Raw genomic sequence first — 137852 nt, forward strand, 5'->3', positions numbered from 1 at the left:
TGCCTATTCTATCCACACTGAGATGACACCACCAAGTGCTGTGGGCTAAAGACAGCCCCCCGCCCCAACCAGCTCAGACTTGAGTGGAGCTACTGGTCACCAATGCAACTCGAGCTGGAAGGAGACAAGAGCTCATGGGACCAGGGCCCAGTGGGGGAAAAGGAATAAGACCCTAAAAAAGCTTCAACCCTGCTCAGGAGGGGAACTGCTGGCCCATTTCACAGATGAGGAAAAGATCAGGGAGGTTGCATTCTCGTTGCACAGTTAGTACATCCAAGCTTCTCTCTCTACCCCGAGACTTTTTTGCTTCCTCAGCAGAGACCAGGCAGGCTTGGCACCTACAGCTGTACCTGGGTGGGAGGGCTGGTGCACCCTGCCGCCTCCATTTGTGTGCCCAGACTGATTGTACCTGGATCCGTCCCCCAAATAAGTGCTCCTCACTGGTCATGGGGGAGGGTGAGAAGGGGGCACCCCTTCCTCAATGCTCCGAAGACCCCAATTCAGAAGCCCAGGGAGGTGCTCCAGTTCCTATGGCCCTGGTGCAGTAACTTCCTCTCAGATCTGACACCCCCATCCGAGAAGGGACGCATGCACAGACACCACGTGCAGGTGTGTGATTCAACCAGCAGGTGGCGCCAGAGAAAGCCTCCCAAGTGCTGGAGGTGGGGAAGCCAGGATGGATACACCCACAGCCAGAGGGTTAAGACTCCAGACCTCCCAGGCCAAGCTGGGGTCTGGGACGAAAGGGCAGTGAGAAGAGATGGCACAGGAACCATCCCAAGGGGTACAGGCCCATCCTGTCACCTGTGGCATCATCTCCCCCAGCTGGCGTCTAGGAAAGCTGACTGCCGAAAGGATGGTTGAGCCAGATTTGGGGCCCACACTCCCGTCAGCCTGACTGGGTTAGTCTTCTTCCTGCCTCAGTTTCCGCTCCACTTTACAGATGAGGGTAGCCTCTAGTAATTATCAAGATTTCAGGGGTATCTCTTCCCCACCACCATTAAACTCCCTTGTGATGCGGACTTATGGCAACAGAAGAGGGTTTAAATGCCCAGAAGTGTCCGTTTTATTTGGCAGTGCAGTAGGGAGCTAAGGCATGACCTGGTTGCTTCCAAGAGTTAGAGGGCCAGCAGTGGAGGGGAGAAGCAAGCCCTCTTGGGCACTGGGCGCCGAAGCTGCCTTCTTGGTTGTGGGCTGGGCCTCAGACCCGAGCCCCAGCAGACCCAAAGCTGTGTTGAAGAGGTTGATGGGGGCAGAGCCATCAGTGATGAGGGCTGATTTTAGGCCCAGGCTCTGGAGCAGTTTTACCTGGAAGGAGCAAGAGGCAGGCGAAAAGATAGTCAGACCCTGGTCCCTTATCATCCCCTCGGCCGCCTCTCCAGGGTGGGCTGCCCCCCTCTCTGGTCTGACATTGTAGCCCAAGCCATCCTCATAGGACTAGTCAGTGACAAGCAAGGAACATAAGGGGAGCCTGAGGGTTGCATCCCCTCCGAGGCCTCGCGGGCCTGAAAGCTCTGGGAGCTTTCAGCCAGGTTGCAGCCGTCCAGTCCTTCCTGTTCCTTAAATGCACCAGGTTTCATTCTTTGCACTTGGACCCTCTCCTGGGAAGCTCTTGTCGACTCTACAGAGCACTTAAGTATCCCCTCTTCAGAGGGGCCCTCCTTCCCCAGCTAACTTGACATGTCACCTCCCCCTTCACCATATCACCCTGTTGACTTCTTTCGAAGGGCTTGTCATAGACTGATGTCCCATTAGTTTACTGCTCTCGCAGGAGCTCCCACTCACTGCTGAGTCTAGTGCTGTACCTGATAGGACACCATGCTCGAATGACATGGGATACAGAGACAGTCCAAGTTACCACCTCCCCTCGCCCCTCTGTCCCCGACATTTTTCTAGGTGTTGTGTTTGCCTCCCCGGCTCTGCCTTCTTGGTTCCAAATATGGTCCCAAGACATACACACAAAGACATATACACACACACCCATGCCTGCACTCTCCCCCCACCTCACCTGCATCTCCGGTCCTGCCACAGCAAGGTCCCTGATGGTGCTGGGACCCAAGGCCTCTGTCATCTGCTTGAACTTCTTCACCTCTACCTCAGCCAGCTGCTGGGCCTTGCTCACCTCCAGCTCCAGCTGGGCCCGGGCATAGATCAGTTCGAGCTCTCGCACTTTCTTTACCCGCTGGAGCTCAGCCTCCTGGAAGGGGAAAACCCAGCATTCTTTTCATCGTGTGGCCTCTGGACATGTCCAGCAAGTGCCCCAGCCAGCAAGCCTGAGGGAATTCAGATGGAGGGGATGGAATGGTAAACTTACCATCAGTTAGGGGTGAACCCCAGCTATGCCACCTTTTAGCTAGTGACCCTGGGAGCCCCTTAATTCAAGCCTCAGTTCCCTCCTCTGTAAGATGGAGAGAACTCGTACCCTTAATGGGATTTCAAGCATTAAATAAGATCTTGCATGTAAAACACAGGCAATACCTAGCATAAAGTGGGCCAGTGTTGGAGCACATGTCTGTAAGATGGGCGTAATCATCATCCTTACCTTCAAAGCAGGTATTAAGTGAATTGAAATAGGGCAAAAGACATTGTAAACCACAAAATATTTGGACAGGGCTGTTAGGGTACTTGGTTTCCCACATGGCTTCAGGGACTGCAGCGATCGGGCTTCTTCCAGACCCCAAGGCCACACCCTTCCACGGGCATCTCCCCCACTCACCGTCTCAATGGCCAAGGCCTCTGCCTTGAGCTTGGCCTGGAGCACGGCGCCTTCTCCCTCAATGCGCGCCGCCTCTGCTCGGGACTCAGCCTCTGCCTTGGCGGTCCCAGTGCTCTCCACTGCGGTGCTGGAGACGGCGCAGAGTCAGAGAGACCCAGGAGAAAGCCCAGCCCTGCCCTCCTCTGCCCTTGACTTATGCTACAGCAGCACGAGGACACCTGCGCATGGACGCACACACACACGTGCATGCACGCACACACACACACCTCTCCCATCAGCTGCTCTTCCAAGACCCCCTGCCATCTTTTCTTCTAGTTCTGCACCCACCTCAGAGCCTCCAGCTCCAAGAGCTCCCTGCGAGCTTTTTCAGCTTCTGATTGGTCTAAGATCTTCTGTCTCTCAAGCCGGCCACGGGCTGCTTGTTCTAGTCTCTGAGCCTCGTGCCTGGGTGGGAGAGGGGATAGGTAAGACACTGGCATGGGGCCAGAGCTGGAACAGGCGCTCCAAGGGCAGGGACCACTGGCCCATGGGAGGCCCTTGACGTGCAAATGAAAGCACAGCGTGTGCACTGTGCAAGCCAAGTGTGATTCTAGGTGCAGGGGCACGTGGCTGTGACCGCGACTCCTGCTTTCACACGAGTTACTTTCCAGTGGGGAAAAAAGGACAAGTAAACAGGGATGATTTCAGACAGTGACAATCTCCTTGAAAAATGGGTGCTACAATAACATGACTGGGCAAAGAGGGTGCTGCTTCAGTTGGGGTAAGAAAGAAAAGGGCTCTCCGACGAGGTGACCTTTGGAGGCCAGAAGGAGGAGAGAACATTCTGGGAGAACATTCAGGGAGAACATTCTGGCCAGAGGGAACAGCCAGTGCTGAGTTCCCACCCTGAAGAGCAGAAAGGAGCTGGTGGGCCTGGAGCATGTGAGCCTGGGGAGAAGCCTGGAAGGTGAGGAGGGGGAGGCTAGGCCTGGACGGCCACAGATACGAATCTGGGTTCCAGCACAAGCAAGGTGAGAAGCCACAGAAGCAGGGGTGGCATCTATTCCCACCTTAAGTAGCCCAGGCTATCTGCTGGGTAAGGAGGACAGCAGGCTGACCACCAGGGTGCCGTGTTACCCAGGTCCTGGCAGCAGGCTAGAGACAGGGACCCTGGAGAGGTCGGGCCCCCAGTGGGCATCGTGGAGAGCCAGGCCCCCAGTGGGCATCGTGGAGAGCCGGGCCCCCAGTGGGCATCGTGGAGAGCCGGGCCCACAGTGGGCATCGTGGAGAGCCGGGCCCACAGTGGGCATCGTGGAGAGCCGGGCCTACAGTGGGCATCATGGAGAGCCGGGCCCCCGGGCCTCACTCACCTGGCAGCTGCCTCCTGGGAGTTGGTGGTGATCTCAATGGCCAGCTGGACGCTGCGCTGCAGGGCGTCCCGGGTCCTCTGGTCCACGGGCTCCACCGACTGCACATCCACACTGCTGACCACCAGCCCATTCTGGGGGAAGACAGCCCGGTCCCGGGGCTGGGGCAGGGCCATGCTGTCAGACCCCTTGGTTTCTGGTGTCTCAAAGCCAAAGACAGCAGTGCGAATGATGCGGGCCGAGTTCTTATGGAAGTCATCAAAGGTGACAGAGGCCACGGCCCCTCGCACCCGGGACGCGATGGCCTTGCAGGCATCACCCACGAAGTCGGGCACTGAGAAGAGCTTGGCCGTCTCTTGGGGGTCCTTCCGGTCACTCAGCTCAAAGTGCCTGTGAGCAAAGACAACTCTCTCACCTTCAAAAAGGACACTGAGGGCTTCCCTGGTGGCGCAGTGGTTGAGAGTCCGCCTGCCGGACAGGGGACATGGGTCCGTGCCCTGGTCTGGGAAGATCCCACGTGCCGCGGAGCGGCTGGGCCCGTGAGCCATGGCCGCTGAGCCTGCGCGTCCAGAGCCTGTGCTCCGCAACAGGAGAGGCCACAACAGTGAGAGGCCTGCGTACCACAAAAAAAAAAAAAAAAAAAAAGGACACTGACATCCACCTTCTGTGGTTGGGAAGGGTCTCACGATAGAGAACGCTAATTAGCATCTGCTATGTGTCAGGTGAAGTCCTAAGAAACTTACATATTCCCATTTTATTTGGTCAGCCGCCCTATGAGGTGGGAATGAGCATTACCCCCATCATAGACAAGGAAATAGAGGTCCAGAGAGGTTAAGCGACAGACCCTAAGTCACACAACAGGTGCCAAGCCAGAAAGTTGAACCCAGGCAGTGTGGCTCCAGGGTCTGTGCCCCCAAAGATATCAGCGCCCATCTGCCTTTGCCACAGTCCTGGCCACTCAGGCAAGAGGTGAGAAACGCGTGCTTGGGAGTTGTTGAGTACCGCCTCTGCACCTGACTTATCTCCCCCAATTCTCATCACTGCCCTTTGAGCTCTAACTATGGACCGGGCACAGTTCTAATTCTCACAGCATCCTTTCCACAGCCCCATTAGGTTGATGGTTATGTCCTTAGCGTCATTTTACAGACTGGGAAACTGAGGAAAGCACCCAATACTTGCCCAGGCCCACAGCTAGCAAACGGCAGGGCTGGGATGCACACCCATCAGCCTCAGAGTGCTTGCTCTTGACCACCCGGCCACTCCCACCGGTTGGGTTTGATTCATCTTTTTAAACCTTGTAGTTACACGTTTGGCTGAAGTCACGCTAGGAGTTTAGCTGAGGAGTGTCCTCCTGCCGTTTCCCCCCACATTCTACCCCCAGGTGAGCCCTCATCTTCCCTGTCGCTCCCCCTGGGCGTCAGACTGGATTTGCATGAACCCCTGGGTTTCCTCCTTGACCGTGGCTTGGAGTCAGGCGTTCTGCCCTGATTGTGAGCTCAGCACTCGAGGCGGCATCTCTTCTCTTCAGGGTGCCCCCGGGGCTGCACCAGCAGGGGCCCTGGCCCTCCCCTCTGCCCCTTACCAGTTGTAGGCAAGCTGCAGCTGGAGCCTGGCGTGGTCTGCGGTTTCGATGGTGATGATGTCCGTGAAGAAGTCAGGCCCCAGCAGCAGGCAGAGCACGCGGCGGGCGTGGGGACACTTGGGTCGCCCAGCCGAGAGGGACAACACCGTGAACTGCTCCTCGGGACCCAGCGACACCAGCTCTGGCCCAAAGACCACGCTGCAGAGGGAGCCGGGAGTCAGAGGCCCGGAGAGGCCCTCCCGCCACAGCCCCACATGGCGCAGCCCCCAGGCCGCCGCTCACCGGGCTCTCTTCTCCCGGTAGTCGTACACCTGCACCGCGGCATTGTGGGGTACACGGTAGCTGACCACGTGGGTCTTGTTCCGGGGAGCGGAGGGCCTAGGAGTCTTGCATGTCTCTTTCTCACCCCTGTCCGCCAGAGGGTCCTGCCCCTTGTTCAGCAGCCCCTCCACCCCCGGAGGCAGCTCCTTCTCCCACAGGACTTCATCCTGGGTCAGCATGTAGGTGCTCCCGATCACAGCACGCACCTCGAGAGAGCAAGACGAGGAGGAATGTCACCGGCAAAGGGAGCAGGGGAAGAGTCCTACCCAGCATCCCTAAGGCGGAACTGGTCCGGGAGGTAGGACAGCATCGTGGTTAAATGTGGTCTCTGGAAGGAGGCTGCGTTCAAGTTCACTCTCTGCAAGTTCTTTCGCCTTAGGCAGCTCTCTCACCCGTGTGCAAAATGGACCTGATAGTGGCAACCTCACAGGGTGGAGGAATGAATGACATCTCACATGTCTAGTGTCAAGAATTTGGCGTATAGTAAGTTCCCGATATTATTTCTTCTGGAATCTTCCTTCATGGGGCAGCCTGGAGGGCATCCCAGGGACAGATGCAATCCTAGGAACTAGGTAGTACACACTAACATTTCCTAGGATTCTGAGCTCTGCTTGTAGGTTGGATTCTTAAAGAGGTTGGAGATGTGGTCCTAGGTCTGACCAAGATCAAGGTTTAGGTGAGAGGCAGAGAGGAGGGATTCCACCAGGAAAAGGGTATGGGAGGGAGGTCAGGTCTTACTGTTCCTAGGCCACATCCCAGTCAGACCTTTATGCCGGAAGCCAGATCTGCACTGGGGACTAAGTTTCCATCCTGAAATCTGGTTCATCTTCTTGCTTGAGAGCTCTAACATTTGAAATTAGATATTTAAGACAAAGGGAAGGCAAAAACTCCAGAGAATGCCCTCATATTTAGCAGCCGGCTGGCTTGGATGCTACTAGCGACACTGTTGAATCCCTTCTGTCACCTCCACCATGCATCTCCCCGCCAGCATCACCCACTTGCCCAGACCAAGCCACCACCAGGGCCACATGGCAGCGATGGCGCCCACCCCTCAGTGCTTACCCTTCCGGTTTTGACGTCCTGCACGTAGATGCCCTCGTTCTCATCCAGCGGGATGGCCTGACGCTCTTCTACCACCTCCACCTTGGCAGGTGGCACGTACTCCAGGGGTCCACGGATGAGCCAGCGGTCCCCCGCCTGGTGGGAGACCTTCTCCTCGCCCTCCCCCTCCTCCAGGGGCCGCAGGGCCCTCAGTAGCAGCCCCTGCTGTTCCGACAGCACGTATACGTTCTGGATGCCTCGTTCCAGCTTCTCCCCGGGCTGGAGGAAGAAAGACTTCTCTCCCTAGTGGGGAGAAGCGGGTCAGGAGCAGTCGCCACCCAGGGCTGTGGGTGCCTCTGATGGTACCTCCTTCAGCTCCATGTGACCATGGGCTTATGCTGAGGACAGGAGCCCCCAAAAGCACCCTCCCCACCCTTACGTCATACAATGAATCATTATCTAGACTGTGAGGCACTCTACAAATGCCTGTAGATCTGGTCACACCTGCCCTGGGACTTCCCTGGTGGCGCAGTGGTTAAGAATCCGCCTGCCAATGCAGGGGACACAGGTTCAAGCCCTGGCCCAGGAAGATTGCACATGCCGCGGAGCAACTAAGCCTGTGAGCCACAACTACTGAGCCCGCATGCCACAACTACTGAAGCCCGTGCGCCTAGAGCCCGTGCTCCACAACCAAGAGAAGACATCGCAATGAGAAGCCCGCGTGCAGCAACAAAGACGCAATGCAGCCATAAATAAATACCTTGATAAATTAAAAAACAAAGAAAAAACCTGCCCTGAAAAGTTCTGTAAACTGTCAAGGTCTGGGTTCTCACAAGCTCAATAGTTAAGAATTAACCTATTATTGCTTTATTTCTCCCATGCTTTGTTGCCTTGGGATGGTGTAGTCCAGAGTTGGTAATCTCTGATCTTTGGGCCAAATCTGGCCTGCTGCCTAGTTTTAATATATAATATAAATACATATATGTGTATATATATATATTTGATATAACCCACATATTATAAAATACACCTATTTAAAGTATACAATTCAGTTGTTTTGGAATATCCAGAGCTGCCCATCATCACTACTCCCTAACCCCAGAACATTATCGTCCTGAAAAGAAACCCTATATACACAGTAGCAGTTACTGCCCAGCCCCACCCCACCCACTACCTATTCTGGACATTTCACGTAAACGGAATCATACAATATGTGGTCTTTCACGTCTGGCTTCTATTGCCTAGCATGATGCTTTCAAGTTTGTCCATGTTGTAGCACATATTAGAACTTCATTTTTGATTTTTACATTTTTGAATTATTTCAAGAACATGAGTGCCCTCAACCCCAGAAATATTACCCATCATTCTTTTGACTGATATTCCATTGTATGGATACACCATATCTTTCATCCATTCATCAACTGATAGACTGATGGGTTGTTCCTATTTATTCTACCTCCTGTTTTTGCAAATAAAATGTTACAGGAACACAGCGGCAGTGGTTGGTTTACAAGCCGTCTACGCTGCTTTCACGGCACAACAGCAGAGTTGAGTAGTTGCAACAGAGACCATATGGCTCACAGAGCCTAAGATATCTACGATCTTCACAGGAAAGGTGTGCCCAGCCCTGCTAGTCCCACATATAGTTCAGAGAGGGGATGAGGTAGAGGATGTGGAGAAGGGTAAACCAAGAGATTTGTTTGACGCAGGATGACAAAGTTTCCAGAACAGAGGGATGTGAAATATTAGAGGGAGTTTCCAGGTTTGCAGACACAGTGCAGGGCCAGGGAGGCACTCACAAGAGAGGCCATGTGTGACCTCACGTCAGGGATGCCAGAAAGATCAATGGGACAGTGTCTCAAGGGATAGAGACAAGTGTGCACAGAGGCAGCAAAAACAAGCTTGGTGTTTCTAGAACATGTACCGAGGGTGGGAGGAGGGCAGGGACTGGGGTCCAAGGGCCTTAGGCCACTCCAAAGGCATTCACCTCTGGGTGACGTGGAGACACTCACCTTGACCACACGCTTTTGCCCCAGCTGGTTTTTGCCATCTGGCCCCACCGGGTCGAGAATCACACAGTAGTTGTGGGGACCCAAGGTGGTGATGGACACGACCCCCATCACCTCCTCATAGACATCTGGTACGTGGGCGTCTGTGTCCTGCGTGGTCACCAGCCACTCCTCCCCAGAGCGGCGGGTCACTCCCCTGAAGTCTCGGAAGTTCTGCCGCGCCCGGAGGTGCAGGGCTGTCTGTAGAGCGAGATGTCGGGGGGTTTGAATAAACCCACCTCTAACTTCCTTGGGGGATCTGGGAACCCTACTGGCCACTAAATGATCCAGGTCTAAGTGACAGTGTCTACCAATCCAAGAGGACTTCTTAAACCCTTTCAGGTGACCCAGGACACTCCTCAGGTGATCTTATTTTCACATTCTCTGACACCGTTCTCTGCCACTCTGAGAGTCTCCCACCCAGGGTCCTCCAGAGCACAAACCTTTTCCGTAAGGATCACAGCATCCACCACATCGAGAACCTCCTCAAACACTGCGGGAAGGTATGCACCCACGGAACGGACCAGCCATTCTTCTCCTGGGCCAGGGGCAGAGAGGCAAGGGTCAAAGGTCACCCAGCCTGTTCCCCAGCTGCCCCTCCTGCAGCCTAGACAACAGGGGACCCGCAGAACTTTGTGGGCCACTTTGAGATGCCACTACCCCTATGCTCAAGGCCTGACAGGAGTCATTGTTTTCCTTTTTTGAGGCCAGCGGAAGACCAATCCCTACCTCAGAAAGATTTAAAAAAAAGCCCTTCCAAGTGCCCAAGTTGCTACATTCCAATACTCTGCTAGGCCTTCTCTAAGCTCCAAAGACAGACTTTTTTCCTTCCCCTAAAATGGGCAGAACTGCCTCTATTATAGCTGCAGAGGTCATTGAGCCTACTGGAGAAGCAAGAGTGCCGGGGGGAAAGTTCCAGTCTGGCCCTTCCTGGCCATAAACCCAGGCCTCAGTGATGTCATATGGAAAATGGGAGTCGTGGTGCCTCAAGGTTGTTGGGGGACTAAAGAAGTTGCCGTTTGTAAAGCATTTGAACCGCACCTGGCTCAGTAAGCACGGCCTTTGTGAAGACCTCAGTTAATACATCACATTTGTCAAACACAGTTGCTAGTTGTATATGAACACCTGCTTTGCTGACCTAGAAACAGACATGGCCGCTGCCCCCAGCCCATGGTAAAGGGTTGGGGGGAAGGAAAAGCCATGTCAGCATGATCGTAATCACAGGATCCGGGTACAGCCTCCTGAAGGGGGTGGGGGGAAGCAGCAGGGGGCAGCCCTGAAAAGCTGGCAAGAGATACCAGGGAAATATTTCCTCCAGGCTACAAGTGGCTACCCCCAAACTTCCCCACTTCCCCTGTGGTCAAGGCACGGCCTGCCCCCCCCCGCCCCCCGTCAGCATCCCTTCAAGACCCCACCTGTCACTCTCTCTTTCCCCTCCCGGTCCCAGCATTCCTTGCGGGCCCTCAGCCGCAGGGCCTGGTTCTGCTTGATGACTGTTGCCTGAATTATCTCCACAACCTCCACCTCCTTCCGGGGGATATACGTGCCTGGGAAGGGAATATGAGATGGGTGTTGAAGGTCAGAATATATCAGTGCTAGAATGGGAGGGCAGGAAACCTCTGACCCTGAGCCGGCTGGAGAGGAAGTACTTACCAGGTCCTTCAAATAGCCACTCATCTCCTGCCACCACCTTGTCTCCGTTCTTATCCTCAAAATCCAGCAGCGCCTTAAGATGGAGGGCGGTGTTGGGCAGAACCACCTGCAGTGGGGTGATGTCCTAATAGGGGAAGAAGGGGGGTCGCGAGGTATTCAGAGCTGGGACCCCTGGAGTCAAACCTGACACCGTGAAGGTCAGAGTCCACAGCATCAATCTCTCCATGTCCCAAAATAAGACTCCGAGTGGAATGTACAAGGTAGGTGTGGCCCCCAAGCCATCTGGTCTGAAGAGCTAAGATGGAGTTGAGAGCAAGAGGCTGTCACTGCTGATGGGCCAAGAACACACCTTCCTCTGCAGAAGTGCTCAGATCTTGTTATGAACTAGAAATCCAGGTGGGAAACTGGGTAGAGGGCTTGATGGGAGATGTGGGAGAAACATCTGAGAAGCTGAGTAAGTGAGCATCTCATGGCCCAGTGTGCACTGGGGCTCTCAGGAAGTATAGGTGGTGGGAAGGTATAAACTTCTATAACAGGCACATTTGAAGCATGAGGCTTTGTTTTCAAGGTTGCCTCATGGTCACAAGACAGCCATTGTACTCCAGCCATCACATCTCCTTCCGTCAGGAAGGGGGACGCAGCCACAAGCTGCCAAACCTTTTGTAGAGGTTTGTACAAATATTTTCTACAAATAGGATTTCACTTGATCTTTGATCCGAGGGAAGCAGGAAGGCAAGGAAAGAGGCTCATAGAGGCTAAGGGACATGATCAAGGTCACACAACTAGTAAGAAACAGAATCAGGATTTGAACCTCAGCCTTATTAAAGGTTACCTGCCACTCCTTACTCCAACTAGAGTAGCCCCCTGGGAGGAGAAGCTCAGATAACTACTTCATCCACCGACCACACTCTGGGTTGGAGAGGCAGAGCTGGACGTTTACTGCCCGGGCAAGCCTTTGCCTGGACATCTTCTATGCGCACAGCGCTCGGCTGGTTGTGGTGGAGTCAAGACATACCCCCATCTTCGTGGAGTTGAGGTTCCAGTGGGTGATAAGACAAACACAGACCAATGCCTCCAAGCAGACTGTGGACCGGGTCAAGGGGAAGAGGTTGCAGAAGTCCAGGTGAAGAAGTTGGGAAAGGCCCTCAGAGAGTAGCATTTGAACTGGGGCTCAGAGGAAGAGCTGGTTTTTGATATAAAGGTGTAAAAGGAGGAGGAGGAAGGTGTGAGCATTCTGGGAAGAGCATGTAGTCCAGTACGGTTTTCATTTCTCACATCTACTCCATCGTCACTTCCTGTCTGTCCACTGCAAATCCAGGTCTGCCTTTATCTATCCCTGCCACACCCTCACCTAAGCCGCCAACACCTCTCGCCTGGATGATGGAAATATCTTCCTAACTGGTCTCCTGGCTGCCTCCTTTGTCTCCTTCCAGTTTGCCCCGCACACTGTTACAGGCTTTCAGCTTGAGTGACTAGGTCCAGTAGTATCACCAAGTGAGACTGGGAATATGGGACAAGAACAGATTTGGGGGTAAGGGGAAGTGTTAGGCTTGGATAGCCAGTATGAGGCGACTGTGGGACATCTAGGAGAGGGCTTCCTATAGGCAGCTAGGGGACTCACAGCCTGTAGTTCCCAGCTAAGGTATAGAGTTGGGTGTCTTCAACACAGATGAAGTGATCAGGCCATGAAAAAAAAAAAAAAAAAGAAGGCACAGGATATTCAGGACAGAACCTGAAGGCAGAGGGGACGGGGAGAAGATGGAAAATAAAGACATCCACAGAGTAAAACACAGACAAGTTTTAGTAAGAGGGCAGATCAACAATGGACATGGCCGAGAGGGTCTGTGAGACACAGAATGACAGTCCACTGGGCCTGCACTTAGGATGTCTTGGGGTTTTGCCAAAGTGGGGTCAGCGGAGGTAGGGGGCCAGATGCAGGGGCTTGTGAGGCAACAGGGCAGAGAACATCAAGTACAAGTTGTCAAAGTAAATAGGAAAGATTGTAAAGCAACTATATCCCAATTAAAAAAAAAAACTAAATAGGAAAGAGAAAGTAGATAGCTAAAAATTAGATTGACAAGGCCATTCATAAAAGCCCATACAAATTTAGTGTGCATATCCTGGGACCCAGAAATTCTTATTAGTTTCTACTCTTAAAACAAAAAAGAAACTAGGGCTTCCCTGGTGGCACAGTGGTTAAGAATCCGCCTGCCAATGCAGGGGACACGGGTTCGAGCCCTGGCCCAGGAAGATCCCACGTGCCGTGGAGCAACTAAGCCCGTGCGCCACAACTACTGAGCCTGCGCTCTAGAGCCTGCAAGCCACAACTACTGAAGCCCACGTGCCACAACTACTGAAGCCTGCGTGCCTAGAGCCCGTTCTCTGCAACAGAAGCCACCTCAATGAGAAGCCCGAGCACCGCAATGAAGAGTAGTCCCCGCTCGCCGCAACTAGAGAAAGCCTGAGCGCAGCAATGAAGACCCAACACAGCCAAAAATAAAAAACAAATAAATTTATAAAAAAAGAAAAAAAAAGAAACTAGCATGCACAAGGGCACACACACACAAGGATATTCACCACAGCACTGTTTTTCCTTATAAATTGGACACATCCTAAATGGTAACTCAGGAGAAGGGCTGAACCTCTATCATATGGAATTACAAACAATTAAACAAGAAATGACTTATGCACCAAGATGAGAAGTTCATTCAAAATACACTGGCAAGTGACAATGTGCTAGCTCTTATGCAAATAAGTTATAACCAATACTTTTTTGGATACACACTTACATGGATGCACAGACGTATCTGGAAGTGTATACCCTGAATGGATGACAGTAGATACCTCTGGGGATGGAGAGCAGATACTGGTGGTGGAAGTCAGAGAGGACTTTACAGTCTCATGAATGCATTCTTTAGATGAAAAGTGTGAACAAGTAAGCCTTCAAGGCCAGAAAAGGATGGAAGAGGCAGAGCACGTTTATTGGCCAAGAGAAAGGCACCAGTAAGAGAAAAGTTAAAGGCAGGAGAGAGAAGCTCTAGGTGGGGATAAGATCAAGAAATAGAAGGATGCGTCTTCCTGGGTCCACGGATGGAGGGGAACCTCCTAGAGGCTCCAACAGGTAGAAAGGAGACACAGGGAAGGAAAGGGGACACAGACCCAGATCCTTCCAGATGGCCTCAATTTCTAAGTAGGTGACCAAGTTGTCTGAGAGTGAGAGAGCAGAAAACAGGAAGAGAGCCGAGAATGATCAATATTTAGAGGCAGGCAGGGGGGAAAGGAAAGGAGAGAAAGCTGATTGGGAAGGAAACATTAATGAGCAGGGCTTGGGCTGGAATGAACCACTTATCCCACTAGCTACTTATAATACTGTTGGGGTGGATCTACCCGAGTGAGAGAACAGAAAGATCAGGCGGGGGTAATACCGCTCGAGGACAGGGTGTGGGCGCAGGTCTAGCGCACGAAGAGTGTGTGTTAAAACAACAGGGCTCCGCTGGGGTAGGGAGAGACCAGGAAGAGAATCTGAGGGACAGGAGAGAAGTGGGATTCAAAAGCCTGGAGGCAACATGACAGCACAGGAGGACTAGGAAGGGGAGACTGATGGTTAAGGAGGAGCTGGGTTTAATTTCAGAGGCGGGGCAACAAGGACCTACTGCATAGCACAGGGAACTATACTCAACATTTTGTAATAACCTACAAGGGAGAAGAATCTGTAAAAGAGTAGATATATACGTATGTACAACTGAATCACTGTGCTGTACACCTGAAACTAACACGACACTGTAGATCAACTTTACTTCAATAAAAAATAGAAATATTTTAGCTAAAGAAAAAACTTCAGAGGTGGGGCAGGTGCGGGAATAAACCACCCAGTCCAGAGGGGACATGGCACTGGGCAGGACTGAAGCAGAAGATGTGAGGGTCAGACTTGAGGTCAAGAAGGCCAAGATGTTGACAGGGTTATCGCATGGACATTAGTGAGGCTCCCAGGAGGGCCGGGGAAGGGAGGCCCGAGCCAGGTGGCGCCTCAGTGAAGGGAAAGAAAGTGGTGTGGGTAGGGGCCAGTGCCTCCAAGGAGGGCGAGTGCCGACTCTCTGGTAGAAAAGGAACATATTGGTGGCACTGGGCTCAGAGGAAGGGAAGGCCCTGCCCTCCTGGCCTGGAGCACGTGGGGTCTGAGAATAAGCTGCTGTGAGCCGGGGCTGCCGTGGAAGCAGAGGTTAAAGAGGCAGCGATGAGGGAAGTTCTCTCCACCCTAGGGAGCTTTTAAATGCTGGTGCCCACCCCCCAAAAAGGGGGGGGTGCTTTCCCTGGCGGTCCAGTGGTTAAGACTCCATGCTTCCACTCCAGGGGGCACCGGTTCCATCCCTGGTCAGGGAAATAAGATCCCACATGCCACGTGGCCAGAAAAAAAGAAGTCTGGTTCCAGACCACCCCCCACAGTTCCCTCCAAGAGAGGGATTTAGTTTGTCTAAGGCAGAACCTGGATGTGGGTGATTTTCAATTTGTGACAGGTTGGGACTTCATAAGAGTTGCAAGAATAGTACAAAGAATTCCCTTACCCCCTTCACCCCGATTCCTTAAGGGTTAACATCCGAATCATTCTTCATCCCTTAGTATCTCCACACACATTTTCCCCAAAGTACCTGCAGCTAAGTGGACAGGAACGCCTCAGCGCTCCCAGGTCACGCTCTTACGCTCCCAGGATCAAGAAGCACTGCTTAGTAGAGGAGCCCAGAGTGAACAGTGTAAAACGGCAAGGAGGTGAAGGTAAACAAACGTTATAGAAATGAAGGCGGGGTGCCCTCGCACTCCGGCCCAGGGCCTTAGGGCAACATGGACGAGGGCCTGGCTGGCACTACAGGTCCGCGATGGCTTCCCGTGGAGCGGCCACAGGCGTCCCGAGCCTGGGCCTCACCTGGTCCACCACTGCTGTCACCGCCCACCGGCGTCTGGCACTGTTTGGGAGAATGAAACGCTTACTCTTGGCACAAGTCATTTAGTGTCAGACTGGCCAGGAGCTTCAGGAAGGCTCTGGAGCCTGGAAGATTAGGTCCGGAGATGGGCCGACAGCTCTCAAAGGTCTGACCTGGGCATGTGAAGAGGAAGGGGATGTTTGGGGAAGGTGAGTGGAGGGGCAACAAGTCAATTCTGTCCCAGTGAGAACCAGCAAATGTCACCTCCCACCCCCTCCCACGGCCCCAGTTTGTTTTCCCTCCAGAAAGCAGTGCTGAGCCCTAGGTCAAGGTAGCAGGACAGGTAGAGTGGGTACAGGGAAGGTGAGCAGGTACCTTTTCCAGCACCTCCCCTGGATACAGGGGGAAGGGGTCCTGGGCCAGCCGGATCTCTAGGTCAGCGTGGCGGAGCCGTACTTGTCCCGTGACGTCGAACAGCACGGCGTTCTGGGCGTCCCGGGCCACCGGGTTGGTTACTGTGCAGTAGTGGCGTGGGGGGATCGTCACCATGTGCTTGGGGGCAAACAGGACCCTGTTGGAGGGTGAGAAGCAGTGTGAGGACCCAGGGGACCCCCCGTTCCTATTCCCGAAGGAGGCGGCGAATGGGAAAGAAAGCTTCCTGTCACCCAAGCCAGAGAACAAGAAGGAGGAGATGGACGATCATGGCAGCCAGGCTACCAGGCCCTCCTTGGCCCCAGGTGCCCACATAGCCTGGTCCCAACACCAACCTCTCATTGTCTTGCCGGATGTAAGTCTTTGGCCCGACCTCCACGCGGGACACGTTGCTGTTCTGGTCCAGCACATGGATGTAGTGGTATGGCGGGATGCGGATGATGGACTCTTCAGTTGCCATGGTGACTCCTGAGCCCAGGGAAGCACAGAGTGTGAAAGACAGATGGGGAGAAAACAAAAGATGAGTCCAGGGGGCTTGGGATGAGGTGGGCATGAAGACTGGCTGGCGCTGGGGAAATGGGCCCTTCCTCCTCCGGCTCAGATTATGCCATCCTTCACTGTCCCCACACCCATCTGTTCCTTTCTTCCCACCCAGGGCAGCCCATCCAGACCTCATCCCTGCCAAGAGATGCTTGATGCAGTTAACCACAGAAGCCCAGGGTTCTCCGCCAACTCCTTTCCCTCATTCCCATCTACTTTACCTCCCCCAAGCTTCCTGAAGTACTGGGAGGGGCTTAAGATCAAAACTTCCCCAATCTCCAACCCCCATAGCGTAGGAGGCGGAAGCACACCAAGCTGGGAGAGGGGGTCAGCCTCTGGTGGTGCTGTGTGTCTTCCCCAGCACGGTGGGGGACAGAGGCTCTGAAGAGCTCCCTGGCTCCTCCAGGGGCAGCCTCCTTTATTTCAGGGGATCCCAAGGGCCCCAGCTGTATGCAAACATTAGCCCATAGCCCAAGAATGTTTCCATGATCTTTGCAGCCCTCCCGCCTTGCCCTTTAAGCAATCCTGGGATGAACTGTTTAGATGTGGGCCGCCTCTCAAGGAAGGGGTCCCTGATGGAAATGATGCTCCCATAGATTCAGCTGGATTAGAAACACCTCAAAGGGGACTTCCCTGGTGGTGCAGTGGTTAAGAATCTGCCTGCCAATGCAGGGGACACGGGGTCGAGCCCTGGTCCAGGAAGATTCCACATGCCGCGGAGCTACTAAGCCCATGAGCCACAACTACTGAGCCTGCGCTCTACTGCCCGCGAGCCACAACTACTGAGGCCCGCGCGCCTAGAGCCCGTGCTCTGCAACAAGAGAAGCCACCGCAATGAGAAGTCCATGCACCACAGCAAAGAGTAGCCCCCGCTCGCCACAACTAGAGAAAGCCTGCGTGCAGCAAAGAAGACCCAATGCAGCCAAAAATAAACAAATAATAAAAAAACAAGAAACACCGGAGTATTCTAGTCCTTTCCTCCCCAGTTCTCTGTGGTCTGTTGCCACCTGTGACTCCCTGCCATCATGGGTAGACGTGGGTGGGAAGGAGAAAGCGAGTGAATGAGTACTGCATTCTGTCCACCCCCACCCTAACTGCTTCTGAAACCTGGCTGGTTACCTCCAGTGCTTGGCCTGTTCAGGAATGTCACACCACCTACTTAAACCCCATCCCTGCCTCCAGCATGCCTTGGACTTTGGACATGTCCCCTGGAGTCATACAAAGGGAACCAAGTTTACTCAGTGATTCAAAGCCTTGCCCTCCGAGACTTTGGTCAAACTTTTTTTTTTTTTTTAAGTTTTTGGCCACGCCTGTATTGGAAGTGCAGAGTCTTAACCACTGGACCACCAGGGAAGTCCCAGTCCAACATTTTTGAAGCCACCACCAAAAAGGAGTGGTATCCCATCTAGTCCACCATCCATACAGCTTCCAAACTGGGTGACAAATGTGAAGTGAGAAGGAGGAAGGGGGAGTGGCTTGGCACAGGAAAAAGAGGTTGGAGCCACGAAATTACAGAATCAAGGCCCAAGAGTTTTACTTGATCCACACAATCTGTAAAATTTCTTTTGTTTAGAAATTGTGAGTTACCACAAACTTCCAATTCCTGCTTCTCTTGAAGAATGAGGAGCCAGGCCTTACATTCCCACGTGGCAAACTGACGAGAGCCACATAGCAGCCGAGCCCTTTAGACGGGCCACAAGCTTTCCTGCTTAACCACAGTCCCCACCCCTCCCAGTTGTCTTACCCCTGTCTTACCCCTGCGCTCACATCACCTGTGTGGCTCCTCTCTAAAACCTTCCAACTCAGCATCATCCAAAAGGACTTTCTACAATGATGGAAATATTCTTAATCTGTGCTGTCTTTGGACTGACCACATGCAGCTATCAAACTCCTGAAATGTGGACAGTGTCACTGAGGAACTAAAATGTTAATTAGTTAATTTTTCTTCAGTTCAAACTCATTTCCTTTTTATTAAAGTCCAAGTTATGTTACATGGTTTGGTACTTAAAGGAAAACTTGTTCAAATAAGGTAATATGTTATCATCAATATTTCCAGGTGATTGTTTACAATCGAGTAGCACTATCAGTAAATTCTCGGGAAGCCCATCCATGGGGTTTACACTTTGTCAAGAGCCAGTTCCTCTGGAGTGGAGATTTTCAGTTCTTTTAAAGTTGGTCTAAGTTCCTGGATGACATAGGGGTAGATTTCCTTATGAGGTTCTGCTTTGTCCTTAACAACCTCTAGGATGCGAACTGCACTAGCAAAATCATTTAAGCGTCTGCATGTCTGCAAAGCAACATCAGTGATTTGGGGCTCTGGAACCAGATCACAGCCAACAATCGTGTTCATCCCTTTACGCAATTCCCAAGCATCAATATCTGGCTTATTGAAGTATGTCACCCAGCGAGCAGCAAACTCCTCCATCTGTCTCATGTGACCCATGGGAGTAGCAGCGAATTGACTGGGTAACAGCGGCGGGCCCCGGGGGGCTGGTCCGGGAGACTGACTGCTGCTACCAAGCAGCACAGCGGCAGGCAGCAGTGCCTAGCGTAACAGCGATGGCGGCACGCAGGTTAAGGCTGAGAAGCCGGGTGTGAGCTCAAGACCGCTGGGGAGCTTGTGTTTAATTTTAATTTAAGTAGTCAAATGTGGCTGGTTGATCCCATATTAGACAGTGTGGATCTAATTAGTTGAGTCCCAGGTAGGGACAATGAGTCATGCAAGGCCACACAGCAAGTTGGTGGTACCATCAGGATGAGAATCCCGATGGAATGCCTGGTGCTGTTTCTCTCCAGTGGCAGTGCAGTACAATGGTGAGGGGCATGGATTCAGCCAGACTACCTGGGCTTATTTACAATTCTGATTTGCTGCTTTGCCTGGTATTGTTTCCTAATGTCTTACCTCATTTTCAAAGAGGTTACCGTTTTGATCTGTTTTCTTCGTACACTTTCTACATCAGGGGGTTATTATTCTGCTCCTCAATTCTTTTTCTTGCAACTTTGTATGGGATTTGACCTTGATACTTTTCTGTTGCCTGTTTGTCAAGTTAATTTCCCTTAACTTTTCTAATATCAGAGCTCCCTCTTCTGTTGATTTCAGGGAGTGTTTGAAAATCCAGGTGCTAGTCTTCTGCTTTCTGTTCTCCCCACTCTTACCTGGACCTTGGCTTTCCTTCCTCTCTACTGCCCATCCTGCCTGGCTGTGCTTCCATTCCCCAGGAGAGGGCCCCCCAAGAGCACCCCACCCCCACCCCGGGGCTAGGACTGCCTGGGTCTTGGTTCTAACCCTTACTGGATGGGTGATCTCAGACAAGTCCCTTGCCCTCCCTATACCCGTTTCCTGGCCTGTGAACTGGGGATGGATAGGTCATCAACCCCAACGTATGAGGACTGAGTTAATCATAAAGCACTTGGAACAGAGACTGGCTCTTAGCAGCACTATGTGTGTGGCTTACAGCTGAGGGCCAGCTTCCCTATCCAGTTGGAGGATGTGACCTGGCACCAGAGGCTCCCTACCCCATCTGGCATCTCAGCCTTAACCCTCACTTGTTTACGGATCAGGAAGGTGGCAGGTTTTTGTGTCACCCCAGCTGTGGGCCTAGAATAGCAAAGGAGCATCCGACAGCCCAGTGAAGCCTCTTCCTGGTTCTCTGCAGGGCGGAAGCCTGGCCAGGAAGCCAGATGGGGGAGAGGAAGGGCTAGGGCTGCAAGAGGAGGGTCTGTGCAGCCCCACAGGGAAGATTTAAACTCTAGAAGGCCACACGAGGCTGGGAAGCAGGCTCTGGGAACAGCCTCCAATGGCTCCTTTGGACGATCCCTCACCCCCTACAGCTGAGGCCTCTCGACCATCTGTCACCCCAGCTGGGCCCAGTCAGGGGGGCCGAGAGCTTCGCCCAGCTCACTGACTCAGCTGAGAGTCATCCCTAAAGCTAATCAGGCTGGGCTCCTGCCTTATTCCGAGGCCATGCCCTTGCCAGCTACCCTTGTTTCAGTACCAGGACCCTGTCTCACCTCCCTGATCACCCACCTACCCAGCCCTAAAGCTGCGCCTTCCATGTAAGTTCACCCAAGAACAGGTTTTGCCTTTTCAATCTTGCCGTCCCCAGAAGTGAGCCTCACTAGAGGCCCCTCAGACCAGGGAGACCACCCGACTCAGGCAGCATGATTTAGACTTCCGTGGTTTACCAGATAACGTGTACAGTTAGAGCATTTCACTTCCAACATACCAGGGCCCTCAAAAGACAACGGCTAAGGACCATGTTGACCTTTGGAAGGTCCTGCCCAGCCCCGAGTTTGGCCCCAACTCCCTAAATTCACCGACACCTCCCTTCAGTGTCTGCTTCCAAGATCTGCCCCGTAGTCTGCTCTCTGGTACCCGTCCAACCTTGCCTGATCACACTGATCCTCATGTGTCATGAGGCTCCTGCCAGAACCAGCCAAATTTTACCCAAAGTCTCAGAGACCAGTGGCTCCCCCACTGCACCCCACACACCAAGAAGGGAGGGATGAACAGAGAACAAAACAGCCTGTGAGAAGCAGCTGGCTTCATCCTCTAGTGAAGAGGCAATTCTGGCCCTGTTCTGGCTCAAGAGTAAACTTGCTAGAGCAAAATTCAATTAATGAATGAGTCATATCATGACGTATCAGAGTTTCAGTGTCAGTTGTGAGTGGCTGACAGTGAATCTTAAACAGCAGATGCCCAGGTGACCAGCCACACTGGGTATAGGTCTGCAGTGTCAGCATCACCTGGAAGCCTGTTAATAATGCAGAACCTTGGGTTCCCCCGACCCCAGAGCTGCTGAATTAGCCAGCATTTTAACTAGATCCCCAATGATTTGGGCATACCTTAAACTATGAGCAGCTCTGGTCTATAAGAGCCTCTCAACCCTGCCTAGCTGTACATCAGAATCACCTGGAGATCTTTTCAAACCACCCATCTCTGGGGATTGATTTAACTGGTCTGGAGTGGGGTCCTAGCATTGCTATATAGAAAAGTTCTTCCACTGACTCTAATATATAGCAAAGACTGAGCTCTGTCACTGCCGATATGACCTCGGGCCACGTGCTAGCCTCCAAGCCTCTCTTAGACTGGAGTGGGAATAAAAGTGACTGTTTCCTGGGGTTAAAGGGGTTAGAGACTGGAGCATGTCTAATACACAGTAGGAGGGGTTAAAGGGGTTAGAGACTGGAGCATGTCTAATACACAGTAGGAGCACAACGATGGCCTGGAGGAGGAAGACCAAAGATGAACCCAGATGGCAAACTGTTCCTCAAAAGCAGGGAATGTCATGTATTTTCCCCCAGCTCCTCACCCTCAGGTCCAAGTAGACCCCCAGCCAGCACAAGTCCCCTTGTCCCAAGGCCTGAGCAGGCCTGAAGTTGGAGGAAAGGTTGGAGACAGCCTTGCCACCATCACATCTATCAAACTTAGGTTTAGGAAAATGCACAGGAAATTCAGCAGACAGGGAACTCATCTTTGCAGTTTCCCTTCACTGATTTTAAACATTCTAGTCTTTGTTTAGAGAATGCAAGAGTCACATTTCTCAGGGACTGCAGAGAGGCTGTTTTTACCAGACAGCTTCCCAATTTAGGGAAATGATTTCCTGCTTTGGGGGACTATAGTGGAAATTCTTGAGAATTTGTTTCACATAAATCACTTCTTTAGTAACAGCAAAGTTTTAGGACCTTTTCTTCCTAGGAAAATCTTATCTGAGCTCTAGCCCAACTGGGCCACTTTTCGGGAGCAGCAGCTTTTTCTGGGGACAGAACAGCCCTGCCAGCTCCGGATGATGCTTGTCTAGTTCTATCCTACCTCCAGATGCTGCCAATTAATGCCAGTCATTGAAGGCAAAGATTGGCTAGATTGGAAGTGACCCAGGAACCAGGTTGCAGAACCCCTGTTTTCTAAAATCGCCCAATCATAGGACTCAGCTGGTCGTATTGACGCCCAGGCCTCACCCCAGACGCACTAGAATAAGGTTTCCAGGAACGACTCTGGAATTTCTATCTTTGGCAAGTGCCCCCCCATAACAGCTCCCACTTATTAAGAACTTAATCTGTGCCTGGTATTGTGTTAAATGCTTTTAATTAACTCATTTCATCCCCATAAGAACCTACAAATTAAGGAATTTGCTCAGGATCACACAATGATCAAAGGACGGAGCCAGAATTCCACCTCAGGTATTGTGACCGCAGAGCCCCCAAACCAAGAAGTAGTGTGGCCTCCGGCAAAAATGGCAATAAGATTCTAAACTAGAACAAGGACTTAAGGACCTGGGAGGGGCTGGGTACTCTCCAGGAGATAGTGCCACTGCAGTTCAAAGGTATTTTCGGTAACCTAGGAGAGCAGCACCCAACAAGGAGGCCAGAGTAACCTTAGAGCTCTCTAGCTTTCCCTGGGCCAGCCATTCAAGGTGGCTGCCCCTACGTGCCCATGGCTTTAGAGAGCTGCCCTGTCCAGAAGGCCTCACCCTCAGGGGAGGCAGAGTATACTGTGTGCCAAGGGTGGAAACAGGCAGAAGTTTCTGGCAGTCAGTTGGCTCCCGTGACAGCCAGCTTTTCTCCCCATAATATCTAGGGGCCCACCCAGACAGGGAGCAGAGAAAACAGAGCACACCTGCCTCTACTACTATCCCCCAACCCTCCATGCTGCTAAGATCCCCAGAATCTTAGAAGCACGGCGGGTCCAAGAGAGCTTCCTGTTTTCACTTCCCAGTCCCAAAAAGAAAAAAAAAGAAAAAGAGCCTTGCTCACCAAACTCCATGCCTCTGGAAATCAAGCCTACCTTAAGATTACTCTGCCAATGATTTCTCAAATGATCTGCAAGGCCCTGAGTGGCATAGCCTATTACCAGCTGGCATAGCCGAGTGGGGTCATAGGAAAGCCTCGATGTCTGCAGAGTTGAGGAATCTCAACGGCGACAAGTCACATTTTCAAAGCTCAAAGGGACAGGCCAGAGCTCAGGTCCCCAGGGGGAGTCTAGCAGGGACCAATCTCACTCCAGGAGGGACTCTAAATGGACCCCTTAAGTTTCCTCTGCCCCTACTGCTGATGGGGGAGCTTAAGGTCAGAGAGGCCTGAGATTAGGAGGAGTGAGGGTGTTGGCAAGATGACAAGTTGATCTACCTTTACTTCAGAAGCCAGAAAAAACTCCAAGGAAAGCAAAGCCTCCCAAGGCTAAGCTTCCACCCATCTTCTCCCGGTTCTGGTTCAGAGACCACCTGCCCCAGATGAAGCAAGCCCTAGAAGGCAGGACAGAGCTAGAGAGGGTCTTGAAGGACACAAGGTCCCACCAACTGGTTTGGGGCTTTGAGGCCTGTATGAAGTACTCACATCCAGAAGTGTGGCTGGCTGCAACAGAGTCCTCAGATCAGGAAACTCCTTCACCCAGCCCTAGAGATGACTTCCTGGAAGGGCAGGGCAGACTCAGGGGGTGAGGCTTAGGCATTTAAAGGGCCCTTGCAGCTGGTTCTCATTTGTTTGGTTTTGTTTTTTCTCCTCTGGGCTGCTTCTACTGCAGCTGAAGGCACTGCAGCTCACTCAGTGCAGGAATTCCCACCTCAGAGCCAGCTGGCAGCACTGGCATGAGACTGCGGAGGGTCCTCGGCCCGAGGCAGGGGGCAGGTGCTGACCAGAGTTCACTTCTACCCCATCTGGCTTTAATTTCCCAATCTGGGTGCGTACAATTTTGCCTCTCCACAGCTGTTTCGGTTCCAGCTGCAGTCCCTCCTCTAAGAGAAGATAACTTGGTATTTTTTATTTTAGATTCAGAAAATTTAGCCCAGGTCTCCAAAAAGATGTTCAATAGAAAACATAAACACATACACGTATGTCCTCTTTCTGGCAAGGTGCTGTGTTGGGAGCTTGGAGTGTCTCTCCTCTTCCCAAGTTTCCCAGCAGCCTGGGTCAGGGAAGAAGGGCCAAGGCCCCAGCAGGTAGGCTCTGCACCCTAAGGGCAGCAGCGCTCAGTATTTCCGCTGCCGGGGGAAGAGACTACTTCCTGAGGACCGGAGCGGGGGGCTGGTGGGGCTGGCATCCTCTGAGTCCAGGCTGAAGAGGTCCCTGCCAGTACGAAGGATCTGCTCCTCCAGCTTCTTGTGTCGCTTCATGTCTGAGAGGACCTTGTCCAGGCGCGCTTCCCGTTTCTGGCTCCGGGCTGAGCTTCCTGGAGAAGGGGAATGAGAGAAATGTGGAAGCGAGTGAGGCAGTGTGCACCAGACCTGCCTGGATCTTACTAATCACTTGGGGAGCTCATTGAACAGAGATTTCCAGGCCTGTCCTGGAGGTTCTGAGGTTTAGGGATGGGGCCTCAGATGGGGTGGGCAGTGAAGATCTGAATTATGAGAAGGAGCTAGAAATATGAAGACTGGGGAGAAGCATCCCAGGTAGGGGACGAGCAAGTGCAAAAGCCCCAGGGCAAGAACAGGGAGGTCTGTTCAATGAGAAATGTAGAGCTGGGGGAGACAGGAAAGATATGACCTACAGGCCACGATAAGGGGTTTGGATCTTTTAGTTTACATGGAAGCCCTGGGGGGAGGGCGGGGTTGGATTCTCAACTGACACACTCATACACCACCCCACCCCCGCCCCCCAGAAATGGAATCCTTTGGAGAATTTAAAACAGAGAAGTGACACAATTTATGTTTTGAAACATAAACCCGTCTCTGGCTGCTGAGGCTGGCGACAGGAAGACCAGTTAGGAGCTACCACAACTATCTAGGCAAGAGAGATGGTGGCTTGGATAAGGGTGCAGGCAGAGCTAACAAGATTTGCTGCTGGCTTGAATGCTGGGGTAAAAGAAAGAGAAATCAACACTGGCCCCGAGGGGGCACTTCCCTGGTGGCACAGCGGTTAAGAATCTGCCTGCCAATGCAGGGGACATGGGTTCGAGCCCTGGTCCGGGAAGATCCCACATGCCGCGGAGCAATTAAGCCCGTGTGCCACAACTACTGAGCGTATGCTCTACAGCCCACGTGCCACAATTACTGAAGCCCGTGTGCCTAGAGCCCGTGCTCTGCAACAAGAGAAGCCACCGCAATGAGAAGCCTGCACACCGCAACAGAGTAGCCCCCACTCGCCACAACTAGAGAAAGCCCGTGCGCAGCAACAAAGACACAAAGCAGCCAAAAATAAATAAATAAAGAAATTTATTAAAAAAACAAGCAAACAAAAAGAATGGCTCCGAGGGTAAATTCTAGGAAGGCACACGGGATGGGAAACTGGGTCAGATTAGGAGATGTACACAGTAGTGTAGGGATGTGGATCTAGATAATAATGATAACGACTTGGCCTTCTGGGGGGGACTGAGATCAAAGGAATGGGAAGCATGATGGAATTATCTGCGGAAGATAGGGGACCACCAAAGCTGGAAGGATGGCACAACTGGGGGCATGCTCTCTCCTGAAACAAGTTCTGTAGATATCAAGGCACCAAGCAAAGGCATCTTTTAGGGAGTCACTTTCTGAGTAAGTGGAAGCAGAGGCCCTTCACCACCACCCCAATTCTCCCCTCTTGTCTGTACCTGGGGTGCGTCTCCGGTCAATCAGGGAGTCCTTTGGTGTCATTGGCTCATCATCAAAGTCAAATTCTGTGGGCATGTGCGGTCTGGGACAGGGGGACAGAGGGTGAAAGGTGAGGGTCGTTCCCCCCAAACACCCCCACTTCTCCACAGCCTGCTGGCTCTTCCTCTCCAGCTCTCTTCCCTCCCTCCACTTCCCATGCTCCTGGGTCCCACCTCCCCTCCCTACTTCCTCCCGGCATCAGAGGAGCAGCCTCAAGGACAAGGTGTAAGGGCGTGCCCTCACTTTTCCTCTTCCTCCTCTTTGGTCTCTGGCTCCTCATCGGATCTCTCCTCTTCACTCTGGGCCTCAGGTGTGGGTGGCCGGCGGGGCAGGATCTCAGCCTGTAGCTCCAGAGTGCCGTGGGCAGCCAGCAGTTCATAGAGCCTTTGGATTTCCGAGGGGGGTGGCATCCAGGACTGCCCATCCGCGGGCAGCTCCACCTCTTCATCGCTGCAGGGCACGCACCAGTCCTCGGATTCTCCCTTGGCATGCTCTTCCCCCTCAGTGCTGGGGGCTTCTCCCTGCACCTCCTCGGCCCCGGACCCCTCATGCTCAGTCTCCTCCCGGCCTCCTTCCCCCTCTTCCTCGGCTTGATCGGCCGAAGCAGAGGGGCCTCCGGTATCCTCCACGGCCAGAGCCTGGAGGCCGGAGGTCACTTCCCCTTCTTCAGACAGAGGCGCCGCCGTGGTGGCTGCAATGTCTCCATGGCCCCGGACAAGGGACATATGTCACTAGGGAAGGGGCCCTGCGATGATAGGAGATGCAGGAGTACTGAACTGGGGATCCCCCAACCCCAAGGGTTGGGCTCCCCAGGGGTTTAGGGAATGTCTCTCTAACCAATCAGACTCCAACAGCAGTCCCTGCGAATAGACCGCCTGTTCCCAAGAGGGGTCGCTCCGTCCCCTCCAAGGACCCCGCCCCCACGGATCGAGATCCGATACTCCGGTGTTCCCAGGGACCGGCAGAAACCACTTTCCAGGCGGGAGAGGAGCGGACCCGCTCTTCTCGCCTTGATACCTCCCCTTTCTACACCTGGATCCGGCACCCTCTCCCCAAACCTCGAAGTTTCGCCACCTCAGCTGCCATACGCACCTAGGAGCTAAGACCCGCCTCCCGGGCTGCGCACGGTCACACTACGCAGGCGCACAGAGATCGCGCGGGAGGCTCAGTTTCAGTCAAAGCTACTTGGAAGAGGAAAGCAAGGGAAGGCTTGCACATGCGCAGATAGGCGCTCCGGAATGATAGGCTTCGGCCCATAGTAAAGATGGCCACCTGGGCGGCGCATGCGCAAACCACCCAATAGGTTCTGCCCGAAAGGAGGCAGTACCTCGGGCCCCAGCGGCGCACGCACGTACGGACCAACTGAGGCTGGAGGCGAGTCTCATGCAGTCTCCGTTTATTGGTGTTTCAGACTCATGCAGCATCCGGCATACAAAAAGGGAGAATCTGTTTGGCGTATCCTTTTGTTTTGTTTTGCTTTTAGACTTTTAGGTTTTTTCCCTACACTCTTCTTTTTTTAGGGGGAAAAAAGACCCCGCCAACTCGGAACCGCGTTGTGGTTCTGTCCCCGCTCCCCAAACCTCTCTCGTCCTCTTAAAAAATAATCATAGACCTCTCCGCCCCTCCCTTGCTCCCTGCAGCTGGGAGCTTTGGTCCTATTTTTTGGGTTCTTTCGTTACAAAGCACGTGAATGACCCCAGCCCCAACGAGTTCTCTGACTGGGTTAAAAAGCCCAGGTGGGGAAGGTCAACTCAGGCTGACCGGGGAGGGTCAACAGCAGCGCCCCTCCCTTCTCCCAGGTGCGTGTTCGGAACAGTACTGGCCACCCCTGCACAAGTCTCCAAACGAGGCCTGTCTTGCCAGCGCTGCGACCCCGAGGCACCATGGGGGCGTCCGGACCTGGGTGGTCCTAGCTGAGAACAGTCGGAGCCCGGGCTAGGGAGCCCTCTCCTGACACTGCTCCCCTCCCCCAGCCTGATCTAAGTGCTGGAGTTTTTGCAGAATGAACGGTGGAGGAGGGTGGAGGGGAGGATGCTGAGGGGCGATGAGGAGGCAGGAAGAGGAAGGGGGTGGAGGATGTGGAGAGGGAAAGGGAGATGAATAAGGAGAGAAGGAAGAAAGGAATGAGGGAGGATGCTGAGACAATGAAAGTTGGGAAAGGGAGACCAGGGTTGAGGTGCAGGAAATTCTCGGGAGGTTGTGGTGCAGGAAGGTGGGGAGAGATGCTGGGAGGCTGAGAGCAAAGAGAGTTTGGGAGATGTTCAGGGAGGTTTCCAGAAGTGCAAGGTTTCCAGAAGTGCAGGGATAGGGAAGCCAAGAGGCTGGAGGGGATGCAGGCAGGAGTGCAGGGAAGTTGGAAACAGTGCAGGGAGAAGGGAGGCCTACGGTTGGCAGAGGAGCCTGGCAGGATGCAGGAGCAGGAAAGAAGCTGTAAACAAGGCCGCTCAGGCTCCCTTGGTCCCTATGGGTGCGGGCCTGGGCCATGGATTGGGCTCCCCGCAGGGGAGGATGGGCCCAAGGCAGCTCCCAACAGGAAAAAAAGTCTCGGAATGCAGGGCAGAGCCCCTCACTTATACACTGTGGGAGAGGAGAGGGAGGGACAGACAGAGACAGTTGGGGGGGAGGGGAGACAAGGAGAGACAAAGAAGTAGGGAGGACAGACAGGAGAGATCAGGGGAAGGGGTTAGTAAAGCTGCCCTTGCCAACCCTTCCATTCCTCCCGGCCTGTCCCAGACCCCCACTCACCGCCTAAGTTGATGACGCAGGAGGCGATGATGATGAGGACCCCCCCTACCAGCGCCACGATGCTTAAGAGCTTGGCCACGCGACCCAGACGCTGGGCCCCATCCACGTCCCCCTGCTGCAGGCTGTTCCGGGACTGGGGTTAGGGTGAGGGGTGGGGGCACCAGCCCAGCCGGGATCAGGTGTGAGAGTCGTCCAAAGGAGACAGGCCAGTTGGTAGCAGTGGTTAAGGGAGGAAGGGGATTGGAGAGGCAGCAGGAGGAGGGCACAGGTCAGTAAGGCTGTGTGAAATGTCTCAACTTCCCTCCCACCTGAAGAGGTAGGGCTCAGAAGGTGAAATCCTAGGAAGAGGCAAGGAAAGGCCCTGTAATTGGGAAGTGAGGTCCATGCAGAAAGGGGAGGGAAGGCAAGGTTACTCCTGGGGCTCTGTCCCAGCACTGGCAGGAAGCTGGGAGCCACAGCAGGCCTGGGCCAGGGTCCCTTGGGGCTCACCATGACGGCATAAGCGAAGGCCACGATGTTGACAGGCCACATGGGGCAGAAGCAGGACAGGATGGCGAGGATGATGTAGTCCCGAGGTTTCTGGGTGCCTTCACCCCCCTCCACCCCAGACCCTGCCAGCTGGGAACTAGGGTGGCGGCTCAGGCTACCTCGGGGAGATCCTGAATGCCCACTGTGAGCCCTTCCTAGTCTATCCTCCTCAACCAGCTGCTGCAGCACACGGGGTGGAGCCCCATTGGCTGGGGGGGTTTTTGTTGAGGGTGGTGAGTGAGGCTGGAGGGCTGGACCCTCTTCCCCATCACCATCACCAGCCTGCAGGGGAACCACTGCCCCATTCTCCTGCTTTTCTCCCACGTTCTCAGTCAGGACCTCAGAGGTGGGGTCCTCCTGGGTAGGGGGCTCCGGCTGAAGGACTGGCTTGGAGGTGGGCTGGGAAGCTGGCTGGGGGTCTGGCTGAGGGTCTGGCTGGGGGTCCGGCTGGGGGTCCAGCTGGGGAGCAGGCTCTGAGGCTGGCTCAAGTGGGGCTGCGGATTCCAGGTTGGACCCCTGGTTTGCAGTGGCCTCTTTGCTCACTTCTGGTTTGGATGCTAGCTCTTGGCATGTTTCTTCGGTGCTGGAGTTGGCCTTTGATTCCCCTCCTGGGTTTGAGCTGAGGTCTCCGGCCTGAGCTGTTTCTGGGGCCACGGTTGGGATCTCTGTGGTTTCTGGAGCCAGCCCAGCCTTGGGCTCTGGGTCCACAGGGGCCCCAGTGATGTCTAGGCCTGGCTGCAGGGTCTCTGGCTCATCTGGGACCCCAGCTGGGATCTGGGGAGGACCAGTTCCGGCTTCAGAATGGCCAGGCCCTTCTCCCTGGGTCTGGGGACCCTCCTCTACCCCCTTCATCTCAGAGACCTCAGAGCTGCTGGCTGCCATCTTGAGATAGGAGAGGGGAGAGGGCCTCTGTGGGAAGGATAGAGCAGCAGAGACAGCAGCAAATCCTGGAAGAGGAGGAGACAGGCTTAGTGTGAGGAGGGAAGAGGTAGCTCTCAGCACTGCAGCCCAAGAGGGCAATGCTCCTATCTCAGGGCCAGCCTTGGGCTGCCTCTGGGGAAAGGAAGAAAAGTTGGGGTTTCCTTTGCTTTGGGGTGGGACATCTCTGGGGAGGAGTGCTCTGCTCAGTCTTCTGGTTAGCGAGCCCTGGGAAGATGAACCCTTTTGTAAACAGGATCCTCCCCATGGTCTCTTCCTGGGTCCACCCAACAAGATCCAGACTCTCAGATCCTAGTAGATACCACAGCGCCCCAAAATCAACAAGCTGTTCAGAGACGCATGCACTCCGATAGGCAGATTGGGCAGAGAACCCCGAAACTCGCATTCCACTCCCTCTGCATCCATCCTCCCTTCCTCCCTGGGCGCCCAGCGCGGTTTGCTTGATGCGCCTTTGGGGCGTAGACGCCCGCGCCCCTCCCTGGGGGACCTGGGCATCTCCTCTGAGCCCCTTCCCAGCCCCTCTCCCAGGGACTTCCTCGCCCCCGGGGGACCGGCGCCGCTTCCTCCCATTGGCGTGGTGCGCCCAGCACCACCAGCCAGTCCGCCAGGCGCCCGAATTCCCGTACAGCCCTCCCGGCGTCCGCTGTCTGTCCGTCCACTCCTACCCGCAGCCTCAATCCATTCCCGTCTCACCTCGACGCCGGCCTCCAAACTGCTCCCGCTGCTGCCGCCGCCGCCACTGCCACCGCCGCGGTTGCAGCAGCCGCAGCCCGGGAGGGAGCAAGTCAGTGAGCGAGGGAGGGAGGCGGCGGGTCTCCCCTCCCCTCTGCTCATCCCCTCCTCCCCTCCTCTCAGGTCCCCTCCCCTACGCTCCGCTGCCGCGCACCGCCCCCGCCCCTTGCACGCCTCCCGCCCCTCTCGGCCAGCCGGAGGGAGCCACGCGTGCCAGGCCCCGCGTTACCTGGGCAACCGGCCGGGGGACCACTCGCGCCGCTCCCTGGCCCTTCCCCCGCGCGCCACCTGGGGGTGCCTCCTTCCCATGCCCCAGCCCCCTCCCGCCAACGGTCACCGGGGGTCCTGGCAGAGGCAGGGGGTTGGGGGAAACGGAGAGGGGTCTGCGAGGAGACAGGACCAGTGGGACAGGCAGGACCAGGTGGAGGCACCCCTACAAGCAGAAAGAGGAGATGAGGCAAGACTTGGGGAGGCTGCAGAGGATGACCGGGGTGGGGTTTCAAGAAAAGGGAGCCTGCCGAACAGGAAGTCCCTCTACCCCCAAGGAAGCAGCAGCAGAAATGGGTACTGGAAGGCTCAAGAAAAGGTCCTTGTAAGGGTCAGAGCAAGGACTGGGAAGGGAATTGCAGGGGGCAGGGTAGAGGCTGCAAGGGCAGTCTGGAACAGCAGGAGGGGGCTGCGGCAGAGGAGCCCGAGTAAGAGCAGGTTGGACCACACCAAGAATGAAGAGAACAAGTGGGGAAAAGTGCAGTTTTTATTCTCAACCTCATTGTTCCCCGTCTTAGGGCTCAGAGTTGCCCAGTCTTTTCGCAGCTACATCATCCATCAACTCCCAGGGCCTGAAGGGTGTGCAGGTATTGGGCTGAGCAGCAGGCAATCGGCCTGGCTGGGGGAAAGCAGCATTTATGGCCCACAACTGTTTGGGTTTCTGACCCAGGCCTCTTCAAATCTCCAGGGGCTATTCTGGGCCTGTGCTGACTGGGTATTCCCCCAGAGACTCCGGAGTCCTGGAACGTGCTCTCCACAGTCACCGGAGCCTCAGCCCCACCCTGAATCTGGACTGCAGCCACTGATACTGCCTCTGGGGAGGAAGGAGCCAGAGCCCCAGAGCTGCACAGGGCAGAGCAAGACTGGGACAGACAACAGGCCTAAGAATCCCCTTAGGGGTGGGGACAGGGGGCTTGGTGAGAGCAATTCATTCACTGAGTCAGAGACAGGTTTTTATTTAAAATTTATTGTAATGGGGTCCGCGCAAAAGGAGGGGGTGAAGGGTGGGGAACATGCAGGGGACACAGGAACACGATGACATGGCCAGGGCCACAGCTTCTGTCGCGGAGGGAGGGATGAAAAGAAAAGGCCAGGGATGGAGCTGGGGTGGAAGAGGGAAGGGGGAGACACTGTGGCTGCATTCCCCCCACCCCCAGGAAGCACCTCTAGTCCCTGGATCCCCCCATTGACCCTGGCCCCCTAAGATTCCATCTCTTGTCCTGCCTCTGGCCCTAGTGGCTCCTTCTTTTGCTCCCCTTGACTTGTTTTCCCCTGACAGATTCTCAAGCAGGATGATGTTTAGGGCCTGACCCCAAACCACCCCACCTTATGAAAGTATAACCTCTGCCTTCCCTGTTTCTGCCCCTCCTCAAATCTCACCTTTCCCCCTCTCTGGGACAGAATCTTTGATTTCCCTCCTTCCTCTCCTCCCTCCCCCTGGAAAAAAAAAAAAAAAGCACCAACTCCCCAGGGAGGGGCAGCAAACAGTAGGGGGACACTGGAAGGAGGAGAGCAAGAAGGACCATCGAGGGAAAGGCTCACAAATCCCTGGAAGGGCAGGGCAGGGGGTTACAGAGAGGAGAGGGGGTGAGGGCAGTGGCCACTCCTGTCCTCTGCCACCCCTGCCCACTGTCCAGGGGGCCTCAACACAACCGAGGGGACAGGTGTGTGTGGGGTCAGGGCTGATAGGGAAAAGAGAGGAGCAGGAGAAACAAATCATTAAAACCTAGCGAATTCCCCTAAGAAAAACACTTCTTCCTCCTTTCCTTCTGGAGGCTCCTTGGTTGATGGGGGAAATAGTGAGGAATTGGTGGGAAGAGAGAGGGGAAGAGGAGATGGTACCAAGGGACTTTCCTCCATTCTCCCCTCTCCCCCCCACCAACTTGGAGCTCACCAGGGCTGGGAGGGAAGTGGCTGAGAGCTCACAGGCACCCCCTCGGCCCCCGAGAGGGAGCCCACAGCTGTGGGAGGGGCTGCCACTGCCGCTGCTGCCGCCGCTGCCGCCGCCGCCGCCGCTGCCGCCATTGGACAGACCTCACCTGTACCTGTAAGGTGAGAAACACCAAATCACAGTGCAATCTGAATGGCAAGAACCTTGCCCCTTGCCCCAGACTCTTTCCAGACAGCCTCCCGTGGGACACAGCCGTTGCTCACTTCCTGTTTGGTCCCCAGAGATTTTGGCCCGTATCCTTACCCAGTTCTCCTGAAAGGCCCTCCCTGTCCCCAGAAGTCTCCCTAACTTGGGTGATAGGTGGGCATCCCTGGCCTTCCTAAGATCCCCTATTGGGCCCTTTGAGCCCCCTCGTCCCACACGCCCCATCCCACCCCCCCCAGCCATGCCCCACGCCTTGCCTGGTGGGTGCGGGGGTCCCCCTCAGCAGGTGGGCTGTGGCTGGGGGGCGTCTCCCGGGACAGGGGGGGCGGCCCCCCCCAGATGGGTCTGCATGTGGCCGGCCAGCTGGGCAGGGGTCTTGCAGTGCACGCTGCACAGCTTGCACAGGATGCGGTCAGCCCGCGGGGCCTGGAGCCCATGGTCCTTCACCGCGTGGATGCGCAGGTATGCTGCCGTGGTGAAGCCTATGGGGGGGGGGGTGGATTGGGATGGGGGGGTGGGGGTCAGCCAGGCGGAGACCCCAGAGACGGGGTTGTTCTCCTAGGCTGGGGACACCCTCCTCAGATGGCCCTGTCCTCCTCCCACCATATCCTTGGTAGCCTGGGGCCAACTACTCTGCTGGGGCTGGTGGGGCATAGCTCCTCCCTGAGCTTGAGAACTGGTTGAGTGGTGTTGGCTTTTGGGCCTTGGTATCCACAGAACCCATCCTCTGTGGCTGGGGGATCTCTCCTGGGGTGACCGGACACTGATTCCTAGCCACTTGAAGAGTTGACCCTCAGCAGAGACGGCTGTGTCCCCTCCCTCCAGTGCCCCATGTAGTCTTAGACCGGTTACTCAGTGAAGAAGTGAATTTGTTTAAAAGCAGCTTTCTCTACTACTGAGGCAGGGCGAGTACTTGTTAAATCCCTGCCATTGTACTCCACCTGCCCCAGGAGCTGAAGACAAGAACTTGTGGCTGCACAGCTGAAACCTTGTCTTCTGACCCTTGGGAACTGGCTCTCTTGACCACTCCTTCCCCAAAGCAGTTGTGTCCCCCTCCCATCTCCCCACACACACCCAGAGGTGGACTCTTTCTGGTAGCTCATCTCCTCAAGCCATGACCTCTTCGAACTTAGTGATGATGTTTAGTCATCCCAATGTTGCTTCATTTGCTTTCTAAAGGGCTCTAGATGCCACGAGCTCTTGGCTACAGCACCTTTAACCCACATCTGTGGAAGGGCCTCTGGTTTTGTCCCCACCCTTTGTCCCCCACCCCACCCCCGGCACCTCTCAGCGTGTACCTTTGTTGCAGAGCTCACAGACATGGTGAGGGCCCTGGCTGTGCACCTTCATGTGGTCCGAAATATAAGCCGAGCTCAACATCTTGCCACACACATGACATGGCACCTTCTCCTCGTGTCGTACTGTGTGGGCCCGCAGCCGATCCTTCGTAGCAAAAGCTGCCTCACATTTCTGGGGAGGGGGGAGGGGCGTGGGGGGTGTCAGGAGAGTTAAAGCTTCGGGGAGTAGGAAGAGGGGGGCAAGAGGTTAAAGGAATCAGAGCCTTGGGGATCTTTGATCTGTAGGAAATGGGAGTGAGATGATGAGGCCTTGAAGAAGGGATGAAAAAATGGAGTGAAAAAGCAAAAAGAAGAGAGAGAAAAAGGGGGTCTGAGAGGCTGAACTCAGACAACTACAATGAGGATCAAAATCATGAAAACCAGGACAGGAGGAGGCGGGCTTCCTACCTCACATTTGAAGGGCCGTTCTGTTGAGTGCACTTGTCTGACGTGACTGTTGAGGTGATCCGGCCTGGGGATACGTTGGGGTTGGGGTTAGGGCCCTGGAGTGTGGAGGTGTCCCCGAGTCTGCCTAACACTGTACAGCAGGCCTTTCCCTGGGTCCCTACATTTTCTCCCAAGCCCGGGGTTTCAGAATCCTGGTAAGGCAGGAAATCCCTCTTCTGGTGCAGGGCTGCCTCGGCCTCCTCCCACTTGAGGCTGTCCTACAACCCAAGAACCCACCTCCTTTGCTAAGCACCACCCCCTGCTCCCTGGTAACCAGGAGGGGCTGTCCGCCCTCCTCCCTGGGAGTGGCTCCCTGTCCCCATTCTCAGAAACCTCCCTCCCTCCCTCCCCACCAGCCAAGGCCAGGCCACCTCCATCGCCGACCGTCCCTCCCTCCCCACCCGCCTAGTGGGCGGCCGAAGCCCCGTGCACACCGGGAGAAGCTCTTGCCACAGTGGGAGCAGTTGTAGGGCTTGTGCACAGCGCCGTCATGTGAGCGCACGTGGTAGCTCATGCGGTCCTTGCGCTTGAAGCGCTGCTGGCACACCGGGCACTGGTAGGGCTTCTCGTCCGAGTGCGACAGCTTGTGTCGGTTCAGGTGGTAGACGTCGCGGAAAGCCTTGCCGCACATCTCGCAGGCGTGGTTCTTCCGGATGCGCTTTCCCGAGGCGGTCGTGGTCACCACGCCACCGGCGGCCACTGCGGCCGCTCCGCCGCCGGCACCCGCTTCTCCCCCTCCCCCGCCGGCTCCGCTCAGCTGGGGCACGCTCAGGAGGCTCAGGGGCACCATGGTGGGCATCTTCATAGCACCCGAAGGGACCCGGCCGGCTTTGGCTCCCGTGTGGATGGCCTCGTGCCTTCGGAGGTTGTAGCCGTTCTTGAACTCCTTGGCGCACAGGGCACAGATGTAGGGCCCCTTGCTCTTTGTCTTCTTCTCCAAGGCAGATGCGACCGGGGCCACGGCGACCGTCGAGGTTGGGGCAACGACGGCGGTGGCCGCGGCTGCGGCGATGGTGGCGGCAGAGACAGGGGGCGCGGCCTCAGCGGCGGGCGCCGACACCGGAGGGGGCGGCGGAGGGGGCGCCGGGGGCTGCTTCAGAGCCGCTGTGTCCACAGTGGAGGCGGTGGCCGGGGCCGGGGGCGCAGCAGCAACGGCGGCGGCGGCAGCAGCGGCGGCGGCCGCGGCTGCGGCGGCGGCGGACTCCTGGGCGGCGGCAAGAACCGGGAGCAAGTCCACCTGGAGGGGCTCGGCCGCCGGGGCCTGGGGCGTGGGTGGGGGCGCCGGCGCGGCCTGCGAAAACAAGGCGCCGTGTGGGCCGCGGCCGCGGGTCGGCGCCCTCCCAGCCCGGCCCGCCACGGCCGGCCCCTACTCACCTGGAATGGACTCTGGGCGCAGCCCTGGGAGGCAAAGAAGCGGGACTGGAGCTCAGCCCCGACCTGCAGGGGGTTCTGGGCGTGACCCTGAGGTGGCGGGAAGGAGTTCATGAGGCCGCCCACCCCCCGGGAGTCCAGGCCCAGCACGGGGAAGGGGGGGGCCAGCAGCGTGCAAGGGAACACGGGGAACATGGCCTCGGCCACGGCGGGGCCCCCGGGGCTCAGCGGGGGCCGGGGGCGCGGGCCGCGCGGGGCCCGGGCTCGGGGCACCGCCCCCGGCCGGCCGGGCTGGGCCGCGCCGAACGCATGGCCCGCGGGCCGCCCCGCCGCCCGCGCACCCCGGCCGGCGGGAGGGAGGGAAGGAGGGCGCCTGGCGGGCCGCGGAGCGCGGCGGAGACGGCGGCGGCGACGCCCCCTGGGTGGGGGCGGGAGGCCCCGCGGGGCCGAGGGCCGGGGGCGGGGGCCCGGGCGGCGGCGGCGGCGGCGGCGGTTGGAGCCTGGCGGGGCGGGGTGGGGGGAGCGAGGGAGCAGCCTCGGCCCCCGCCGCGCGCGCGCCCAGCCGGCGCCTCGGGGAGGGCGGGGGAGGGCGCGAGGGAGGGAGGGGGACAGCTGCGCGCGCACCGGGCGCGCGGAGGGGGGGGTGGGACGGGAGGGAGGGCGGGCGGGAGGGGGTGTGGGAAGGGGGGGTGGGGCGGGGGAGGGGGTTGTTACCTGGAAGATGAAGCTGCTCCAGTTGCCTGGATCCATGGCGGAGGGAGGGAGGGAGGTGGCTCGCGCTCACCCTGGGGCGGGAGGAGGAGGAGGAGGCGGCAGTGGGGGAGGGGGAACCCGGGGAGGAGGCGCGCGGGGCGGGCGGGAGGGGGGGAGGAGGAGGAGGAGGAGGAGGGTGGGGGGGAGCCGAGCACACTGCGCGCGGGGAGGGAGGGAGGGCGGGGGGCGCGAGGACACACAAGAGGCTGGAGCGGGCGCGAGCGCGAGCGCGCGCGAGGCCAGCGGGAGGGGGGAGGTACGAGAGGGACTCTGGCGGGAGGAGGGACGGGGGAGCCACCCAGCAGCTGGAGTCGCCCTAAGCGCGAGACCCCTGAGACGGCCGCTGATTGGCTGACGATGGCGCAGGTGGTGGGCGCGCGGGAGACGGGGCGGCTTCTCTTTCCCCCCTCAAAGATTCCACCCCCCGCCTCCCTCCACCAGCGGCCGTTATTTCGCGCGCACGCGCACAAGCTCGCTGTCGTTGCCGAGCGGGAGAGTAGGGGAGCGCGCGCCGGGGGTACGGATGGGGCGGGGCTAAACTCTAAGCGCGCGCCCGCCTAACGGTTGTCGTCCTCGGACTCTCGCGGTAGCTTTTTGTGTCCTCTCGGCCACCGTCCCTTCCCCCTCCCACTCCAGCGGTTTATTTACAATCCTGCACTGCTTCGTGTTTTCCCAAAGATGGCGCCCAAAGAAGTTAACCCGTAAAGCTTGTGGCCCATCCTAAAAGCAATTATACCGCGGCCCCGCCCTCGCAGTCCCAAGAATCAGGCTGAAGCAACGGAGTGAAAACTGTATTTACAGGACAAGCAATTACACAAGGATTTAAAAAGAAAAAAAAAAAGGCAGAGGGAGGACAGCCGGCAGTCAGGAGGGCCCACAGCGCTGGCCCGCGGCAAGACCCAGGATGTTCGCCTGCAACACAGGAGGGAAAGGGAGACCGGCGTTAGGGCCGGGCAGGGCACAGGCTAGAGGGAGGAGGGGGCCCGAGTCTCGTGAGCGCACCTTCAGGAACGACTCCATCTGTTTCCCGGATATGCCCTCGACGCGTTCCAGGTCCTCCACCTGGCAGGACAGCAGCGATGGGGAAGGGGTCTAGGGAATGCCAGGCTCCCCCCACCCAACTCCATTCCGGGGCTGTCCTCCCTGGGCCATTACCTGGCTGAAGGGCCCGTGGAGCTCTCTCCAGCCCACGATGAGCTGAGCCTTCTTTTGCCCAATGCGCTGCAGGCTGCGCAGATCCCGGGCTGACCCTTCATTCAGCAGATCTAATATTTTTTGGCGCCCATGGGCCAGTAGCTCCGGGCTGATCTGTAGCTCCCAGCAGTCCTCACCCTTCTCCTCCGGCTCTGAGGCATCCAGGGACTCCAGCTATGAGGCAGGAGGAGGTGAGTGACAGAAACAGCAGTAACAGCAGTGGTTTACTGCCGGGTGCTGTTCACCACTCTGGACTCCTCTGCCAAGGATAGGAACCTAACAGCACCTACCTCCCGGCCCTCCCCAGCCTCTTTCTTTCTCCTTCTGTACAGTGTCTGTCCCAAAACCCTTCCCTCTGGTCACTCTCTGGGTTGATTCTCATTTTATCCAACTTGTGAAAGAGTAGAATAGTGTTGCTGTGAAGATCAAATGAGTTAATGAATGTAAAACACATAGTAAGCTCTTAAATCTGGTTCCTCACTTCTAAAAGGAAAGAATAAGCTCTTTCACCCTTAGGAAAACACATAGAAGGTACTCAACAAGTGACACACTCCCGATGTCATCTCAGTTTTTAGGTAGGTCTTTCAGTGTTGTTTCATTTCTTGACTGTTTAGGCTGTTTGCCTAAATGGGCTCTGAATTTTGTAGAGGGCAGGACCCAGGCTGCACACTGTACCTAGTAAGTAGCTACTGAGAGTAAGAGCCATCACGAAGAAAGGAAAGTAACAGGTGATGGACACCCAACCCACTAAGTACATTCATATTACTGCATTTCATCCTAAATGCCCTGTGAGACATCACTGCATTCAGAGGGTAAGCAACTTGGAAGAGTTGTAAATAGCTGATAAGTGTTCTGACAGGCCATGTAACTCTTTGGCCAGTACTCTTCCCACTAGAGCTCTCTACCCCTTACTTCTCCTGGGTTCTAGGTATAGCCTAAGCCTTCCGCTAGTCTCACCTTTCTCTTCCGGCCTTTCTTCTTCAAGATATGGATCTCGGCATTTGGGTATGCTGCCTGCTCCTGAACTGAAAGCAAGAATTGTGAGCTGGAATCACAGCAGAGGCCACTTTTCAGCCCCCCAGTAGCCACTTGGTTCTTCCATTACTGATTCCCCAGTTCCCCTCCAGCCTGAGTTAATCTTCTTTTGTTCTGTTTCCACACGGCCTTTCTTATACCTGTATTTGAAACTAATCTCAGTTGGTCTTGCATAATCAGTCATGCACTGGTCAGTCTACCCCATGGTACTAAATGCCCGGGAGCAGTGCACCCAGCTCTTACTTCACATCCTCCTCCCCCTTCCCATGGTGGGAGGACATGAGTGACATGAGGACAGCTGCTCCAAACACCTCCTTCCTTCTAAGATCTCTGTTATCTGGGCCCTCCTGGCCACCAGAGCCAAACTTACTCAGTTGTAGGGGCATCACCACAGCCTTTTTGAGGGGCTTAGCCACTGTGACTGTGCGGCGGGCAAGGGGTCGGAGCATTGTGGGAGAGTAGTTCTCTTTCTCCTTTGGGTCTGCAGCCTCCTGGGCCAGCACCTTGGCTTCCAGTTCTTTTTGCTTCATCTTAAGCCTCTGTTAGAAAGGATCAGGGAGAGATATGACCCAGAACCAACTTTAGGGCAGTAGATTAGGACAGTGAGTGTGCAGGGCTCTGAGGCCTTAAAAGGGCAGGGCGAGGACCAACAGGAGAAATTACCAGGAGACAACTGGAGCCCAATGTAATTAAGGGCTTTCTAATGATCAGGGCTGTCCAGAGGTGGAACAAGCTTCCTTATGAAATACTGAAGGGAAGTTCAAGCAGAGAGTCCTCACTTAATATGAACTGAGTTTTAGGAAATGGCAGTGTCTTGCATTTGTACTTTTACCTGGAATTTTTTTTTTCTCTCAGCTCCTCACATCTGACCTCAATTATTTTTCAAAGTTCAGCCATGTTAAGGACATTCAAGCAGAAGCTGGAGAACTGAGGGATTCCAGTGTTGGGTGAAAACTGGATGCTGGTCCAGCCTTTCAGTGTCCTTCCCTATCTGAAGATCCTCAGGCTGCTTCTCAAGGCCAGTAGGAATCCCAGCCCCAACCCCCCAACACTTACCTCAATTTCCAGATCCTTCGCCTCCACTGTCTTCATAAGCACCATCCGCTCTCGCCTCGGGGTGCTCAGCAGAGGGGTCCCCTGGCTCCCCTGGGAGCCCAGCAGACGGTCCAAGCTTAGAAGGCGCTCCACCATAGCTGGGTCCATGCTATTTAGCTTCTGTAGGGGGCTGAGCAGACAAAGAGGTTACTCCCCACTTACCTCTTCTCTCATCACCCTCTCCAGCCGCAGATTCCCCTCATCCTGCCTTAACTTGGTGTTTCTGTGGTTCCAGAACCCTGGTGTTAACTTGCTAGGCAACCCTGAACAAGTCATCGAGACTCTCTGGGTGCTGTGCCTTCTTCAGGCGAAGGGGGATTGATCTCTACCTGCCCAAGTAACTTCTCAGGGATGCCAGGAGATCAGATGAGAAGAAGCATTTAATGAACACCTGAGTGGCAGGTATTCATGGGGTCTAGGACACCACCCTGCCCTGAAGGCACTCACTGTCTAACAAAGTAAGAGACCGTGATAAGGTGATAGCAAGGGCCAGGTGTCTGTCCATTTGGAGGGGTAGTCGGTGAAAGATTCAGAGGAGGTCATCTTCAGCAGGGCTCTGAAAACTACTGAAGACCTCAAATGCCAAGCCTTTCTCCTGTGAGCAGTAGGAAAGGCCCATTCAAACAGAGTCCTGACTTAATCTGAACATGATAATGTCTAACATTTGTTCCTTCTGTCTGGAATTTTTCCCCTCACACCTGATCTCAATTATCATTCAAAGTCAGTTTGATGCCCCCTTTCCCACGATGCCAGCTTGATTGTATATCTTCTTTCCTACACTGTGAACTAGCTCCTGGAGGACAGAGACTGTCCTGTTCTTTGTGTATAAGTGCCTAGAAGAGCAGGATCAGAAAATATGGGTGAACACAGAAGTCATTTCTTCCTTCCCGGCTCTCACAGAACAAGAGGATCCTCCTTCCTTATTGTGCTCTGTACTATCGACCTTGCATGGTATACTGATGTTCTCATCTTGCTTCCTCTACTGAAACTTGAGCTCCCTGAAGGCAGGGTCTGTCTAGGTCTGATGTGCCCCATTCTCTGAGATTACCCAAGATGCCTATCTGACAGAGACCTTGCCTGTTTCACACATAATACAGATGTATGGGTGTGTGTGTTTCTCTGAGTCTGTACACATAGGCGAGGGGACTGCTGACAAATGGCTTAAGAAGGACAAGATTGAGAGATGGGGTTCCAAGTGAACACAAGCACCAGGCACCTTTTTATGTATGCCATCCTTCACTACAATAGTCCCCTGGGGCAGACTGTACACTAATCCTTGGCCGCCTCTAGTCTTAGGACTTACAGAGTTTAGAGAAGCTTTATTTGGGTTAGGGATAGAAAAAGGACAAAGTTCAAATTGCAGCTGGTTCCTTGAAGGGCTAGGTGGCCAGACACGGAAAGCAAGACCACTAAACAGGGGTGACCTGAATATTAGTGCATACTGGGCCATGAGGTGGGGCTATCAGAACCAGGGAGGGAGGCCACACACCTCCTTGGGTTAGAGAGGCTTTGTTTGGATTGAGGGTAGAAGCAGGGCAAAGTTAGGACAGCAACTGACTCCATGGAAAGTCACAGAAAGGTTGGACTCTAACATACAGACTGAGTCTCAATGAGACATCTCTCTTCATCTCTTATCTCCTTTGCTTTGCTCTTACCCTTGGGACCTGAAAGACCGGGTCCTCATTACTCCTTGAACCAGAAGCAAAAGTACTCATCCTTGAAACATCGGTGCCAAAATGTGAGATTTTGCTGACTGCCTAAAGGGGTTGGAAAACAGAAAGGCGGGGCTAGGAGCTCAAGGGGGAGCCTCCTTATGGCCCCCAGCTGCAGCGTCAAGGCTGGAGGTTGATCTTAGCACTTCAGTGAATTCAGTAGAGGATTTTGGGTGAATCCAGTGGAAGAACAAGTTTACAGCTCAAGGATCCGACAGGCTAAACCCAATGCTACTCTGCACCCAACCCAGACACAACAGGAAAGGGAATATGCCCAAGACCCCTCCCTCTCTGCTCACCTGAGTTTCTGGGAGGTAGAAGATGGAGCTGCTGGGGGTTCAGGACTCCCAGTCTCCTCTTCCTCAGGGCCTCGGGCTCTCTTTGCTTCTGATGGGCCTAGCAGTTCTTTCTTAGACAGTTTAATAGGTGCCAAGACTAGGGGAAGATGGCAGGGTAGGGGAAAAAGGGGGTGTCAACTTCCATGCTGACGCTTGGTGGACTCAGCAAACTCCCCAGTTGTCCAGACTGGGCCTTTCCACTCCTACCAACCCCAGTCCTCACCATGAAGCTGTAAGCTCTCATTGGTAAAAGGCCGATTGATCACCTCCTTGGACCTGGCTGCAAAGTTGAGTGCAGAGACTGTGTCTAGGTAGAAGCGTCTCTCAGGGGCAATGTTGGCAATCAGGATGCTGTGGGCCGAGCCACCCAGAGAGTCCTAAGGGACGGGGATGGGGCAGGGTGGGTGGGTCAGAAGCCCCACCTTCCCCTTATCTGACTGCTGTTCCCCAACACCCCAGGAGGCCTGAGAACCTCCTTCTCCAGCTCCTTTTACCCGAGATGGGAGGCCTGACCTGCAACAGGCGAGTAAGCTTGCTGTCCCGGTAGGGCACACGAGGGAGGCCCTGGTTCAGCGCATCGACCACCTTGCCCAGTACAAAGAGGGAGGTGTTGATGGCTCCACTCTCCTTCAGCCGCAGGCCCTTGTTGCCTGTGCGCCGGTTGTCCTCTGAGCCAGCCAAGTCAATCAGGTAGAGTTTTCCCTCCCGCTGGCGAAATGGGGCCAAACGTTCCCGCTGATCCACCTGGGGGTAAGAGCAAGGGCTCCAGTTTAGCTCAGGCTCCAGGGGCTTCCCTGGTCCTCAAGCCTGTCAGTGGGCCTCACCTTAACCAGGAGCACAGCGTGACTGCGGGAGGAGCGCTGGTTGAGCCTGGTGGCTCCTACTGTCCGATTTCGACTGGCTGGCAGGAAATGCCGCTCAAAATCAGCAAAGCTAGTGATGGGCTTCTGCGTGAGGCCCGGAATCAGGATGTTTCCTCGGCAGTCTTCTCGGATCACCAGGTCTCCTGATGAAGGTTCCAAGAGGTCTAATACCTGTTTGAGCAGTGGGAGATAGGGCCAATCCTCCAGTTACAGGCTGCTTACTTCCTGGCTATCGGGCTCCTTTTCTCTGCTGATTCTCAGAGTTGTGCCATCCACTACCCCAACCTCTGTCTTTCCAGGTCTTACGCCTTCTTGCTCGAGCAGAGCTTCATGTTCCAGAACTGGGTCTGATTTTGACCCTTTGTCTCTTCCCTCCCCGATAAGAAAGGGGCCTCACCTTTTCCTGGTAGATCTCTAAATAGGACATAGTGACAGAGAGGGCCCATGGTCGGCCCTCAGCGCTCTCCTCCCTTGTGAGCTGTAGGAGGTCCATGAGAGCCCGGGGAATCACCCCAGGTTGCTCTGGGCTGCCCAGCATTGTGTGCGTCTTCCCTGGAAAAGGAGTGGAAAGAGCTGTGAGAATTTCTTCCCCACTCCCGAGTCCTTTCTGACCCATAGCTGTTCTGTATCTGGCTTCCTCACCTGCTCCTGTGGGCCCATAGGCAAGCACACTGGCATTCTGCCCTTCCAACAGGTGCCTTAGGATGGGCTGCACTGATCCTGCATAGATGTCCTGCTGAGAGCTCCTCTCCCCATAGAAAGCATCAAACCTGCAGGCAGGAAGAAAGGAGGGGATTAGTGGAGGGTTCCATTCTCGCCCAGACCAAGAGGATAAAACTGGTCTCAGATTTAAGAGTCTCTATCCTTTTTCTTGCACAAAGACCTAAGAAAGCACCCACTGAACACCGTTCCATCCCAGTCTCTGTATTGGCGTAGAAACACAGAGATGAATTTGATGTCCCTGCTCTTGGGAGTTCTGCAGCCTGGTGGCATAGATAGATACCCATACTTTGCTGCAATTCAGGAAACGAAGGTGGGAACGCACAAGGAGGAGTAGCACTCTGCCTGGGGAAGGAGGATTTTGCCAGAGAAGAGAAAGATACTCTATCAAAAATAGCACACAAACAAGACATGGTATGAAAGGGCAGGGTATATCACAGGATATACAGAAAGTAGTATTTGTACACAGTAATGAAGTAAAGAGAGGATGCTGCTTATGACTAGATGAGACTCAACACACCTGTAGTCCATTCACTGCACTCCAGCGGAGAAGCTGTGGCTAAGGCCACAGCAGGGATTAGTATACGTGGAGTGTAGCATGTGTTAGGGGGAATAAGGCTGGAAAGAAACTGAAACCAAATTGTCAAGGGCCGAGAACAGGGTTGGCAAACTTCTTCCATAAAAAGCCAGATAGTAAATATTTGGGGCTCTGTGGACACATGGTTCCTTTCACAACTACTCAACTCTGCCGCTGCAGTCGGGCAGAAAACAGCCACAGATAATATGTAAATAAACGAGTGTGGTTGTGTTCCAATAAAGATTTATTTACAAAAAGATTCTCAGCAGGGCTTCCCTGGTGGCGCAGTGGTTGACAGTCCGCCTGCCGATGCGGGGGACATGGGTTCACGCCCCGGTCTGGGAGGATCCCACATGCCGTGGAGCGGCTGGGCCCGTGAGCCATGGTCGCTGAGCCTGTGCGTCCGGAGCCTGTGCTCCGCAACGGGAGAGGCCACAAGAGTGAGAGGCCCGCGTACAGCAAAAAAAAAAAAAAAAAAAAAAAAAAAAAAAAAAGATTCTCGGCAGATTTGACCTGCAGACTGTAGTTTGCCACCCTCTGGCCTAGAATAACAGGCCAAGGAGGCTGAACTTTAAATCTCCAAAGGAATTTTAAAGTAGCTGCCCTTGTGAGTTCTGTCCCCAAACGTAAGTGGTTGTCTCCAACACCACCCAGCTGTAGCCTGGGTTGGCTAGCTGGTCTGTGCTCCCCCAACCCTTCCCACACCTCCCCAAGACCCGAGGTGGGGCTCCCCTGCTTACCTTTGCTGCTCCTTCCCCACTTTGTGCCTATTTCCCCTGTAAGACCATGAACAGTAACTTGTGTCTGATTCAGCCCCCAGTCTTCCCCACAGTATCCTACAGAGAACCTATCACAGTGGGCACCTATGAACATTTTCTGAATGAACAAACGAAGGTGTGGCGAACAAAGCTGTGCTAAGGAAGGAGCAAGGATCCTGAGGAGGAAGGTCTGAGAAACTGTCTGGGCAAGTGATAGTGTGAGCAGGCCTAGGAGAGAGAGGATAGGAGGGAGAGTGGCCTGAACCCTACTGGTATTTGAGAGTCTCCTGGTGGTTCCTCCAGTTGGCAATCTCTAGAGAACAGCTGTCCAGGCCCCGTACACAGGGGGTATCACTTTCTCCAGCTGCTCCATCCACAAATGGCCGCAGTCGCACAGCTACCCTTACTCGAGCTGGAGGTGGGCGCCGGCCAGCTCCCACCTTGCTTAGCCGACAGCGACCGGCTCCTGGAAGAAGACAATTTTTAGGTGTGAAGTATGGTGGTAGCTTTGCTGAGAAGTAAGGGTAGGGGTCTTGGAGGAGGAGGTAGTTAACTGAGCTGACCCCTGAAGGATGAGTAGGGTCACTGCCAAGCATTCCAGGCAGAAAGAAAGGCACGTGCAAAAGCCTGGAGGTGTGAAAGCACGGCCCCCTTGGAGAACTGGTGAGGCAGGAGAACTATGTGTTCTCTTGGTGATGGCGAGCACAGAAGGGCAGGATGGAAGAAAAAGATGAATCAAATACATGGTCTCAGGCAGAGTGCAGTGGGGCAGGGTGGGGTGGGGTTTGAAGGAGAGAGATTATCTATAGGCTGGGACTGTAAACCAGATTGCGTACTTAGCAAACGTTAACATTTATGAAGCACGGACTACATGCTAGGCACACTTTAATCTCCATGGTGTCACTGAGAGGTAGCTTCTGTTAGTCCCATTTTACCAGTGAAGGCACTCGTAGAGGCACAGCAGCTCTTCCAAGCACCTCAGTGTTTTATGCCTGGAGCCATGCGGCTATTACTTTATCTTGTACCATAATCTACATTGTGTCTTTTTGCTCTTCAGAGGAATAAGCAGAACAAAACCCCAGCATCTTAGTAGACTAGAGACCCCCGTAACCGTGACAACAGAGGCAGGGAAGGAGGCCTGGAGGCTGGGGTCCTGCGGATACCACTGGGAGGGCTGGGGGCCACAGCTCATTTTGGGGGAAGCTCTTTCCACCCTGGCCATGCTGTGGGTGTCCCCAAGCTTGGCCTCAGTTCCTATCCTACTTAGTAAGTAGGTCCAGTGGGGTGTAGACTGTAAAGTATACACAAATAACCTGGAAGATCTAGTTAAAATATGAATTTGGCTTCAGTCCCTGGGGAGATGCCTAAGGTTCTGCATTTCTAGCAACTCCCAGGTGATGCTGCTACTGCTGGTGGGACACACTTTGATCAGTCAAGGTGTAGCAGACCAGGACCTCATGGGGTTGTTCTAGGATTAAAAGAGTTGACATATGCCCCTATCTACAATCAGTCAATGAACTGCCTGACCTTTCTGTGCCTTTGTTTCTTACCTGGTTTATTATACATATAAATACATACATACATACATATGCCCACCGCCAACCTGTTAATGATGGTTTTCTCTCAATGGGGGATTATGTGGGTTTATTTTCTATGTTACCCAGTTCTGTAATGCTGTAATGTTTGCATTAAAAAATAATAATAATAATGACACTGTGGACATCTTTGGAAAGGATGAGGTTAAGAAGCAGACCCCAGTCCCTTTCTGTCCCAGCTCAGTTTGCAAAGGTGCTAACATGCAATCATCTATGGTAAGATTTCTGTTTAGTTTGCTTCCCATAATTAAATCTAAGTCATTTGGCAGGGGGCTGGGGGGGGATTATGAATTATTTTTATCATCAGAAAACACAGTTAAGATAAAACTAAAAAAAAAAAGTCTATTTCTGTGAGGATTGAATGGGCTGAAAAAAATCTTATGAGGAGGGTATTTCTCTATTTTATATTGGAGGATACCATGCTGTAACTCACAGCTAACAGCAGAATTCAAACCTAGATCTCATCTCTAAAAATCTGCTTTTAATGAGGATGTCGTATTGCCTCCCTGTGATGTACCAACTGGGTACATGGGAAAGTTCTTGGTAGCTCTGACTCTCTCCTTTTTTGCTGGTGGTAGCAGCTGGTTGTTGGGAACCACAGGCCTCATATAAGGCAAGAGGCTGGCCACACAGAAACAGCAGGACAAAAAGATGGACTAACCCTGGGAAGAACCTTATGCATAAGTAAGTTATACACATAGCAGACAGTCCATTCCAAAAACTGGGCCTCGGACTTCCTTGGTGGTCCAGTGGTTAAGAATCCGCCTTCCAATGCAGCAGACGCAGGTTCGATCCCTGGTTGGGGAACTAAGATCCCACATGCCGCAGGGCAACTAAGCCCGCACGTCACAACTACTGAGCCCGCGTGCCGCAACTACTGAGCCTGTGTGCTGCAACTACTGAGCCCGTGCACTCTAGACCCTGCATGCCACAACAAAAGATTCTGCGTGCCGCAAGGAAGATCCCACATGCCGCAATTAAGACCCAACACAGCCAAATAAATAAATATTAAAAAAACCCAAAAACTGGGCCTCTGTTCCTTCATCTGACAAATGAAGCTAGTAACACCATTTCTCACTGTAAGGTTTACAAAGCACTTGGCATCTAGTTTTCACTTGACCCTCATGGCAATCCTAAAAGTCAGAAGTAAGTAGAAACCTGCAGATGCACCTGTGCAGATAAGAAAGCTAAGATGCAAAGAGGTTCACTGACTTGTCAAAAATGTGTGCAGGAGCCTCTCCTTTCCTATCTTTCCCAGGGTTTTTTTGGTGAGAACAGAGGAAGATGGCAGATACAGAAGCACTTAAGGAAGTTCAGTGATCAATACAAAGGGAAGGGGAAGTCTGGTGTTGAAGAAAGAGTAGAGACTCTGGCTAGACAGAGCTGAATTTAAATTCCAGCTCTAACACTTATTAGCTTGTGACCCTGGGCAAGTGATTTAACATCCATATGCCCCAGTTTCCTTGTCTATAAAATGGGGTAGGGAGGGCCTTGGAAGAGCTTAGCAAGGATTGAAAGAAGTAAAATGTCAACAGAGTAACTAGTACATAGTAAGCAGGTTGGTAATAATTCAAGGTTGGAAAAAATTCAAGGTAAGATGGCCTGGGTTCTAATCCCAGCTCTGCCACTTACAACTAACTAAATAACCTGGGGAAATGATTTTCCATTCCTGTGCCTCAATTTCCACACCTGTAAAAGTGGGAATAAATAAAAATAACTACTCGTTGGGCTGTTAAGGCAATAATAAGGTAATTCATGTAAAAGTGCTTAGCACAGCACTGGTACTTGATAAAAGCTCAGTAAGTGTTTTATTATATATTCATCCATTTTCCAAATGAGGAAACGTCAGTATAGAGAGGTTAGCTAGGTTGCCCATAGTCAACAGCTAGCTAGTGACAGTTTCAGATGAAGGTCTAACTCCAAAGTTCATTATGTGATTCCTCGGGCCTTCTCAGCCCCTTCATCTTTGTATCCCCATGGGCCTTAGAGTCGGAGACAAGTTCCATCTACCAGCTGTATGACCTTGGGAAGGCTTCTTAACCTCTTCAAGCGTTAGTGTTTTTCTTGTTTGTTTTTTGATAGTTACCTTTTTTAAAAAATTAATTATTTATTTTTGGTCGTGTTGGGTCTTCGTTGCTGTGCGCGGGCTTTCTCTAGTTGTGGCGAGCTGGAGCTACTCTTCCTTGCAGTGCGTGGGCTCCTCATTGCGGTGGCTTCTCTTGTTGCGGAGCACAGCCTCTAGGTGCGTGGGCTACAGTAGTTGTGGTACGTGGGCTCAGTAGTTGTGGCTCAGGGAGCTTAGTTGCTCTGCGGCATGTGGGATCTTCCGGGACCAGGGCTCCAACCCGTGACCCCTGCATTGGCAGGCGGATTCTTAACCACTGAACCACCAGGGAAGCTGAAGCCTTAGTTACTTGTTATAAAAATGACAGTATCTACCCTCATAAGACTGTGAGGAGTCAGAGAAATAATGTACATACAATGTTTAGCACAGTGCTGGCAGTAAGTACTCAGCAACGTAAGCTATTGTTATTGTTATTATTGCACTTTCTCTTGCTACTCACTCCCCTCAAGGCAGCAACTCACTTCTGCCCTCAGCAGGGTCACCAATGACCTCCTTACTGCTAAATACAATAGGCAAGATAGGTCCCCATCCTGTTTGACTTCGCAGCAGTATTCAACACCCTTGATCTGCTTTCCTTTGGGAAACTACTTTTCCCTTAGTTTCCCTGCCACCCACCAGCTCTCTATTCACTCCTTCTCAGTTTCTGCCAGTCTTAAATGTTTTTCCTAAACTCCTTCTATCCTCTCTCCAGATCAGGGTTGCTCAATTTCTGCACTAATGATATTGGGGGCTGGACAATTCTTTGGGGGTGGGACCCCCTGTGCACTGTAGGAAGTGTAGCACATACCCCCCTGTCCCACCAGTGTAACAACCAAAAATGTCTCCAGATATCACAAATGTCCCCATGGGGAACAAAACTGCCCCTAGTTGAGAACCACTACTGACTGACTAATCATGGGCAAGGTCACCTGCTCTCTTGGCTTCAGTTACTGCCTCAAAGTTGATGACTCCTAATTGACACCTCCACACCACAGGCTCTCCTGAACTTCGGATCTGCATTCCCAGCTGTTGCCCTGACACCTCTTCTTTCATGGTTCTCAGGTATTTCAAACTCCACCCATCTCAAACTGAATCCTTCCTCATCTCCCTGCAACCCCATCTTCCTTCTATGCTCTCTAATGTAAATAAATGGAACCAATCCCAAAGATGGGAGAGTCTTTCTTAACTCCACCTTCTCTCTCATTTCCCACACCAGTTCTTCATTAACATCTGTCAAGTCTACCTTTTTAAATGAGTCTACTTGTCTCCATCCCCACTGCACAATCTTTGCCAAGGTTGTCTTCATCTCAACAGCCTCCCAGCTGGTCTCCTTGCCTCCAGTCTCATTCTCTTCCAATCATTCTCCCTCCACTTCCTTCCTTGTATTGTAAGCTCTCAGTCATAATGAATTTCCTTCAATCCCTACAACACACCAAGTTCTCTCACACCTTTGGGCCTCTGCATATGCTATTCTCTCTCCCTGGAATATCTTCCTTACCACCTCCTGCCGCCTCCCAAGCAATTGAGGTAAATCCTTACACCTTACTTCCTCTAAAAAAAACCTTCCCTTGTAAAATTACTGCCCAATTAAGGCTCTGTTAGGTGAGCCCATGGCTCTCCATGGGCTCTCCATCCAAGCACTCATCACACTCCACTGTAACTGCATATTTGTCTGTCTTCTCCAAGTAACTGTGAACTCTGCTCACCTTTATATTCCCAATGCCAGGCACAGACTAGGCTCTCAGGGAATATTTGCTGAACAAATTAAGATCTGACTAACATAAAACATTGGCTTGTTCGTTTCCTGTTTTCTTCATAAAAGTGGCCACTGCCATTCTTGCCTCAAAGCTCACAGTCCAGCGGAGGACAGATGGAGAGTCACATGCACACATCTGCCAATGGTCTAGCCCTTTCATCATAAAAGCAACTTCAAGGTTGGGCAAAGCTAGCACTTCTAATTATTTCTCCTAATTTTCCCCTCTCCCACAATTTCCAAGCTTCATTCAACTTAACTCTTCTTTTACTGATGAGGAAATTGAGCCAAAGAGAGCATCTTTGGCCTCTCTTTACATCATAAAAAAGAAATCGATCATTTGGTGGTCTTTTCATCCCACCAAAGCCTGGCAAACTCCTATCCAACCTTTGAAACCCACTTCAAATATCACTTCCTTAATGAAGTCTTCCCAGAATATCCAAGGGTTTACTTCAGCTTCTGCACTCCCTATAGCAGGTTATATATATCTCTCGTTGCTTTTCATGTTATAGATTTATATGACTATCTACTGAAAAGATTATAAGCTCCTCTAGGGAAGGGACAATTTTCATTCAAGCATTTTTATGATATCTACTGTGTACCAGACACAGTGGGTCTTAGATGGGTGAGGGGGTGTTGTGCTCAGACAGCAGGAATATCATGTGCTTGGGCATAATGGTTAAGGGCAGAGGCTCTGGAATCAGACTGCTTGGGTGTGAATTCAGACCCCAATATTTACTAGCTATGTTAACTTGGGCAAGCTTTTTAACCCATCTATGCCTCAGTTTCTTCATCTGTAAAACAGGAACAATAACAGTAAACCACCTCATAGCATTGTGTGGAGATTAAATGATTCAACACCATAAAGTACTTACAACTGTGCCTGGCACCTAGCAAGGGCTCAGCATGTGTTTGACATCCTACTAGATAGCTGTTTCTTCACAGGGGCTGACAAACACCAAGGTCTCAAATAAATTACTATGGTGCCCATTATAATCACTGATCAGAATTCAGTCTACAGGAAGAGAGCAGAACAAGATTCTGAATGTCCTAACAGCCTTTCCAACCCTAAAATAGCGCTGACTGCCAAGGCTAGAGCGTAAGGAGACAAACAGTCCCTTATTTCCCTTTTCTGTGATCCCAGCACATCCTATGCTGTCAGCTCACCCAGCTGCAGCCCGTCTGAAACTCTTACCTCTCTCAGGGATCTCCCTGCACCCAAACAACACGTCATACATGAACCCTTCCCCAGACGCGCATCCAGCTCCCTTTTGTCCCTATGGTTAGAGTATTAGCTACTCTTCGCTCGCTTTCTCTTGTAATCTGAGATGGGTCATTGTCCCCATTTTACGAAGAAAACTGAAGCTCACAAGGGAAAAGTGTGCTGGGCTCAAAAGTGCGCCGGAACCAGGTCTCAACCCGGGTCTACTGATCTGCGTCGAGAGCAAGAAACAGTGAGGCGGAAGCAGCCTACGACTCCCATACTCCCAGCACCCCCCCGCCCCCCGCCCCCGCGCTATTCCTGGGTCTCCCGGACAACTCGCGGAGCCGGGACCGGACTCCGACCTATCGCCCCACAAGTCTCCAGACCGCGGCACCCACCCTGCCCGGGCTCGCGTACCCGAGGTCGCCGTCGCCATCTCGCGTCGCCTCCGCGCCGGGACCCCCGCATCCATCCTACTCCTTCCTTGGGCCCGCCTCTCCATTCGAATTTCCCGCTGCCCCGCCCTCTTTCCCGGGCTCCACCAATCACGGCTACTTGCCGCCGGAAGTCTCAGCTTGTGCCTCGCCCCTATTCCGCCCTCTAGGGCTCGCCTCCGGGTCTTGCAAGAAAAAGTTTCCCCCGGAGTAGAATGCATGCGCGCACGTCGGCTACGCGGCCGTTGACGTCCGACTGGCGCTCCCGCGCAAACTCCGGAGCCCGACGCGTTGGTGACAGTGGCCGTCGGGGGAGCTGGTGAGCGCCGCGCGGCACTGGGTTTCTTTTACCTTCTGGGTTTCGAGGCATAGATTTGCGTTAAGTGTAGAGTTTTCGCTTCATTTTTTTACCCCCTCAAATAATTACGAATTTTGGTACGAATCAAGCAGAGGGTGGTCGAAGGCACTTCATCGATTTATCCCAAAATTTCTCTGAACTGAATACAATTTTTGCTATTCTAGGGGCATAATTAGACACATTATAGGAATAAGGAAGATGTTCGCGGAAATGGGAATATTCCAAACGACTAGTAGTGGTCTTCAGTTTTACAATTTCTTGCTTCAAAAGTTGTTTCTCGCGCTTGTGAGGCGGGAATTGTTTTGTGGGTTTGGGGACTTGCCCTCAGGACAAGTCAACGGTGCTTTAACGTCTGGTCACTAATTTAGGTCAGGCCCAGGCTGGCTGGATTGTGGACAATCACGCTGCACTCACCTCTTGCTGAGCCCACAGCCACTCTGGGATGCAGAGGCCAGGTGACATTTGTGTCCCCTTATGTCGCAAGTCTGAGCCGAGGAGACCAGTTCGGATGTTCTTTACTTTGTAACTCAGCACTCAACACGTTGGAATGAGGGTTAAAGCATGGCTCGGTGTGTTACTTAGTCAACTTCACCCTTGGTCCCATGTCCTGTGGGTTTAGTCGTCTGTTAAGTAGTTCCCTATACCTTCTGGAAGCTAACCAGGGATGATCATCCCATCTTTGAGCTCCTGGTAGGGCCCTGATTTAGACATTATGTCCAGCCTATCAAAAACCAAATATTAGACCAGTGGTTCTCAAATTTTGGGCCCTTGGAATCCCTTTGAATTCTTAAAAACTGAGGCCCCAAAGATCTTATGTTTATATGGACTTTATTTATCCAAATTTACTGTGTTAGAAATGAATACAAGTTTAAAACATGTATTAATGCACTTAAAAATTACAGAAACAAATATGTAGAGACAGAAAGTTGATTCATGATTGCCAAGGGATGGTAAGGGTTGATGAACTGGGACTGTTGCTAATAGGTATGGAATTTCTTTTGGGGGTGATGGAAATGTTCTGGAATTAAACAGTGGTGATAGTTGCACAACATAGTGAATGTACTAAAAACCACTAAAATGAACACTTACAAATGGTAAGTTTTTTTTTGTTTTTTTTGTTTTTTTGCGGTACGCGGGCCTCTCACTGTTGTGGCCTCTCCCGCTGCGGAGCACAGGCTCCGGACGCGCAGGCTCAGTGGCCATGGCTCACAGGCCCAGCCGCTCCGCGGCATGTGGGATCTTCCCAGTCCGGGGCATGGACCAGTGTCCCCTGCATCGGCAGGCGGACTCTCAACCACTGCGCCACCAGGGAAGCCCCAAATGGTAAGTTTTATGTTATGTGAATTATATCTCCATTAAAAAAATTGCCCAAAATTACAATAACAAACCCATTACATAGAACATAGAAAACATTTTAATTTTAAAAATGACTATTTTCCAAAGCAAAAAAATAGTTACAAGAGTGACATTTTTTACATTTTTACAAATCTAATGTCTGATTCAAGACAAAACACCAGGATTCTCATGTCTGCTTCTGTAGTCAGTCTGTTGTAATATCACATATCATATAACCTCTTGAAAACTCGGCAGTATACCCAAGGAAGAATGCAAGGGAAAAAGTCAAATGGCATCTCAGTTTTATTATGAAAATAATTTTGACCTTGGAGACCTCTGAAAGTGTCTCAGGGATCTCCAGAATTTCCAAGACCACACTTCGAGAACTATTAGATGACTAGCAGTTTGGTCTTCCCTGCGCTTTACACAGGGGCTCTTCATGTTTTCACATTTGTTGCCAGTTCCCAGATATTTGGTAAGTTACCTGCCAGAAATAGTGGAAAGAGCATAGGTCAGGGAGTCAGGGCTTCTGAGGTTGAAAGAATAGCTTATGTACGGGGCTTTGTTGCCAGGCCGCCTGGGGTAGAGATATTTAGCCTCTTTGTGCCTCCATTTCTTCAGCTCTTGAAAGGGAATAATGGTTGGATCTGCTTCCTAGGGATCTGCATCTGCCTGGTGGAAATTAGGATTGTTAAACAACTGATATTCAAACAGAATAAGGTAATTCCGTTCACAGTGTTCAGTTGTAGTGTGCTAGCCACTGTCTTAGACAGATGTGGTTCTTATTTTCCTGGAGTTAATTTTTTTCGCCGGGGAGATGGGTGTGGGACTGGGTGATGGTGACAGACAATAAACAAAGAATTATAAGGGGAGGGTATCAAGATCTGCATCTGCCTGGTGGAAATTAGGGTTGTTAAACACCTGATATTCCAAGAGAAAGAAACAGTAATTTTTTAAAAAAACTTCCAAACTAGATCCTTAAGTAGCAAAGGAGAGCAGAGGCAAGTTGAATACAAGAGCTTACGCCATAAAAATTGGAAAGAGACTAGTGGATGAAGCAGATAATTCTGTCCTTCAAGCCTGGAAAGATTAAATGAGGGTCATCTGGGACAGCAGGCATAGCAACAGTGATGAGGAAGAGAACGTGGGCTGGAAAAGAGAAAACCAGACTTGGGGGGCGAGGTGGAGAAGGAGTCCTCAGATAATAGAGCACCATGGGTGTCCAAGAAACCATGCCAGTCTCCCCAACTTGGACAACCTTTCCTTCATTTCATGTACAATTAATTACATAAGAGCCACAGGGGGTGGGGTGGACACTACCCAGAGGAGCTCCCGGGGGTCCGGCCGAGCTGTACACAGGCCCTGTCCTAAAGGCACTGAGGTCACCTTTGGTGGCTGCTGTGCATAGGCAAGTTCGCTGTGCTCACTGGAATGATGAGGCTTGCTCTGCAGAGGTTGCCTTGAGAAGACAAAAAAGAATATTAACGTTTAAAACAAAACAAAATATTGTAATCTCTAGAGCAGGTAGTCTCAAAATGGGGGTCCCTGGTCTCCATCAAGTTAAAACTATTTTCATAACAATACTAAGATGTTTGCTTTTTCACTCTTATTCTCTCATGAGTGCAAAGGCTACATGATATGTAATAACAGATTGAATGCAGAACAAGCTGAACTAGTCTGTGGTGACAAAGTCAGAAAAGTGATTGCCTCTTGAGAGTTGGGGGCAGGAAGTGGCTGGGAAGGGCCCAGAGGGAATTTTCTGGGGTGATGGTAATGTCCTATATCTTGATAGTAGTTTGGGTTACACAGGCATATGCATTTGTCAAAACTCGCGTGTGGAAGCATGACATGATTTCCCAACCGTGTGATCCTCATATTGGCATTCCTTGTAAGATTTTGTTTCTAAGATATTTGAAAATCAAGGACATGTGAAAAATGCCCAGGTTTTAACATCAGAAAGACCTGAGTTTAATCCTGATTTTGCTACATACTATGTTTGTGACTTTGAACAAGTATAATAACAACATTTAGCAGAGTTCCTGGTACATCACAGGCACCTAATAAATACTTGTAATATGACCAAGTGAAGTAATGTAATTTTTCTTAGCTCTAATTTTGTACTAAGGATAACAGATCTCATTTTCATTTGCTCTACTAAGATTCATAGTGTTTCTGGGTGAATTTCATTTTGATGGCAAACTGAAGCAGAGAATTGGAAAAAAAAGTTTCTTTTTGCTTGGGTTTGCTCAGTTATTAAATACTAATGGGGAATAGGCAAGGGTGTAAGTTTGTGGGGAGGGGACACAGTGACCTCTGACATCTGTCCTTGTGACTCTCATCACCTACAAACATATCAACTGCCTTCTGTCTTGGTGACTTCATCTGAAAGATGGGAACAATGCTACTACTTTCCAATAGAATTGTAGTCAATTAAATGAGGTAGTTTTGAAGAGTACCAGACTTAAAATGGATGCTCAATAAATGTTAGTTGTCTCTTCCATTTTTCATCTCTCCCTACTGTTTTCCCTGAAATAGATAAACATGTATGACATGTTAACATGTAAACATATTAATATAGTCTTCCTACCTGAAGTCATCCTTAATGTCCTCTCATATAGCCTATGTTAATAATTGGTCTGGGCTTCCCTGGTGGCGCAGTGTTTAAGAATCCGCCTGCCAATGCAGGGGACACGGGTTCGAGCCCTGGTCCGGGATGATCCCACATGCCGCGGAGCAACTAAGCCCGTGTGCCACAACTACTGACCCTGCTCTCTAGAGCCCGCAAGCCACAACTACTGAAGGCCCCGTGCCTAGAGCCCATGCTCCGCAACAAGAGAAGCCACCGCAATGAGAAGCCTGTGCACCGCAACAAAGAGTAGCCCCCCCTCGCCACAACTAGAGAAAACCCATGCACAGCAACCAAGACCCAACACGGCCAAAAATAAATAAACAAAAATTTAGGAAAAAAAAATTGGTCTGTATTTGCTGTCTTTCCCCAGCACATACAGGTCCGCATTCATGATAACACCAAGAATTGCACACTTTCATTGGCTAGACTTGAATTTTTTGGACCAAAAACTTTCTTGAAATCCATGAGCTGTAGCCTAAAAGGGAGTCTTCTGTTACTAGAGAATTGGTTCTGTCGGGATGGTTGTTTAGGGATTTGACCTCAGCTGTCTCCTGGATGACTGCATCAGCTTGTGCAGGTTGAGGCCTCTCTATTCTTGGGGCTGCTCAAGAGTCCTGGCCCTGTGTTCCCTTGACATGGCTCTCCCTGTTGCGCTCTGCAGTGGGAGCTTGGGGACTCACTGTGTATATCAAATCATCACTTTGTACACTAAATATGTTACAATTTTTATTTGTCAATTATATTTTAATAAAGCGGTAAAACTTTTTTGAAAAATAAAATGAAGTTACTAAAAGTGTAGGTTTTGATAACCTAATAACGTATTCTGAAGGGAAGAAAAGAGAGCCAAAGTGAGGTTTCCCTGAGGAAGAAGAAAGTCCACCTGCAGACTCTGCACCATCTCCTCCTGCCTGGAAGTTTCCAGATTGCTGGCCTGCCCTACAGATTTCAGACTTGCCTAGCCAGCCTCCACAGCTGCATAAACCAATTATTTGCAGTAAATCTCTTTATGTATATATGTACGTATAACTCTTCATGGTTCTTTCTCTTGTAGAACCTGACTGACACAGCAAGTAACTTTACTTATTTGACTGAACAAGTAAAGGCTAGGTGTTAACTCCCTCAAGTTTCACTCTTTACCTACTCCACATACAAACTTACCTATACCTTCACTCTATTTTCTTCTCTCTTAAAGTTTCCTGCTCCAACACCTACATAAAGCATCCTTGCCAATCTCTTCTGAGACCTTGCTCCATCGATTATCTCCTCTTTCCTGAATCTTCAGCCTCTACTCTAACTCATGCTCACGTCTCCCCTGTCTAGGAAAAAACAAAAACAAAAAAAAACCTCCTTCCTTACATTCCCCATAAATATTACTTACATATTTTCTGCCTTTCTAGAACCAGACTTCTTGAAATATTCAATTCTTGCTGCTGTATTTCCTCACTTCCCATTCATTCCTTAACCAATTGCAGCCTGGCTCCAACTTTCAGGTTCCAGCCAAAACCTTCTTTGTCAAGATTATAAGTGACCTTCTGATTGCCAAAGCTAAAGAAACTGAAGTCTGTCCTTTTCTTGACTTCTCAGAGGCATTAACCACTCCTTGAAATTTCTGTCTTGCCTTTGAGTGCATCACTCCTCCTTCCCTTCACCTCCGAGACCACTCCATTCTCCATTTCTTTAACTGATTCTTCTTCTTCGGACCAACTGTCAAACTCTGGTGTTACCCAGTCCACTCTGACTTCAGCCTTTTATCATTTTATATGCCTACAGTTTCCCTGGGTGACTTCTTCCACACCCATCACTTGAACTTCATTATCTGTGTGCTGGTGACTCCTGAATCTAAGCCCTATATCAAACTCTTATCAAAGCTTTATTCCCAAATATCCCTCTGCCCAGTGTTGGATCCAGACATGTCCCCATTCCAGAATGTGCCACAGATACATCAAAACTCAATGGGGAGGCTTCCTTGGTGGCGCAGTGGTTGAGAGTCCGCCTGCCGATGCAGGGGACATGGGTTCGTGCCCCGGTCCGGGAAGATCCCACATGCCGCGGAGCGGCTGGGCCTGTGAGCCATGGCTACTGAGCCTGCGCGTCCGGAGCCTGTGCTCCGCAACGGGAGAGGCCACAAGAGTGAGAGGCCCGCGTACAGCAAAAAAAAAAAAAAAAACCTCAATGGGGGGGCTTCCCTGGTGGCGCGGTGGCTGAGAGTCCGCATGCCGATGCAGCGGATGCGGGTTCGTGCCCCAGTCCGGGAAGATCCCACATGCCGCGGAGCGGCTGGGCCCGTGAGCCATGGCCGCTGAGCCTGCGTGTCCAGAGCCTGTGTTCTGCAACAGGAGAGGCCACAACAGTGAGGGGCCCACGTACCGCAAAACAAACAAACAAAACCCAAAAAACGCAATGGGGGAACTTCCCTTGTGGTGCAGTGGTTAAGAATACGCCTGCCATTGCAGGGGACACAGGTTCAAGCCCTGGTCTGGGAAGATCCTACATGCTGCGGAGCAGCTAAGCCTGTGTGCCACAACTACTGAGCCTGCTCTCTAGAGCCCCTGTGCTACAACTACTGAGCCCGCGTGCCACAACTGCTGAAGCCCACACGCCTAGAGCCTGTGCTCCGCAACAAGAGAAGCCACAGCAATGAGAAGCCTGCACACTGCAATGAAGAGTAGCCCCCGCTCGCTGCAACTAGAGAAAGCCCGCTCGCAGCAACAAAGACCCAACGCATCCAAAAATAAAAATAAATGTATAAGAAAAAAACAAAACCTCAGTGGGTCCAATGAACCTATCTACAAAACAGAAACAGACTCACAGACAGAGAACAGACTTGTGGTTGCCAAGGGGGAGGGGGCGGGGAGAGAAGGACTGGGAGTATGGGGTTAGCAGATGCAAACTATTATATATAGGGTGGATAAACAACAAGGTCCTACTGTATAGCACAGGGAATTATATTCAATATCCTGTGATAAACCATATGGAAAAGAATATAAAAAAAAGAATGTGTGTAACTGAGTCACTTTGCGGTACAGAAGAGATTGGCACAGCATTGTAAATCAACTATATTTCGAAACTCAATGGGTCCAAAAGCTAATTAATTTTTCTTTTGTATTCCCCATCTCAGAGAGTAACAGTCTTCCCAGTTTCCCAAGCTACTAACATGGTAGTTCTCCTAGATTCTCCTTCACTCACCCTCGTGCATTCAGTTATCAAGTTCTTCTGAGCCTATCTTCCACCTCAAATCTCTCAAATTCTTCCCTTTTCTCTTTTCCTCATATTACTGCCTTTGTATAGACATCATTTCTGATCTAGAACTAGTCTCTTAACTATTTTCGTATCTCATCCTGCTTTACCTTTAGTTCATTTTCCCCACTTATACCAGGAAAATTATATATTCTTCTAAATCTTATCAATCCCCTGGGCAAAGTTTTCAGTGGCTCCCCGTAACTCATAAGATAAAGTTTAAATAGTTCAGTATGATATTCGCGGTTCCTGCCTTTCCATGAGGCTTCATCTTTGGCCCAATTGTGATTTGCATTTTACCTGTACTGAACCACTTGTAGTTCTCATATCTTCATATTTCTGCATAAGCTGGGCCCAGTACTGTTCCCCTACACCACACACACACACACACACACACACACACACACACACACACAGACACACACAGACACACAGACACACACACACACAGACACACACACACACACACACACACACACACACACACACACAGTCTTCCCTGACCTCCCAGAGAAAGTTAGTCTTCTTTTTTGCTCCTTTAGCATCCTATGAAAAACACCTTTGTTATGGCACCAATAAAACAGTTTGACTAGAGGGAAAGAACCAGATCCTAGCAGGGGATATTTGGTAAATGTATGATTAGCTTAATTCAGCAATTTTAAAGCTTAAGTTTTTAAGTAAGGGGATATTTTCTTCAATCATAATCTCCTGCCAAAACCTAATGTGTAGACTAGATAAGAGCCAGCAATCCCTTCCCTTAGCCCCCTTGTGCCATGCTGCCTCTGAGGTGCCAGTGCCTTAAGTGGGCATAGTGTGAAAACAGAGGCTTTCCTACAGTTGACCAGATATCTGATCTGTCAAAAGTCTGTCAGATTCAGCCATAAAAAGGATTGAAGTACTGATACATGCTATAACATGGATAAAACTTGAAAATATTATGTTAAATGGAAGAAGCTAGACATAAAAGGCCACATTGTTGTATAATTTGATCTGTATGAAATGTCCGGAATAGGAAAATCCATAGAGACAGAAAGTAGATGAGGGTTACCAGGGCCTGGGGGAGAGGAGAATGGAGAGTGACTGCTTAATGGGGGTGGGGTTTCTTTTGAGGCGGTAAAAGTATTCTGGGATTAGAGAGCGGTGATGGTTGCCCAACTTGTGAACATACTAAAAACCTCTGAATGGCACACTCTAAAAGGGTGAATTTTACATTATGTGATTTATATCTCAATAAAAATATAATTACAGTGGCACAGTATTCCATTCCATGGAATTGAGAGAAATAAAGGAATTTTTATAAAAACAGACTAGGCATAAGTTTGTGTAATGTTAATATTTCTTTATAAAATTACATGTGCATAACTGTTATCTTCGTCTAATTGTGAAGAAATGTGACTGGGATTCTCTGGGATGTGTATAAACTTATTGGGAGCAGTGAGTAAGTTCCTCCACCCCCAATCACCACCACACACACACAAAAGAAAACAAACAAAAAACTGTCAAAAATTTAGGACCGGGAGCTAGAGTCCTAAGAATTATTTCCAAAGCAACTTTGTATCCTTGCTCAATCTATCCAGTCACCCTAATGCTTCCCCTGGACTCTAACCAGCCCCTTCTCTTCATGGAAACCCATGATGGAAATCTCTACCCCCCCACCCCCCCACCCTGGGATGTCCTTGTTTTGAGGGTAATATTGGCAGAGTAGAAGCTGTTGAGGAGGTGGTGGCTTCCTGAGGAAAGAACTGCGGTCTGAGAGAGCTGAGCAAGGACACCAGGGCTTATGAGTAAAGGTGGGGAGGAACTAGGCTGGGGTAATAGGCAAAGCCCTTGGCAGGAACTTAGGCTAAATTTTGGGAGTCAGGTGGGTTCTGGGAAATAACAAAGGATGATGGCTCAGGCCACCCATGTACAGTGAGTGGGTTAAGGTCAGGAGAGTGAGGTGACAGCCTTTTGGTGGAGAAGCACTATCTCAAGGGGAAGACAAAGGGGAGAAAAGGGCTGGAGAGTGGAACATCTGGGGTTTTCGCAATAAACCACAACTAGGTCTTACCTTCAGCCTTAGAACTCCAGTTTGGGTAAACACTTGAAAAAAAGAATTGGTGCAGGCCAGAATCTTATCTCCTCTTAATAAATTATGAAGAAAAGCCCAGGATTCTTACACCTCTCTCCCTCATCCTCCCACTCTTCCCCAGATTGACGTCTGACGAATAGCCAGAAATGAGAGTCACACATCCATACCCAGAGTCAAGAGGTGGACCCCAGCTGCAGGCACCCATACACACACTTTAGCCATGCCCTTTTATTATTTCTTTTTCATTGAGACAGGTGGATGGTGGTTAGTGGTGAGGGGTTCCCATACCCCCACTGCAGTGTTGCAGGACAACTCAGCAGTTCTCATGTTTACTGGGGTAGACATCCCAGTGGAAGCCAATGGCATTGATAATGGATTGGCCAGATCGGCCACTGATGAATCGTAGCACAGTGTTGGGGTGCAAGGGGACAGCTTTGAAATTCTTGCCTCTGTTTTTCCCAAAAGTCAAGACACGGGACTTGTCAGTCACAAAGACCAGCTTTCTCAGGTAGTTCCTGTACTTTCCCGACACCTGGACCACTGATTCCCCAGGGTCCAGGGAGATCTCATGCAGCTTTCCCAACTTGCCACCCACGTAATCGCTCCACACCTTGCCGTAGCGCACCTGGAGACTAGGGGCAGGGGTGAGGAGGGAAGAAAGGGAGACACTGAGTAAGGTGATCAGAATTCAGGACCTCTTGGCCTACAGGCTGAGACCTTCAGACTAGTGACAGGGATGACAAACCCCCTGCCAGTCCCACAGAATGTGAGGGTTGGGTAAGCCCTTGGATATCATACATGGAACTTCAACTCCTCATTTTGCTGACAAACAGGCTCACAGAGGGAAAACAACTTGCCCAGAATCACCCAGACAGTGAATATCAGAGCTTGAATTTGAAGTCTACACTCCCACCAGGCCCCCACCCCCTACTTGAAACAAGAAAAGGGATTTTTCAAACATCTGAAAGGCTCCGATGAAGGAAGAGACTTGTCCATGCTGTGCTAGGATACAAATCCAGGATCAGAAGGATAAAGTTTTGGGAGAGCCATCAAGCAAAGATGGAGGATGCCAGAGGGGATTTAAACCTTGGGTGGGGGAAAAACTAGACAACTTCCAGGTCCCTCTGAGTTGATGGTATATGATTTACCCAAGATCACAAGTGTGGGTGTGTTAGGGGTTTCGACAGCACAGGTCTCAAATCCAAGTCCTCTAATAATTTTTCCATATCCTGTTATCCCTGTGACTTGATTGAAACAGATGTGACCCAAAGTGACTGAGAAATACACAATTTAGTAAGATCCTAGAAGGTCCCCAAACCACCGAAACGCAAAGAATCTTACCCTATGATGTAGTAGCTGTTAACTCGGACACGAATGGCAGTGATGGGGCCATCCAGCTGGTTTGCAGAATGGGAGAATCGCTTTCCTCCGTAGCCTCCATACTCTCCACTGAAAGAGGAGGAGCTGGCCTGAACTGCAGGGAAAGGTGGAGTTGGGGAGAGAAATCCCCTGAGAGCTCAGTTTCTCCCCACCACCCTTATTCCTCCCACAACTCAGTTCCCACCACCCCAAGTCAGCCACTGACAGCCTTGGCCACCAGCAGTACAGGAAGCTGCTTCCCCTGACTCTAGTGCTGGGCTCCTGGTTTCTCACTTACGCTTACTGGCAGAGGCTGATGCACAAAGAAGGGCAAGAAAAGCAACGGTCAACATCCTGGGGCTGGAGTGGGAAGAAAGGAGAAAGTGAACGTTTACCCTTATCCCCCCAGATACCATTTACCCAGGCACCCCTGATCTCCGGTTGAGGCTCGGGTTTCTTGGTCCTTCAACTCAGACCTCATCCACCCAGTCTTGGTCTTAGAAAGAACTGTCCACACTCTCTAGTCCTGTTTGTCACAAATACTATCTTATGTGTCCTCAATCCCTCTGCCTCTCTCCGGTCTGGCTACAGCCGATCCTTCTCTTCCCTCCCAAGCCAGAAGATCAATCCTGACCTTCTAACTGGATTAAGCTGTGTCAAGCCCTGTTCCCTCCTGGCACAAAGCAGGAAAGGAGTTTTCTAAAGAAGAAGTGGAGGACATCTCCAAATCCTAGAGATGGTTGAGTTTATCAAACCAGGAGTCAGAGCAAAACCTAACTGAAGTAGGCCTGTGGTAGATTGGCCCAGTCTGTGGGACATCTGGGGCATAGTTTAAATTCCTAGTTTCATCCTAGTCTCAAATCAGAAGGAAAGGAGCATTTTAGAGGTGTGTCTCTGGGTCACTTGGAGAGTGAAGGTGGTGACAGAAGAAACAGCCAACAGCACTGTCCAAGCAGTTCTGGTGCAGGTGGGATAGACTGAGGAGTTGGAGAAGAAATCGGAACCGGCTTAAGACAGATCCCAGGCACCTGGTCTATTTGTCATACCTCCTTCTCCACTAACACAAATCTGGCCGTAGGTGTATCCCGGGTGTCCCCAGTCCTTCAGCTGAGATCCAGATATCCTTACACCTAAGACTAGCTCACAACCAGATGCCCCGGTTAGCTGACACCAGGTCTCCCCAGCCATTCAATCCAGGAAGCCTCTTCTTCAGCTCAGCGTGAATCCCCTCTAATTCAAATCCAGGCATCCCTATTACCCCTCAGCCCACACCTCTGTCACCCCTCACCTGGCACTTTCAAGTGCAAAGTAACCCCCTGGAAACTTCCAGGTCTTTTATACCTCGTCCAAGCCCTCCCCCTGCTCTTCATTGCGTGAACCTCACCTCCTGAGCAAACATGATCAAACTCTTAGGGTCAGTTGTCAGGCAGGGTCTGGAACATCTTATCCTGCCCCAAGGGTTACAGGTGGCAGGGTGGGGTCAACTCTGGACCAAAGCCCAGATCTCAGGAGAGGCAGAATAAACTTGAGAAAAGATCACCAACCGAAGGGCCAGCTGCTTTGTGTGGGCAAACTTCCTAATCACCTCTGGGTGTGGTCCAAGGTTCTCCTTCCCCTATTTGGTTTCTGCTGGTGCCCTCACCTGCAATCTGCCATCTTTCAGGATAAACATTGTCCTCTGCAGGTATTTGAAATATAGATTCTCCTGGAAAGGGATTACACTCCCAACACCTTATACTTAGGAATGCCTACTATTTGCCAGACACTTTTTTTCTCTCCCCTTATATTTTATTTGAAAAAATCCAGAGTATAGAAAAGTTGAAAGAATTGTACAGTGAACATCCCTATGCCCACCATGTAGATTCTATCTTAATATTTTGCTGTACTTTCTATTTTTTCCATTCATCCATCCGCGATCTGTCAGACTCTTCACAAACTTTTTCTCTCTGAGAACGGTGACTTGAGGCCACAGGACACCTGGAGATCCCCCTCCCTGGAACAGGTAGAGTCAGCGCAGCGGGCAAGTGGGAAGCTGAGGAAGTAAAAGCAGGTCCTCCTCTGGGGGCAGTTCTGGGCCCTCAGGACTCCTGGGCACCATAGCTGAATCTTCCTGGGGCTGTAGCCCACACAGGGCAACGGCTCCCTCCTGTAGGTCTGAAACTTCCCCAGGGTTGGTGTCATCGATTTCTTCTCTTTGCCAGCCCTTCTCTTCTGGGGCCCCTCTAGGACTGGCCCTCTGACCCACTGTGTCAGCAGGGCAGAAAAACAAAGCCCAAGGAGGGGCTGGAACCCTTAGCCTTGGTTAGTAATGATCAGGAGTGTGGCATTTGGAGTACCCCACCCCCTTATAGGCTCACCATCTGGGACTGAGGACTCATCCCAGGAAACACAGGGAGCCCCACCCTGATGAGCCGGAAGTAGGGTGGGGCTCCTGGCAGGGAGATTCCGGGAGCTAGGAGGGCAGCCAAGGAGGCACTGTGTGATCTCCCCTCTCCAACCTTCTGCATGTCCAAAACGAGCACATCCTGGTGACAACTTTTACTTCATTCCAGCCATTTTGTTCTCGTATGGCTTTTGTCCTTTCTTGTGCTTGCCTTTCCTCCCTGATTCTCTCTCCTTCCTTTAATGTCTTGCTCTTTCCCTGACATCTCTTGCCCTGAGGTTTTCCCTTTATATTCTCTCTTTCTTGGCGCCTCTTCTCTTCTTTGTCTCTTCATCTCTCCCAAGCTCTCTCTCTAACTCCTCCCCCTCTCTCCTCTCTCATTATCATGCGTCTCTTCTTTAATAGGAGCACATCACAGAGTCTGTGACCAAACACAGGGAATCAAAGATGGCAGCTCAGGGAGGTCTGAGGTGAACACCTTGGGAAAACACCCTCACATTTCCGTGACTGACACATCTGGGACCCTCAGAATAGAGGCTGCTACACTTGTCATAGGTTCAGTTTCATGCCAAGATCCAGAGTCCCCTCCATGCCTGCAGACTGGTCCCTGGGTTCCGGGCAAAATTCCTGAGTCCCCTTTCCAGAGTGACAGAGGTACGCTTCCTCCGGTGGGAGGGGTCTCAGGGTTCATCCTCTGTCGTCCTGGAGACAAGAAAGGCCACTGTGTAGCTAATGCTGGTACATCTTAGAGTTTGCGCTGATGCTGTGCCTGAGGATCCAAAAGGAAGAAGGTGAAGGCCCTGGGACACCAGGCCCCCCTCTGCTTCTACCTCCTCAGCTCCTGTTTAAACTAGTTCACATTTAACCCATGTGCCAGCTGGGTGCCTGCCTGCCCCAGTCCCTATAAGCAGTGGAAGGTACCCCTGCTCCAGTGCTACAGGCAGGGAAAGTCCAAAGCCTTCCCGAGCTTTCTGCTATCACAGGCAACTTACACTCACTGACTCCTCTGCCCTTTAGCAAAGCGACTAACTCAGCACATGTTTATGGAGCATCTCTATGTCGGAGGCACCACCCCAGATGCTGGAGAGATAGTAAGGAGGAGGGGAGTCAAATCCCACCCTCAGGAGCTTTCACTCTAGCAGGGGGAGTCATCAAATGAATGTTACTACATGATATGTGCTATGAAGAAATCATCAAAGCAGAGAGAGAACGTGAAGAGGGATGGAGAGGCCGCTGCTCTGGCTTAAAGGGTCCTCTGCTCAGGTAATATTTGCAAAGAGACCTGATTGAAGTGACGGAGAGAAATAAGATATTTGGGTGAGGAGTGGGCTGGGCAGAGGGAACAATAAGTACCAGAGCCCTGAGCAGGAAGCACGTGGGATGAATTCAGAAACAGCAAGGAGGGCAGGGTGGCTGGTGGTAAGTGAGGGAAGCCAGTGGGAGGCAAGGTCTGGGCAGCAGCCAGCGGGCGGAGGGCGCAGGGCCTGGGAGGCCATGGTCAGGAGTTTGGATTCCTTCCGAGAGTGAGGGGAGCCATCGAAGGGTTTTACCTTTTAAAAGGGTTCCTCCAGATTTTGATAGAGTGGAGAATGGACTGCGGGTGGGTGAGGCTGGGGAAGGGAGGCCATGGCAAGAGGGGAGTGACCCTCCCCCCATTTTGCTGGGTCCCTCTCGCCTGCCCTCCTGGACTGTCCCAGAGACCCTCCCTCCCTCAGACAAAGCAGCTCTGTCTTCTCCAAGTCTTGGTGCATGTTCAGACCCCAGGGTGAGAATCTGCCCCTTCCCCCCATCAAGGAGTTTTCACAGTATAGTTCCAAACAACGGTAGATCTGTTTCCTGTTAAGAAAAAAACATCCTCCACCTCCTCATTTATACATTGGGCCTCCATGGAGGTTTCATTTGAGCAAAGGGTTTTACCATGAAAACAAACGTGAGCTTGCTTTTCTGCTCACTCTTCACTGTTCCAATGCATAAAGTCTAGAGAGCAGAAGTGACCTCACTAAGTTGAAAAAGGGGGTTCTACCCGCCTGACCCTCATGCCCCACACGCCCGCCCCTCAGTGGCCTGCAGTTTGGTTTTGCTACTCCAGCTGTTCCCAAAAACCGGCCTCTTCACCGGTGCCAAATAGAAATGCGAAGAGAAAGGAGGAGACAGAGTTTGGGGTGAGGTAGAAAAGAGTAGCTTTTATTGCTTTGCCAGACAAAGGGGGCCACAGTGGGCTAACATCCTCAAGACTGTGTGCCCCACCCCGGAGCGGGTAGTGAGGAGTCTTATAGTGTTCAAGGAGCAGGGTGTGGTCAGCTCGTGGACATTCTTCTGATTGGTTGGTGGTGAGGTAATCGGGAGTCAGCATCATCAACCTTCTGGTTCCAACTGGTCTGGGGTCTACGGGCTTGTAGACAGTGTACAGTTAACTTCTTCCACCTGGTGGGAGTTTTAGTATCTGTAAAATAGCTCAAAGGTTGTGGCTTAGAATAATATCTATAGTCCTTGAGGAGGAACTAAAGGTCCTTGACTTTGATTTATGGCTAAAGTATTATTATTTTGTCTTGCTTGACCGTTTCCCTTTCTTTCTGCATTTTCTCACTTCTCTGATTAAATTTATTCTTTGACTAAAGTTTTTCTACAGACAAAAGGCAGGCGGAGGACATGGGTGGGGGTCTATCCTGGGAAAGCCTCCTAGGGTCCTGCTCGGTTACATGGCTGCCCAAAATGCTCCCCTCCTCTGCCCACCCAGTGCCTTCTACCCTCAAGATATTCTGCCCATACCACCAGCTCGGCCACCCCCTGTGCCCACCACCAAGCCTGCTCTCCTCAACTCCCTTCTCTTCCCAGCCCCTCACTTTGAACAGAATTCATGGCTCCTTTCTCTCATGGTTCTGTCCCCCACTCACAGCCTCCAGCTGTGCTTCCTCCATCACTAGTCTGGTTCTAATTACCCTGCACCGCAATTTATCTGTTTACAGGGAAGGCTCCTCCACTGAAACGGGAGCCCATCCTAAGGCAGGAACTGTGTAGTCCCCACCTCTGAATTCCCAGGTCCTGCATCTCACCTGGCCCAGAGCAGGCGTCCCCTAGAAATGACTGTCAAATGCGTCAGCTGCAGCGAGACTCCTATGAAATGTTCCTCTTTTGACTCTTCACACAGCTATGTCTCTCTTCTCACAGGGTTGCATATGGGTTTTCTTCAATTTCTCATTTACACTTCCCCTGAAGAAATTCTGTATTCAGAAGAATACTGGGCATAAACACAGAATTCTGTGTTGAGGTCCTCCATCCAATATTTCTTAGCTGTGTGAATTTAAGGAAGTCACCTCATTCTTTAGAGCCTATATTTCTGCATTTACAAAACAAGAAAAAAAATCTCAAGATCAACCAAAACCCTAAAGGACAGTGTTTTTCAAACGGTAGATCTTAACCCATTGGTGTGCCATGAAATCAGTTTAACAGCTCAAGATCAGCATATTTTAAAAGTGGAATAGAAAAGAAAATAGGAGAGCAGTGCATGTAACAAAGTTAAATATTGTTTTTTGTTTGTTTTTTTTTTTGCGATATGTGGGGCTCTCACTGTTGTGGCCTCTCCCGTTGCGGAGCACAGGCTCCGGACGCGCAGGCCCAGCGGCCATGGCTCACGGGCCCAGCCGCTCTGCGGCATGTGGGATCTTCCCGGACCGGGGCACGAACCCGTGTCTCTGGCATCGGCAGGCGGACTCTCAACCACTGCGCCACCAGGGAAGCCCCAGTATTGGGTTTTTTTGTTTGTTTGTTTTTTGGGTGTTTTTTTTTTGGCCCTGCGGCTTGCGGAGCCTTAGTTCTCTGACCAGGCATCGAATCTGGGGCCCTGGCAGTGGAAGTGCCGAGTCCTAACCACTGGACTGCCAGAGAAGTTCCAATATTGTTTCTTGAAGTAGTGCACTTAAACACTCTATCTGTGTGTAGTGGGTCGTGATATGAAATGTTATTTCCTATTACAAATTGCAGTTTTTTAACTCAAAGGGTAAGGTTCAATTACAATTTCTTCATATACCAATGCTATTTGTTCAAAACTGTCAGGCTAGAAGTGGATTGGGACACATCTAGGGCAGTAACTAGAGTGGCTCTGGAGACCCAGATTTGGGTAGATAAGTGTACACTGTTAATAATTACTTTAAATTGAGATATAATTGACATATAACATTATATTAGTTTCAAGTATATAGCATCATGATTTGATATGTGTATATATTACAAAATGATTATATATTAATCATTTTTGAAGTCAGAAACCTATAGCGATGTACCAAGAATTTGTGGACAGAATGTTGTATTATAAAGAGACATGGGTTAAAGCTTGGGTCCAGTCCTTACTCTCTTCATGACCTACTGAGCCTCAGCTTCTTCATCTGTATATTGGAGATAAGGAGATCAACCAATTTCTGTTGACAGGCCTGGCACGTGGTAAGTACTGGGTAAATGTTTATTCTCTTCTCCCTTGAGAATTTCACAAAACACGGCTTTCCTTTTTGGTCTCTTTCAGATAAAGGTGGTGTAGGCAGCCATATCTTTTTCATCTGCAGTTAGCTTTATCTTATGGTTTAGCTTGAGTTTAGATCCTGGAGATCTTGTCAAACGCATCATAAGACTTGAAAAAGAATTTTGTGTAAGTTGGCTTGAACAACTAAAGTTAAAGTCACTTGGGAATCTGGTTTTTATTTCCTTTTATTGAGATATAATTACACGGTAACTTTTTTTAAGCTCTGTTTTTGCTTTCAGTCTCCACACCTCTTACTGAATTATCAACTGCAACTTTTAATTTTTTTCCTTTGTTTAGTTTATTTTTCCTTCGTTTCCTTTAATTTGTTTTCCTCCTCCTCACAAAAATAATCACCCTCCAGAACATATGACAATATAATATTCAAAGGGATGAAATCCTTGTCCATCTGAGTGGTAGGATCAGCTATATCCAGTGCTCATATATGCTGGATAAACTATCAAAGTGGGAGTCGCTCCACTAGGAAGCAGTCATTCTTGCTTTGTGTCAGGAGGAATTCATCTAAAAATAGGAGCAAAATAATAAAATAAAATAAAAATAAAAATAGGAGCAGATTTGGTTTCCTTTACACATCACGTGAAGTTCAAACAGCCATCTGCTCTCATGCATGATGTGTTCTGCAAATGCATTAAGACAGAGATAGTGTGATGTGCTGGTGAAAAGCACAGACTGTGTTGGAATCCAGCCACCACTACACAGAGGGCACACGTGTGCCTGGGGCAAGTTATTTATTTATTTTTAAACAGGAGAAAATCAAAGTTTAATAACATATGTACATGGGAGAGTCCCAGAAAAATTGAGTAACTCGCCAAAATGGGCGAAGCCCTCATCTTAGATGCCACCCTCAGCTAAAGACAGAAGAGGATGTTGAGGGTGAGGAGAGTCCATTCTGGGAGGTGAGCAGGAAAACACACAGTAAACAAGGGTGATTGTGATGCAGATCTAAGCATTGTCTTCTCCACGGATAAGAATTTGTAGAGAGTTGGTCATAAAAATATGGAATGCTTTGGACTTCTCTGGTGGCACAGTGGTTAAGAATCCACCTGTCAGTGCAGAGGACACGGGTTAGAGCCCTGGTCCAGGAAGACCAGGAGCAACTAAGCCTGTGCACCACAGCTACTGAGCCTGCGCTCTAGAGCCCATGAGCCACAACTGCTGAAGGCCGCGCCTAGAGCCCGTGCTCTGCAACAAGAAAAGCCACCGTAATGAGAAGCCTGTGCACTGCAACGAAGAATAGCCCCTGCTCGCCGCAACTAGAGAAAGCCCGCGAGCAGCAACAAAGACCCAACGCAGCCAAAAATAAATAAGTAAAATAAATTTTTTAAAAATGGAATGCTTTACAAATTTGTGTCCTCCTTGTGCAGTGGCCATGCTACTCTTCTCTGTTTCTACGGTTTTAGAATATGTGCTGCTGAAGTGAGCACCTGTAGCAAGTTATTTTACTTCTCTCTGCTTTTGTTTTCTCATCTTAAAAAAAAGAAGGGTGGGTGGTAACCGTACCCAGCTCTTAGGGTTCACTCCAGAACATGGCCTAGTGCACGGTGAGTGCCAAGGGACTGTTTCTATATGAATCAAGTGTGCACAAGTAGAACAACACAGTCTCACATTCTAAGGAGGGGCTCCGTCCAGGGCAAGTGAGAAAATCATAAAATTTCTAATTACCCCTTGTGTTTTAGTTATACACCTAAATCATATATTCCTAGCCTTCTATACATATGCTTCGATTTCGTTTTCTTCCTTCCCAATTGAATACAGTGCAGACCAACTAAAGCCCATTGCACGTCCAACTGAGGCCGGCATCATTGATTTTAGCATCCGTAGTTCTTCTCAGCTTTGTCCCTATTGTACCAAGGCCATGAGATCTCGTACCTTTTCTCTAGTATCATCACTTTTTCATGTCCACTCATTTTATGAAAGTGTGAAGGCAAAATGGTCAACTGGCCACAACTAACCTGACACACAGGCCAGGGTAGCTTGAACTTGATGGGATCAAAAGCATTTACTGAGGGAACCTGGAAAACAGAAATGAAGTTCCCCACCCTGGAGGGGCTCACAGCCTTATGAGGGGCAAACATAAAGGAATACATCTTCAGAGTGCGGTGAATGAGCACAGCGGGTGGGCATATGGGGATTCAGCCAAGCACAGAGGAGGAAATGCACATCCCACCTGTGGCCAGGGAAGTGTGGTCACTGATGCCAGGATTGCACAGTGAAAAGAGAGAAGCAGGCTGAGGTCCATCCAGCGCTATCACTTGTCTTGGGCAAATTACTTAAAGTCTCTGAACCATCATTGATCAAGGAACAATAAGATTCTCTTCATAAAAAAAAAAGATACAAATGAACTTATTTACAAAACAGAAATAGACTCACAGACATAGAAAACAAACTTATGGTTACCAAAGGGAAAAGTGGGGGAAGGATAACAGGAATTTGAGATTAAGAGATACACACTATCATAGGTAAAATAGAAAAACAGCAAGAATCTACTATATAGCGCAGGGAACGATATTCAATATCTTGTAATAACCTATAATGGAAAAGAATTACTTTGTTGTACACCTGAAACATTATAAATCAACAGTACTTCAATATAAATAAATAAATAAAAAATTTAAAAAAATATCCACTTCAAAGAGTTATTTTAGAGGATTAAATGAGATAGAAAAATGTGTTCAGTAAATTGTGAGGTACATAGAAGACACAATCATTTATGGCTGGGAGCAGGGGCATAGGAGGAATAGAGACATTTTAACAGGGTAGGACGGTCAGTGGAGGGTACAAAGTGGGAAACACCTTCCTTCACTACAGGAGGAAAGTATCAGAGCAGATAGGGCTGCAAGAACCGGAGGAAGCCAGTGAGAATCCCCAGGCAAGCCATGAATGAAGCCAAGAGCAGACCTTGATATTTATGATTACTAATCTCTCCTTGCTAGGGTGGGGATGAGGGGTAAGGGGGCCAACCCCATTCTGGAGGGCAGAGAATCAGCAAGGAAGAGAGCTAGGGCTCCTGCCGAAAACCCCAGCTTTCTTCGTGGGGAGAGAGGAAGAGATTATCAGCTGATGGAGAATTGGTGGCATTGCGCAGGTCTCTTTAGGGAAGCTGTGAAATGTTTGGAAGAGCAACTGTCGGGAGGGGAACGAGAGTTGTCCAGATCCATGTTACAGGGCGACTAGAGGCACTGACTATCGTGGGTTGTGTGATTTTCTCCAATAGGACAAAGAGCAGGTGGTTGTATTGGCTCAAGGCAGAAGGTTTATGAGGAAGGCTGTAAGGAGTGGGGTTGAAGTGATTCACAATGAAGTCAAGGTTATAGAGGAAGTGGGGTGAGGTCAAAGAGGGCGGGTAGTCAGTGATGACCTCCAGGATGTGGGATCCAGGAAAAAGAAGTGTCAATAAGATGGGCCATCAGGTGGAGCAAGAGGAAGGGGAGGCTCAGTGCTTGGGGAATTTGATGGTCAATGTAGAGCAATCCTGAATGGTAAGAAGGTCTAAGGCGGTCCCTAGTGTGGAGGGGCAGATCTTTATGGTCTTGAAAGATGAGATGAGAAGCAATGCTAGGTCAAGGTAAACAAGGACTGAAGTGCTAAATGAGGTTCTTTATATAAAGTATTTAATATTATCTCAACAGCCCTTCAAGTTGGGAATTTGGGAAAAATAGAAATTCAGGCACAAATTAAGAAGACTGCCAAGTCCCTTGGAGCTATTAAGATGGGAAGCTCAGCACAGAGTACTCTGCTCAATATTCTTTTTTTACTTTTTTTGGCCATGCCGCATGGCATGTGGGATCTTAGTTCCCCGAACCTGCACCCCCTGCATTGGAAGTGTGGAGTCTTAACCACTGGACCACCAGGGAAGTCCCTCTGCTCTGTATTCTGTAACAACCTAAATGGGAAGAGAATTTGAAAAAGAATACATGATATATGTATAAAAAAGATACATGTATATGTATAACTGAATCACTTTGCTGTACACCTGAAACTAACACAACATTGTTAATCAACTATACTCCAAAATAAAATTAAAATTTTTTAAAGTATAAAAAAAAAGAAAAAAAAGATGGGAAGCTCAGATTAAATCCAGGGCTGACTGGTTCCAAAGCCCAGGTTCTTTCCATCTCCCCAGATTTCCCCAAAGAGGTGGCACTTGGGACCTCTCTAATTCATTCTCATCATTTTTCACAGCTCTCAAGGTTGGAATCTCTGACTCTTGAGATCTTGGGGAGCCAGGTAGGTGAGACCGGGCAGGCCCTGACAGTGATAAAGCTCTCCTGAGCTCAGCGGCCCTGTCCTTATTCCCTGTAGGCATCAGGATGGCCCTGGGTAAGGGATGGAACTCTCAGCTGGTCTGGGCGCCCCTGCAGAGAGGGCAAAAGGGAAAGGAAGAGCATCAGGAAACACCTGGATCTCTTGTTGCTCTGAATATATTTCACGTGATTGACCTGCTCAGGAAGTCATTCATTCAGCAGGAGGAGGACATGGGAGATGGTGAGATCTGGGTTCAGATTCAGCTCCAGCACTTGCTAGTTGTGTGACTTTGGAAGACACTAACCAGCTTTCTCAGTTTGCCCAAAATTAAGGGTATTTTGGGACATGGAACTTTCAATGCTAAAACCAGGAGAGGCCCGGGCAAAATAGGATCGTTAGTCACCCCAGACAGGCTACTCAACCCTTCTAAGCCTCAGTGTCCAAGTATAAAATGTGCCCGTCTGCTGCCCGCTTCTCTGCTTCTCACACCTGAGGCTGCACTTTACAGAGAACACGAAGAGGGAGTGCGGTTTAATTCCGTCTGGTTGGGAGAAGCTGAGGGTTGACTGCACGTTCCTTCATCTGCAGAAGCTGAAATTCTGAAGTGTAAAGCAACTTTTCACCAACGTTCTGCTTGGAGCCCTCACCTGTGCTGATGTGGGGTCTGGAGCACGAATCAGGAACCTCCCCCACTGATCACGTCCCTGCCATTCCTGGTTGCTGCCTCTTGATCCCAGGTGGGCGTGGCAAGGTCCAAACACACCTTGCTCAGTAGGCAGTGGTGAGATGTGGGTTGTGGGTTGTGGATGAAGGCCACTTGAAGCATGAAACCCAGAACTCTGGTTGCAGTAACGTTGCTTAAGAAGGAGTCTTTAGGCTTCAGCCAGGATGGGTGGCGTAAGCATGGCAGGAAGACAGCACCGTCTTCCTGAAGGGTTGTCTCCCCTGGCGCCTGCTGCTGCTGCTCTTCTAGCCTGAGGTTGGTGTCCTCCACATTTTGCTCAGGAGCCAGGTTCATTGAGGTCCTCAACAATGTGGAAGGGGAAGGTGTGGAGCTGTTGTTGCTGGAGGAACGTGAGTTCTGAGCAGAAAGTAAGAAGTGGATGAACTTAACAGTTGTAAATTTGGCCACCCACAGTTCCTCAAAAAGTTACACATAGAATTACCATATGAATGAGAAATTCTACTCCTAGGTATGTACAGAAAAGGAACTGAAATCATATGTCCACCGAAAATCCTGGACCTGAATGTTTCTAGCAGCATTACTTGTAATAGGCAAAGAGTGGAAACAACCCACATGTCCATCAACCGAGGAAAGGATAAACAAAATGTGGTACAGGTATCCCTCACTTTTCTTCCTTTCTTTCTTTCTTTCACTTTATTTTTGGTTGCATTGGGTCTTTGTTGATGCACGCGGGCTTTCTGTAGTTGCGGGGAGCAGGCGCTACTCTTGTTGTGGAGCATGGGCTCTAGGCACATGGGCTTCAGTAGTTGTGGTGCGCAGGCTCAGTAGTTGTGGTGCACAGGCTTAGTTGCTCAGCGGCATGTGGGATCTTCCTGGACCAGGGCTAGAACTTTGTTCATGTCCCCTGATTTGGCAGGCGGATTCTTAACCACTGTGCCAACAGGGAAGCCCCTCTTTCTCTCTTTCTTTCTTTCTTTCTCTTTCTTTCTTTCTTTCTCTCTCTCTCTTTCTGGCCACGCTATGAAGCTTGCAGGACCTTAGTTCCCCAACCAGGGATCAAACCCATGCCCCCTGCAGTGGAAGTGCAGAGTCTTAACCACTGGACCGCCAGGGAAGTCCCTTCCCCACTTTTCTTGAAAGTTCACTTTATGCCACTTTGCTTTTAGGAAAACCTACATTAGTACCTGTTTTTGCTAGCCAAAAGAAATCTGAAGAGGATTTTCACTTTTACAATAGTAAAAGCCAAAAGGTGAGAGTAGTATTCAGTGTCTGTTTTGCAGCAAGTGGTTATAGAGGCAGCACATACCCCAAGCAAGGGAGTGGCACAGCCAAGCTCTTTCCCCAGAAACTACACTCAGCATCTCAGCATCCAGCCACCATAGTTTTCAACTGTGTCTGTGGGCATCTGTGCTTTATCTCGGTTTATTTTGTGCATCCATTAGCAAGATGTGTCCTAAGATAATTACTTCTTCACTTTGTCATTTCAGTTTATGGAAGGCTTCATAGGAATGCTCTACTTTCAGGTAGTGGGAAAGACAAATATTCATATGATGAAATATTATTTATTCAGTGATTAAAAAACAGGAGTGAAGCACTGATTCATGCTATAGCATGGATGGACCTTGAAAACATTATGCAATGTGAAGGATACAAGACACAAAAGGCCACAAATTGTATGATTGCATTTATATGAAATGTCCAGAATAGACAAATTCATAGAGAAAAAGCAGATAGTGGTTGCCAGAGACTGCGGGGGAGGAGGGAATGGGAGTGACTACTAGTGGGTATACAGTTTCCTTTTGGGGAGATGAAAATGTTCTGAAATTGGACAGTGGTGGTAGTTGCACAGTCTTGTGAATACACTAAAAACCACTGAATGGAACACCTGAAAAGGGTGAAATTTATAGTATGTGAATAATGGCTCAATAGAAACAATAATAAATAAATAAGGTCTGGCCACCCAGTGCTGCTACATGTAGAAAGTGCAGCAATGGAGTGATGTATTCAGGATCCAGTTGATACCCCTTGGCATTGGGATGGGAGAGCTAGAGGATGGATGAATTTGGATGGACGAGTTTTCTGGAAGCAGAATACAAGTGAGTCCTCCAGCTGGATCTCAGGTGACTAATGACCCATAGAGGTAGTAATCCTTTCTGATGAATGAGACAGTGATAGTCAGGTATGTGGTAAAGGACATGAAGTTTGATGTTTTCTTTCTTTCTTTCTTTCTTTCTTTCTTTTTTGGCTGTGTTGGGTCTTCATTGTTGCATGCGGGCTTTCTCTAGCTGCAGTGAGCAGGGGCTACTCTTCGTTGTGGTGCGCAGGCTTCTCATTGCGGTGGCTTCTCTTGTTGCGGAGCACGGGCTGTAGGCATGCGGGATTCAGTAGTTGTGGCACGCGGGCTCAGTAGTTGTGGCTCACGGGCACTAGAGCACAGGCTCAGTAGTTGCGGTGCACAGGCTTAGTTGCTCCGCGGCATGTGGGATCTTCCCGGACCAGGGCTCGAACCCGTGTCCCCTGCGTTGGCAGATGGATTCTTAACCACTGTGCCACCAGGGAAGTCCCTTGATGTTTTCTTGAGAGCATCCACCTCCGCCAGAATCAGGCTAAGAACCTGAGTATGGTCAGGCTCAGTACACATAGGACTTGGGGAAAGTTGTGGTAGCCCCTTGGGCCCTCCTTTCTCCTGGAAACATCTGGTGGGCAGCGATGCAACATAGAGTGTAGGTGTTGGCCACTGAGAGCCTCAGTCTGGAATATACCTCATTAACTTTTCAAGTAGCATCATGGTGGAGAAAAAGGACCCACAAAAGCCACCTTGTGGGCAGGGCCCCCCCCCCAACATACTCAGCTCAAATGATCGTTTCCTCAAGATCCATCAGGTCCAGTTATCTCCAGATGGGGCTTCAGTTTAGCGCTACAGAGAACTATTAAGGTGTAGGCATGGCCAGATTAGGCAGGTGGGATCCAAGCAGAAGTGAAGGGGGTACCAGGCAGTCAGTTAGCAATTCCTTTAGCAAGTCTAAAAGTGAGAAGAACCCCAGTGGGTAGCTCACCAAGCCGCCACATCTCTGTTCCTTTGAGGTCCACATACACTGGGCCTGGCATCATCTGGAACTTCTGACTGGAGAAGACATGGCCCAGAACTCCAGTTCTGCAAACAGATGTTTCCTCAGAGAGGCTGCACTGCTGGGAAAGCCTGCTTCTTCCCCTCCCCTGTCTGCCTGCTGCCCAAATAAATCAGGCAGTTTTACCCAGGAAGCCTTCTTAATATTATGAAATATTATACAATATAGAAAAGTACAAAAAAAGAAATGTTCTGTACAATAATAATAAAGCAGTTTTTTACTTAGTAACTTTGAGTTACCTGTGGGATCTAGTTGGAAATTCTGTTCCAGGAGTTCCTTGGCGATCCAGTGGTTAGGATTCTTTCACTGCTGTGGGCCCGGGTTCAATCCCTGGTCGGGGAACTAAGATCCTGCAAGCCATGAGACCAAAATTTAAAAAAAAATAAATTCTGTTCTGGAACATAGTTAACAGGCCTAGGATTATATTAAATAAGCATTTGCAGGTTGCAGGTCACAGAAACCCAACCCAAACTATTAAGCACAAAGGGAAATGTATTATAAGGACGCATGAGCCAAGGACAAGACTATAGCTGGGCATCTGGAGGGAAATGGAACCAGAGACTCAAACAGCATCAGAAATCTCTCTCTTTCTCTCCAGTGCTCCTCTCTCTGGTCCGCGTGATGGGAGAGGGAGCACTGAGAGTTCCCAACCCTCGCATCTAACGGATTCAGTCACCCAGAGACATTCAGTCTCAGTTCCAAAATTCCAAGGGAAAGAACTCATTGGTCCAGCATACCTGAGGCATTCAATCAACTTACGGTTAAGTGTGTGTGTGTGTGGTGGGGGTGACATTATAGGAATGTGATGGCTCTTACTGCAACCATTCAGAAAAGACACTTCCTCAAATAGTGGCGTCAGTCTAACAATCCCACAGGTGTCCACTGCAGGGCAGAAGCTTTTGGAGCCCCAGAGGATGTAGACCATAGCAGTGGGTCTCAACCTTGGCCGCCCATTGAAATCACCTGGAAAACCTTGAAGACTGTTGCCTGGGTCCCTCCCCAGACGTTCTGATTTACTTGGTCTGAGGTGTGGCTTCAGCCTCAAGCTTTTTTTTTTTTTTTTTTGGCTGCGCCGCACAGCACGCAGGATCTTAGTTCCCTGACCAGGGATCGAAACTGTGCACCCGGCAGTGGAAGTGTGAAGTCTTAACCACTGGACCACCAGGGAAGTCCAAGCCTCAATCTTTTTAAAAAGCTCCCGGGGTGCTTCTAACATACGGCCAAGGTTGAGAACTGGCTAGTGCCGTGCTTTTCAGACATTCATGCGCCCACATGTCACTTGGGTATCCTGATAAGATACAGCTTCTGATCCAGTGGGTCTGGGCGGGGCCTGAGAGTGTGCATTCTGATGCTGTCTCTGGGTGCTGCTGACCGTCTGGGAAGCCAGATTCTAAAGCAGCACTGCCCAGTAGTGCTTTCTGTGATGGCAGGAATGTTCTGTAGCTGCACTGTCCATACAGTGGCCACTAGCTGCAATGTAATTAGTGGATTAATTAAATGAAATGTAATTAGTGAGACTGAAGAGCTGAATGTTTTACTTGACTGAATTTGAATTTGAAGAACCACACCTAGCTAATGGCTACCGTATTGGACAGAGCAGGTCTAGCGGATTTCATCCACAGGGAGGGCGTATCTGAATCACCTGTGGGATTTCTTAACCAACTCAGTGCTCTCGTGGCTACCATGTTCCTCCTCACCCTCCCCAATTCAGGCCCTAAAACAGTGTAATAGAATGGACGGCGGGGGGGGGGGAAGAATAAGGATAAAGAGTGAACCCTGGAGAAGGCCCCACAGGTTATTCTGAAGTACTGTCCTTACTCATTTGGTGAGAAACACTGATGTAGAATGTTCCAGATTATCTATTTCTCTGCTACAAACCCACCCTCGAACTTAGTGGCCTAAGACAGCAATATTTTTTTTTTCTCATGAATCTGCTTTTTGGCCAGGGCTGAGTGGGGATAACTCGGCGTCCACTGACGTGGCTGGAAGCCTGGGACTGGAGTCATCTGGAAAGGAGCTTGCTTACGGGTCAGAGAGTTGACGTTGGCTGTCAGTTGGGACCCTTGCTGGGACTTTAACCAGGGCACCTACTTGTGTCTTAGGCTTCCTCACACATGGTGACTGGGTTTCAAGGATGAGTAGAGAGTGGGAATGAGCCCAAGCTACATGGGAACAGCACTCTCCCTATTTTTTAACCTAGCCGTGGCAGGCATACTGTCACTTCTGCTGAATTCTAGTCATTAGAAGTGAGTCATGGGACTTCCCTGGTGGCGCAGTGGTTAAGAATCTGCCTGCCAATGCAAGGGACATGTGTTCAATCCCTGGTCTGGGAAGATCCCACATGCTGTGGAGCAACTAAGCCTGTGTGCCACAACTAGAGTCTGCGAGCCACAACTATTGAAGCCCTCGTGCCTAGAGCCGGTGCTCCACAGCAAGAGAAGCCACCGCAGTGAGAAGCCCGTGCACCGCAATGATGACCCAATGCAGCCAAAAAATAAATACATAAAATTTAAAAAAAAAGAAAAAAGAAGTGAGTCACAACGGCCAGCCGGTATTTACGAGGCAGGGGATGAGATTCTACCTCTGACAGGAGGAGTGAAAAGGAATTTGGAGACATGTTTTAAAACCACCACATAAGGACTTCCCTGGTGGTCCAGTGGGTAAGATCCTGCGCTCCCAATGCAGGGGCCCGGGTTCGATCCCTGGTCAGGGAACTAGATCTCAAATGCCGCAACTAAGACCCGGCGCAGCCTAAATAAATAAATAAATATTAAAAAACCACCACATACACTTAGGAATGAAGAGCACCAAGGGCAGAACTCTGCACACAGCAGCCCATGGGCTAGCTGCACAGTGTATGAGAAATAGAGTTTTACAACACAACACTGTAAAACAGCTGTATTTCAATTAAAAAATAAAAATAAGACTTCCCTGGCGGTCCAATGGTTAAGACTCCGTGCTGCCACTGCAGGGGGAACGGGTTTGATTCCTGGTTGGGGAACTAAAGATCCCGCATGTCGCATGAGGTGGGCCAAAAAAGAAAATAAAGGGTGGGGGGAAATAAAATGCATATGGAGTTCAAAGAAAATCCTAAAGGAGATTAAAGTGGAAGAGCTTTAAGGAAAAAAAAAAAAAGTTTAACTGGTTCCAAGCACAGCCAGGCTCATCCCAGAACACTTGGATCCAGGAGCACCCTGTCAACCAGAAGACTCCTGCACAAAGGCCTGTTTTCCAGACTCCTGACCAGAGACTTCCCTTTTACACACACTCCTTGAGTAACTTCCTGATTCCTTTTTTCAGAAATTCTTGCATGGTGGAGGGGGAGGAAGCTAGGGGTCAGAATACCTGGGTTTTGCTCCCTACCCTGCAGAAGCCTGTAAAAAAAATGCAGGTTTATTTGGGAGTGAGGAAATTGTAAGGAATCATTTTCCTCTTTATGTTTCAATTTCTTATACTATGATTTAAAGTTTTCATGGTGGTAAAATATATATACCATAAAATTTACCATTTTAACAATTTTTATTTTATATCCTATTTATTTTTTAATTTTTTGGCCGTACTGCGTGGCTTATGGGATCTTAGTTCCCCGACCAGGAATTGAACCTGTGCCGCCTGCAGTGGAAGCACTGAGTCCTAACCACTGGACCCCCAGGGAATTCCCCCATTTTAACAATGTTTAAGTGCACAGTGCAGTAACATTAAGTGCATTCACATTGTTGTGCAACCGTCACCATCCTCCATCTCCAGAACTTTTTCATCTCATCAAACTGAAATTATGTGTGTGTGTATATATATATATATATATATATATATATATATATATACACATACATACATACATATATGTTGGCAACACCATGCGGCATGCAGGATCTTAGTTCCCCGAACAGGGATTGAACCCGTGCCCCATGCATTGGAAGCGAGGAGCCTTAACTTCTGGGCCGCCAGGGAAGTCCTCAAACTGAAATTCTAGACCCATTAAACACCAGCTCCTGGCAACCACCATTCTACTTTCTGTTTCTTGAAGCCTGACCACTCCAGGGACCTCATATGAGTGGAATCCTACAGTATTTGTCCTTTTGTGTCTGCCTTATTTCACTTGGCATAACGTTTTCAAGGTTCATCCATGTTGTAGCATGTTTCAGAAGTTCCTTCCTTTTTAGGCCTGAATAATATGTATGATATAAACAATATTTTATATATAATATAAACATTTTGTTTATCCATTCATCCATCAATGGACGTTTGAGTTCATTTGAGTTCTTTCCACCTTTTGGCTTTTGTGAATAACTCTGCTATAAACATTAATGTGAAAATATCTGTTTGTGTCTCTGCTTTCAATTCTTTTGCACATATGTAGACATATAATTGCTGGACATATGGTAATTCTATGTTTAATTTCTTGAGGAACCAGTTAGAATTTTTTAAGCCTTTTTGTAAGTGATGAAAAACAGTTAAGAATCAAAACAGCCAGTTTGATACCTTAGGAACAACAACAAAAAAAATCATACCTGGTCTTTCTGGTTTGTTTGTTTTTTAGTTTATTTAATTTATTTATTTTGGGCTGCATTTGGTCTTTGTTGCTATGTGCAGGCTTCCTCTAGTTGTGGCAAGCGGGGCCTTCTCTTTGTCATTGCGGTGGCTTGTTGCGGAGCACAGGCTGTAGGTGCGCGGGCTCAGTAGCTGTGGCCCGCGGGCTCAGTAGTTGTGGCTCGCAGGCTCTAGAGCGCAGGCTCAGTAGTTGTGGCGCACGGGCCTCGTTGCTCCGCGGCATGTGAGATCTTCCTGGACCAGGGCTGGAACCCGTGTCCCCTGCATTGGCAGGTGGATTCTTAACCACTGTGCCACCAGGGAAGCCCTGTGGTTCTGAATAATGTTTGCTGTTCTAGAGCTTTAATTTTTTTTAAAAGAAAGACTAATTACAAGAGAACATACATAACAATTTTCAGGTTTTATTTATTTGGAATTTCTTTTAAAAAGAAAACTTTTTATCGTCATGAATACATATCACACAAAAATTACCATCTTAACCACTTGTACATATCCAGTTCAGTGGTATTAAGCTCAGGTTTTATTTTAAGGCTTATAATCTCATCAAATTCTAATCTCGGTGGGTGATGCATATTAAGGCCAGAGCCTTGGGACTCTCCTTTCCACCTATTCCTACCCCTGCCACACTTTGTACTCCTTCTGGCCCTTCCCTCCAAACCGCAAGGACAGAGCAATCTGAGTCAGGCTGCCTTTGTGACCTTCTTTGGTAAGACACTAACATTTCAACATATTTTTTGTAGCCTTTCACATTAAATGGCTGTCATTTTGCAAAACAAAATCTGAGTACGTAGGAAGAGTTCTGTTGTGTACACGTTGTTTGGCAGAGAAGGAATTTATATCTATGCTTCCCCCATCCTCCTATATACATGAGGTGTGTGACTTAGAACACAACACCTCCCTTATTTAGGGCTTACCTGCCATCTGTCAGTGAGTGAGTCGATTCTAGACAGTCTCTGAAAGGCTCCCAGTCCAGGAGCTGATGATTCTCTCCTTAACACTAAGCACCAGGAGAAAGGAGCCGAGATGACAAATGTTCGTGGTCTTGGAGAGAGGCCTCAGCATACTTTCTAGCCTTGGATCCTTCCCAGAGGCCTGACATTTTTGCTACCTGAGCCTCACCTCACAGATAGTTTCCAACCAAAATTGGGGCTAAATGGTCTGAGGACAAGAAAATATATGTTAGTGAAGTGCATGGAGAAGGTGGGCAAGCAGGAAGGTGTGTGGGGACAGATAGCAGGAGTGGGTATGGTGGGGCCCAGTGGGCAGGGCAGGGACACAGCAGCCACCTGCGGGCAGGTAGAGCAAGCCACCTTGGTGGTCTGGATGGGCTCTGTCTCTCTCTCTTGGCTTCCAGGTAATTGTTCTGGGGCCTGGGGCCTGACTGTGGGGTGACACTGAGTTCAACAGAACCACTGCCCATTCCGGCCCCACCTCTCACCAGGAAACGCCTCCCCACCGCAGTGACCACATCCCCCCAGGTTGCCTTGGAAACACTCTGTGGGGGCTGGGAGATCCAGGGCACAGTTGCCCAGCAACAGGTGGTGCCCTCCCTTCCGCCCTCATCTGAGGCAGCTGCCCTGCACCCTTGGCTCGCACAGGGAAGAGCGGCTCTGAGGGCGAGCCAGGAGCCCAGAGACTGACTGAGGTGAGGTGAGGAATGCAGGAGGCCCCTGCAGGTGGGGGACCTGGGGGACAGCCAGAGGCAGACAGAGACTGGGCAAAGCCAGAGAGGCGGGGACAGGTGCAGAGGTGGCACCTGAGACCTAGCACAACAGCAAACTCAGGGGAGCCTGCAGAGAACAAGACCAACTCCAAGGAGAGTTGTGAGGGCAAAGGAGCAGCCAGGGCGCCGCCAAGGTGGCCGGGAGCGGGGCCCACACGCAGGGGCAGCGCTGGGACGGAGGCTCTCTTTCCTCACCCAGCACTTCTTCTAAGCAAGGCATGAGCGGGCTGAGGCAGGAGGAAAGAAGCCCTTGGGTTCTTTGAGTTTGAGTTCAGTTTTGTCTGAGGCACCCTGGAGTCTGGGAGGAAAATGCAGCTTCCAGAAAGGGCCTGGGGATTCTGAACAGGAGGGCCTGGCTGCAGACCGGGGTGGGCCCCATCTCTCTGGCCATCTGGCTCCTTCCCGCCGTTTCTGGGTCCTCCGGGCTCCTCTGTCTGCCTGGGTCTGTTTCTCCAGCCAGATGTTGCTGAGCCTGCTCCCCTGGCCCCTCTCTCTCCTGATCGTGCCAACCCTGTCTCATGTGCTTCCTCTCCTGACCCCATCTCTCCAGATGCCTCCGACCCCAGAGCAGCCCTCTGGGCACATGGAGGGGCCCCCTGCATCAGAGGCCTCCTCATGGCCCCCGCTGCCCTGCGGGCCCTGTGTCCCCATCATGCTGGCCCTGGCCGCCCTGGCTGCTGTCTTCCTCCTGACCACAGCCGTGTTGGCCGAACGCCTGTTCCGCCGCTCCCTCCGCCCAGACCCCAGCATCTGCGCACCCACCCTGGTCTGGCGCCCGGGAGGAGAGCTATGGATTGAGCCCACGGGCACCCCCCGAGAGCGCTCCGAGGATTGGTATGGCTCCGCGGTCCCCCTGCTGATGGACTGGGCCCCAGACCCACCCACCCAGGGGGGCGCCTTGGAGGCACGAGTGACAGCCCCACCTGCCCCTTCAGCCCCATACTCCCCTCCCAGCTCCTTGGTGCCCCAGACCCCACCAAATGCCCCAACCCGTAGCACCTTCTGGAGGCCCCAGGTCTGGGAGGAGAGGCCCCACACCCCAGGCCTGGTGAGCTGGGCTGAGCCTGAACAGAGGCCAGAGGCCAGTGCGTATCCCGGGAGCCCCCAGGCCCGGAGGCTGCGACCAGGAAGCCCCGATCCTGAGTGGGGCCTCCAGCCTCGGGTCACCCTGGAGCAGATCTCAGCTTTCTGGAGGCGTGAAGCCCGGACCAGCGTGAGTTTCTGAATCCCCAGGGCCTGGAGGACTGGCCTCCCAGAGACCCCTGGGGGAGGCCCAACCTCAGAGGGATCCTAAGACCCTGAGGCTCCTGAGAACCTGAGCTGACAGCTGAAGCCCCGGGAAAGAATGCCCCTCCCAGGCCTTTAACTTCTGGGTTTCAGTTCCCCTGGATCTGGGCCTGGGCAACCTGGGTGTGGACAGAGCCTGCGCTGCGGGGCAAGCTCAGAGGTGCCTTTGCTTAGCTGCCCGGGGCGGGGGCTTAGAGAATTGGAGTTGCAGCCACCTCTGGGCCAGAAACTGCCAAGATCGCATTCCAGATGAAGAACTCAAGGTACCAGACAGACAGGGAATAGCATCAACGCCGCGGCTCCCACCCTCGTTCAGTGTGTGCCTAAGATGCCGACATCGGAGTGAGGGCCCCGAGGATGCAGAAGAACAGAGTGTGGTGATGACAAGGGTCAGCCGTGCTAGCAGGAGATGACAGGAATCCAGCTTCCCAGAGCCACATCATCCCTCCAGAAAAACATACAGAGAGGTCAAGGTCAGGCAAAAGAGCGTCTTATTACATATAAACTGTGGCTTTGACCCCCACCGCAACAAGAGGCCATCTCTTGCCTGCACCTGGGACCCAGAGCCGCAAAAGGCCGGCGGGCAGCATGTCCTCTCGAGGCCGCCGCATCTCAGCCCTCTGGATCTTACCCTTCCACGGTGAGGGAAGCCCAAGCCAAGGAGATCTGAGTTCGATCCGGTGTGGAAAGGAACGTTCTCCCAGAACGTGGCCCCTGGCCGTCTTCCCTCCCAGCTTCTTGGAGCGGTCCAGAGAGACAGAGTTGCCCCAAGACAGGCTTACTTATGATGCTCCACCCCACAAAAATGGAGCCCCAATATCTGTATCAGCTGACCTCCCCTCTGGGCGCAGAGCCAGGTGTTGGGGGGAGGCGAAGGAGTTTCCGTTCGCTGGGCTCTGACTTCTCAAACCTCAGTCCTGAATGTTAGGATTTTGCCATGTCAGTTACCGCCTGTACTTTATATTTTTCTTTAAATTGGTTTACCATTTGCTTAATAAATTCATTTTACAAGGAATCTGTTTTGTATCCCTTCTGTAAATGGAAAACCAAGTATCACTTGTCAGAAATAGAAGGTAAAACATGGAAACAAATACAGTGTAAACAAAGGTATATAGTTGTAAGTAGACGTTGTTTCCTGCCGGAGGCATCGACCCAGAGATCTGCTCTGCTTTGTCGAAAGGCTCAGCCAGTATTAGGAAAGTGTTGGACAGTCTGGTGCCACCCTGAGACCACCCTTGAGAAGTGCTGTGATGGATGAGAGCCCTGCATGGGGAGCAGCCATCCTGTGCTACTTAATGCTGGCCAGGAACTCCCCCGCCCTGCCACCAAGTTCACCCACACCCCGGAAATGCTGTCAGGCAGAGGCCAACACTCTGCTCTTCCTCCTCAGAGGGCCAGAGAGCACCTGGGCCTGGACCTCCCTTCTCACCCCTTGGATGCCAGGAGTTGGACGAGCAGCCAGGGCTTTAGAAGCCCCCTGGCTGAGGGACATCCACCCCCCCACCCCCGGCTGCACTCATCCAGCCTGTGTTCCCAGCATCTTCCCTGAGCCAGGCCCTGAGGAGGGAGGAATCAGACCTGGCCCCCGCCCTCAGGGAGATCTCAGTCTCTCTAGTGGCAGGGGTGGGGGTGGAGGGAGGTGAGATAAGACAGGAAGACATAACTGATACAAGATCGGGGCTGCTGTCCCACCTCTGTCACTCACAAGCCAGGTAACTATGTCACTTCTCGTTGTCACCATCAGCTGACAGGACTGGGTTGTGGGGACTCTGCCCAGGAAGCATGAACTGTCCCTCAGGGACACAGAACCGAGAAACCACGCTCAGAGCTTAGAGGCCTGCATGCCAAGGGGTCAGCAGAGGCAGGATGGTGGGGAAGGGACACCAGGGACAAGGCCCCAGTTCTCTATCTGGTTCTATCACTCACTCTTGGAGAAAAGTACTTTTTGTATTACTGGGCCTCACATTCTTTCTCTTTACAACAAGAGAGTTGAAAGTTGAACAGATGCTCTCTTGGGACTTTTCTAGCTGTGACATCTAAGGATACAGTAAAATGAAAGATGGATACCTACACCCATGCATGGGTGAATGTGATCTCCCTGAGGCAAAGTCCAGCTTGCTGTCCCCAAAGTCACCTTTATAGCCCCAGACCCAGAACAGGATCTAAAACACAGCAGGAGCCCAAAGAAAGGAGAATGAATGAATAAGTAGACGGATTCATAGATACATTTGTTTTACCGTTTCTCCTCTTTATTTTAAACATCTCCTCTTCATTTTGAACACCATCTCACTGGAACTTCCCTGGTGGTCCAGTGGTTAAGACTCCATGCTTCCACTGCAGCGGGTGTGGGTTCAATCCCTGGCTGGGGAACTAAGATCCCACGTGCCTTGGGGTGTGGCCAAAAATTAAAAAAAAAAAAAAAAACCACACCATCTTATCACTTTCTCATGTTGAGTTCTTCCTTTATGCTATTTGACATTTAAAACGCACTTCCTGGGGCTTCCCTGGTGGTGCAGTGGTTGAGAATCTGCCAGCTAATGCAGGGGACACGGGTTCGAGCCCTGGTCTGGGAGGATCCCACATGCCGCGGAGCAACTAGGCCCGTGAGCCACAACTACTGAGCCTGCGCGTCTGGAGCCTGTGCTCCGCAATGAGAGGCCGCGATAGTGAGAGGCCCGCGCACCGTGATGAAGAGTGGCCCCCGCTTGCCACAACTAGAGAAAGCCCTCGCACAGAAACGAAGACCCAACACCGCAAAAAAATTAATTAATTAATTAATAAACTCCTACCCCCAACATGTGAAAAAAAAAAACGCACTTCCTGGGCTTCCCTGGTGGAGCAGTGGTTAAGAATCTGCCTGCCAATGCAGGGGACATGGGTTCGATCCCTGGTCCGGGAAGATCCCACATGCCGTGGAGCAATGAAGCCTGTGCACCACAACTACTGAGCCTGAGCTCTAGAGCCCTTGAGCCACAACTACTGAGCCCACGTACCACAACTACTGAAGCCTGCATATCTACAGCCCATGCTCTGCAACAAGAGAAGCCACCACTCGCCAGAGCTAGAGAAAGCCTGCACACAGCAGCGAAAACCCAACGCAGCCAAAAGTAATAAATAAATAAATTTTAAAAATAAAATAAAATGAAACGCACTTCCTGTATGGCCCTTCACCCAATAATTCTGGAGTTCCAAGTTCTAGGGTGTCTGCTCACTCTCCTTCGTGACAGATGGCTTCCTCTTGTTTTCTAAGTTGGGGTTGTGAACTCAGCTTCAACAGGGCCTTAGTAAGAATCCAGGTGACTAGTTCCAGGGTGTCTCTCTAGCGAGCTTCTGTGTTTGCTCCTGCCAAGGATGCCTCAGGGGAATAACGAACCCTGGACCACATTATTTGTTCATTTTATTTGGGCTTCCGAGACTATGCAAATGGTGTAAATTTGAACCCCAAATTTAAATGAGGGCACACCTTTGGTTATGAATTCTCAGGGGAGACTTTCTATTGCCTCTAGATCTCAGGGTGAGACCCACGAGGTTCTTTTGTGCTTTATGGGCTGATGGAAAGATTTTTTTTTTCCTAATCTGCTTTTCCACTGAGGGTTGCCACCCTTTAAGGGGCTGAGCTGTATATTAGGGTCTCAGTTTTCAACGCCCCAGGTAAGGCCTCCAAAATCTCCGTGGATATAAAACCCAAACCCTTCATATTGCCAAGATCTACAACTGCCCATGAGCTCCCTTAGCTTTGGTTTTCAATTTACCTCTTCGTGTGTGGCTCCAGGGATTCCCCTTAGTTTCCTGAAACCCAGCTGTGCTTTGTAAAGGATGTTTACTTGATTTTATGTAGCATTTCTAGATGTTTCACAGCAGGGATGTGCTTGTCAGGTTATACCATTCAAAATATCACAAAAAACAGATGATTTCCTCTATAACCAAGTTCAAATCTTTGCAGCCAAACTTCTGGAAAGAGCTGTCTGTCCTAGCAGTCTACATTTTCTCATCTTCCCATCACTCTGCAACCTGCCACAGGCTTCTATACACTTCCTGCACTCTCTAGAAACTGCTTTCCCCCAAATCATGACCTACACGTTTTAATCAAAGGATACCGCTCAGCCTCCTGTGGGCAGCATTAGACGTTTTGATTCTTTTTTTTTTTTTAACTTTTTGGCCACACCGTGCAGCATGTGGGATCTTAGTTCCCGACCAGGGATTGAACCCACGGCCCTTGCAGTGGAAGCACAGAGTTTTAACCACTGGACCACCAGGGAAGTCCTGATTCCCTTTTTGACATGTGCTCTTCCCTTGGCTTCTGTGACTCCACGTACATCTGAATTCCCTTCCCTCTGTCTGCCATCTTCTCTGATTCTTTTGCTCTCTGCCTTCTTCAGCCTTTGCTTTCCCTCGACACAGTCTTCCTGGGCAGTCCCACTGACACCCATAGCTTCAGCTCCGGGCCTCCCTGATGATCCGCAGGTCTCTGCCTCTGACTGTGGCAGATATGGTCCTCCTACAGACATCCTGCTATTATTCTAAAGTAATAGTACCAGTGGGAGAGAAAACAAGATGATTAACTAAAAGATTATCTCAGGGAGTTCCCTGGTGGCGTAGTGGTTAAGAGTCCACCTGCCAATGCAGGGGACATGGGTTCGAGCCCTGGTCTGGGAAGATCCCACATGCTGCGGAGCATCTAAGCCCGTGCGCCACAACTACAGAGCCTGCGCGCTAGAGCCCGTGTGCTACAACTACTGAAGCCCGTGCCCCGGTGCTCTGCAACAAGAGAAGCCACCACAATGAGAAGCCCCTGTACCGCAATGAAGAGAAGCCCCCGCTCATCACAACTAGACAAAGCTCGCGCACAGCAACGAAGACCCAATGCAGCCAACAACAAATAAACTTATTTAAAAAAAAAAAAAAAAGATTATCTCAGAACCTCTCCACAGTCATCCTTGATTACAGAGTCAGTACTTACCCCAGTATTAAAACACGACACGCCCCCCCCCAAAAAAAAACAAACAAACAACCACAGGGGTCATGAATTCACATGCATAAATAGGCCAAGTCAGAGATATAGGTGAAGAGTGATGTGGACCAGGGGACAGAGGCGAGAAAAGACTTCACACCTGTCTGTAAGGGCAGCTGCCACTCGGCTCCACCAATCATGTCCATCCTTCTGATTTTCCAGCAGAAGCTAGAAATTTGGGTTTTTAGGTAAAATCAACCAAAATGTTAAGACCACTTTATATATATGTATATGAATCTATAAACCTATAAAATCCAAAGAAACAAGCCTGTAGGCCACATGTGGCTCAGGAAACACCGGTCGGAGATCCCTTCTGAACAAACTTGAGGGATTTTCCTGGTGACTCAATGCGTAGGATTCCGCGCTCCCAATGCAGGGGGCCTGGGTTCGATCCCTGGTCGGGACACTAGATCCTGCATGCTGCAACTAAGAGTCCGCATGCTGCAACCATGAGCCCGCATACCGCAAGGAAGATCCTGCATGCCGCAACTAAGACCTGGCGCAGCCAAAATAAATAAATAAATATTTTAAAAACCCACAAAACAGAAAACCAAACTTGAACAAGTGCCTGGGAAGGCCCCTGAAGTGGGTATGGAGGGTCCCTCTTTGTGTTGGACTTTGGTGGTTGGAGGTGGGACGTCCTGCTCTCAGATGATCTTAAATCAGGGTTTTCCCCACCTTCACGCTGTTGACATTTGAGCCAGATAATTCTTTGTGTTCCTGTACATTGTGGGATATTTAGCAGCATTTCCGGCCTGTAGCAACTAGGTGTCAGTTGCATACCGCTAGTTGTGAAGGGATGTTTCCAGGCATTGCCAAATGTCACCTGCGGTGGGGGCGGGGAGGGGGACAAAACCCTCTGATGCTTCTAAGTGAAGCATTTTAATCAATTAACACACCGGCCCGCAGAGCTTGCAGCCTGTCCAGGAACAGGGCTGCTGGGGACCTAGAACCACTCAGCTACCACGTAGAACAATGTGGGCCTCCTCTTACTAATTTTCAGTGGTGCCAAAAAAGCATTAAGGTGAAGAGACAAAACAACCAGCCTTGGAGGAAACACATAAATAAGATAATACACCAGGAAACCGGCAGAGGCTTCTAGGAAGGCAGTGCATCATAATGTCTTTTGTAACTGGAAATTCTAATATAATTTGGAAATTGCAAATTTGATTGCCCAAATGAAAAAGTTCCTTCTAAAGGAAGGTGTGGGAGGAAAAAGTTTTTAAACATCTCTCAGGAGGTAGAGGAAAATGACAAAGAAATGGAAAACAGGTAAGCAACATTAAGAGATAAAGGATCAATTCATTCAATATTTACCTAATAGAAGTTCCAGAAAAAGAGAACAGAGGAAATGGAGGGGAGGAGATAATGAAAGATTCTATGCAATGGAGAGAAGCATTTCAGGCAGAAGAAAGAGGTCTGTGAGGTGCCTCACACTGGCACCACCTGAGGAGCATCAAGGAATACGGGTGCCACCAGGACTCCCCTTTGCACCAAGTGGAGGAACAGGGACTGGGTTTACCCTTCTGCCTGAAACAACCTCCACTGCCACCACCAAACCAGACAAAACACACGGAACAACAGTTTTCAAAACACTGAACAGCAAGCAATGAAAGACAGTCATGAAAACAACGAAATCCCAGAGGGAAAGGAAAGCAAAGGAGGGAGTTCCCTGGGGGCCTAGTGGTTGAAATCCGACACCATCACTGCCATGGCCCGGGTCCAATCCCTGGTCAGGGAACTGAGATCCTACAAGGTATGCGGCACAGCCAAAATATAAAAAAGAAAGAGAGAGAGAGAGAGAGAGAGAGAGAGGGAAGGAGGGAGGGAGGAAGGAAAGGGGACTTGTCCTTTTAAGATTGTCCAGCTTACTGCTTGAGAGAGTTTCCAACCTGCGGGCTCAGAGAAGAGAGAACCCCAAGATCTGCTGTGGGTCCTTCTCGCGTACTGTTCAGCAAAGAACTGATCAACACACATGTGTGAGAAAACCACCTGAGGCCCAGAGAAGAGCCATGTGAAAGGGCTAAGGCAGCAGTGCCCAGGGCCTCACACGAAGCCAGGGCCTCTTCCCACCAGCCAGGCTGGAAAACGTCACAAGGCCGTGGGCAGTGCACTTGGGAAAGTCATGGCTTAGCAGTAGAAAATAATCCACTAGACAGAGCACTGCTTTGGATCTGCCTAACGAATCATACAGAAGACTATCTGGTGCTGAGCAAGGTGAAATTCACCGCATCCGGCAAGCAATAATTAACAAGTGAAAACACAGGAGAGGATCAATGATGTGTCAGGAAAGATGTATGGACCTTTTTTGGTTCTGTTTTAATTATCATACACAGAGCATCCCTGAATGGCTGCCTCAGATAGGTCACTGAAACAGTTCTTTTGCATCTTCTATCTTTCCCCTGACGGACTTTTCATCCATTGGAATGAATTAGATTGGAATTTTAAAATGCAAGACTTAGTCTAGCCCTTGAAATCTCCCATGCATTTGGGTAATTACTATACCAATAATACAAACATACGTTAGTACAGTCCTTTACCTAAAAGGCTGCCAAGTCTCAATGAATTCCCCTTCTGGCTTCTAATATTCTGAGAAAGCAAAGCAAATCATGCAAAACGTAAAAATAAGATATTTTTGGTTCTTGGTGAGATTACAGTTCAGGGGCCTTTATTGTTTGTTTTTTTAATGTGGGAAGCATGACTTTTTATCCAGCCTTTAAGAAACCAGCATTGTTCTTCATATACTGATGTGGTATTCCAAAAGAGAAACTTTCCCTTGGTTAAAAACAGCCAAATATCAAGAAGAAAGTGACTTATGGGATGGTTCTTTGTTGGTGCTAAGTCTTCGAAAAATTCTAGCTCAAGAGCTGGGAGAAGAAATAGGTGACCCAGTGACCCACCAGACTAGAGGTATACGTGAGGATCTCTGCCTCTGATCATTTTCTAAGTGTGCTATCCTAGGTCCAGGGATCCAAAGAGCACTACCTACCTGAATAAAGAAAGCCCACATTATCTGGGGTAAATCTGACGTGCACAGTGAGATGTTATTCACAGCTTCACGATCAGATTCTCTTCATATCTTTGTAGTCTGGTCTTACAAGCTGAGTTACTTAGGGCCTCAGAAAGCAGGTCTTAAAAGCAGTTACTTACTAACTGCCAAAATGTTCTGTTCCTCAGGAAGTGATTAGAACAAAGTACGGAGGTACTGAAACATTTATGGTGTTTTACCTACCGTATTGTCTTGGAGGGCTAGCGATAAAATTAATATACGTGTCCACACCGCATAATAGCACAGTGGGATTTTTCAAAGGTCCAAAGTTGAATGTTTTTCAGATATAGTGTGGTTTGCTAATAATGTCTTGCCGTTTTTAAATGCTTTCAGCTTTCACTGGCCTTGGCTCACTAAAGCTCGTGCCCATTGAGTTCACTGACTCTGCCAACCCGGTCTGACCTCTTGTCTTCCCTGACCCTCTAGACTGAGTACCCCAGTAGGTGGGTGGGTGGAGGGGTGGGAAGGGGGATGGGTAGATGCAAGGCGGGGGTGGATGGGCAGGAGGGTAGGTGGAAGAGGGGTGGGCAGGTGGGTAAATGTTAGCAGGAGGGTGAGGGTGGGGGGGTGGATGGGTTGGTGAGTGAATGAGTCTTGGTCGTCTCCGGAGTACACAGGGCCTTGAAGTCACTGAGATACCTTGGGCGGTTGGGTGGGGATCTGATGAGGAGATGAAGCTGGAAAAGTGGATGGAAGATGAGACTGCTGCACACCCCTCCTCAGCTTTCCTTCTTGAGCAGATGCTGTACAGTATTCATAGCCTCCTTGGCTAATATCTTTGGAACCTGGAAGGAAGATGGAATCAGAAGATGAAATTGGAAGGTGGTGTGACTGAAGTGTCCTCTGGTGGCCATAGGGGATTTGACGGTATTCTTAGCTATTTTTTTCATTGTCTGTTCTCCCCTCCCCCACTCCACACCCCCCAGGCTCCCACAGAGCCCCGCTAGAATATAAACTCCATGAGGACAGGACTTCTTCACTGTTTACTCATTGTTGTATGTCCAGCGTCTAGAATAGTGCCTGGCACGTAGTAGACTTTCAACAAATACTTATTTTTGAATCCTGCTTCACCATTTTATTGATCTATGACCCTGAACAGCATTCTTAACTTCATAAAGCCTCAGTTTCCTCATGAGTCAAATGGAGACGCTAACATCCCTGCCCCCAGCAGCATTAACTGAGAAAGAGACCTACGCGTGCTGAGCAGGAGCCCTCAGTCACATGTGTGTTCCCTTCTCACCCACCAGCTGGCGGTGATGATGCGTTACATGCTGACCTGATTTGCACCTGATTCGAGGGGCACATTTGCTCTAATGGGCATGGGCTTTATACTGCATGTGGGGCAGCCTGGGGAAATCGTCCAAGCCTAGCCCCAGGCGGGTCAGGCAAGAAGGCAGTGTAGCCAGATAGACACCAGGTGAAACGGGAGATTCCTCTCCTGCCACTCACCCCGTCTCCCCACCCTCACAGCCACACCCAACTCTTCCCACTGCGCTGAACCCATCAGGCTCCATCTGCCCTCTGAGCTTTTGCAGATGCTGTTTCCCTTGCCTACCTTCCCTTCTTGCCAACCCATTGCCGTGACCCCCATTCAAGCCCTCTGAGTGGCCACATCAGCCTCCTCTTGGTCTGCCTGCAGCCACCCCGGCCCCCGCAAATAGATCTTCCCGCAAATATGCTTATCTCACTTTCCAGCTTCAATCTGACTGTTCTCGGGACAGAGTCCAAGTCCTCTGACCTACCATTTTGTGGTCTGGACCCAGCCCAGCATCTTGTCATCTCGCCTCTCCTGATCCCAGCTTCAAATCTTACACCAAACAATCCTAGCCATTTCCCACTCCTGAACCTTTGCCCACACAGTCTCCTCTGCCTAGAAATCCATCCCCTGCAAGGAGGGCATGGATTGCTTTTGCCTGCCCAGGATCCATTTTCTTTTCCACTGGTGAGGGAATCCCCACCCAGGGCTCGAATCTGGGATCTTCCTGTAGGGCTGGTTCACTTCTGTGATCAAGGATGAGCTGGAGACTCAGCCTGGGAGCTTGCTTTTTCCTTTTTTAATTGGGATGCTGTGGGTGCAGCCTGCATTCTCCAGTTGGCGACATGGGCCCCTATGTCTTATTCTAACCTCCCCCGTCTGTCACATCTGCTTGAGTCCTAGAGGCATTTGAGTTTGAGACTCCTGGTACACACCTCCCTTCTGCCTCTACTAGGCTCTGATTCCCTCCTAGATCCCCAAGGTTTTGCCTTTCAGTTCCCTGCTCTTCCTGGGTCCCCATTTCCCTGTCCTGTCCTGACACCCAGAAGTGCCCCTAGTTCTCTGAAGTTTCAGTTAATTCCCCTTCAGATCTGAGGAGCTGGGACTCAGAGATCTAAATTCCCTGGAGCAGGGAAGGCTGCCTAGCTGAGCGTGTCCATGTTTTCCCTGGAAAAAGGACAGGAGGGCCCCAAGATGGAGGTGTGTATTACAGAGCACAGGTACAGCCCCAGGTGGCATCTCTGGGCTGTGTCCTGTGAGAATGGCCCCTTCAGTTCAGGACATCACCAAACGCAGTGTCCATTTCTGCCCAGCGTTGTTGTGGGGTTTTTGTTTGTTTTGTTTTTGGCTGCACCAGGGATTGAACCCAGGCCCTCAGCAGTGAAAGCACGGAGTCCAGGGTGCTCCTCAGCGTATGTTTGGTGCTTGAAGGGTGAAGGTCTTGGTCGGTCTGGAGCTTTCACATCTGAGGTAGCTCATCTGCCCCTGGCCCATCGCTGGTCTCCAAGGTTGAGAAAGGAGCAAAGGGGTAGAATAGCTCCCTCAGGGCAGACTGGCACCCCCAGACTCCCCCTGAAGAAGGAACCTCTGTGGATGAGACCCATTTTTCTCTCCTCCTGGCAAAGGGCAGAGGAGAGAGTAGGTTCTGGGAGGCGAGAGGCAGCTCCAGACTGGAGCCCTTCCAGGAGGAGTCACCTTGGGGACCACCTTCACCCTTGGGAGCCCTCATGCTCTGGTTCCTCCCAGATCCATCCAGAAGGGTTAGAGAGAGGCGAACCCTAGGCTTGGGGTGAGGGTAGGAGGGGCCACACAGGTGGGCAAGACCTCAGGGGTGTGTGTGTGTGTATGCATATTTGGGGGACTGCATTTAGACCCACTGCTTAGACTTCTGAGTCCTGACTCAACATGGAAGGAAGTTTGACGTCTGAACACGGACTCCCACCACCCTCCCTTACTCCCTAACTGACGTTGGCTCTGGCCCCAGCTGCTCTGTACCTCTCCCAACTAATGATATCCCCATGGAACCAAATCCTAAAGGGCCTTCAGCACCCAATGGGGGTCTCATTTTAGGAGGGATGCGTGATGGAGTCCGTTTGGGAGCCCAGGAGTGAGGAATCAGCAGGTTTCTCACCTCCAACCAAAAAGGTGGTAACAGCAGCCACAGGCAAGAGGTGAAATACTGAGTAACCAGTACAACATGGGCATCGACCAAGTGTAATGTTCCCGCTGAGCATCAAAACGGGTATCACATATCCTCACATATAAGATGCCATTGATTGTAAAACACACATACTATTACTCAAAAAGAAAATTGTCAAACCAGTGCTTTCTTATCACTTACAATTTCTATTTTATACTTGTTGAAAGAGTTCTTTTCCACATAGATCGTTATCATGTTCGATCTACAAGCCACAGGCACAGGCCACACGGCTACGTGACAACCAATGCCTGGCTGACAGTGACCATTAGACCCCCTTGACTACACCATTTGTTCCCACACACCAAATATGACTTCAGTGTGTGTGGGGAAAAAAGTGCTTCTTAGAACAGATGAATGATGGTAATTTCTTTTTTTTTTTTAATAACTTTATTTATTTTATTTATTTATTTTTGGCTACTTTGGTTCTTTCTTGCTGTGCGCGGCTTTCTCTAGTTGCGGCGAGCGGGGGCTACTCTTTGTTGCGCTGCGCGGGCTTCTAATTGCAGTGCCTTCTATTGCTGTGGAGCACGGGCTCTAGGCCCACGGGCTTCAGTAGTTGTGGCACGTGGGCTCAGTAGTTGTGGCTCGCAGGCTCTAGAGCACAGGCTCAGTAGTTGTGGCGCACGGGCTTAGTTGCCCCGTGGCATGTGGGACCAGGACTCAAACCTGTGTCCCCTGCGTTGGCAGGTGGATTCTTAACCACTGTGCCACCAGGGAAGCCCAATAATGGTAATTTCTAACATTTACTAAGCACTTACTCTGTGTTAATTATCATCCAAAGAAATCCATAAAGTTGGCTAGACCCATTTTACAGATTAGGAAACTGAGGTGAGCAGAGGTGAAGTCAGTCCTTCGAGGTCCCACAAGCAGTACATGACAGAGTGGGACTTTAGCCCAGGCTAACTTGAGAGTGTTCTGTTGGCCACTGGACTTAAAGAAGTGAAATCGTGAGAGTTGCATGAAACCGTGTTATCCCACTGCCAGTGTAGCCTCCTTGGCTTCAGGAGCGGCGGGCGTAGGGCACTGGAGTGGCCCCTTCAGCAAACAGCTTGAGGGAGAAATCGAGGGCCGGGGCAGCCTGGGTCAGCATCCCCAAAGAGATGACATCGATATGGGGCCCACAGAACTGAGGGAGGCTGTCCAGCGTGATGCCCCCGCTCGCCTCCACGCCCACGTTCGGGAACCGGGCCTTCAGCGCCGCGGCCGTGGGGTGCAGCTCCTGTGGGACACAAGCCAGCGAGAGGTGAAAGCCCCCGCCCCAGCCCCTTCCCCTTCCCAGGAAGCAGACGCCGCCTCACCTCAGGCCTGAAGTTGTCCAGCAAGACGAGGTCTGCTCCTGCCTCGGCGGCCTCCGCAGCCTCCTGCAGGCTGCTGCACTCGACCTCCACCTTCAGGGAGAAGTCGGCCGCCTGCCGGGCCCCGCTCACCGCCTGTCAGGTGGCAAGGGTGAGAGTGAGAACGGGTGGCAGCCAGCCCTGGGCAAGTGAGCTGGGACTGGCATTCGAGAGGCTCCAGATGGGTAACGAGCTTGGGGTTAATGAGGAAACCAGGCATCGAAATGGCTTCTCGCATATTAGGTGAAACCACGTGAAATTACCACTTTTGTGGGTTAAGAAAATGGCCAAATCCAGCACTATTTGGCATTTGGACCTGAGTTCAATTGACTCAGAACATTAAGACTGGAAAGGGTCTTCAAGAACATTTTCATAGACGGGAAACAGGTCCAGGGAGCCAGAGTGACCTGCCCAACACTGGGTTCCCAGTAGTTCGTTCTTTTCCCTTGAATATCATACCAACCAGCAGAAGAACGCTGGTGAAGAAGCAAGTCCAACCGTTCATTTTACAGATGGAACCACTGAGGGGTCAAGGAGTCTTGCATGCCCCAACTCCCAGGCCATCACTATTTGCCAGGGAGTGGTTGGGTGTCCCTGGTAGAGGGGAAGGGCAATGCTGGCGGGGTGGCTGGAGCAGGGCCAGGGCAGGGGCTCAGCTGGACAGACAGACACCTTTTCCACACCACCAGCTGCCACGACGTGGTTGTCCTTCACCATCACCAGCCCTCCCAAGTCGTAGCGGTGGGAGGCGGCCCCGCCCACTAGGAGCCCATACTTCTCCACCAGCCGGAAGCCTGGCGTCGTCTTCCTCGTGCCTGCCACGTGCCCGGCCCAGCCGGTCCCCCTGGCGGTCTCCACAGCAGCAGCGGCAGCGCTGGCAACTCCACTGCAGCGGGCCAACATATTAAGGGCCACCCGCTCCCCCAGCAGCAGGTAGTGGGCAGGGCCCCGGACCTCAGCCACCTTGGCCACAGGCACCAGTTTTGATCCCTCAGGGAGGAACCAGGAGACCTGGCAGTTGACTTGGGCAAAGATGGCATCAAAGAAGGGCCTCCCAGCCAGCACTCCGGGGGACTTGGCCCACAGCACCGCCTGTGAGGAGGCTGCCCTCGTGACCAAGGCCATGTGGTTGAGGCCTGGGCAGTCCTCTCGAAGCCAGCTTTCTGCCAAGGTGGCTAGAGTGGCAGGGGGCAGCAGGAGTGCCAGGCCTAGGAGGGAAAAAAAGAGAGCAGTGTTACATTTTGGCTGCCTTTCTGGTAGTCAGGGGTGATTGTCAGAATACCTAACAACAGGCTGAATTGGGCACTAGCCAATCAGGGTGAAGACCTGGGGGTTCCAGGAGAGGGGCTGAGGCACTGGGTGGGCCTTGTGAGCTGAACAAGGTTGTCAGTTGACCAAATAAAAATATAGGACACCTAGTTAAATTTAAATTTCTGACAAACATCAAAGCTTTTTTAGTATAAATATATTCTAGGCTATATTTAGAACATACTTATTCTTAAAATTATCTGTCAGTTATCTGAAATTCAAATTTAACCGAGTGCCCTGTAATTTATCTGGTAAACCTAGTGCTAGACCAACAGCTGTTCACCAGTGGAAGAGAAATGCAGCCACCTAAAAGCCACTCTGGGCTTCCCTGATGGCGCAGTGGTTAAGAATCTGCCTGCCAATGCAGGAGACATGGGTTCGAGCCCTGGTCCGGGAAGATCCCACATGCTGTGGGGCAACTAAGCCCGTGCGCCACAACTACTGAGCCTGAGCTCTAGAGCCCACGAGCCATAACTACTGAGCCCATGCGCCACAACTACTGAACCTGCGCGCCTAGAGCGCATGCTCCACAACAAAAGAAGCCACTGCAATGAGAAGCCTGCGCACTACAACGAAGAGTAGCCCCCGCTCGCCACATCTAGAGAAAGCCCGCGCACAGCAAGGAAGACCCGACGCAGACAATACATACATACATATATACATAAATAAATAAAATTTATTTTAAAACGAATAAAAAATAAATTTAAAAAGCCACTCTTGACTTTCCGTCTGCCTTGCATAGAAGGATCGGTTATTTACTAGCTGAAGCCCCCAGGAGAATGTAAGCTGTGTGTCTTTCCCATCCCTGCCTTCTCTATAGCACCAAGAATTTTAAAGCTGGAAGTTCAGCTTTTTACAGATGTGGAAACTGAGGACCAGAGAAGAAAGGCAAGTCAGCTGAGGTCGCACAGCATATTGACAGCAGAGTGAGACTGGCCAGGCCTTGTGGCCATGGCCATCTGTTCCTCCACCTTTGCCCCCTAGCTTGAAAACCTCTCCTTCACCTGATGTTTAAAAAAACTGTCACCTCTCTAGAGATGGGGTTGTATAAGGAGGTAAGAGCACGGGGAAATTGGGTTTGAGCCCCTGCTCTGCGAGACAGAGCTTCAGGAGTGTGGGTGAGCCCTTTGCCTGTAAAATAAGTGTTAAGGACAAGGTGGTCTCTGAGGTCCTTCCCGCCGGCGTGCCACGTTGATGGCCGCTGCCTCTGTTGAAATGAATGGGGTGAACGCAGAGGCCGAGCTCAGGCGCAGTGCAACATCGCCATCTGTCGGCCAAGATAAGACCTGCAGCCTCGTGGGCGGTGCCATAGGTGGGCTTCGCTGCCCGGGGGAGGGGTAGACAATTCGATAGCATGTGAAGGGGTATTATTTAGTTTAGTTTTGTTTCCCCCACTTTTGCTCCAAGCTGAAGTTAAGGCCAGACATTCTGGCTTGCTCTACTCGCAGAAGGAGGGCCCTTCTTGTCCAGCCCTTCTTCCCCAAAGACAAGAGCCTGTCCCCCACCAGCAGCCACAGACCTCAGGTATCGCACCTGACCGTCCTCCCCAAAGTTCCCGCCCACAGCTGCCCCACGTGGCTTTCATTCTCACTCAGAGCCAGCTGTGGGCCAGATGCTAAGAACAAAGTCGGTGATAGGGAGAAAAATATAGTCCCTGCCTCCACCGTTCGCGGTCCTGCCAGGCAAAAGGCCAGTGAACGAACAGCGGAGATGGATGCAAAGGCCCCCACGCCATTCAGACCAGGTGCCGTGATGTTTGCTTTTTTTTAAAAATTTTTATTGGAGTATATTTGATTCACATGTTGTGTGAGTTTCAGGTGTACAGCAAAGTGAATCAGTTATACATATACATATATCCACTTTTTTTTTTAGATTCACTGTTTGCTTTTAAAGTGAATTTGAATCCTTGGACTGGTGAGTATTGGATAAACAAACTGTGATGCACTGTGATGTATACAATGGAATTCTACTCGGCAATAAAAAAAAAAGGAACCAACTACTGATATACCCAATAGGCACACATCTCAAATGTATTATTCTATGAAGCCAGATTCAAAAGGTGACATGCTATTTGTGTCCATCTATATGACTATATTCTGGAAAAGGAAAAAAAAAAAGATAGCAACAGAGAACAGGCCAGTGGCTGCCTGGGGAGGGGGGAGCGGAGGGGCTGGCCGCAAAGGGGGCAGCACCAAGTTTTGGGATGTGATTGAACTAGTCTAGATCTTGTCTGTGATGGTGGCTATAACACTGATGCATTTGTCAAGACTCATAGAGCTTTACACAGAAAAGGGTGAATTTTACTGTCTGTGGTTATACCTATTAAACCTGACTTTAAAATCAAACCATAAAAAAAGGAAATTTAAGCGCATCACTCTCCTGCTTAAAGCCTCACTTTCATTGTATTAGCGCCAGCTCTCTTGACTTCTTTCCATTTTTCGTTGATTCTTTGGACAAATCCTTGTTGAGCACCTGCTCTGTGCCAGGTCTTCATTGCTAGGTGACAGAGAGAGCAGCTCTTTCTCTTAGCTTTCAGGCCTTCGCTTATGCTGTTCCAAGGCTGAGCCTTCTCCTAGAAGTCCCTTTCCTCACCCTCACCCCAAACTGCCCCTTCACCTCTCACTCAACTTCAGACCTTCTCTTAGATATCACTTCCTCAGCCGGGTGCTCTCACAGACCTCCTAAATCAGGTCACATGCTCACCCAGCTCCTTGTTCATCCCCCAATGTCATCCTCTGCTGGTGTTTTCTGTCTGGGGCCAAAATGTCCACTGAGTTGTCTGCTGTATCCCAAGTGCCTAGCACGCTGACCCAGACAAAGACAAATGTCCTGCTTGTATAGGTCAACAGTCAAATATTGGCAATTTCATATTGTTTAGTTTAATACTAAGTGTTTGATGATAGTTCTCTGAGCAGAGAGGACGCACTGTGGAATCACAGCCCAGACTCCGAGGCCACTTGGCCTGGGTTCCAATACTGCTTCTGTCACTTTTAGCTAAGTGATCTTGGGCAAGAGACTCAACCTATCGGGATAGGTTGTCCCAACTGTAACGGGGATAACACTGATCACCTCATAGGCTTCTTATGAAAATTAAGGGAGTTAATATTTGCAAAGCCTTCAGGAACATTGTAGGTGTGTTTGCTGGTGAGATGACTGAAGTATTTACCAAGAGTCGTGGGAGCAAAGAGGAAGAAATGACTAAATGTCCCTGGGGAAGGGGGAAGTTTTAGTGGCCTTGAAGGATGAGTAATGTTTGCCAGGCAGGGGTGGGGGGGGTGGGGAGGAGGGAGGGCAAGACATTTCAGACTGAAACAGCACGTGTTCAAGGTTCAAAAGCAAGAAAATAGAGCGAGGAGGTGACGGGGTGCTGAGTAGGATTCATGGGAGAAATGTCTCGGGCCTGAGGCCAGAGTGAAAAAGGGACTAAACCAATTACCTGAGGAATTTGGACAGAGCCCGGGAGCCATCACAGAATTTTAAATGAGGGAATGCTATGATTATGATTTTGTTCTAGAAAGGTCACTTCAGCCACCAAATGGAGATGGGCTGGGAGACAAAAGGAGGCTGGGGCGGTTGGCCAGACAGAAAGATGAAGGCTCGAATTGGGGCAGTAACCAAAGGAAGAGCAAGCCGGGGCAAATGGGAGAGTTTTTTCTAAGGTAGAATCTACTGGACTTGGCAGCTAATACGACGTAGAAGCCTGGGGTTTCCATCCTGGGTAGCTGAAAACTGACATAAGGAATTGTTCAGGGTAGGCTGGTGAGGAGGAGGGGTTTGGCAGCAATCAGCAACCCTCACAGGCTGCGCCCCAGTGATGGCCAGTCGACGGCACCTCAGCTCCCTGACGCTCTCTCGTTTGGAACTCACCACAGAGGCTCATTCCCATTTTACAGGTACACAAACTGGATCTCCGGGTGGGTCGGAGCGTATGACAGAGCGGCAGAGCTGGGGAAAAAGAATGACTTTGGGGGAATTTCCCAGAGGTCCAGTGGTTAGGACTCCACGCTTCCACTGCCAGGGGCGCGGGTTCGATCCCTGGTCGGGAAACTAAGATCCTGCAAGCCACGCAGTATGGCCAATAAATAAATAAATAAACAGAATGCCTTTGGTCTTGCAGATGTTAAGGTCGAGATGCCATCAGGAAACGTGGATGGCTGTGCACAGAGGACAGGTAGAAGAATGTTCTGGAGTTCAGAGGAGATTTGGGGGTGAGGAATGGAGAAATTGGAGCCACCAGCGTGTGCAGATGGTCACTGGTAAGATCACCAGGGCAGGGTGAAAGAGGAGGGCTGTGGGAAACGCCAGGATTTGAATGTCACACAGAGGCGTGGCTGTCAAAAACAGAAGTCCCACCGGGAGGGAGTGGATGTCTGGAAGGAGAAGAGGGTTGCAAGTAGGGTGTGAGCAGAAGCAAAGCAGAAGAAAGGCTGAGAGAAAAAAAAGAAGAAGAAGAAGAAAGAAGGCTGAAAGTAGGCATTGCACTTAGCCCCTGGGAGGGCTTTGCCAGGGCAGTCTTAATGCCTTGTGGTAGGGGCAGAAGCCACATTGTCATGGTCAAGGAACAGACAGGAGGTGAGGAAGTGGGGGAGGGGTATGGACAGCTGGGGGAGGGGTATGGACAGCTCCTCTCCGCAGAAGTCGAGAAAGTCGAGAAAGCAGGGGTCCCCCGCCTGGGCTGCACGTTGGAATCACCTGCGGAGCTTTTTGAACTCTGCTGCTCGGGTGTATTCCAGATCAACTGAATCAGAATCTTTCCGGGGTGGTTCCCATGCATCCAGGTTTTGGAAATGCTCCACCTGGGATTCAGATGCACAGAAAGGTTAACAACCGATGCTCACACAAGACCATATGTTGTATCCCTCCGTTTACAAGAAACATCCAGAAAAGGCAAATTAAGAGAGACAGACATCAGAATAGTGGTGGTCTGGGGCTGGAAATTAAATGACGTGGGATCTTACTGGGGTGATGGAAATGGTCTATGATGATGGTGGCATAAACTCAGTAAATTTACTAAAAAGCTTTGAATTGTCCACTTGAACAAACGAACAAGAACCAATGCTCTGCCAAAAGGCAGGAAACTATTTTGCAACCCTAGTAACCCAGTGAATCCAGGTATTGGATCAAAAGCCAACATCAGAAGAAAGACAACCAGATACTAGGCGCATCCCCCGACCTATGCAATAATCTTGCCAAAACAGCTGAACCGGAGTCAGATCAGACTTCTAGACGCAACCACCAATTACAAGAAAACCAGAAGACAGAGGAACATGTTAAACTATACCACGGGGATACAACCATAGGACACTCTCCAGAAGATAACCTAATTTCTTCAACACATACATTGCAAGGAAAACAAAAGATTAAAAGAGTCGAAAATGCATACTAACCAGCGGCAGAGCTGGGGAAAAACTAATGTATGGATCTTATTTGGATACTACTTCAAACAAACAAATTGAAACCAAATTAGAACTTTTATGAAACAACTGAAAATCTGAATGCCGACTGGGTATTTGGTAACATTAAGGAAATTTTTTTTGAAGTGGGTTATGGTTGTGATAAAAAGAAAAGTCCTGGGCCTTCCCTGGTGGCACGGTGGTTAAGAATCTGCTTGCCGATGCAGGGGACATGGATTCGAGCCCTGGCCCGGGAAGATTCCACATGCCGCGGAGCAACTAAGCCCGTGAGCCACAACTACTGAGCCTGTGCTCTAGAGCCCACGAGCCACAACTACGGAGCCCACGTGCCACAACTACTGAAGCCCGAGCGCCTAACACCCGTGCTACACAACAAAGAGAAGCCACCACAATGAGAAGCCCGCGTACTGCAACGAACTGTAGCCCCAGCTCGCGGCAACTAGAGAAAGCCTGCGCGCAACAACGAAGACCCAACTCAGCCAAAAATGAAATAAATAAAAATTAAATTAAAATTTTTTAAAAAGACCCAATGCAGCCAATAATTAATTAATTAATTAATTTTTTAAAGTCCTTATCTTTTAAAAATAATAAAAAATATTAAAATACTGAGATGTTTATGTATGAAGAGACTTGACAGCTGGTTTTACTTTAAGGTAATCTTGGAAGGTAGAAATTAGAAAGGGTGTGGGGACATCCCTGACAGTCCAGTGGTTAAGAATCCATGCTTCCACTTCAGGGGGCACAGGTTCGATCCCTGGTTGAGGAACTAAGATCCCGCATGCCGTGTGGCGCAGCCAAAAAAAAAAGAAAAGGAAAAAAAAAAGGTATGGATGGGACTGGCTTGGCCAAAACTTGGTGGTTGTTGAAGCTGGATGATGGGTACGTGAGGATTCAGCATACTTTTCTGTCTATTTTTGTGTATGTTTGAAATTCTCTAGAATAAAAAAGTAAAATAAATAGGTAAATAAGAAAAGGAGAGAGAGGGTCCTCACTTAAGATAGGGTGAAGGAAAGTTTTTTGTTTTGTTTTTTTCAGCCACACCGCATACCATGCGGGATCTTAGTTCCTTGAAAAGGGATCGAACCCACGCCCCCTGCATTGGAAACATGGAGTCTTAACCACTGGACCACCAGGGAAGTCCCAAGGAAGGTTTTTTTAGGATGAATAGAGCAGTGATTCTCCACCTTGACGACACAATGGAATTATCTGGAGAGCCTTGCCAAATGCAATGTCTGGGTCCCACCCACAGAGATTCTGATATAACTGGTCTGGAATGTGGTAATTCAATTCTAATTTGTCGCAGAGTTGAGAGCTTCTGAACCGCAGGAAGAGAACAATAGCTACCATACACTGGTGCCTACCAGATGCCGGGCACTTGCTATATATACAATGTCACAAATCCTACCTGTCCTTCTTCATGGTAAAGGCCATTTGTAGGCAGAGAACCTAGGCTCAGAAATGCAAAGGGAAATTACCTAAAGAGCAGAGCTAGAACATGGGAATTCCCTGGCCGTCCAGTGGACTCTGTGCTTTCCCTGCAGGAGGCACGGGTTCGATCCCTGGTTGGGGAACTGAGATCCCACAGGCCATGCAGCGAGGCAAAAAAACAAACAAACAAACCATTCAAAACATTAAAGAAAAAGAGAAAAGAAAATGATTGACGTGGACCCTGGTCTTCCCTGTCCACACACAGAAGGTGGTTTTAGAACCACACAGCCTTCACCCACGGGTTACTCTCTTGCCCACTTAGGCAAGATCAGCTGTTCTGATCGCCTATTGTAAATGCAGAATGTTCGTGAAAAATAAATACATCTGGTTTTCTTTAGGCCCCAACTCTCTCGTGCATTTCCAACAAAAGGGATTCCTGTGGGTAGCTTTGAAAATAAGGGCTCTCCTAATTAGCCACTGTCGCGAAAGGAACTGCAGAGAGGAGTGGGGCTGTTTTTGCAGCTGCCTGAGGAGAAGTGACTGCACAGAGGAAACAGCTGTAACGCCCTGTCCCCTTTTTATTCTTGCCGTTGTTATATGTAAATATTCTCTCAAGATGCCTGGACTTCAGAGATTACAGTGTTACCCTGTGGGGTATAACCTTGATCTCTCAAGGCAATCCTTTCTTAATGGGTTATTCCAGAATTTTATTAAAATTGGTGCCTCTGGGTCTTCCCTGGTGGTGCAGTGGTTGAGAGTCCGCCTGCCGATGCAGGGGACACGGGTTCGTGCCCCGGTCCGGGAAGATCCCATATGCTGCGGAGCGGCTGGGCCCATGAGCCATGGCCGCTGAGCCTGTGCTCCGCAACGGGAGAGGCCACAACAGTGAGAGGCCCGCATACCACAAAAAAAAAAAAAAAAAATTGGTGCCTCTGTTCTTGAGGGGATCCAAAGCATCTGGGGAAATTTCCTGCATTTGTCTCTTTACAAATAATGTAAAATGATATAGATATAGATAAACTGACTCTGGCAGAATATTTGAAGATTTTTTCCCCCACTGGCACTTGTGCCGTTCTTGTCTGGATTGTTGACTGACTTTTACTGTGTTTCTATATTGCCCTAACTGGCCAGTGGCTCTGTACCGGGAGAGACTGGGCCAGAATCAGAACTTCCATCCCTGCATCTTTCCTTCAGTCATTTAATAAACACTCATTCATGCCTTTGATGGACGGGCACAAAGTCAGGGTCTGCAAATGGACCTAAAACAAATTATCACAAGTGTTTGTTCTTAATTTGATGTGTAACCACGTGTAACCATGTGGCCTGTGCTTGCAACAACAGTGATGTTATACGAGGCTGACAAAGTGTTCCAGCTAAAACCAAGTAATGATTGTTTTCCCCAATTTACAGGAAAAAAAATTAAATAGATAGACGTCAGTTTTAAAGGTCTTGCCTTTATAAGTTTTTCTTAAAACTCTGGTGCTGGGCTTCCCTGGTGGCGCAGTGGTTGAGAGTCCGCCTGCCGATGCTGGAGACACGGGTTCGTGACCCGGTCCGGGAAGATCCCACATGCCGCGGAGCGGCTAGGCCCGTGAGCCATGGCCGCTGAGCCTGCGCGTCCGGAGCCTGTGCTCCGCAGCGGGAGAGGCCACAACAGTGAGAGGCCCGTGTACCGCAAAAAAAAAAAAAAAAAAAAAAAACAACTCTTATGCCTGCTACCACTTGTCTATAATAGAATCTGGAGTGACATCGTGTGTAATAATAATAACAGCTAACACTTTTATGGTCCTTCCCAAGCACTGTTCCCAGCATATTCTATATATTAACACATTTAATTCTCACAACAACCCTCATAAGGTAGGTACCATTATTATCTCCATTTTACAGATAAGGAAACTGAGGCACTGAAGAAGCAAGTAATTTGCCCAAAGTTCACACAGCTGGGAAGTGTGGAGGCAGGATCACAAGTCTAGGCAGGCTGGCCCCAGAGTCCCCTAATGTACCCAACCTCACCACACTGAGCACAAAATTATACTTAAAATTATTATATATTTATTATATCACTATTCACAGAGCTCTACAAGCCACACCCAAGAATCCAGGGCTCTGTCCCTGGTGTAGTAGGAGGAGCTTGGGTTGGGGGTTCAGAAACGCCTGGTTTAAATCTCAGCTCCATCACCTACATGCTGGGTGACCCTAGGCAATTTCCTAACCTCTCTGAGAGTCAGTTTCATGAGGAAGTCACAGGGCTACAACGAGGAGGGAATGGGCGATTCACATCAAGTGCCTGAGCAAATGCCCAGCCAGATGCCTTTGAACCCAGGTGTCTGACTCCCGGCAATTTTGTTCTCCCATCTATTTATTTGTTGATCCATTTGGCAAACACCAGAGGGAGACAGAGGCTGGTTAGCACCCCAGCTTCCAGATAAATGTTTTCCTTTTCCCCTTCTCTCCCTAGAGAGGAGAAATGACCTCCAAATAGAGCCAGATGCGATTGCCCGTCACACAAGTGGTAAAATGACCTATAGGGTTTCAGAGCAAGGAGAGATGACCTGTCGTTAAGCTACAAGAGCAGTAAGAGAAGACTCAGGAAGGTTGGCTCTGAGAATAGGCTGGCATTGGACAGGTGAGAGGAAGGCCCCCCCAAGCAGAGAGAATGGGAGAGACCAAAGGCCCAGCAGGGGGAGGCCTGGGGTATATGTCGGTGAAGTTGCACGTGGAAGGTAGCGAGAGAGAGGGCTGAGTGGTAGGACGGGGCCAGACTGAGCAGGCCCTGAACGATAGGAAACAGGTTCTCATTCAATAAGCAATGGAAAATCCGTAAGATTTTTGATCAGAAGTTACTTGATCAAAAATGCACTTGTGAGTTTAAATGTTTAAGTTGTGCCTAGCATTTTTGAAAGATGTAAGTTGCAAGGCTGTTGCAACAGCCTGGACCAGGAAGCAGTGAGTCCCGGTAAAATGTAAGGGCAGGGCATCTGTAAGGGGACCGCTCCCTGCACACCATGCCTCCGGACCTGGCCCCGCCCCCTCACACCTCGGCCCCCGCCCTGCCATCTGCTTCTGCCCCAACTCTGTCCTCGTCCCTCATTTGCCCTATGTCCCCAGCCTTTGCCTCACCCCCTGACTCGACTACTCCCTCCTGGTTTAATTCCCGCAGGTCAGTGATCCCAGAGCCGACACTTCTGGCCTGGCCCAGAGTTAAACATCAGTGTCATCGCATGCGTGAAGGCTGCCAGGCAGAGGAAGGCTCCATCAGAGGGAGGTGGGAACAGAAAGACGTGGAGGTAAATCCACAGGATGCAGCAACTGTCTGGATATTGAGGTTCAAGGGAGAGTGACCCTGAGGTTTCCAGTCCGAGTAGGAGGCTGGTGAGGCACGAATAGAAACGGAACTGGTGTAGGGGAGGACTTTGATTTTGACATGCCAGGGACATGTCCCCAAAATGGAACTGGAACCTGGGGCAGGCTCAGGACTGGAGAGGCAGACTGGAGTGATGGATGCGACTCCATCGTAACTGCTGAGTGATTTCTGTGCCAGGTGCTCGACGTGTATGATCTCATTTCATCCTCACCACAACCCAAGGGGAGACACTGCTTTCACTTGATCAATGAGGAAACCGAGGCACAGCGAGGCTAAGCCTCTTGTCTGAGGTCACACAACTAGCAGGTGGCAGGGATGGGACTTGAACCCAGGCTCCGACTCTGAGATCATTTCTAAACCAAGAAGTAGTCTGGACCCCCAAAAGCTGGTTCCACGGCCAAGCCAGAGGGGCTGGGTATGGGGCCAGCAGAAGCCCTAGACCAGGGGAGGAAGGTCAGAGCTGGGGAAGGAGAAGCCCAGGGAGGGGAATGTGAAACTGCAGGGAGCCCTCCATGCTCATGTCGTTTCCCGCCCGCCCGCATCCCCAACCTGGTGAGCAGGGAACTATTATTGTCATTTTGCAGATATTGCAATACAAGGAAGTGAGGCTCTGAGACATCAAGTGACTTGCTCAAGAACACACTGTCTGTTCCTGGTGGAGCTGGGATTCAAACAGGAGCCTTTTGACTCCAGAGCCTGGCGTGTATCATCCTGCATCCAGCCTCCTTCACAATGTCACTCCCCACATGCACAGGAATCACAGGGATCACAGGACTCAGGCTCCCTTCCCCCACCCCGAAGCGGATGGGACAGGACTTTGCCTCACTCCTCCAGAGCTGCTAGTGAGGGGCAAAGTCCAGAGCTGCTCCAGGTCCAGCCTCCCACTGCCCGGCCCCAGGAGTCCCCAGGAGACGTGGCCTACTCCAGGCCACCCCTGAATTTCCTGGGGCTCAAGCCCCTTTCTTCCCCAGAGCTCACTTGGGAACCTATCGTAGAAGGATAAAGAAGAGTGAGGAGAGGTCTTTGCAGGGCAGAAAGGAGTGCTTGGGTTCAGAGAGGTTGGAGGGAGATGGGGGAGGGGTAAGAGAGTAGTTAGAGACCAGCGAAGACTTGGGGAAGGTGGGGGATGGGGATGGAGATAAGATGGGATGGGTGATGGACAGGAGAGGGGCAGGTGGTGATGTAGGGATACAGGGGAGAGAGATCTGGGAGGCTTCTTTACCTTCAGGGTCCATGACAGCCTGGAGCTGGCCGACTGGTGTGCCCACAGCTCCGTCTAGTGTTTGGAGAGGCCGGAGACTGGGGGAGGGGGTGGGGCGGGAGGGGGAGAGGGAGGGGCCGGTCTGACCATCCCTGACCGGCCCTGCCCTGGTTCTCTGGGGCTCCCTCTGGCCTCCAGGACACTCAGTCATATAACTCAGAAGTCCTCTCCTCTCTGAGCCTCGGCCCTGTTCTCTCCACTCACCCAGCCTCCTTGACCCTGCCCCAGGGTGTGCTCCCTGTGATGGCTGGAGAGAGTTTTTGATGGTGCACTGGGGAAATCCTACTTCCCTTCTTTTTGATCTCAAATACTTCTTTACCTTTTTCTGCGCCTCCATTTCCTTAGCTGTAAAATGGGATAATACCAACCTCATGGCTTCAACTGAGAATCAAGCGAAAAAACTCTGCGGGTGACACAGAGTAGAAACTCAACAAAAAGCCACTTTCCTTTTCTTCCTTCTTCCCAAGGTACTTTAAGGGCCCTGAGCAGATCAGAGCCGGGCTTCTGAACAAGAAAACCAGGAAACTGCCAATTATTGTACTGTGACTTCAGGCAAGTTCCTGTCCCAGAAGTGCTGGGGACTCCAGTTCTTCATCAGAACCACTTGCTAAACTCTCTGGGACCACTGATTGCCAGACACTGGCCTCTTCCCAGCCTTCTCCCATTTCTGCCTCTGCAGCATGTGACCCTGCCAGGACTTGGACTTGGGTGAGGCAAGCAAGGGTCCTGGGGCACAAAACTGAAGAAGGCCTCACTCTCAAGCTCCATTTTACACCTTACTGCCTTGCTTGCCTCACTCTAGTCCAGGTCAGCTCCTGACAGCCCTTCTCCAAACTATTTCTCCCTTTTTCCCCCCCAGACATCATTTTCTCCTGGTTTCTCTCCTAAAGGCTCTTTTCTGTTTCCTGCAGGTCCTTCTTCCTACAGGCAGCCCTCAAACTGTGGTGTCCCCTCAGTGTGGCGGGACTGTTCCTCTTTTCCTCTTGGGCACAAGCTAAACTACATTTCCCAGCCTCCTTTGCATGGAGGCCGCCATGTGACTGAATTCTGTCCAATGGAATGTGAGCAAAAGTGATGCGTGTCGCTCTAGTCTTCCCATGATCCTCCCTGGGAATGACAGAGCCACAAGATGGAAGGAGTCTGGGTCCCTGAATGACCTCATGGAAGGTTACCCTCCAAATGCCAACATTAAATTGTTACATAAGCAAGGAAAAAGCTTCTCTTGAGTTCTCCCCCTGAGAATTGGGGGTTGTTTGTTACAGCACTTAGCCTGCCCTGACTAACACATGAAGCTTCTCTCCACAGCTCTCTCCTTTTCTCATTCTATACAGTTTATGCATTTATCCACCAATGCCGTTATTTAAATTGCTATCTAACATCAGATAACTCCTTAATCTATATCTCCAGCTCTGACTTCCCTTGCAACTTCCAGGCCTCTACTTCTAACACCCCTCATGGGGAGTTCCCTGGTTGTCGAGTGGCTAGGATTCAGTGTTTTCACTGCTGTGGCCCAGATTCAATCCCTGGTCGGGGAACTAAGATGCTGCAAAGTGCGTGGCGTGGCCAAAATATAAATAAATAAATAAATAAATAAATAAATAAATAAATACTCATGTTTTCCCCCCAAACTGCTCACCTCTTTGCATTTCCACATAGTGATGTCAGCATCTCCTCCATTTTCCAAGACAGAAACTTTAAGAGTCTAACCTCATTCTTCCCCCATCACCTCAACAGTCAATTAGTCTCTGAATAAATATATTTCAAACCTGACCTCTTCTTTCACCTTAGGCCAGACTCCCACTCTATCTAACTTGAACTAGACTAATGCTCCCGTCTCAGGTCCCACTGCCTCAGGCCATGCTCCTGGATGCCAGTTTCATTCAAAGGACAGATATGACCTTGCCATGGTTTACTTGAAAACCACTGTTTGCTCATTCATTAATCCGTTCACCTCTCCATTCAGTAAACACATATTAAGTAGACATGCCAGGCTCTGGCCTCTGAAGCCACAAAGATGACAGGTGGACTTGAAGGGGCTACAACCTAATGAATGGGGGACACCTTCACACGATTACAGTCCAGTTGTTTGTACTGTCACGCAAGGTGCTGTAAGAGTGGAGGAGAAATACGCTATCTGTTTGGGATGGAGGCAGCAAGGGCAGCTTCGCAAAGGCAGTGACATTTGAACTACTTCTTGATGGTTGAGAGGAGTGTGGCGGGAAGTCAAGATGTGTGTGTGGTGGGACAGGACGGGGGTGCGCAGGCTTCTGGAAGAGCGTGCGCAAACGCAGAAGTGAGCATGTGGCCCTTTCCATGGCCGGCAGCTTTGGGGATCCGGGGCATGGTCCAGCTAGGCTGTCCTGAAGTCACTAGCTGGGCAGGCAGATGCTAAGTACCCCAAGGGGCTAAGGCACACAGGCACCCATTGGCAGCTCCTTGCTGGGGACACGTAGATGGTCTCCAAAATACCCTGGGTTTTCTGATGGCTGATGGCTAATGACTCGACCCCCAACCTCCCCAGAACAGGAGCAGAAATACGGATGCAGAGGAAAATGAAATGTTTCAGAAATGAAATGTCCATAGAACCATGCTCGGAGGCCCTTTTCCTGTCTGCAAAAGTGAATTACATTAATAGACTTCTCAAGACCGTCCCCATCCAAATCCTTCTTCCATCTGGAGTTTGCAATGGATGACAAAGCTGTATTTGTAACCGTGATCTTAATGTGTACTTTTGAAAATAAAATAGAAACATGCATTTTAAAATATAAGATGAAGAATAATACACTGTATATGGTTGTGTGTGAGAGAAAATCCTGGGTTTTTTTTGTTTTGTTTTGTTTTGTTTGCGGTACGCGGGCCTCTCACTGCTGTGGCCTCTCCCATTGCGGAACACAGGCTCCGGACATGCAGGCTCAGTGGCCATGGCTCATGGGCCCAGCCGCTCCACGGCATGTGGGATCTTCCCGGACCGGGGCACGAACCCGCGTCCCCTGCATCGGCAGGCGGACTTTCAACCACTGCGCCACCAGGGAAGCCTGAGAATCCTGTTATTTAAGAAACTAGAATGTGCTGGTAGTTTCGCAAAAGAAGAAAAATGTTATTTTACTGTCAGGACAAAATTAGTATTTTCAATATTTTATTATTTATTTATTTTGGCCGGGGTGAGGGGGGGTGTGCAGGTCCGATCCCTGGTTGGGGAACTAAGACCCCTTGTGCCTGTGTGGCACGTCCAAGAAAGAAATAGAAAAGGCGCCCAGGTTTGCGTGGTGAAGGCTGGATTTCCACCCCAGCTAGCCCAGGCGTGGGTGGCAGAACTCCGGGCGGATCTGTGGCCCCTTTCCGCCGCTTCTCTCCTCATCCCTCTTCCACACCCCCATGAACTGACCCACCTGGGGGCCCTTCCCCAGCCTCTGGTGTCCCCTCCAATCCAAACCACCTGGCAGTCACGCTCTCATGGAGTCCCGTGGCCTCTCCTTTTGTAGGTCAATGTGTCTGCTCTCATCCACTGCTCCTCTGACTCAACAACTTCCTCTTTGCAAATTTCCTCTTTGCCCTGGGGAAATACCAACGGCCTCTGGTCCATGCGGTGCCCTGGGTTCTGGCCTGGGCTGGTCTCAGAGACAGCACAGTTGGGTCTTGTCCCCTCCTCTCCATCCCAGAGCCACAGGGATGCCCCTGGTTCTGGAGGCCTGTCACAGCTCACTCTCTCACTGACCCTCCTTGTAGAATGGAAGAGGGGATACAGACAAACACATTAAACTTGTAACAGCATCAGCATGACCTGGGACTCTCGTGTGTGCGGGGGGATGGGGGGTGGGGGGAGTGGTGGGGGGCTTTGAGGAAGGGACATAGCGGCTGAGCTGAAGAACCACACTTGGTCACACATGCAGTCTTTCTGTCAGGCCCTGCCACAGACGGAATTAAATCTTCCACCTCCACCCCATCGGAGCAAAGACGAGGGTGCCTATGTTCTCAGCACCTCCTGAGGGCGGCATCTCCTCAGCCTCTGCAGCCCTTCCTGCCCCCTCCCTCACCCAGCTGTACTCGCCACTGCCCTTCACAAGCGTCACCAAGTCCTCGCCTCTTGCACACAAACTACATGCATGAGTGGACCCACGCAGGTGCCGAGGCTTCTAAGAACTACATCTGCACAGAAGCTCTTCTCACCTCTGCTCTTGGGAGGAGAAACAGCTGAAGCCTCTGGCTGCCTCGATCCAGAGTCGGGGGAGAATGTGGTGGCTGGGACCGTGAGCCAGCCTAGGGTCCAGGGGCCGTCTCAGACGCACCTGAGACCACTGCTGGGTGACACCACCCAGCCCATGCTCCAGGCTGGCCTAGCACAGAGCACTGGGGCCTGGAGTTAAAGGCAGTTCATGGGCTCAGCCGGTGGGACTGTCCTAATCCATGGGGCCAAATGTACTTTCCAGAGTAATCCTAAGGTGGGGGTTTGCTGGGTTGCCATTTCCTCTTCTTCCCAGACTCTGGTATTCCTGGGGAATCCTCTGAGAAATCGTAAGTTTGGCCTTTATGGAGACTCAACAGCTGGTTTCAAGGACAGAAATGTGGAGAAAATGTGATGGGGAGAAGCAGGGGTTGATGAGGAGAGTTCGTTCATTCAATCTACAAGGGTTCAGTGGGTGTCAGCCCTGACCTGCGCGCTGGGTGTGGGTGCTGCGTGGGCTGCTGGCTAGAAGAGCTGAATGAGGATTCAGGGTGAAGATGCTGGGTGAAAATCCAAAGGGTGCTGGGTGAAAATGCTGGGTGATGATGAGGCTGGATGTGATGACAGGAGGGAAGGTGATGAAAGCGGGAACGATTCTGAGCTCCAGTCTTATTATTCTCAAACGTTAAGGGGCCTCCACATCTCTCTCTTCTGGCCCATCAGAAGTAAAGGTCTCCGCAGCCTCATCCTTGCTGCCCACCAGTGGCTCTTCCTCCCCCTTTAGGCTGGGGGCTGGCCCAGGCTTTAGCTCCTCCAGCGCCATGGAGCCCTGGCGAGACTTCCGTCTACCAAAGAAAGTGGTAAGTGTGGGCCGCTGGCCAGACCCCTCCCCCTGGGGGACCCCAGAGTCATTGTTACCCCCAGACGCTCCCTCTGTTATTGTCGCGGCCTCCTCGTGAGACACCTGGGCTACCCCAGCCCAGGCATTTGCCACCCCGTTGTGTTTTCCACTCCTGCTTAGGGTCAGTACTCCTGTCTTCCGCTTCTGCCTCCGGTGCCACAGCAGGAGTAGTGCCATGAGGAAAATGACCACCAGCAGGGCCACAAGCACAGCTACCAGCAACGTGCCATTTGTCTCCCAACCTGAATTTGGGGAGGACCTACTGCTTATGTTTGTGGAGGACGTTGGGCTGGATATTTTTACTCCAAAGGTGGGGGAGCCACTGGTCCCCAGGGGGGTCTTCAGAGACGTAGTTGCCATGGTGACAGGAAGTCCACTGGTCTCCTTGGAGGTCTTTAGAGAGCTAGTTTCCATGATGGTCACATTGGAGGCCTTCAGAGAGCTAATTGCTGTGGTGATAGGGGGTCCACTGGTCCCATCAGAGGTCTCCAGAGAGCTAGTAGCTGTGGTGACAGGGGGTCCACTGGTCCCACTGGAGGTCTCCAGAGGGCTAGTTGCCATGGTTTCACCAGTCGTAGTGTGGAATCCTGCAGATTTCACTACTGGGACAGCAGGTATACTGGTTGCATTAGAGATTTCCAGGGGCATTGATAATGTTTGGGCCGACTCTTTCTGGGAGATTATTGACTCATTTACAGGAGGGCCCCTGCTGGCAGCAATGGAAGTCCCAGGAGAGGAAACCTCATTGGCTGTATAGGGAGTTGAGGAAGGCGGGAAGATCTTGTGCTCAGTGCTGTCATCTGTCTTAGGGACCTCGGTTGTTGCAAAATTAGATGTCATTGAGTTGAATTTTGTGGTCTCATAGATATTTGAGACCAAAGAAGCAGAGGACGCTGTGGGTTCCAACTCCTGCAAAGTAATTGTGCCGTCCGGAGACTCTGAGCTCGTGTTTTGGGCCCAGACGCTCCCAAAGAGGAGGAGAAGCAGGATCATTTCCAAAGCAATAGGCATGAGCAGGAGTTGGGACCTGAGGGTGGGGAAGTTGAAGAAATAGAATACATAAGGAGCTGGGGGTGGGGGGCAGGACCTAGCCAGGCCCTCCCTCCTGCCCACTTCCCTGCCAAATGCCGGGCCCAACTCTGCGGTTCAACGGCTTTTTCCACCCTTGCTTTTAGTAGTATCAGAAGTAACAAGACGCTGGCAGCTCCCCCATCGAATCTACCCCATAGGCCCCCTTGGGCGTTGGCAGCCCCGGCTCCAGCAACAGCCACCCCCTCCTGGCCTGCGCTGACCCCATTCAGCCCCAATGGCTCCTCGTCCTCTTTTCCCATTATCTATCAAGGTCTTCTCAAGCCAGAGGCACATTCCCAGGTCCACTGAAGCCCCTGCCCCACCAGGTCACACCACTTACCAGCTCAGTGGATAAGGGCACAGGGCTGGGACCAGGCTGCTCCAACTCCTGAAGCTGGGGCAAGACTGGTGGAGGGGCCTCAAGGGGAAAGGAAGTGGCCCTGGCTCCACCCACCCCAGCATCCTGCCCCACCCGCCCTGCTCCTACATTGCCGTGTGATGAGAGAGGCATCACTCACTCTTTCAGGGTCTGAGATGATGACAGGGGCTCTGGGGTCTCAGCTGAAGCAGGTGGGGATGGTGGGCGGGGTCTGGAATGGGGATTCCCGGGTCTCCTCTGGAAAATGGGATGGCAAGCCGTGAAGCTGGGAGAGGGATATGTGTCAGAGCAGGGGTGGTGGAAATGCATGCTTGAGAACCAGGGGGTGCGGAGGAGGAGATGGGAGGGGAAGGTGGTTTCCTTTGCCTTTGTGGTCCCTGAGCTGTTAGGCCAGTACCCAAGGCTAACACTTCTTCTGCCCCAAGAGCTCCCAGGAAGTACCAGGGCAAGAGGAAGCCCTCGACTCTGGCTGGGGCAGTGGAAGGCTTTGCAGGCTGTGTGAAATCCCTGGTGGGCTCTTGACTTCTCAAGAAGCTTGCGGGGGTAGGTCACTACAATGGCCCCCAGTCGTGGACTGCCTGACTAAATCAAGGTGGTTATTAAGCACTGTATATGCTATGAACTTATTTTTGCAGAAGACTAATAAAAATGTGGGAATCTACATGGAAGGCTGTCTGAAAAGGTATTCATTGAGGTATTAACAAGTTTCACTGGGTAGGTATGAGTAGAGAATTCTTTACTTTCTTCTTTGGGTGTTTGATGTTTTCTTACTTCCTTTAATTTGTAAGCTTTGACTCTCAGTATGTGTATGGTTTTTTGCCTTTCTTTAAAAAAAGATCAAAACTGATTTTTATGTTGTAAAAGTAATAATGATAGATGACTGAAACAGGCCAATGTCAGGGCCTGGGATTGTACCCCACTCACAAGCTAACGAGTTAGTCTGACAAAGACGTGAGACTCCTGGATCACAGACATAGGAATCCACTACTCATTGCTCAGCAAACTCATTGCTCAGCAGGAGCGCCGTCTGCTTCAGTTTCACTTGCCCCCCTGAGCCCCACAGGGGTGACCACAGAGAGGCTTGCCCCGCAGCTGAGGAACACTGAGCTTGGAGAATTTCCTTCTTTTCGAGTAGGTGGTAAGCAAGCTTGCTCTTTGTCCTGAAGGGAGACATTACTTCATCCCTCAGCGTTACTCACTGCAAACACAACCTTGAGAAACGGCCTGGATGTAGAGCGGCCAGGACCTTGTATTGCGGGCATATCAGCAAGAGTGTGCAGGGAAGCTCGGGGCTGGGGTGGATTGCCTCTCCCACCAGGCAGCAGTGTATAAAGTGAAAAAGCTCCGTACCGACACCACCAGATAGACCCTGGTCACAGGGTATATATGCATATACACATGTATTTTTTATAGTATTAGATTTTATTATACATAATGTTCCTTGCTTTTCTTTTTTTTACTGAACAAAAGGAAGGAAGGGAGGGAGGAAGGAAGGAAAACATTTCATTGTCAGACATTAGGTTGTTTCAACATTTTGCTGTTGCAAACAGAAAAGTAGGAATAATTGGCTGCAAAGTAATTGGAGGTTAAAAAAATTTTTTTAATTAAGAAGAAAATCAACAAAAATATTTCTAAGACTTCATATAGGACTTCCCTGGTGGCGCAGTGGTTACGAATCCACCTGTCAGTGCAGGGGACGTGGGTTTGAGCCCTGGTCTGGGAAGATCCCACATGCTGCAGAGCAACAAAGCCCGTGCGCCACAACTACTGAAGCCAGCACACCTAGAGCCCGTGCTCCGCAACAAGAGGAGCCACCGCAATGAGAAGCCTGCGCACTGCAATGAAGAGTAGCCCCCACTCTCCGCAACTAGAGAAAGCCCGCGTGCAACAATGAAAACCCAACACAGCCGAAAATAAATAAATTAAATAAATAAAAAGACTGTATATAGATTCCCAATTTCTCAACCTTTAAAAAAAATCACTGAAGCAAAACACATTGTTGACAAAATTTTCATTTCAACCAAATTGCTGCTGACAAAGTTGTACGTTCCCCGGGCTCAATGTCAGGCTCCAGTTCTGGGGAGAGTGGAGAGGATGTGGATGGGTCCAGGCTCTAGCCCAGAGTGCTCAAGAAAACAGTCTGACCAGCACAGAGCATAGACCCTGGGGTGCAGGGAGAGATGATGAAAATGTGAACAAGGGGTGGTCACTGCCCTCAAGACATCCCAGAAGAACAATACTTAGAAAACTCTATAGTAGCAGTTGGCCAAGTACAGAAAAAAAGATTCTCTGTGCATGATTCCAGCCATTCCTCATGGCAAGCCCATTTTACAGGTGAGGAAGTCAAGGTACAGAGAGGTTAAGTAATGTGCCCTAGGCATTTAGAATGGGCCAGGCTGGCGTGCCCAGCACATTGCATTCACATAGCACTCACTCTTCACAACAACCCTGTGAGATTCATATCATTACCCCAACTTTACAGGTGAAGAAACTGAGAAAAAACAGTTAAGAGACTCGCTGAGGCTCAGACAACCAGCAAGTGCTAGGGATGAGCTTCAAAACCATGTTGGTCTAAGGGATCGAGGCCAAGGATAAGGATCTCCCAGGTAGAACCACAAGCTGATACTTAATAGCTATGATGCATTTAGAGACATGCTTGTGTATAAATAATGCAAATAATAGAATACTTGCTTCAATAGGGGCAAGATTCAGCCTGAGGGAGGGTCTAAGAAGACTCCAGAGAAGAACTGTCTTAAAAAGCTGAAGGGTATCTGGTCGCTTCTCTTTCTCTTATAGCCTACATCCAATCTGTAAATTCTGCTCTTTCTACCTTCAAAATGGGGCCATGCTTGACAGCCAAATATTGGCTTCTAAAAACCACTCTCCTTGGAAAGGAAGCAAGGCTCTTTGGAAAATGGCTGATTCCAGGGCTGGAGCAGGGAAAGAACAAGATGAACCTGAAGAGGTATCATGTTCCCTGATTTCACACTATACTACAAAACTACAGTAATCAAAACAGTATGGGGCTTCGCTGGTGGTGCAGTGGTTGAGAGTCCACCTGCCGATGCAGGGGACACGGGTTCGTGCCCCGGTCCGGGAAGATCCCACATGCTGTGGAGTGGCTGGGCCCGTGAGCCATGGCCACTGAGCCTGCGCATCCGGAGCCCCCAAACTAGAAAGCTTCTGCAGAAAGGAAACCATCAACAAAATGAAAAGGCAACCTACAGAATGGGAGAAAATATTTGCAAATCATATCTGATAAGGAATTAACATCCAAACTATATAAAGAGCTCATACAACTCAATAACAACAACAAAAAATCTGATTTAAAATAGGCAGAGGACCCAAATATACATTTTTTTCAAAGAAGACATACAGATGGTCAAGAGACACATGAAAAGAGGTTCAACATCACTAATCAAATCAAAACTGCAATGAAGGGACTTCCCTGGTGGCTCAGTGGTTAAGAGTCCACCTGCCAATGCAGGGGACACGGGTTTGACCCCTGGTCCGGGAAAATCCCACATGCCGCAGAGCAACTAAGCCCATCCACCACAACTACTGAGCCTGCGCTCAAGAGCCCATGAGCCACAACTACTGAGCCCACATGCTACAACTACTGAAGCCTATGTGCCTAGAGCCAGTGCTCTGCAACAAGAGAAGCCACTGCAATGAGAAGACTGCGCACCTTAACGAAGATTAGCCCCCACTTGCTGCAGCTAGAGAAAGCCTGCATGCAGCAATGAAGACCTAACACAGCCAAAAACAAAAAAGAAAAGAAAGAAAAGATATGTGCACCCCTATATTCATTGCAGCATTATTTACAATAGCCAAGATATGTAAGTAACCTAAGTGTCATACAATGGAATATTACTCAGCCACAAAAAAAGAATGAAATCTTGCCATTGTGGCAACATGGATGGACCTAGTGGGTGTTACATTTAGTGAAATAAGTCAGACAGAGAAAGACAAATAACACATTATTTCACTTATATGTGGAATCTAAAAAACAAAACAAATGAACAAACATAACAAAGCAGAAACAGACTCATAGATACAGAGAACAAATTGGTAGTTGCCAGAGGGGTGGCGGGTGCATGAAATAGGTGAGGGACATTAAGAGGTACAAACTTCCAGTACAAAAATCAAAGAGTCATGGGGGAATATAGTCAATAACATTGTAATAACTTTGTATTGTAACTAGACTTATCATGTTGATAAATTCTGTATTGTATAGAAATATAAAATCACTATGTTATGCATCTGGGACTAACAGTGTTGTAGGTCAATTATACTTCAATAAATAAATAATCAGGGGGAAGAAAAGAAGAGCCTGGAACATCTCGTTGCATCAGAAAAGTAAGGCAGTGCTCAAAGAATGATGGAAACATGTCAAAGGACAAAGAATCAGCTTGAAGGAGTTCCTGATGGCCAAGGCCGGGACACTTTGAGCATCAGAATGAATAACGGCTGTGATCAACTAAAGCATTGAATAAAAAAAGAACCCATGAGTTCATACTGATTCTGAAAATGTTAGAGAGAGACAGCGTGAAGGAGGAAGGGAGGGGGTGGAAGGAAGGAAAGGGTGTAGGGAAAGTTCTTCTATAATTGGAAACCTAACATATAATCGTAGAGGAATGTAGAGTTTAAAAATGACCAATTTAGGGCTTCCCTGGTGGCGCAATGGTTGAGAGTCTGCCTGCCGATGCAGGGGACACCGGTTCGTGCCCCGGTCCGGGAGGATCCCACATGCTGCGGAGCGGCTGGGCCCGTGAGCCACAACTACTGAGCCTGCGCCGCTGGAGCCTGTGCTCCGCAACGGGAGAAACCGCGACGGTGAGAGGCCTGCGCACCGCGATGAGGAGTGGCCCCTGCTCTCCGCAACTGGAGAAAGCCCTCGCACAGAAACGAAGACCCAACACAGCCAAAATAAATAAATGAATAAATAAATTTATTTTAAAAAAATGCAATATGGGGGGCTTCCTTGGTGGCGCAGTGGTTAAGAATCCTCCTGTCAATGCAGGGGAGCCGGGTTCAAGCCCTGGTCCGGGAAGATCCCACATGCCGCGGAGCAACTAAACCCGTTCGCCACAACTACTGAGCCTGCGCTCTAGAGCCCATGCGCCACAACTACTGAAGCCCACGCGCCTAGAGCCTGTGCTCTGCAAAAAGAGAAGCCACTGCAATGAGAAGACTGCGCACTGCAAGGAAGAGTAGCCCCCGCTCGCCGCAACTAGAGAAAGCCCGCGCGCAGTAACAAAGACCCAATGCAGCCAAAAAATAAATAAATTTTAAAAAGACTTGACCTTAAAAATATATAAATAAATAATAAATAAATAGATAAATAAATGCAATATGGGATCCTGGATTGTATCCTGGATTGGAAAAAAAGATGCTATAAAGGACACCATGGGGATAACTGGCAAAATTTGAATAGACTGTAGAGTAGATAATAGTGTTGAATTAACATTAACTTTCTTGATTTTGATAAGTATGTTATAATTATATTCCTAGTTTGCAGGAAATACATGTTTGAAGAATGTAGGAATGATGGTGCATAATGCAGCAAGTTCCTCTTAAATGTTTCACACACACAATAATAACAACAAAAAATTTAAAACTTGGAAGAGAAAACGCATGTGTGGCAAAATAATATGAAGTGAGGGGGCTTCCACGTTGATGAACACACAGATGCAGGAGAGATGGGGGGGCGGGGAGCGTGGAAGCTCCGACCCTCTTCCCCAGACCTTGCCTTATACATCTCTTCCATCTCACTGTTCCTGCGTTATATACTTTTATAACAAACCAGTAATCTAATATATCTTAACGTTTTCCTGAGCCCCATTTCCCTCTATTTATTTAGCACCTGACCTGATATTTGAGAAGCACTCAACTTTGAAATGAAAAAGCAAGAATGCATATCTTGCAAATCTCCAATCTCTCCTCAGGTGCTCATAAAAGAAGAGAAAAAAAGGTTTCTAGTTAGTGGTCTTTAACAAAAACGCTGAATGGGGTCATATATTTCCCCAAAGTCAGGAACAAAGGGGACCCAGACACTTCTGAGAACTACAGAGTTTTAAAGATGTATCCAGACGCCATACTGAAAATGTAATTCCATCACCTGTTTATTATGTGCTCGGGCATCTAACTAAAGGGCATGTTTTAAAAAAACAAATGGTGAAGCCATGTGAAGTGTCTATGGGTATTAACTGTATTGTTCTTGTGACTTTTCTGTGTTTGAAAATTTTCAAAATAAAGGAACATACTGGGAATTCCCTGGCGGTCCAGTGGTTAGGACTCTGCACTTTCACTGTCAAGGGCGCAGGTTCCATCCCTGGTCAGGGAACTGAGATCCCACAAGCTGTGAGGCGGGGCCAAAAAAAAAAAACATGTTAAAAAATAAAAAGATCCGGAATCTGACTACTGTTCCCCACCTTCGCTGCTGTCCCCCTGCCCTAAGCCTTGTCTTTCCTCACCTACTTCGGGCTCTTAGCCACAAAGCGGCCAGTGGGACCCAGATCAAACATCTGATCCCATCCGTCCCCTGCTCTGAACCCTGAGACAGCTTCCACCCCACTCAGAGCCCAAGTGCTCAAAATGGACCACAAGACCACACCCAGTCTGACCCACCCTCCCCTCCTGTCCTCATTCCCTCTGCTCCTGCCACCGAGGCCTCCATCTCATCCCTGGAGAATCTGAGCCCTGGGGGCTTTGTGCCGTCTGTAGCTGTGCCTGGAAGGCTCTTCACCCAGATAGCTAAACGGCTTATCTTAGTATGGCTTTGCCTGGCTATTTAAAATTGTACCCCTTCCCCCTGGCCTGCACTACCCAGCTCCCACCTCTGCTTTCTCTCTATGGTACTTATCATTTCCTTGCTTATTTTGTTTTGTCTTTCTACCCCCACTGGAGCGTAAGCCCCGCGAGAGCATGGGTGTGTGTCTGTTGGCTGCTGTACCACTGAAAGTGCTTGGTAAACAGTCGGCACTCAGTGATGTATATTGGCTGACGTGGAGTTCTCTGGCTGCGAGTAGGAAGAGGGCGCCGGGTGACGAACTGTGCCCTTGAAGGCAAGGACCAGAAAGGGACCAGGTAGGGGTGGGGCACTGCGAGCACTGGGTGTGCCTGAAACTGTGAAGGCTTCACCCAGACCACAGACCTCCAGGAAGGAGGTCATCAGAGGTCTGCAGGTGCAACAGTGGGGCAACGAACTCATGTTCCATGAAGATGTTTCTTCCCTCCCTAGGGTCTGGACTTTCAGCTCTGACCTCCTGCAGGTCTCTGAGGGGCAGACCTTCCTGCCCCTCTGTGGCCTTGGGTCAGTCATGTCATCTCTTTGCCTTAGTTTCTTCATCTGTAAATAAGAATGATAATACTATTTTTCAAAGTTCTTGGGAGGATTAAGTTAGATAGTGTGAAGGGGGCGGGGGGGTGGAATCCCTTAGTAAGAGCCAAATAAACAATAGCTGATGTTAAAAGAGGTGCGTTGTGTTGTCCCATCTGATTCTCCAAGGCCTGGGGCCTTTTGTCCCATCCACAACCCTCTCTAGGAACAGGACTGAGAAGTCAGGCAGCCATTGGCCACCCCCAACCCCGGGGAATTTCATTCTGGTCAGAGAGGTGCTTATGTACTAATCTATGGTTGAACATAATGGTTTCTTAATTTTTATCTAAGTATCGCATATTACAAGCACAGAGTGTTTATCATGAATGGTAATACTCCTCCCCTTTCCCTCCCAAGTCATGGTCCTGGAAAGGAACCATTTTTTAATCCCTTTAATTTGTTTTAGTCTCAGCTCTTCTGGTGGGTCCATATCCCTCAACGATATGCTAATTCTGCTATTTTTTTATGTATCCATCCTGCCTGCCATTAAGCTACTGGTTTCTAGCTCCAATAGGAGAGCATTTGACCCACTGGCCCTGTCCCACTTCCCGGGTCAGCTACATCCCTCTTTTTAGGCTCTTTGTAACCGTAACTAAAGTTGTTTTTGTTGCTGTAAGTATAATAACTCTCCGTGGTCATTTTCAGTATCAGCTGTCATGTGTGGTGGCACAGTGGTTAAGGGAGGGAACTCTGGGGCCAGACTTCCTGGGGCCAGACCCAGGCTCAGCCACTGACTGAGTGTGTGACCCTGGGCAACAAATGTCACCTTCCTGTGCCTCAGGTTCCTGATCTGTGAGAAGGGTTAGCCTCGTCCTGAGGATTCAGTGAGCTAGGACACGGGGTGCTCTGGGAACAGTGCCAGCGACCTGTTAAACAACACAATTCAACTGAGGATCTAATTGGCTTTATTAAACGACTCATTAATTGGGTAGCATCCCACCTAGCAAGTAGAAAGGCTCTCTGAGGGGCTGTACAAATGGAAGGCTTTTATAGGCAGAAGTGGGGTGGGATGAGGAGGTGATCAGCAAAAGAAAAGGATTATTTTAGGCGAGGACATCTTCCCTTAGAGGCAGCGGTCAGGAAAGGTAAGGGTCTTTTCAAGGAAATTACCTCACTAGTGTTTATCAAGAAGTTCCAGACTGGGCTTCCCTGGTGGTGCAGTAGTTAAGAATCCGCCTGCCAATGCGGGGCACATGGGTCCGAGACCTGGTCCCGGGAAGATCCCACATGCTGCGGAACAGCTAAGCCCGTGCGCCACAACTACTGAAGCCCACACACCTAGAGCCCATGCTCCTCAACAAGAGAAGCCACCGCAATAAGCCTGCGCACCGCAACAAAGAGTAGCCCCCACTCTCCACAACTAGAGAAAGCCCGCGTGCAGCAACGAAGACCCAACGCAGCCAAAAATAAATAAATAAAATAAATTGAAAAAAAAAAGAAGCTCCAGACTGATTAATTTAAAATTCCATGCCTGGGAGCAGCTGAAACTGCAATTAGGTTAGGTATTAAGTTTTGGTTTTGGTGACTCAGCTTAACACAAGTGACTCCATTTGGGCCTGTTGCCTCATTTTTTATTTTAAGTACTCAAATGTTGTTTTTTTTTTTTGGCTGCATTGGGTCTTCGTTGCTGTATGTGGGTTTTCTCTAATTGAGGCAAGCAGGGGCTACTCTTCATCACAGTGCGTGGGCTTCTCACTGCGGTAGATTCTCTTGCTGTGGAGCCTGGATTGTAGGCACGTGGCTTCAGTAGTTGTGGTGCAAGGGCTCAGTAGTTGCGGCGCACGGGCTCAGTTGCTCCACGGCATGTGGGATCTTCCCAGACCAGGGCTCGAACCCGTGTCCCCTGCGCTGGCAGGCGGACCCTCAACTACTGTGCCACCAGGGAAGTCCCTACGTTTACTTTCATAATGCTTAAAGTAGCTAATACTTGCATTCTCTTCTTTGCATTGTCTAGAGTTCACTGTCCAATACAGCAGCCACTAACCATGTGGAACTATTTTAATTTAAACTCATTAAAATTCATTAAGATTTAAAATTCAGTGGATAAAATAGATGTGGTATATGTATACAATGGAATCTTACTCAGCCATAAAAAAAATGAAATAATACCATTTGCAGCAACATGGATAGACCTAGAGATTATCATCCTAAGTGAAATAAGTCAGACAGAGAAAGACAAATATCATATGATATCACTTTTATGTGGAATCTAAAAAAATGATACAAATAAACTTATTTACAAAACAGAAATAGACTCACAGACATAGAAAACAAACTTATGGTTACCAAAAAGGAAGGAGATGGGGGAGGGATAAATTAGGAGTTTGGGATTAACAGATACACACTGATACATATAAAATAGATAAACAGGGCTTCCCTGGTGGCGCAGTGGTTAAGAATCTACCTGCCAATGCAGGGCACATGGGTTCAAGCCCTGGTCTGGGAAGATTCCACGTGCTGCGGAGCAACTAAGCCTGTGTGCCACAACTACTGAGCCTGTGCTCTAAAGCCTGTGAGCCACAACTACTGAGCCCGCGTGCCACAATTACTGAAGCCCGTGCGCCTAGAGCCCGTGCTCCACAACAAGTGAAACCACTGCAATGAGAAGCCTGTGCACCACAACAAAGAGTAGTCCCTGCTCGCCGCAACTAGAGAAAGCCCGCGTGCAGCAACAAAGACCCAACGCAGCCAAAAATAAATAAATAATAATTTATTTTAAAAAATCAGTTGTGTTTATATGCACTAATAACAAACTATCAGAACAAGAAATTAAGAAAACAATCTTATTTACAACTGCATCAAAAAGAGTAAAATACCTAGGAATAAATTTAACCAAGGAAGTGAAATATCTGTACACTGAAAACTGTAAAACATTCATGAAAGAAACTGAAGAAGGAATAAATTTAACCAAGGAAGTGAAATATCTGTACACTGAAAACTGTAAAACATTCATGAAAGAAACTGAAGAAGACAAAAATGGAAAGATATTTCATGCTTGTGGATTGGAAGAATTAATATTGTTAAAATGTCCATACCATCCAAAATAATCTACATTATATGTAAACCATATCAAAATTCCAGTGGCATCTTTCACAGAAACAGAACAAAGAATTCTAAAATTTGCATGGAACCACAAAAGACCCCAAGAGCCAATGCAGTCTTGAGAAAGAAGAATAAAGCTGGAGGCATCACACTTCCTGATTTAAAACTATACTACAAAGGTAAAATAATCAAAACAGTATAGCATTGCCATAAAAAAAGACACATAGATCAATGGAACAGAATAGAGAGCCCAGAAATAAATCCACAAAATATGGTCAATTAATTTACTACAACAAAGCTAAGAATATACAGTGGGGAAAGGAAAGTCTCTTCAATAAATGGTGTTAAGAAAACTGGACAGCCATATGCAAAATAATTAACCTGCACCCCTCTCTTACACCATACACAAAAAAATAATACAAAATGGATCAAGGCTTGAAGGTAAGTCCTGAAACCATAAAACTCCTAGAAGAAAACATAGGCAATAAGCTCCTTGACATTGGTCTTGACAATGACTTTTTGGACTTGACACCAAAAACAAACATAAATAAGTGGGACTACATCAAACTAGAAAGCTTCTGCACAAAGGAAACCATCAACAAAATGAAAAGGCAACCTACAGAATGGGAGAAAATATTTGCAAATCATATATCTGATAAGGGTTTAATATCCAAAACATATAAATAATTCATACAACCACATTGTAAAACCAAAAAAAATCTGATTTAAAAATGGGTGGGGGGACTTCCCTGGTGGTGCAGTGGTTTAGAATCCGCCTGCCAATGCAGGGGACACGGGTTCGAGCCCTGGTCTGGGAAGATCCCACAGGCCGCAGAGCAACTAAGCCCATGCGCCATAATTACTGAGCCTGTGCTCTAGAGCCCGCGAGCCACAGCTACTGAGCCTGTATTCCACAACTACTGAAGCCCGGGCGTCTAGAGCCCATGCTCCACAAAAGAAGCCACCGCGATGAGAAGCTCACACACCACAACGAAGAGTAGCCCCCGCTCGCCGCAACTAGAGAAAGCCCGCATGCAGCAATGAAGATCCAATGCAACCAAAAATAAATACATTAATTAATTAATTTAAAAAAATAGGTGGGGAATTCCCTGGCAGTCCAATGGTTAGGGCTCCATGCTCCCACTGCAGGGGGCACTGGTTCAATCCATGGTTGGGGAACTAAGATCCTACAAGCCATGGAGTGTGGCCAAAAAAAAATTTTAAATAAGGAATTCCCTGGTGGTCCAGTGGCTAAGACTTCATGCTCCCAGTGCAGCGGGGCCCGGGTTCGATCCCTTGTCAGGGAACTAGATCCCATATGCTGCAACTAAGCGTTCACATGCTTCAACTAAAGATCCTTCATGCTGCAACTAAGACACAGCACAGGCAAATAAATAAATATTTAAAAAATTAAAAAATAATAAATAATAAAATAAAAACGGGCAGAGGATCTGAATATACTTTTTCCCAAAGAAGACATACAGATGGTCAACAGACACGTGAGAAGATGCTCAACGTCACTAATCATGAGGGAAATGCAAATCGAAACCACAATGAGATATCACCTCATACCTGTTAGAATAGCTATTATCATAAAACAAGAACTAAGTGTTGACAAAGATGTGGAGAAAATGGAACCCTTGCGCACCATTGATGGAAATATAAACTGTTGCAGCTAGTATAGAAAACAGTATGGAGGTTCCTCAAACAATTAAAAATAGAACTACCATATGATCCAGCAATTCCACTGCTGGGTATTTACCCAAAGGAAATGAAAACACTAACTCAAAAAGTTACATTGTAAAAAAAAAAAAAAAAGTTACATTGTACCCTCATGTTCATTGCAATATTATTTATAATAGCCAAGACACTGAGGCAACCTAAGTGTCATATACATATATATATATATATAGAGAGAGAGAGAGAGAGGAAGAGAGATGTATATACTTCTATACAGGAACATTATTAAGCCATTAAAAAAGAAGGAAATCTTGCCATTTGTGACAACATAGATGGACCTTGAGGGCATTATGCTAAGCGAAACATAGAGAAACACAAATACTGGATGATCTCACTTATATGTGGAATCTTAAAAATAAAAAACAAACAAAAAACCTCATAGATACAGAGAACAGATTGGTGGTTGCCAGAGGTGGGGGTGTCAGGGGTGGGTGAAATGGGTGAAGGGGGTCAAAGATACAAACTTCCAGTATTAAATTAATAAGTCCTGGGAATATAATATACAGCGTGATGACTATAGTTCATAATATTGTATTTATTGCCTTTTTAAAAGTTGCTGAGTAAATCTTAAAATTTCTTATCACAAGAGACAAAACTACGTGTGGTGATGGATGTTAACTAGACTTAGTGTGGTGATGATTTTGCAATATATACAAATATCAAATCATTATGTTGCACACCTCAAACTAATATCATGTTATAAGACAATATATCTCAATTAAAATTTTAAAAAACTGGTGACGTTAACAAAAGTGAAAGGAAAAAATCCAAGCCTAAGAAAGAGCAAATAGAGTAACCCACTTCACATTTGACTATGAGCTTCCTGGGGCTGGCCCTTAAAGGGACAATTTACATGATGAGTTTTCCTAGTCAAAGAGGAAGAAACACAGTAGTTCCTCAGGGGAGTCAGTGTTTTCCTGACACTCACTTATAAAGTTAAGGGTTAGGGAACCAGGATGATGGGCGATGAGAGGGAAGTGGCCAGCTGCTGACTATCAACTGAGGTAGAACCAATGGGATTTCTTAACACATTGGATATGGGGGTGTGAGAGAGGGGATCTGACAGCACCAAGGTTTCTGGCCTGACTAACTGTAAGAACCAAACTGTCGTTTTCTGATATGGAAAGGCTGGGGATGGAGCAGGTTTGGGGGAGAAGATATAGCATTGATCAAACATGCTAAGTTTGATATGCCTATTAGATACCCAAGTGGAGGTTTCAAGTAAGCAATTCTCTAGGAGCAAGTGAGGAACTCCCAGAAGAGACCCACATTGAAGGTGTAAATTTGGGGGCCATCAGCATCTGGTTGGTGTTTAAAGCTGTGAGTCTGGATGAGCTCACTTCAAGAGTGAGTGTTGATTAACAGAAGAGGACCAGAGCTGACATGTGAGATCAGTGTTACTGCAGTTACAGAGAGGGCCATGGTGGCTCAGAGAGTTTAAGTGACTTGCCCAAGATCACACGGCTAGTAAGGGGGTAGAATCTGCATTCAAACCCAGGTCCTAGTTCGAATCTTTCAACACTCCTTTAGAGTCGTCTATATAAGCTTCTTTTGATCTAATTTGAGCCAGGGCTATAATTTAGAACACTTAGAGGATTTAACTGGTGTTCATTCAGGTTCCAAAGCCCTCGGTTGTTTCTCAGCTGAGCTTTGAAAACAGCTAGAGAATCAGGAGTCCAGGGATGGGCCTGGAGGTCTGATGGGATTCCCACACACGGAGACAGGGCAGATCTGTGTGCTTTGCAAAGCCAGAGGTGATAGGACTCAAAATACTCGATTATGAAAGTTGGAGATATTGAATATTAAGACATGATTTCGGATCTATCCCAGCCCCAGAACAATTAGTGGAGTACTCAGTATTACAGCCCTGCAGCCTTCCTCCAGTCTGGAAAAATGTCACCAGTAGTTGTCACCAACTACTTGCCCTCATCCCAATCCTAAATTAAAGGTAATGGTGCTCATCTCTCCAGGACTGTTATAAGGTTAAACAAGAAAATATCAGTGAGGTCACTCAGCTTACGGCAAGCCCTGGCACAGAGTTTAATTTATTTTTCATCTCATGCCTCAGCCATTAAGAATATGGAAGCCATATGACTTCCAAGGGTTCCCTCCTGCCCCTACCCCAGGAATTTATTCAGTTTGACTTGTCCCACCTAGGACAGAGTTCCACCCTGGGGTTCAGAGGTGGTCCTTTGGGGCTTGTCACCCTGGTTGACAGCTGCCCTCCCCAGATCCCTTCTCTGCCCTGCTCTCTGCCCTGGAGGCTCCCTTGCCCTCTGGCTCCCACTTGGGTTCAGCTAAAGGTAGGACAGCCTGGAGATCAGAGGGAGAGTGAAGAGAGTCAAGACATTTCTTCCCTGCTCAGGATCACGCCTCTGGCAGGGGCTTTATCTCCCTACCCATGTCTATAGCATCTGTGAGTTGGCCTCCTGTGATATTGTGATTTGCAATAAGAAATATACATTTGAACTTTGTCCCCGTTTCTGGCATGGAGCTCCCCAAACCACACACACACACACACACACACGCACACACACACACACACACACACTGGAATTGATGATCAGAATTTTACCTCCTCCTCTATGTCTCCAGCTTTCACTGGGGTTCAGCGACACTATTTCTTCCTCTTCTCCTTTAGTCCTTGGGGGCAACATTCTTTGTAGGTTCCTTTCTTTGGCAGCGTTGGGTCTTTGTTGCTGCACGCGGGCTTTCTCTGGTTGTGGCGAGCGGGGGCTACTCTTCGTTTTGGTGCTTGGGCTTCTCATGGCGGTGGCTTCTCTTGTGGAGCACGGGCTCTAGGCGTGGGCTTCAGTAGTTGCAGCATGTGGGCTCAGTAGTTGTGGCTCGCGGGCTCTAGAGCGCAGGCTCAGTATTTGTGGCTCATGGGCTTAGTTGCTCCATGGCATGTGGGATCTTCCCGGACCAGGGCTCGAACCTGTGTCCCCTGCATTGGCAGGTGGATTCTTAACCACTGCACCACCAGGGAAGTCCTCTTTGTAGCTTCCTTTAACCATACACGTATCTCTACCAGGAGTCCCTATATTAAAGCCTCTGGAATTGTGCTGTCCAATATAATAACCACTGGCTACATGTAGGTATTTGAATTTAAATTACAATAATTAAATTAAATACAATTTAAAATGCAGTTCCTCCATTGCACTAGACACATTTCAAGTGTTCAGTAGCCAATGTGGATAGTGGCTACCATTTTGAACAGTGTAGATATAGAAATCTGATCATGACAGATGGTTCTATTGGACAGCACTGCTCTAGAACCAGCTGAGTTAGACTCTGTTTCCTGTTGGGCTGGACTGGTACCTACCTTCCCCCACATCCGTCAGAATCAAGGCACTTTTTTTTTTTTGATGTGGACCATTTTTTAAAAATTATTTATTTATATTTATTTTTGACTGTGTTGGGTCTTCGTTTCTGTGCAAGGGCTTTATCCAGTTGCGGTGAGCGGGGGCTACTCTTCATCGCGATGCGCGGGCCTCTCACTGTTGTGGCCTCTGTTGTTGTGGAGCACAGGCTCCAGACGCGCAGGCTCAGTAGTTGTGGCTCACAGGCTTAGTTGCTCCACGGCATATGGGATCTTCCCAGACCAGCACTCGAACCCGTGTCCCCTGCATTGGCAGGCAGATTCTTAACCACTGCGCCACCAGGGAAGCCCCCAAGGCACTTTTATCTGGTTTATATATTTGGGAATCCAGTTTAAACTGTCATTTGTTTCCAACTATTCTAACAGATATTCAAGACATAATGTTTAGGGACTTACGTGGTGGTTCAGTGGTTTAGACTCCACACTTCCACTGCAGGGGGCATGGGTTCGATCCCTGGTCAGGGAACTAAGGTCCCACATGCTGCGTGGCACGAACAAATAAATAAATAAGTTCTTTTTTTTTTGGCATATGTACTTTCTTTTAAAATTTAATTTATTAATTTATTTATTTTTGGCTCTTTTGGGTCTTCGTTGTTGCACGCGGGCTTTCTCTAGTTGTGGTGAGCAGAAGCTACTCTTTGCTGCGGTGCACGGCCTTCTCATTGTGGTGGATTCTCTTGCTGCAGAGCATGGGCTCTAGGCGTGCGGGCTCAGTAGTTGTGGCGCATGGGCTCAGTTGCTCTGCAGCATGTGGGATCCTCCCAGACCAGGGCTCGAACCCATGTCCCCTGCACTGGCAGGCAGATTCTTAACGACTGCACCATCTGGGAAGTCCAATAAATGAATTCCTAAAAAAAAAAGAAGACATAATGTTTAACCCTCGTACACTGAGGGCGGGAACATGCAACAGTGCAGCCACCTTGGAAAAATTTGGCAGTTCCTTTACGTACTAAACGTTTATAACCATATGACCCAACAATCCCACTTTTGGGTATATACCCAAGAGAACTGAAAACATAAAAACTTATACATATGCAAAAACTTGTTCACAATGTGCATTATTTCTAATTGCCAAAAAGTGGAAACAACCTACATGTCCATCAACTAACGCATGGATAAACAAAATCCCAATTCTCAATTTTTCATGGTCCCTTGGACCCCCAGGTCTCAGTTTCCTCCCTTGGGCTATTATCTATCTGCTGAGACTGTTGGGTTATAAGCCAGCCTGGCCTCCATCTCAGACCACTCTTCAAAACCCTTTTCAATGAATACTTATTGAGCACCTACTGTGTGCCAGGCATGGCACTCAGTGCTGGAGGTACACGGGCTCTGCAGGGTTTCTGGCTCTCATGGAACTTACTGCAGCCATTGACAAGAGTTACAAAGGGGAAACACAGACCTATGAGACCACATAACAGAAGCCCCTACTCAAACCTGAGGATCAAGGAAGGCGTCCTGGAGGAAGTGATACATTCACTGTACCTGAAGGATGAATAGTAGAAGTGAACCAGGCAGAGAGAAGAGGGTAGAGAACTCCAAGAAGAGGTAAGAGCTTTAGCAAAGGCCTGGAGGCAATAAGGAGCCTGTGGTGTAGAAGCTGCTGGAAGCAACTCACTGTGACTGGCATGTGGGGCGGGGGATGTGCTGTGAGCAGTAAACACAGGCCTGAGGGCCTTGTTAGGACAGGCGATGACAAACCTGCCAAGCTTCCTATTCTGTGGCGGGCCTGGGATCCACAGGCAGCCTTGACAGTAATGGCACCCCAGGCAGTGTCATGCTGGTGCCCTGCCATTTACTGCTCATGTTAGAACTTGCAAACACCAGTGGCTTCCTGAGATTCCCCACAAAAGTTGAGTCGGCACACACTGGTGCAGCTCTCCAATTGTTAAGATACTGGAATAGTTCTGTACCTCTACGTAAAGAGCCACTGGCCCAGGACTTCCCTGGTGGTCCAGTGGTTGAGACTCCATGCTTCCACTGCAGGAGGGCGCGGGTTTGATCCCTGGCTGGGGAAATAAGATCCTGCATGCTGCATGGCGTGGCCAAAAAAGAAAAATTAAAAAAGAGCCACTGGCCCAAGAAATCCCTCCAGTAACCCCCACACCAGGCACTCTGGCTACTCCTTCAGGAAACTCCAGAAGGGCCCACATTCCTGCTACTGATAGGTCTGCACACCTGAAGAGCAATAGTACACCCTGCCCCCGTGTTATCATGAGGACTAATGTATGTACAATTAAGCCTAGTGCCTAAATGCACATTATTAGTACTTAATGAATGTAGGCTATTATTATTATCACCAAGACAACTTGAGAGCAAAGTCTGCTCCCCAGAAGACAAACCTCCTGTGGGTTTCAGGTAGATGTTACATGTCCTGCCTCCTCATGAATCCCAGAATAGTTGGTGGCAGAAGGACCGCAGGGAGCCTGTAACTGAGAAGGACCCTATGGGGCCTTCCCAGGACAGCTCCCTGCCCCTTGCCCATCCTGTGCCTGCCTTTTTCCTATAGAAAAACTTTAGCCTTCTGGCCTTCCCCAAGCTCCAAAGAATAAATTTAGTCAGAGAAATGAGAAAATGCAGAAACAAAGGAAAATAGTCAAGCAAGACAAAATAATAATAGTTTAGGCATTAAACAAAGTCAAGGACCTTTAGTTCCTCCTCAAGGGCTATAGATAATATTTTGAGCTCTTTTGCAGATACCAGGTGGAAGAAGTTAACTGTATGTTGCCCCAAGAACTTTGACCCCAGACCGGTTGAAAGCAGAAGGTTGATGATGTTGACTCCTGGTTACCTCACCGTCAACAAATCAGAAAAATGTCCACGAACTGATCATGCACCCTGCAACCCTCTCCTCAGCATGTAGCCCCTTCCTCATTTCCCTATATAATCTCCAAGCAAAACTTGGGGAATGGGGAGTGGTTCTTTGGGACATGAGTCCACCTTCTCTCCAGGATTGTTGGCTTCCTCAATAAAGCTATCTTTCCTTTTACGCAACACTTGTCTCTAAGTATTGGACTCTTGAGCAATGAGCAGCCTTACCTGAATTCAGTAAAAAGCCCATGGTCATGACATTCAAGGCCTGGGTCCTTCCACCACCCTGCTCCCCCATGCCTGCCTCTCACCCACATTGCATGGGTCCTCATGAACACAGAGAATGGGCCCTCCTGCTGACTTCCATGGAGAACTTTGGAGACATTTGTAGAAAACCAGAAGCTGCTGTTTACTGCCTCTTCTGCCACTGATGCTGGGGCACAAGGTGGGGCTGGGCTGGGGTGCAGCATAGTGTAATAAGAGAGCCTGACTGGGGCTCTGACCACAATGGAGTAGTGGGGGCTGGATATACCTACCTATCTTAAACAAGTAAAAAGCCACCCAAAATCTAGGATTTTCAGACACTGGACAACAGGCAGTGCAGGATGGTGAGCTCTGTGCCCTAGTTTATTCTTCTCTGGGAGAGAATTCCCAGAAAGCACAGGAAGAGAGAACCCAAATAGACTCCAGCAGTCTCCCTGAGTTGAGGAGGAGACATTGAGAATTTGCGGAGGCCATGGCCATCAGAATTCACAGGGCAGGGTAATGGAGGAGGGAACTGTACCAAGAGGGAACTCTGGACCCTGGCAGAGGGTTGCCATGAGACTTCAGCTGAGTACTAAGCAGGGGAGAAAATCCCCAGGGCTCATGCGGAGTGGGAGTAGCTGCTGGTCCCACTGGGGAGAGTGAAAAGACCTCCAAACACATGGGCATCTGGTAGAGGATTCAGAAGGGCATTGCCTCAGCATGGGGGCCAAATTAACCCTAGACTAAAGGCTATTCTGGTCCTAACAAATTGTAAAAGCAAGTCTTAAAAGAATCAAACTGTTTCCAAGGCATTAAGACTCCCCGGAACTGCTTGGCCAAGTA

At 50.0% G+C, this 137852-nt stretch overlaps 9 protein-coding genes and 1 non-coding gene across 22 annotated transcripts; 1 reads left to right on the plus strand and 9 right to left on the minus strand.

The window, feature by feature from the left end:
• Positions 1 to 1042: 1042 nt before the first annotated feature.
• On the minus strand, positions 1043 to 24540 carry MVP (major vault protein). 2 transcript variants are annotated; one of them, XM_060124621.1, is made up of 15 exons: positions 24420 to 24540; positions 16391 to 16523; positions 15999 to 16194; positions 10708 to 10831; positions 10470 to 10601; positions 9498 to 9592; positions 9019 to 9255; positions 7028 to 7309; positions 5927 to 6171; positions 5645 to 5842; positions 4066 to 4452; positions 3044 to 3160; positions 2717 to 2843; positions 2009 to 2197; positions 1043 to 1308 (listed from the first exon to the last, which is right to left on the minus strand). In XM_060124621.1, the coding sequence occupies exons 2-15, from the start codon at positions 16513 to 16515 to the stop codon at positions 1090 to 1092; spliced, it is 2673 nt and encodes an 890-aa protein (XP_059980604.1). In that variant the 5' UTR covers positions 16516 to 16523; positions 24420 to 24540; the 3' UTR covers positions 1043 to 1089. The 2 variants fall into 2 exon arrangements, with proteins under 2 accessions (XP_059980604.1, XP_059980603.1); XM_060124620.1 differs by lacking the exon at positions 24420 to 24540 and adding an exon at positions 23928 to 24176.
• Positions 24327 to 27295, minus strand: PAGR1 (PAXIP1 associated glutamate rich protein 1). Of its 2 annotated transcripts, XM_060124631.1 has the most exons (4): positions 27248 to 27288; positions 26399 to 26900; positions 26116 to 26198; positions 24327 to 24759 (listed from the first exon to the last, which is right to left on the minus strand). In XM_060124631.1, the coding sequence occupies exons 2-4, from the start codon at positions 26878 to 26880 to the stop codon at positions 24560 to 24562; spliced, it is 765 nt and encodes a 254-aa protein (XP_059980614.1). In that variant the 5' UTR covers positions 26881 to 26900; positions 27248 to 27288; the 3' UTR covers positions 24327 to 24559. The 2 variants fall into 2 exon arrangements, with proteins under 2 accessions (XP_059980614.1, XP_059980613.1); XM_060124630.1 differs by having other exon boundaries at positions 26399 to 27295.
• A 30-nt stretch (positions 27296 to 27325) lies between these two features.
• PRRT2 (proline rich transmembrane protein 2) lies at positions 27326 to 31337 on the minus strand. Of its 4 annotated transcripts, XM_060124629.1 has the most exons (4): positions 31061 to 31122; positions 29390 to 30375; positions 28901 to 29033; positions 27326 to 28732 (listed from the first exon to the last, which is right to left on the minus strand). In XM_060124629.1, exons 2-4 carry the CDS (start codon positions 30308 to 30310, stop codon positions 28722 to 28724), a joined length of 1065 nt encoding a protein of 354 aa, XP_059980612.1. In that variant the 5' UTR covers positions 30311 to 30375; positions 31061 to 31122; the 3' UTR covers positions 27326 to 28721. The 4 variants fall into 4 exon arrangements, 3 of the variants coding, with proteins under 3 accessions (XP_059980612.1, XP_059980611.1, XP_059980610.1); XR_009535727.1 differs by having other exon boundaries at positions 28901 to 30375; XM_060124628.1 differs by lacking the exons at positions 27326 to 28732; positions 31061 to 31122 and adding an exon at positions 31329 to 31337 and having other exon boundaries at positions 28856 to 30375.
• Positions 31338 to 32313: 976 nt separating this feature from the next.
• Positions 32314 to 37437, minus strand: MAZ (MYC associated zinc finger protein). 5 transcript variants are annotated; one of them, XM_060124624.1, is made up of 7 exons: positions 37331 to 37437; positions 36620 to 36706; positions 35680 to 36536; positions 35207 to 35270; positions 34760 to 34931; positions 33719 to 33943; positions 33272 to 33411 (listed from the first exon to the last, which is right to left on the minus strand). In XM_060124624.1, the coding sequence occupies exons 1-6, from the start codon at positions 37364 to 37366 to the stop codon at positions 33741 to 33743; spliced, it is 1419 nt and encodes a 472-aa protein (XP_059980607.1). In that variant the 5' UTR covers positions 37367 to 37437; the 3' UTR covers positions 33272 to 33411; positions 33719 to 33740. The 5 variants fall into 5 exon arrangements, with proteins under 5 accessions (XP_059980608.1, XP_059980606.1, XP_059980607.1 ...); XM_060124625.1 differs by lacking the exon at positions 33719 to 33943 and having other exon boundaries at positions 32314 to 33411; positions 37331 to 37436; XM_060124622.1 differs by lacking the exon at positions 37331 to 37437 and having other exon boundaries at positions 36620 to 36882.
• Positions 37438 to 38145: 708 nt separating this feature from the next.
• Positions 38146 to 52819, minus strand: KIF22 (kinesin family member 22). 3 transcript variants are annotated; one of them, XM_060122708.1, is made up of 14 exons: positions 52735 to 52819; positions 45932 to 46127; positions 44249 to 44376; positions 44004 to 44158; positions 43568 to 43777; positions 43257 to 43487; positions 42967 to 43120; positions 42705 to 42840; positions 40655 to 40823; positions 39969 to 40137; positions 39521 to 39588; positions 38525 to 38737; positions 38372 to 38431; positions 38146 to 38281 (listed from the first exon to the last, which is right to left on the minus strand). In XM_060122708.1, exons 1-14 carry the CDS (start codon positions 52817 to 52819, stop codon positions 38234 to 38236), a joined length of 2022 nt encoding a protein of 673 aa, XP_059978691.1. In that variant the 3' UTR covers positions 38146 to 38233. The 3 variants fall into 3 exon arrangements, with proteins under 3 accessions (XP_059978691.1, XP_059978692.1, XP_059978693.1); XM_060122709.1 differs by lacking the exon at positions 44004 to 44158 and having other exon boundaries at positions 43568 to 43749; positions 52735 to 52802; XM_060122710.1 differs by lacking the exon at positions 45932 to 46127 and having other exon boundaries at positions 52735 to 52750.
• A 9875-nt stretch (positions 52820 to 62694) lies between these two features.
• On the minus strand, positions 62695 to 64098 carry ZG16 (zymogen granule protein 16). Its single transcript, XM_060124809.1, has 3 exons — positions 64039 to 64098; positions 63723 to 63855; positions 62695 to 63013 (listed from the first exon to the last, which is right to left on the minus strand). The coding sequence occupies exons 1-3, from the start codon at positions 64091 to 64093 to the stop codon at positions 62695 to 62697; spliced, it is 507 nt and encodes a 168-aa protein (XP_059980792.1). The 5' UTR covers positions 64094 to 64098.
• A 7877-nt stretch (positions 64099 to 71975) lies between these two features.
• Positions 71976 to 72078, minus strand: LOC132506597 (U6 spliceosomal RNA). Its single transcript, XR_009535913.1, has one exon. It is a non-coding gene; the product is annotated as a U6 spliceosomal RNA (small nuclear RNA).
• A 12767-nt stretch (positions 72079 to 84845) lies between these two features.
• Positions 84846 to 87276, plus strand: C15H16orf54 (chromosome 15 C16orf54 homolog). 2 transcript variants are annotated; one of them, XM_060123567.1, is made up of 2 exons: positions 84846 to 84913; positions 85537 to 87276. In XM_060123567.1, the coding sequence occupies exon 2, from the start codon at positions 85537 to 85539 to the stop codon at positions 86209 to 86211; it is 675 nt and encodes a 224-aa protein (XP_059979550.1). In that variant the 5' UTR covers positions 84846 to 84913; the 3' UTR covers positions 86212 to 87276. The 2 variants fall into 2 exon arrangements, with proteins under 2 accessions (XP_059979550.1, XP_059979551.1); XM_060123568.1 differs by having other exon boundaries at positions 84873 to 84908.
• An 11512-nt stretch (positions 87277 to 98788) lies between these two features.
• QPRT (quinolinate phosphoribosyltransferase) lies at positions 98789 to 111926 on the minus strand. The gene is made up of 4 exons (XM_060124333.1): positions 111859 to 111926; positions 99795 to 100330; positions 99087 to 99218; positions 98789 to 99007 (listed from the first exon to the last, which is right to left on the minus strand). The coding sequence occupies exons 1-4, from the start codon at positions 111869 to 111871 to the stop codon at positions 98789 to 98791; spliced, it is 900 nt and encodes a 299-aa protein (XP_059980316.1). The 5' UTR covers positions 111872 to 111926.
• Positions 111927 to 115893: 3967 nt separating this feature from the next.
• SPN (sialophorin) lies at positions 115894 to 118493 on the minus strand. Its single transcript, XM_060123784.1, has 2 exons — positions 118372 to 118493; positions 115894 to 117987 (listed from the first exon to the last, which is right to left on the minus strand). The coding sequence occupies exons 1-2, from the start codon at positions 118491 to 118493 to the stop codon at positions 116745 to 116747; spliced, it is 1365 nt and encodes a 454-aa protein (XP_059979767.1). The 3' UTR covers positions 115894 to 116744.
• Between the last annotated feature and the right edge of the window lie 19359 nt (positions 118494 to 137852).

This window comes from Lagenorhynchus albirostris, chromosome 15 (assembly GCF_949774975.1).
Source record: "Lagenorhynchus albirostris chromosome 15, mLagAlb1.1, whole genome shotgun sequence".
NCBI lineage: Eukaryota > Metazoa > Chordata > Mammalia > Artiodactyla > Delphinidae > Lagenorhynchus > Lagenorhynchus albirostris.

Bases quoted from the DNA above. Each gene is read 5' to 3' on its own strand.
- PRRT2 (XM_060124628.1), bottom strand. From the start codon at position 30,310: ATGGCAGCCAGCAGCTCTGAGGTCTCTGAGATGAAGGGGGTAGAGGAG.
- QPRT (XM_060124333.1), bottom strand. The intron at 99,219-99,794 runs GTGTCTGTCTGT...GCCACCTGACAG, and splicing joins CAGCTGGTGGTGTGGAAAAG to GCGGTGAGCGGGGCCCGGCA. The intron at 99,008-99,086 runs GTGAGGCGGCGT...TGTGTCCCACAG, and splicing joins TGGACAACTTCAGGCCTGAG to GAGCTGCACCCCACGGCCGC.
- MAZ (XM_060124622.1), bottom strand. From the start codon at position 36,811: ATGTTCCCCGTGTTCCCTTGCACGCTGCTGGCCCCCCCCTTCCCCGTG. The intron at 34,932-35,206 runs GTAGGAAGCCCG...CCCCCTCCCCAG, and splicing joins AACGGCCCTTCAAATGTGAG to AAATGTGAGGCAGCTTTTGC. The intron at 33,944-34,759 runs GTACACGCTGAG...CCCCCCCCATAG, and splicing joins CTGTGAGCTCTGCAACAAAG to GCTTCACCACGGCAGCATAC.
- SPN (XM_060123784.1), bottom strand. From the start codon at position 118,493: ATGCTGGGGTGGGTGGAGCCAGGGCCACTTCCTTTCCCCTTGAGGCCC. The intron at 117,988-118,371 runs GTAAGTGGTGTG...CCCCACCCTCAG, and splicing joins TGCCCTTATCCACTGAGCTG to GTCCCAACTCCTGCTCATGC.
- KIF22 (XM_060122708.1), bottom strand. From the start codon at position 52,819: ATGGAGAGGCGGGCCCAAGGAAGGAGTAGGATGGATGCGGGGGTCCCG. The intron at 42,841-42,966 runs GTGAGGACTGGG...ATCTTCCCCTAG, and splicing joins TGAGAGCTTACAGCTTCATG to TCTTGGCACCTATTAAACTG. The intron at 38,738-39,520 runs GTGAGACTAGCG...CCTGCCTCATAG, and splicing joins AGAAAGGCCGGAAGAGAAAG to CTGGAGTCCCTGGATGCCTC.
- C15H16orf54 (XM_060123567.1), top strand. From the start codon at position 85,537: ATGCCTCCGACCCCAGAGCAGCCCTCTGGGCACATGGAGGGGCCCCCT.
- ZG16 (XM_060124809.1), bottom strand. From the start codon at position 64,093: ATGTTGACCGTTGCTTTTCTTGCCCTTCTTTGTGCATCAGCCTCTGCC. The intron at 63,856-64,038 runs GTAAGTGAGAAA...CTTTCCCTGCAG, and splicing joins ATCAGCCTCTGCCAGTAAGC to TTCAGGCCAGCTCCTCCTCT. The intron at 63,014-63,722 runs GTAAGATTCTTT...CCCTGCCCCTAG, and splicing joins AACAGCTACTACATCATAGG to TCTCCAGGTGCGCTACGGCA.
- PAGR1 (XM_060124630.1), bottom strand. From the start codon at position 26,880: ATGTCCCTTGTCCGGGGCCATGGAGACATTGCAGCCACCACGGCGGCG. The intron at 26,199-26,398 runs GTGAGGGCACGC...CCCCTGTCCCAG, and splicing joins AAAGAGGAGGAAGAGGAAAA to ACCGCACATGCCCACAGAAT. The intron at 24,760-26,115 runs GTACAGACAAGA...CCCCTTCTCCAG, and splicing joins TGACCGGAGACGCACCCCAG to GAAGCTCAGCCCGGAGCCAG.
- MVP (XM_060124621.1), bottom strand. From the start codon at position 16,515: ATGGCAACTGAAGAGTCCATCATCCGCATCCCGCCATACCACTACATC. The intron at 5,843-5,926 runs GTGAGCGGCGGC...CTCCCTCTGCAG, and splicing joins TACCGGGAGAAGAGAGCCCG to CGTGGTCTTTGGGCCAGAGC. The intron at 1,309-2,008 runs GTGAGGTGGGGG...TGCTCCTTCCAG, and splicing joins TGGCAGGACCGGAGATGCAG to GTAAAACTGCTCCAGAGCCT.